Consider the following 143,514-nt stretch of genomic DNA (forward strand, 5'->3'; position numbering starts at 1 on the left):
TATTTAACAGCAGGGCTGGAACAAAAGCCTGCCCCCAGGACATAGAACTGGTCAACATCCTACAAGTTCAGAAATATAGAGCTACACCCTGAGAAGTATACAAAGGTCTGTGGTTGCTTATCACATATTTACACTCAGCAAACACTGAAACTATGACATCAGCACTGTGAGATGAGGCCAAAGACTGAGGTCAGCTGTACCACAGTCAATAAAACCAAACAAATTCTAATCTCGGGCCTGGCCTGTAAAGTTTTATATGAGGTTGCTGTCGTCCAGGAAATGTCATGTTCTGTTCTGTTCTATGCATTGGTTATAGAAGTAGGGAACTGCTGTAGAATATGTTTTCAAGAAAGTTGTTTCCTAATTGTCATTCTAGCAGACAGCTATCGCTTCAAATGATTCAAGAGATCCAGACAAAAATGACAAAAACTTGAGAAAGAGTGAGTCTGTTTGTTCAATTTTAAATACACTTGGTTAACAAAACTTTGTTTTTAGTTTAAACCTGACGTTTCAACACCAGCAGCCTTCATCTGATAGATATAGTGACAGACACATACAAACACACGCAAACACAGACATGCACAAAGGTATTAGTGGAGCCTGTTGGCATGCAGAGGGTCAAGTGGCTGACCCTGTTGTTATCTAGAGAAGAGGGTTATGGGTAGAATGTGTCCGACATCTGTCTCACCCCTTCCATCTCCACACACACACAAACTTACACACATACACTCCTCTTAAATCGATCCCTAATTCTAACCCCAATAACAATTGTAACATTTACGCTAAATGTAACCCCTATTCCGGAAATAGCAATTTTCCACATTGGGACCAACGAACTGTCCCCCGGTATCAAATGTTCCTTGTTATTCTTGGATTTTTGTATCACCACAAAAATGTAAAACATGCACACACACACAAACACAAACTCACACACACTTCTTTTTCTATCCTTGTGAGGAGCAGAGAAAAGATTCCCTTTTTTCCCAATCACCCAATGCTTAACCCAATTCAGACTACAACCCAATTATACGTTTCTCCCTATACCTAACCTATACCTAACTCTTAAGCCTTAAATAGATTTTTTTTTCCTAGTGGGGACCAGCAAAAAACCTTGTGGGATCCAAATTGTCAGGTTTTATGTGGTTCTCACATTTATAATAAAACCAGGTCACATAAACAGTGAAACAACAGATTGTATAAACAGTTGTTATTCTGGGGTTTGGAGTCTCTGAAGTTATTGTTTCAAGGATTCATGCAGTTTTGATTTCACCGTGACAACAATAGGGAAAAAAAACGCTTCCTGTTTAGGCGAGGTCTGATTGCAGTCCAGACATCTCCTCTCTCGCAGCCTCAGTCCTAATTGCCACAAAAAGTAGCCTTCTGATTTAATTGAGCCACAGTTACTTTGGCTGTGAGAGAGATGTCTGGACTGCAATCAGACCTCGCCTAAACAGGAAGCGTTTTTTCCCCCTATTGTTGTCACGGTGAAATCAAAACTGTATGAAAGACTACCTGATTCATAATTGCAGTAAGAAATGGTACTGACAACTTCCTTATCTCAATGTGATCTGACATTGATGTGTTTTGATTAAACGTACCTCCTTTCAGGGCTTGATGGCTAAGGATTTGTTTCCATTCCAGAGGAAGTATCTCTCACTCTGGCTACTGTCCGTCGCACATTAGGGACACACTCAGACTTTAGATTGGGGTTAATGAGAGAGAGAGGGTGAAAGAGAAGTGTCCGGAGAGACTGGGAAAGAAACAGAGAAAAATAGATAGAGACAGAGGGGCTTTGGAAGTACAAAAGGGTGAGCGAGATGGAGAGAGAGTGGTATCTGTGTTAGCTGTCTGAGCCCACTTGTTCCCATCAGGTGACAGGTCACACTCCTGAGTCCCTGGATTACCATGTCACTGTCACTGTCTCATGACATCATCAGTCTGGGACAGCAGGTGGCACACATAATGCTCTATACAGGGGCCTCTTGAGGAGAACACTGATTATACAGGGCCTGGTGAGGAGAACACTGACTATACAGGGCCTGGTGAGGAGAACACTGATTATACAGGGCCTGATGAGGAGAACATTGACTATACAGGGGCCTGATGAGGAGAACATTGACTATACAGGGGCCTGATGAGAACACTAACTATACAGGGGCCTGATGAGAACACTAACTATACAGGGGCCTGATGAGAACACTAACTATACAGGGGCCTGATGAGAACACTGACTATACAGGGGCCTGATGAGAACACTGACTATACAGGGGCCTGATGAGAACACTGACTATACAGGGGCCTGATGAGAACACTAACTATACAGGGGCCTGATGAGAACACTGACTATACAGGGGCCTGATGAGAACACTGACTATACAGGGGCCTGATGAGAACACTAACTATACAGGGGCCTGATGAGAACACTAACTATACAGGGGCCTGATGAGAACACTAACTATACAGGGGCCTGATGAGAACACTGACTATACAGGGGCCTGATGAGAACACTAACTATACAGGGGCCTGATGAGAACACTGACTATACAGGGGCCTGGTGAGAACACTAACTATACAGGGGCCTGGTGAGAACACTAACTATACAGGGGCCTGATGAGAACACTGACTATACAGGGGCCTGATGAGAACACTAACTATACAGGGGCCTGATGAGAACACTGACTATACAGGGGCCTGGTGAGAACACTAACTATACAGGGGCCTGGTGAGAACACTAACTATACAGGGGCCTGATGAGAACACTGACTATACAGGGGCCTGATGAGAACACTGACTATACAGGGGCCTGGTGAGAACACTAACTATACAGGGGCCTGGTGAGAACACTGACTATACAGGGGCCTGGTGAGAACACTGACTATACAGGGGCCTGATGAGAACACTGACTATACAGGGGCCTGATGAGAACACTGACTATACAGGGGCCTGATGAGAACACTGACTATACAGGGGCCTGATGAGAACACTGACTATACAGGGGCCTGGTGAGAACACTGACTATACAGGGGCCTGATGAGAACACTGACTATACAGGGGCCTGATGAGAACACTGACTATACAGGGGCCTGGTGAGGAGAACACACAACCAGGGTAGAACTTTGAATGTGAGTTTTTAATAAGGTTTTCGGAACTCCTGCCAGCATATCAAGCTCCCAAGTCACCCCTGCATAAATGTGCTGTTATCTTCCTCTTATCCTCCTTCTTTCTCCCCCCAGGATCCCATTATGTGTCTGTGGGTTTGAAGAAAGGAAAGTGTTCTCTGAAGCAACCTCGTTCCAAGGTGTGACCCTGCCTTCTCCTCCCGGGTCAATTCATCCCACTTGGGCAGGTTTTTCCGTGTCCTCCATTTGAAGAGCAGGTTTTATCTGACACTGAATATCACCTGGACCTAAAACACTAAGGTCGCCCCCCGTTGAACCTGTCATGACGACAGGATCTGTCCGCACGCTGCTCTCCCTGCTGGCTCCACACGAGGCAGAGAAGACAGGCTAATCCCCCCGTTTCCCTCATTCACCAACTAGACTACAACAGCCCAGTCCCTCATTCACCACGCCTTCCTTCATTCTACCACTCGTCAAAACAGGGTGAACTGGCAGGCAGTCAGACGAGGGCTGAGCGCAAACCACAGGGTTCCCACGGCCTGCTATTCTTAGAACACACACCCTGGTATCTCTGACCTGTTCCGGCGTGCCTTTAGACACTGTTAAAGCACATCTTTCCTGTAATGAACAGAAAAACATTGATTTGTTGATTTAACATTCACCTCCACATCTACCCTGATCCACAAAGGTTCCCTTCTGTATTCTGCAAGATGTCCTTTTTGTGTGTGTGAATATTTTGTTATTCAGTTATTCTAGTCTTGTCTGTCTCACTGTCCGGCAGTCTGTTTGTCCTGCAGTCCGTCTGTATTTCGAGCTCCGGAGGAGAGGATAAGAGTGAATGGTCTCTTTTCTGCCCTAACCAAGTCCAACCAGATTACAACCAGATTACTTCATTAATAATTTAACCATATAATTACAATCCTGTTAATTTAACCTTTGAGGTGCAGACAACCGACTATAGTTACCAGGTATGTTTTTACACTAACTGATGGAATTACAAAAGATATGTACATGTTACTGTTATTTCTGGATTAGAAAATGGAGACCGATGTAACTCCTAAACTGTTTTTGAGTCTAACTAATCGCTTACTTAACACAGTCGACATACCTCCATTGACCTGCTTTGACTTCATACATCTGTTTAAGTCCACTGCCTAAGCACAGCTTCAGATTACCGGGTGAAAATGGCACCCTTTCCCCTATGTAGTGCACTACTTTTGGCTATGATCCCGGTCATAAGTAGTGAACTCTAAAGGGAATAGTGTTCCATTTGGGGCGGCGTGGCAAGGCCCTTGGGTTATCAGGAGTAAATATGAGCCCTATCTCTGGCCTCTGCTGCTGGAGGACCTGTAGGCTGAGGTTTAACCCTTCAGCCCTGACCTTGTCAACACACACCAGAGCAGGCCAGTGAGCGCTTAAAAGGTACACACTCACATGCACGCAATCGCACACAAACACACGAGCGAAAGGACACTGGCCGGTATAACAGACACACACACTCATGAACAGGCGTGCACACGCATGTTGGAGTAGGTTCAGGGCTGTGAAAGTAACCTATTTCGGTCTCCTTACATACAGGATTCTCTGTTGTTGTAACAGGAGGGAATGTCTGATTTAAGCAGGACAAGCCTCTCCAGATCTTTGACACAAGCACCGAACTGAATGGAAGTCCTCCCCTTCCTTCATCCCTCTCTTTTCTTCATCCCTTTCACAGGCAGCAGCCGTAGTGAATGGGTCTGAACGGATCCCTTTGCTTTTCTACATCCCTCGCTTTTATTCACCCCTTCCCTCGTTCCCCGCGCCAGTCTAATGAGGAGCCATTGAACTGAGGTTTCTCTTTAGCTCTGCGTTTAATACAGAGGCCTCCACAGCCTTTCATCTACTGCCAGAATCCATCTCTCTTTTATGATAACAGCCACGGACTCCCTCAACCCCCCCCCCCCCCCCCCCCCCAACAAACTGATTGCTCTCAGCATGGGGGAGTTGTGTTCTGGCTAACTTGTAACTCAGTAGGAGTTTACCAATAACAAACACATAAGCACAATGTAGAAAGATAGGAGTGCAACATGGATTGGAAACACTAGTTGAATCTAACAGTTTGAATTAAAGGTGTTCTGCTACATGTGGAATCGACATTATCTGGACACATAGTACAAGATACACACTTAAAGGAAAAGCAGCAGTCATGAATGTTGTGCATGAGCCATCTTTGGAGATTTGGAGTGTATGACGCTGAGGAAAGAGGCCTGGGTGTTAAAAGCTACTCTGACTGCGACACTTGAGCAATGAATGGGGTTTTTGGTAATAAGAAGAACACAATGTAGGGCAGTGGTTCCCAACGACGGGTACTAGGACCCCTGGGGATACTTGGCCTACCCAGTTAATCTCTTTCCTAGACACTTCGGCTCAAATCCACGGAAGGTCTAGTGAAACAATCCATCAAACGTGGCCTTCATTAGGCAATGAGAAACTTGTGAGAAATTCTATGTTAAAATGTGCTCATTGTAAAGAAAGTATGTCAGGTAATTGATGAGACTGCATTTAGTGTTATAGGCCATTAGCTAGTTAGCTTCTCATTTATTTTAGTGTCTGGCTCTGGCTAGAGTAAATGTAATGAAAGTGTGCATTCTCAAATGTGAGAAATTTGATTGCACAACTCCGTTATTTATAAAGTCTAAAATCTAAATATAACTACTATTATCAAGTAATGTCTCTCCCACAGAATGCCACGGCCACTCCCGGAAGGCCTACTTCCACAGTTCTTGTACTGGGCTCATATGCATAATAGACTAGGATAATCAAGGAGCACTTGAGAAGCCTCCTAAGACCAAAAGTTTATCAGTCAAACGCACATTAGACCAGTTTGTAGAAAATTAAGAGAAAAAGGTTTGGAAACAATAACAGAAAGTGATTTTTCATTTGACATCACCCCCTGGTGGAAGAGGGTGGGTTAAACATTCTCTTCCCCAAACAAATCAAATAAATCTCTCCACTCATGTCAAGTTGGTTTACTTTTATTCCAAAAGTTACTGTCTCCAGACAAGTACAAATCTGAAAGAGTGAGTGACAAGATGAGGAACAAACAATACCGCAGAAGTATGTGTGTGTATAGGAGGAAAAAAATGAGACAAACATAAATGGTCAAAAAGTAAAAACACAGATAATTCAAATAAAGCTTGATGTTTGTTTATATACAGGATAAAATAAAGGAATTATACCGATGTAGTGGTAGTTAGTGACAAAACAAAAGCGACAGCAATTTTTAATCCAAAATATTTACTTACATAAAATTAGGTAAAACAACCTCACCACTATCACATCCGGGTCATCTGTAATGTTTTGTCATCATAACAACCCCAACTCCTATCTTTAAACATGGCTACCTCTCTAACATGGAAGAGCAGTGAGAAGAATCAGGCCCTGTCCAGAAACAACCCTTAGGTCAAAACCTTAACCGCACAAGGCCATCCTTCCAAATGGTCTCAAGAAGCCTGGGTTTTAAAGCTACCAAAACCCTAACCCCTAGTTACAAGTGTAGATCTCAAACAATTTCACAGGTTAAAGCAATACAATGCAATTTTACCTTTGATAGACTTGATGGAATGAAGGCATTGCTTAAAATGCACCTATCCATTCCAATCAGATATACATCTGTGTCTCGATTTCAGAAGTGGCCTCTCAGACCGCACCAATGTGACAGAACACTAAAGGCTAAACAACATGGCTCCAATCACTGAATAATGACTTGGATAAGGAATGCTCCTCGTAGACATGGTATGGTGTCTGGGCCATCGTCTCTAGGACAGGGCAAATTATTTCCTTCCACTACAGCATGATTAAGGCTCAGGCATGGAATGATTACAAAGATTGATTTACCTCAGTAGACAGAACATTTAATTCAAACTCATGGACAACAATAATAGTTTATGTCACATTTAAGCTTTGTCTAGCTGCCAGAGTGCTGCTGCTGTGTTGAGTAAGGTCCCAAATGCCACCCTGTTCCCTATATTGTAAACTACATTTACCAGGGTCCATATGAAATAGGGTGCCATTTGGTAGGAACTGGCCAACGTTTCTATAGGATAACTGAATTTAAGACAGTTTTATATTGTGGACTATTATTATTAGAACTCATGGTGTTTATGGGTGAAAACCTTAAAGCTGAAATTCCACACATTTTTATTTCTTTTTCATGATGAGTCTTATCCAAACTAATTTACACGTAGGAAAAAAGGTAAAAACCCCAAGACGGTAAGACGAAGAAAAAAAACATAAAAATACAAATTTAAAAATCTTCCTCGGCGCATGACTAACACATGCTTTTAATTTTTAACAGTTTACTTACACATTTCTGAAACCTTAGAACTTTAGGTTGAAATTTTGAATAAGAAACAAAAACAAAACAAAAAGCACAGTTATAAAATCAGCACCGATTCATATATAACTTTATTTCAAATGTAGAGATAGCTATTTCAACACTCTAAATATGCTGGATTTTCTGGAGAGGGAGAAATGTATTGTCTGTGTATTAATGTGCTGCTTGCTTATCAGAGTCGACCCGGCTGCGGCGCCGCGAGAAAGAATCACCTCCCTGTCCTGAGGGCGTGACATCTTGACAAATAGACAGAAGGCTCCAAATCTTTGGGTAAGCTTCAGGACTCGTGTGACCACCTAGTTCCTCTTCAAACAGTGGGGCGGGGGGGGGGGGGGGTTTCTCTATTTGCACGCCATTCCAAGTATAGTGCACTACATCAGAGAGGCGCCCCGGGACCCGTCACAGCACCCACAGCTTTGTCAGACTGCAGTCAACCACCAAGGAATAGAACCACTGTACCCCCATACTGGTGGACATGACCAAGACCTTTGTTGTCTGAATGATGCAATAAACTATACTCGAGCCTTTACAACAGTCTGGGTTTATTTCTACTTGTTTTCGGGTGAAGGACACCGCACTTGGAGACCTGTTGGACAGCCATAGTGATGACCATTACTGTCACAGCTGACCAACTCAACAACCCACAAACAGAACCACCAGCCTTTGTAGCCCCAACCACAGACCCAGCAGTCTACCAACAGTCTAACGGGAAAACTAGAAAACAGAAACCATCGTGAAGACAATTTCCATCAGCTACTACCACAGCACAGCTACCTGCTAGCTACCTACCTTTCGTACTAAAAACCTGTTTTTATAAATTACTACACCACACCGGGTTCCTACTAGCACAGCGAAAGGGTTAGAAGACATTTTAAAAAACAAAACAAAAAAGGGTTCTTAAGTTAGAAGACGTTCCATTTCATCCGGAATGAAAATAAAACATTCTAGAATGATGGGACTTTCGTCAGACTAAATGTCTCGAGGATTCCACTGGGTTTGGAACTGGTTTGCCACTCATCTATCTGAGAGGGGAAAGCTTACCCAAGGATTATTAAGATTATTTGTATTAATTCAGTCCCCTCCGAGCGAGCAACACTGTGTTGTGTGTGTGTGTGTGTGTGTGTGTTAGTCCATGGAATATAAACCAGAGAAAGAAGACTTCTGATCTTCATCTAAACTTCTCCATAAATACAAAATGCCTCTTCTTTACTCTCCGTCTACAAACACAAATTTAAAACATGGACACTCCAAGGACCTGCAGAGAGAAAAGGATTCATTACACATCTGTAAAAGCACTGAACACACAATAGTCATGTCTTCCTATAGATAACCAAGTAACATTTACACTTGCATAGTCTTGCTGAGCCATCCTTCCAAATAGGAGGGATGATTCAACTACTGGAAGTCTGGAGAACTTTTGAATTTACAACCGTATAGGAGTTCCGAAAAAGGAGAGAAACAGAATGTGGGAACTCTTGGCCTCTGAGGTTCGCATGACTATAAAGTAACAATGTCCTATTATGCACTAATATAATAAGGATTTAGAATAATATACAAACATACAATTCCACATTAAAGTCAGAGTTACTTACTGATTCGTCCATGATGGAAGCAGGGTCAAAGTAATCTGGTTTCAGCTCCGATCTCTCTCTGCGGTTCTTAGATGGGGGCTGGGGATAGGGGGGAAGCACCATTAAAAACCTCCAGACAGGACTTCCACAGATCATCACACAACTAAAAATAGTTGCAGCATTTAAGCCGTCTGGTAAAAGGCTAGAGGTCTCACCAGGTCAATGTCCATGGTGTCAAAGTCCATGCCTTCGTTGAGGTCATCCATACGACCCTCCGATGACATCATCACGTCCTCTACGATTGGCTCCTCATCCTCCTCCATCAGACCTGTTCCACGCCGGCTGTGCACACAAACACACTTTAAAGCATTTCAACCAACAAAACATGGACACTCCCAGACAGATGAAAACATATAAACATTACCAATTAAGGCTCATTGATTTGATTGTTCTCAAGGAGCCTTAATTGGGGGTTTTTAAAAGCAGGCGCAAGAAGAAACAAACAAAATTATAGCTATTTAAGCAAGGACCCTTTCCAGGTGGCACAGCTAAATATTCCAAAGAGCTAGGCTAGCCAAGCCCTTTGGCAGGCATGCAATCTGACAGCAAGCCCGTGTATGAGGCAGAGACTGGCAAAAAATATCAGCACCAGTCTGTGCCAGCGCGTGTCGTGTGTGCGTGCTTGCGTACATGGCGTGCTGCAGGTTGGTTCGGAGCTTGGCGTAGTTCAGGGCCCTCTCCTGCTGCTGACGGACCTCCTCCTGCTGCCTCTGAGCCAACATCCACGTCACCTGGGTACTACACAAACACAGACGGGCATCAGCGGCCGCGGGGGAGAGGGGGGCAGCTGGACGCCAAGCCAACGGACGGAACTTACTTGTAGTCGATGGGCGTCTGGTGGAGCTGCGGCGTCTGGGGGAGCGTGTGCGGGTGAGGCTGCTGCTGGGGGTCCGGGGGGAGGGCGTACACCCCCATGTAGCTGTCGTCGCGGGCCCGCTTGGGCTCCCCCCTCACGTCCCCGGGGCCCCTCAACATGGTGGAGGTGAGGTGGGGGGAGGGCATCATCACCGGCGTCTGCATGGTCTGCTGTTGCCACGACACGTCCGCGCTGCTGCTGCTCTCCTCGGCTGGGGGAAGACACGCGCTCAGTCAACACCTGGCTAACGCCCGCGCAACCACCCGCTAGAGCTTTGTACTGGGACCGGCTACGCAGCCCCAAACCCACGCCCGGTAGAGCGCGCCTGACCAACGCGGGGTCTGTCTGTAGGGTCAACGGACAACGTGTCGGACTGGTTTCCCCAGGTTGGTAACGGATTGTTTAACCAGCACAGGATTCAGCCAGGCACAGAGAACAGCAGACAGGGCCGAATGTGGCTTCACATCGCTCTGTTAGGGGCTGGCCTGGCCCCCCCCTAACAGAGCAGGAACGCTGTGGCAGAAGACGGGGCAAGCCATCAACTGAGGCCTAGCAGTCTGATACAAACCCAAAGTTCCTAGTCGCACATTTGAGAGAAGACATTTCAAGGCTTGTAGATCGGACAGAGGTGAATGAATGGCATCAATGGTATTGAAAAACACGTATTCAATGGTATTGAATAAGCTCAACAAAGCAACACCACAGCCTGTCACAGACAGTCACTTTGGAAAACCGGCCAGTAGGGCTGGTGTCATTTTACCTTTATGATGCTGCCTATCAAGACCCACAACAAATTACCAACAAAAAAATAAAAGCCATTGTACACAACCTATCATATGGCTCTTAGATTCAACCTAACTTATACCAGCAGGATGGTCACCCTGCAGATCATTTATTCCATTTGCAGACTTTAAAATTACAGAATTAAGTGCTTCTGAAGACACATTGCATGTTTAAATATGCCCTTTTACACTCCTGTACTAAAGTGACCAGAGGCCTCTTGAAAGAGAGATGAAAATCTAACTACGGCATCTCTGGTTAAATATGAATGGGAGAGGTGCAGTTCACTACAGCGCTCAGACATACCAGGGGTAAAATAGTGTTTACAGGAAGTTTCAAATTGTACTTCTGTCCTCTCATGCCTGGCCATTGGTCTGATTTCCAGACCTCTATGCTCAATCTACCTTCAGGCAGCTTCCTCTTGGAGGCGGCCACATTAGCGGTGGGTGTGGCAGCTTTAGCCTTCTTGGATCGGACCGAGGACCCCCGGGAAGAGTAGCCCGAGACTACTGACATGGTGTCGTCATCCCCCCCAGCCTGGAGGGAGTTCCTGTAGGAGATGAGAGGCAGCCAGCAGTCCTCCCTCTGGAGAGCCATCTGGAAGGTCATGAACCGCTCCAGATACATGTGGCTGGAAGGAATGACAGGGGGAACGTGTAACACACCATAAAAACATGTACACACACCGCTATAAGAGACAGATTACCCTCGGAGTTGATCACTGTCCCTCTGTCCTGAAACCATACATACACCAGCAATCACACAGTCTGGTAGAACACACGCACAGATGCGTGCGCCTGCGTACTTACACAGTCCTCTTGTCCTGCCTCATGAGTTTGGAGGAGAACTCGGAGAGGATGTCTAGGAAGGCCAGGTATACAGGAGGGTTCCCTTCTCCCTGAGGACTGGGCTCCTTAAACGCAAACTCTATTCCATCCCTGGAGGGAGGGAGGGAGGGGAGGGCGGAGATTATTCTCATGAAGAAAAATAAAGCCCATGTAGATTCACTGTGTACAGGACACGTCCTGGGTAACTGGGTCATAGTGCTGTGGTGTGTGTAGTCCACTGTGTACAGGACACGTCCTGGGTAACTGGGTCATAGTGCTGTGGTGTGTGTAGTCCACTGTGTACAGGACACGTCCTGGGTAACTGGGTCATAGTGCTGTGGTGTGTGTAGTCCACTATGTACAGGACACGTCCTGGGTAACTGGGTCATAGTGCTGTGGTGTGTGTAGTCCACTGTGTACAGGACATGTCCTGGGTAACTGGGTCATAGTGCTGTGGTGTGTGTAGTCCACTGTGTACAGGACACGTCCTGGGTAACTGGGTCATAGTGCTGTGGTGTGTGTAGTCCACTGTGTACAGGACACGTCCTGGGTAACTGGGTCATAGTGCTGTGGTGTGTGTAGTCCACTATGTACAGGACACGTCCTGGGTAACTGGGTCATAGTGCTGTGGTGTGTGTAGTCCACTGTGTACAGGACACGTCCTGGGTAACTGGGTCATAGTGCTGTGGTGTGTGTAGTCCACTGTGTACAGGACACGTCCTGGGTAACTGGGTCATAGTGCTGTGGTGTGTGTAGTCCACTGTGTACAGGACACGTCCTGGGTAACTGGGTCATAGTGCTGTGGTGTGTGTAGTCCACTATGTACAGGACACGTCCTGGGTAACTGGGTCATAGTGCTGTGGTGTTGTAGTCCTCGGGTTAGTTCAGGGGTGATGACTGAAGCTTGTGGCCTCCACTGACAGCGGGGAACAGGGGACATACTTGTGCAGCATGGCGATGGCGTCTCGCGTCTTGACCTGGTCCAGACCGAAGGTGAGTGAGAAGCGCCTGGCCAGCTCCTTGATGCCACAGAAGGCTGAGGACGAGCGGTCGAAGCCCGTCCCCAACTCTGACAACATCTCATTGAACAACTGCAAGGAGAGGAGGGAGAACGAATAATTTCTCAGATCTAACCTAAAGACCAGCTTCACAGCTGAATATTGATTGTATTGCCGGTTTTGTGTGCGAGCGTCACCTGTTGTAGACTAAGGATCAGAGTCTTGGCACACTGGATCTTGTCTATCTGCCGGGTCTTAGACATGGTTTCCTTGATGATGTCCCCATAGTCGTTATAATACTGCAGAGAGGAAGAGCAAACACCAGACACAAGTCAAGTCTCTTAGGAGTTCTGATCCTTTTCCTTGATTCCTGGCATGATCTCCCGTACTGCAACCTCAAAAACCATTGGATCAGCAGGTCAGAGGGGAAATTCAATTATTGCAATTAAAAATATATATTATATATATACACATGTAAACATTAGACACTGAAAGGAATAGACTTGTGGAGACCAGAAAGTACAATTGACAATCTCCCATCGCTACCAAGCACTGAATGGGAACAACTCTGGGATGACATGATGCTGAGGTGAAATTACAGTACAGGACAGATCAGGATCTGGCTGCGTGAAGACAAACAAGCACGCCTCGTCCATAAAATAAACCCATAAGATAATTAAACAATAACATAGACCATTCAGCCACTTGAACTACATCAAGTCTGTCCTCAAGCAATGTGGGAAACAAAACTTTGCCCCTATATGTGCCATGTCCTACCAGCGGAGCTCCTGACCAGTAGGGCTCCAGAGAAGGGTCAAGCCAGGAACCGTAAAGACGGTCTTACCCTCATGTACTGTTTGAAGATGTCGGCCCCAGTGTTCATTTCCACCACGTTGTAGATGATGAGTTTACAGTACGCGGCCAGGAGGTTTCGCCTCTTATGCAGTGCTTCGATCTTCCCTGCCTCGTCGTCCTGCTGGCCGTCTACAGAAACACGCAGTGTCAGATCGGTTAGCGGCATGGACCCAAGTACAGTAGCTGGCAGACAGCCCTATCAGGGGATCAGCGCTAACAGTCAGAGCCAGGCAGATAACAGTGAGTTATCTATGAGGAGATGGTAAATCAGATAACATCTCCTCGCGCCCTGGGGCCAGACTGTCATTGGTTGGGGGGCGTGTACCTGTGCTGCCACTGTCATCGTCCTGGTCTATGAAGACGTGGTGCAGAATGAAGGAGAGCAATTCTCTCTGGAGGGAGTCGTCAGGACTGTACACCAGAGGCTCCAGCTGCTCCCGGCCCCCAGATACCATCTGATGACTGAAGATCAGCAACACATCACACAGGATGGTGAAGGCCTGGAGAGGGGAGGGGGGGTTAGCAGGGTTCAGGCTGCCTCCACATCTCAACAGGGGGGATTCTCCAGAATCCTGGGTTTGGAAATGAAATGGAGCTCAGACCTGTTCCTTGACGGTGGTGTTGACGTTGGTGAGGTAACGCTGACACATCAGACAGAACATCCTCATCTGTTTCCTCAGACTCACCAAGTCCTCCTGCCATCACAGAACAATTATCACATTACACACACACCCCTCCTACCGCGTATATCACATTACCCCCACACACACCCCTCCTACCGCGTATATCACATTACCCACACACCCCTCCTACCGCGTATATCACATTACCCCCACACACCCCTCCTACCGCGTATATCACATTACCCACACACCCCTCCTACCGCGTATGTCACATTACCCCCACACACCCCTCCTACCGCGTATGTCACATTACCCACACACACCCCTCCTACCGCGTATGTCACATTACCCACACACACCCCTCCTACCGCGTATGTCACATTACCCCCACACACCCCTCCTACCGCGTATATCACATTACCCACACACCCCTCCTACCGCATATATCACATTACCCACACCCCCTCCTACCGCATATATCACATTACCCCCACACACACCCCCACCACGTATATCACATTACCCACACCCCCTCCTACCGCATATATCACATTACCCCCACACACACCCCCACCACGTATATCACATTACCCACACCCCCTCCTACCGCATATATCACATTACCCCCACACACACCCCCACCACGTATATAACATTACCCACACCCCCTCCTACCGCATATATCACATTACCCACACACACACACACACACACACACACACACACACACACACACACACACACACACACACACACACACACACACACACACACACAACCTCTTACCACCCATCACATTACACACCCTCCTATCCCCCATATCACATGACACACATCCTCTTACCATACGGACAAAAGCTGTGAACCATCAAAAGACTATAACCCATTGACTGGCATCCAAAATGTCTACCTACCAACCAATCAAAACCCCACATCCCTTGAAAGAGCTTGAGATGCCAGCCAGTCACAGGTGGGCGTTGCATACCTTTCTGTGGCTGCCCTCAGAGACCTTGGCCAGGTGCCAGAGGATGACATAGTGAGTACACTGCAGGGCGTGGACCACTATCTGCTCGGGCATGTCCCCGTTCTCGATGCCCGTGTTCAGCAACTTGAAGTTACTGGTGAACAGATCCCACTGGGACAGGTCATGGGCACTGGATAGAAGAGAAATGAATATATTGCAGTGCAAGGAGGTGAAGAAAAAAAACATGCGAAAAAGGTTTTGCTTAATCAACTTTGTTTGTGCTCCATTCAGAATGTTTGACCTGATGTTCATTGACTTCCCAGTGGAAATCGGATCGGCCACACCACACAGTAAGTATAACTGCATTAGTCATGGACCATTAGTTTAATTGAATTTGACGTCACAATTCCAGACTCGAAATAGTGAGAAACTCTTAACCTTTGCACTTAGAATAACCAATGGTATTTCCCCCAAACCCTTTAATTTGTTGGTCTTCTTTTTGATGGACTCGGGGTCATCTTTAGGGGTTATGCTAATGCATTAAGGCACACAGTGTTCAATAAATAACTATGAAGAGGGATGGACAACTCCACTGCTCTGGGGTCTGATTAGTACCGCCCCAGCTAACACAGTCCGATAATCACTGAATCATGATCTTCAGTTTAGAAGGCAATCGATTTCATCAGATGTGTTTAATAGGGACATGGATTTTTTGGTTTTTGTTTACAGCACTTAGGCCACCAAAGAAACAACATTACACATCCCCCTGACACCCCACAAATGTTGTTCCCCATGAACAATCAATTCAAGTTGCTTCTCAGAACTCCAACATGTTTGTTTTGTTTGAAACAAACATGTATATTTGCAGATCCTGCACAAAACAGAATAGTATTCAATGAAATTTCCTTCAAATCACAATTTTCTCTCCACTTTCATAGTGAAATTGAAATTCAAGAACTGGAATTTAAACGAGGCATTTTCCATTAACCTCTGAACTGAACACAACCCTGTGACCTACTTGTGGAAGGCTGTGATTCTCTTGAGCGTGGACAGGACCTGGTAGGCATCGTCTTCATCTGGCTCTTCACCCTACAGACACAGCAGTGTCAGTCAAATAAACCCAAACACGTACACTCTCCTAACTCTCTCTGGCCTAGACTGACTTTCATCCATCCGTATGTCCTCTTCTAGGAAGTCATCTAAAGCAAAACTGGAGAATGTTTTTCAAAGAATCATATGTTTGCAGTCACCACTACTATAAAGTAACTCTGGGTGAGAGCATCTGATAAATGACTTAAATGTCCATGCTAACTAAGCAGCATAAGTAACATCAATATTATTCTGAAACATTTCAACATTCATTTCAATTGTTAGTGCAAGTTGATTTTCATTATTAAGTAAATCTTTTTGTATTAAGTATTGCAGGGTTTGTGGACAAATGTTTACCATGATTTCCACAAGGGTTGGGTTTAGCCTTTAACAATAGCCTATTGTCCTCTAAAACAGTATAAACAGCTTCCTTCATTAGCACAGGTAGTCAAACATGCCCACCCGCACAGCAAATATTTTTGACAAATACTGCACACATTTTAGCTAGAAGTTCAACTGTACAACTTCAACCTCTGCAAAAACAGACAAACATTTCTTGTTAAATTCAAATTACTACTACTTCGAGGAAGGGATACCGACTGACTATGCTCCTTTGGTGACTCCAGGGGAACAAACCTTAACCGCCTCATCGAACCAAAAGTGGTTTAATTAGCAACAGTAAAACTCCGGCAGAAATGGTGTGTTAGAGACACCACATTAATGCCTCTCCCTATTCCCTCCCTCACCTCCTGTAGGAAGTCTTCCAGCAGTCTGTTGAATTTGTCCACCAGCTCATCTAGCATTTGGGACCTGGCGATGTCCACTCTGTTGAAGATGGTGAACTCCTCGTTGCAGAGAGCGTGGTAGGTCTTAGAGCAAGCCTCTAGCACCTCTGTGTCCGTGTGCTTCTCCACAATCTCCCTGATCTGACGCAGCAACGCTTCCAAGTGCTGAATGGGGGAGAATAAAGGCATGTTACACCGTCACCCCTCCCCAATTAGCTATATATCATTTGTGATTAAGGCCGTGCCTAGAGAAGACACATACTAAAATGGCCATCTCACCTTCTCCAGGCGCCCTGTGGTGTAGATCTCCAGATCAAAGAACTGGGGGAGTTGCAGCAGGTTGGTCACTTTCTCTGCATCTATTGAGTACTGGAAGAGACAGCAACTCAAACTACAGGATGTGGTGGAAACAGAATAAAACCCCTTACAACTACAGAGGAGTAAAACAGGCTAGCGTAAAGGAAACTGCACAGGAGAAACAACTGCATTTGATTCCTCTTCTCAAAACCTGGGAGAGCAGAACCGACGGTTGCATTAGCGTGAAAACGTCAATATTCTTTAAACTTGCAAGGCCTCGGAGGACGCACTATTAACGTGTGCACTAAAATCACCAATAACCGAAATGTCCGGCTGAAACTTTAGCGAAGTACCGCACAACCAATTCTGTCAATGTAAATTGCACACAGCGCGCCTTCCTTCAACTAACTCTGCTGTGCTTTACTGGTTTTTGCTTTCATTATTAATTCTCCAATTCTGGCTTCTGCTGGAACACTGGCCACGGAGAAAAGCAAGCACTGTGTAACACACTGGAAAATGAATGAAAGTGCACCTCCGCTGACTGAACCAGGCTTATTTTGGATATCTCAGAGGTGATAAGGACACCTCAACTCAACCCTCCAACTGTAAACATCCACGTGACAGACCAACATGTAGCAGCACGACACCCACTTTACCGGTTCATAACTGATGGATACTCAAGTCAATCTATGAAATCTTTTTAAACAAACTTCCGGCCAACACACTCTCTACACCGCTGCGGACTGACAGATAGAGGCAGCGTGTGGTTTGCAGGATGGATAAGATGTTTCGGGATAATCACAGCGAAGCCATTTAAAGATAAGAACTTGAAATTGAATTTCATGGCTATTAAGCCCACATCTGCGCTTTTAGAATGCAGTAATTATTTACGGTCACTTTCAATTTTTTTACAGCGTGAATAGCAAAGAACGTTTACTTTCTCATTCAATGACTCACGAGAAAAATCTAACTAATGCATGGAGGTTGCACAAAAAACAGATTTTCTAGAGAGTAGTGGCTGGAGGGGGTGCGTGTAGTGACCAACCTTGGCCAGCAGAGGGGGCAGAGCCACAGCAAACAGCTCAGTCATCCTGGTCCTGTCGTCTAGCTGGGTCTTCTTCTCCTTCGCTGTCATCACCTGGAGGCAGGAAGAGGGAAAGAGCGTTGGAGGAGAGTACCTCATCTTTGTGTGGATGAATAAAGACATGCTGGGACGCGGCGTACCCTTTTCCCTGTGCCACGGCCGATGGGCGGGTGACACTCGGCAGCCTGGCGGACCGTACACAGCATGATCTCTATGAGGGCGGTCTCCTGTCTGTCTGTCAGAGCTACCAACACACACAGCCATGTCAGTAACAGCGTTACGCTGTCCAGTGCTTCATTAGGTATAGGGAGAGTAGAGGCCAGGGGTCAGGAAAAGTTTGATGGTTAGAGGTTATACCTTCCTCCCCAGGTAGGGGTTCGTCAAGTAGCAGGCTGGTCATACACTCCCAGTCCTTAAGGAGCTCCGCTCCACTCTCCCACAGGGAATCAACCAGGTAGGCAGCATGCTCATGGAGCTGGACGGACAGACGGGCAAACAGGTTGTGTTCAGCAGCCGCTTCAACTTACGGGAGTAATTAAGGCTAACCCTGTCTCACCACAGGCAGGCAGCACTCGTTTTTCACCTTGCCTACTCGAGAATCAAACCAGAATCAAACTGTTCAGTTATTGGTCACATGCTATGACCGATTCTGTGAGTGTTCCCGTTTTAATATCTTAGTGAGGACTGATGGAAATAAGGAGAATCATGCAAAGTGAGGACATTTGGGTGGACCCATGATTGAATACTGTCACTTTAAAATAGATCAAACAGGAACACAGATGACAATGTTTACAAATTTTTTTTTGGTCTTTCATTATTTTGATATTGTTATGGGTATCATGTATCGTTTCAATAAGTATAGTTTAGGAAACCAACTAATTCAATGCTAAACCAAATATTTTGATGATATAACACTAGTGGGTACCTCACTCTCCAAGAAAAAAAAGACAGTGGTTTTGATGAGGTTGGCGTTGGGGCTTTGCCTGCCTCTCCTCCTGGGAGCTCCTTCCTCTTCTGGCTCCCGCGTACTGAACAGTCTGAAAGGGAAGGAAGAGTCACACTAGAATAACACACAGGAATTTAAGTGCAAACTCTCTAAGTACTCCTAATGTTACACACGAGCCATGGCTAAGAAACAGACATCTTTGAAGTGCTCTCTACATAGAACGATGGATCGACAGGCAGATAAGGAAATGAAAGAAGAACATTAGTTGTGAGAAATAAATAATCAGTCCTACTTTTTAAAGAGGAACTCCCCTGCTGCTATGGCGACCGGCCTGTGGGCGGAGTAGACCAGGTGATAGACGCTCTCACAGTCCTCTGGGCTCAACACCTCATCTGTACTACTGTAATATACACAAACACAAACAAAGAATAAGAACTGGTACAATCCCTCAACCGACAGGTTCAAATCCACAGTGTCAGCTGAATGTTAGATCCTTACTGTAGCACAAGAGTGAGCAGTTTTATTGCTTGTACCGCCACGTCATACTCCTTATCCAGAGTCATGGACACGATGCGGTCCTGTGGAAATCAAAAGGATGGATTAAAACCCCCTCCTGAACCACTGAGGACGTGCAGTCCAAATGTGAGCACCAGGTGGCGCTCTGACCTTGAATCGGCTGGTGAAGAGTTCCAGCCTGGTGTTGAGTTCCCTGTTGTAGTAGAGACCCTGCAGCGCTGTCAGACACTTCAGACGTACCTCACCTTGCTGCAAGCAAACACACACATTAGGACGACAAAAAACACACCCTACACTGGGGCAAGAAAACACACCTGACTAAAATAACTAAAAGCAGCACGACTAACAGCGCACACGAACACACCTAACATAACCATAGACCACTGTCTCACTTAAACACACGCGGTCAGATCTACGGACGGCAGATTTAACATCAGGCGCTGCGGACCCTCACCTTGTCGTGCATTGTCCAGCCTACGTATTTCAGGTAGCTGTCGTTGAGGAAGGCGTCGCTGTACAGTTTCATCCACATTCCAATCTCCTCTATACAAATAGCTCTAATCTCCGCTATGGCATCGCTGCAACACAACACAGAACCTTTACCACCATCAGCCCAGGCACAATCAGCACGATACGGCATGGAGACATGGGCATGTTGTAATGTCATTATTATAACGGGAACGGTGCACATACCGATATCTGTGTACAAACACACCCTTGAATATGGCGTTCATCATGTTTTCAATTTCGTCCTGATTTTCCTGAAGCTGAAATAACGACAAGAAACCAGTAAGGAAACACCAGGGTTCATTGTGGTACCGTTACCTATTCAACAGCCAGCTAGAAGAATTGTTAAGTCACGGAGGAGTAGAATAGACAGCGTTCCGTGTTCTTCTGGTTGAGCTGTAGTAGCAGGAGCCAGCAGATTGAAGCCCAGTGGGACATGGTTATGTAAGCCAGGAGTAGCACAGATGCCAGCTGCACCACAGAGGACAGGAGTGAGGAGAACACCCCCCCACCCCCGTTCTTGGACTGGGCCATACCTGCATGCGAGTAAGGGCCGGCGGCATCCTCTGAAAGGCTTTAAACATCAGCAGTGAATCTAACATTTCCCCTGGTCTCTCGCCCCCGAGCTGTTTTTACCACGACCTATAACCCAAGAGGAGCCTGACCCACCCCACCTAGTAACCATCGGCCTCACCTCTTTGCGTTTCTGCAGCAGTAGCTCTAGCCGGTCGTTGGCTCTCTTGGCGACCATCTTGTTCCTCTCCGTCTCGTACTGCCGCTGGGTGTTGTCCATGTTGATGCTCAGGTTCAGCGCCACGTTCACCAGAGCCGTCATCAGCTTCATGGCTACACAGACACACACACTCTTATTCACTGGACAACACCACACACACGCTGCGTGTCGACCGGTTGTGTGTCTGTCCATTACCTGCCAGAGTACTGGTGTGCCGGAAGGCTCGGACCTGCGAGTCTGACAGCCCGGTGAGCAGAGATATCACCGTGTCCATAAGGTACTCGTCGTAGATGATGCTGTACTGACACTGCCGCACCAACACAGCGATGAACTCGCAGAAACTACCCTTAAACTTCTTCCACAGTGGTCCTGCCATGGTGAGAGGGTAGTCGCCACTGTCCTGCAGAGGGGAAAGTTACGGTCACTCCAGCACAGAACTCAAACCGAGAAAGGTTCTATGGAGTAATAGGTTTTATCCCACTGGTACCTACCAGGCGACAGGTAAACATTATACCCAGGAGGAGTACCTACTACGACCATCTCACACCACCACCACCTACCTCGTCAAACTCCTCAGTCATCCTCCGGATGATCTCGGAGTTCTGCATGTTCCTGAACATCTCTCCACTGACAACGCCTTTACAGCCTGAACACTGGATGAAAAAGTTGATGAGGTCCAGCAGAGCTGTGTCCCGGTCAGCTTTATACGACTCTATCCAGTCATCCACCACGGACTGGAACCAGGACAAACAAGAAACAGATCAGAATTACCTCTAATATGGGAATGGCAGGCCACATCTGATGTAAATAAATAAACCAGTGGTTTTCAGCACATATTTCCATGACGGATCAAAACAGACAGTCATAACTGCCTCTAGCCCATCTGCAACAGGTGAGCAATATGCTAGGAAGGTCAAACCACAATTTCATAAACTGATTGGAAAACATACAGTGGATATTTTAGCTAAATTCTAACCACATCAATTGAAAAAGGTGATTTGACAAATCACAATTAGTTTTACTTTCAAACCATTCACGCAATTAAAATAAAAATATTTTGTCATGTGGACAATTAGTACACCTACTTTACCATCACAAAAAGGGCTAAAACTAAAACCAGCCGCACCTAAATAGTTGAAGATTATTAGAAAGTCTTTGAACAGTTACTTCAGCACAGATTTGAAACTTGGTATGGTTGTAATCATATGGGTGTGTGGCAACACATTATGCCAAGTTCAATAGACCAATCCAAAGCCCTCAGAAGACAGATTGATGCCCACGAGTCTGGGAGGTGTTACAAAGCCATATCCAAGCAATTCAAGGTATATCATTCTATGGTCCCAAGGATTTTAAAAAATTAGAATTCCAGACCACTGGCAATTTACATACTACAGTTCATCCCACCAGATTCAGCAATAGATGCTCCCACAAGTCTCTAAGGACCCCAGGGTAACACCAAGAATCGGAAGGGTTCTCCTGCTAAAATCAATGTCAAAGTGCCTTAGTCACCTATCTGAAAGAGACTACACAAACGTGGCCTACATAGGTCAGGAAGGAAGAAGCCTTTGCTCTCAAAAAACGAATATCAAGACACTATTGACGTTTGCCAGACAACACCTAAAGACCAAATCTGGAAAGACTAAAATAACTGGAAGACTGCTTTGGACAGATGAGTCAAAGGTGGAACTGTTTGGCCTAAATGCCAGACGACATGATTGTAAAAAAAATAGAAGAACATATAGAAGAACATCATATCAACTGAAAGCATGGAGGCGGTGGAATTATGGTTTGGGGCTGCTTTGCTGCTTCAGGGCCTGCCCAACTTACCATTCAGTTACAAGAAACAGATACATTAAGTTATTCCAGCCAAAGGCAAAAAACTTTATTGATGCCAGGGGTGTACTCATTTTTGTCGCACTCTGAAATTGCATTTCTACAGAGTACTGATGAATAAATGATAGCAACTTTCAATGCCCTTTGTTAACATAGGTTGACTTTATCCATAGTGCAACTATTATATATCCATGAGTCCAAATATGTTGACATAATAAGAATGTGGGTGTGTACTTAAATCTTGATGATACTAAAGAGATACTAAAGAGTCCATGTAAGCATTTGTATATCATTGTAGAGACAGTGACACTGCTTTAAAAATGCTAAAAAGGTCATGAAAGCACTTAATTGGAACCTCCCACTGAGAGTCTGTAATGAAATGCTTAAACAAGCCATAGTGAAATTATTTGTTCACATTTTCATACAAAATGTTGATATACATTTAAACTGAAAACGACATGAATGCTGAAAATATGTATGCATGGAATGGTTTAAGTCACGAATGTTCAAACTTATCTAACTAGCTGGCTAATTTTATCATGAACATATCCTGAATTATTGGCTGTGGCAAGCTACTGACAGCCATTCCACTATGCCTGCTGTCACACTGTGCTGAATACGGTTCAATGAGCAGTCCATAGACCGTCCTCTTTAGACAACCGCTGAACATTTCCACAATCATTGCGAACGTGCAGTTGTCTGTTCATTCAACATACTATTAGCACAGGATGCTGGATTGAGGAGGGCAGCTTATAATATGGCTTAAAAGGGAGTGAATTAAACAGCATTAAACAAATAAAAACTGGGTTGTGTTTGACGCCATTGAATTAATCCGTTTCAGACATTATTATTGTGTCCTCCCCAATTAACATGCCATAAGCCTCCACTGGAATTAAGACCAATATAAACATTTCTGTGAAAGGCAGTTGTGTGCCAATAACATGGGCTGACCAATGTGCAGGTTGGGCTTCAGCAGTAAAATGTTTCAAATAAACATATACAAGCATACAAATACTGACCTGCATGGCGCTCTTGCCCATCTTGACGACCTCAAACAGCATCATGTTCTCCATGCCGTTCTCCTGGTGGTGGCCATTCATCCTCCCTGCCTCCCCCACCCCCTTGCCTCCTTTACCCTTCTCTCCCACCGCCTTCTTCCCCTTCTTCCCACCCTAGAACAGAGAAACAGGGACATGTGGAGGTGGTGAGGGAGAGAAACAGGGACATGTGGAGGTGGTGAGGGAGAGAAACAGGGACATGTGGAGGTGGTGAGGGAGAGAAACAGGGACATGTGGAGGTGGTGTGGGAGAGAAACAGGGACATGTGGAGGTGGTGTGGGAGAGAAACAGGGACATGTGGAGGTGGTGTGGGAGAGAAACAGGGACATGTGGAGGTGGTGTGGGAGAGAAACAGGGACATGTGGAGGTGGTGTGGGAGAGAAACAGGGACATGTGGAGGTGGTGTGGGAGAGAAACAGGGACATGTGGAGGTGGTGTGGGAGAGAAACAGGGACATGTGGAGGTGGTGAGGGAGCGAGAAAGACAGGGGTGAGAGAAATGAAACAAGGATAGAGGAGACAGGAGAAAGAGAGAACGGTGAGAGTAGATAACCAAAAACATCATAGACGGCAAGACGCTGACTAATACGGTCTTAGACATTTGGAATGATTTACTGTGTAGAAAGTCGCCGGAAGGGGTTATGGTTTGGTACAGAGACAGGACCAAATTAAGCCAAGTTGTACCTTTCCTTTCGTTGGGTTAATACTGACATCAGGACCCTCAGAGAAGTCTGTGTCTGAGGAGAAACGGGTGTCTGAATCCCTGTGGACAAACACACACACAGAGTAGTTAGGAACAGTCTTGCCGCGTGCCTGTGGACAAACACACACAGACTAGTTAGGAACAGTCTGCCGCGTGCCTGTGGACATAGCACATGAGAAGAGGAGTGCAAGTGCCTCATTTCAAAAGCCAGTGGGATGAATAGAGGGGCAAACTGAAGTAGAAGAGATTCAGCATCTCTCACAGGACGATGGAATTACATGTACACTGATTTATTGACAATGGTTAAATCGACACTTTGTAGCACAATGTCTTCTTCACACATCACAGGCCAATCAGCGGACCAGGGCCTCCAGGGAGATAGTTAACTTACCAATAAAGAGTATTTAATTATCCCACTGACTCACTCTGGCACATACCGCACAGACACACACACAATGGCAGATCCCACAGACAAGCTCACAAGCACACTTGTTTTACTATAGTTTTGAATACATCAGGGATCAAAAAATATTTCCATTACAAATCCTGTTTTTCTCTAACCCCTAATATCAACCCAATTAGAACACAAAACACAAATTAAAAAAGCTATTTATAAAAGTGAGGACCGGCAACATTTCCCTACAAGTCATGATTTACTATGAGTTCCTATACAAAAACATCGGGCCCTCACCATTTCAGTAATACAAGCGCACTCTGACTTAAACAAACAAACCCACAGACCCACACACACACAAAGACACATCCCACAGACACACACACACACACACGCCACAGACACACACACACGCCACAGACACACACACACGCCACAGACACACACACACGCCACAGACACACACACACGCCACAGACACACACACAATGACACATACGCCACAGACACACACACACACACACAATGACACATCCCACAGACCCACACACACAATGACACATCCCACAGACCCACACACACAATGACACATCCCACAGACCCACACACACAATGACACATCCCACAGACCCACACACACGCCACAGACACACACACACACACAATGACACATACGCCACAGACACACACACACACACACACAATGACACATACGCCACCGACACAGAGACACATATCCCACCACAAACACTGACACATCCCACGACACACTTCATGACACGCCCCACACTGCCTGTCACATGAAAAGGGAAGTTGCCACTTACTGGGGGTAGTGGAACTCTGACGGTAACTCTGGTGCTGCTATCATTTCTCTAACATCTCTGATCCAACTCAAATAAGAACAGACTTCAGATCCTCAATGTCCACAAGGCAGTGGAACGGTATCATACGACCTGGAGGATAAAAGACAGGAGGAGAAGAAAAATGCACAAAGTTACATCAAGAGGAGCTGCAGAGTTGCATGACACCCTGGAACTGAACTACTGAAATAAACACATTGCATTCTCCGGAACGAAACTTATTATCAGTGTCTTTTGACAGCAGAAAAAATAATAATACTGCTTTCACACATGGTAACAGGGGGCAAGCGCTGTCCCTCCTGACACGATCAACTGTGAGCTGATTGGCTTGCTATCAGACCGGTTTCTAAGAAACGTCACCCAAAGCTGGACAGAGGAACTTCCCAAAGACCATATAAGGGAATGTCAAATCCACCCTAGGGTAGAGGTTCCAACCAATCAGAATGAAATAACAACACTAGTAGAAGTCAACAAAGCTTAACATCAGCAGGGAGCAAAGAGAGTGGGATACTTGGACATCACTCACAAATTGCTTAAAAGATAAAAATGATTGGACATTTTAAGGCAAAACAGTAGCAATGCTTACTACAGGTGTGTTGCAAAACAGGAGGCTAATGTAACTACACACACTAAAGACTGTCCATAGTGTCTAGTTTGTGATGGACCAGGAACAATCTGTACTAAACAATGATTACATGTACAGTACAAGTGTTTCATTTGGGAAATTATGTGCAAGGGCAAACTGAAGCTGCAATACACTGACCGCACAACAAAACCGCTCATGTCTGTGTGTATAACCAAAGTCTATTTGTAGATTGCAAGTTTCATAAATGGCTTTACGAAATCTCTTTATCCTAACCAACGCAATGCAAAAGTAACTACAGTACTGCCCGTGGCTGAAGCCGTAGCGTAGAGCATCAAAACACGGGAGTCTCACTAACCAGTAAGAAACTGGCAATGACAAATATATGGACTTAATAAGCCCATGCTAAGGGCTTGAATTAAAACGGCAAAGAAGTTCACTGAATATAGAAACCCATGGGACTATGTCGCTAAAGTGTTTGAAAATGGGATTTAAAACAGCTAGCTACATGCTACAACAACGCATTAGCTAGCTACATCCTGAGTTTCTTATTGCATAACCGGAGACACTGACGAGAGACTATTCGCGCTGGCTGGTTGACTACGGGAAGCTTTGATGATTGGAACTAAAAAGTGGCGCCAAACCAGGGTGCCAGTGCAACACAAAGCGAGTTAAATCGACATTAGTGATAGCTGCTAAAATCGAAACAGCAGACGGGGAGCATCCTGAACTAGGCTACGGTTGGCTATATAGTGTGACAGCGTAGATGCTTGCTTCCACTCTGCCTCTACAGGTATGCTCAGTGACGGCCACTGTCAAGACCTGACACCGGTATGTGTTGGCAATGGGTGTTCCGGACTGGCTTTTACCGAAGAGTTAGCCAGCTAACTAAGCTAGCTAAACATCAGCTGTCATCAGAACGTCACTATTTCCGTACATGAAAATATAAAAATGGCGTTAAGTAGCTCCTGAAAATAAACAAGTTTAAGTTGTATCATTCAACTAGTACTACTGACTTTTCTATAAGCTAGCTAACGATACAAACAAGGCTCACTACGGAAAATATCTCCATCTTGACTGGGTAGTTAGCTCTTTAGCTTAGCATAGAGACCGCTTGCAATTCTCCATCTTGCTAGCTAAACTAACGGTGGCTGCCTAGCTTTGCAGGCTAGTTCCTAACCCCCTGGCTGCAATCGAACGGCTCAAATCTTAAACAAAACCGTGTATATTTAGTTAGCGCAAGCTAGCTAGGTAACTAATACGATATGGCACCGAAAGTTCGTTTTTATATCTAACTAAGCTACCTTGTGTATGCAACACACTTGTTGTTGAGTAACCATAAAACCATTTACATAAAAACATCTCGTCCTTGCGTCCTCCATCTTGCCTCGGGAGTTCCGATAATAAACTCATCGGCGGAAAAACATTTGGTGGCTGTAAACAACCACTTTGATATGTTGTATTCTAGTTAACTAATTACGTTTCAACTGAGTGGGTCTACTTTTCGGCACGTAATACAAAGATTCGCGATAAACTATGCAAAAAGTAACCAACACACAACCAACGCGGCTAATGTTAACGTACGACTTTCCGTAGCAAGCTACCTTACTAGCCTCCGCACTTTTAGCTAGCTAGGCTAAGATAGCTGGGTATCTAGCATCAGAAGCTAGCTACCAACAAAATAGCTACAAACCAACTAACTTCGAGATTCCACTCCGCCATTTTAATACTTACCCCGTTATTCAATTTATTTCCAAACGAGTCACTACTTTGTTGAGTCGTTGTTGGTTCTTATATTGATATTACCACGATTTCGCTGCAATTCCGCAAATGAGTTTGAAACTGGCGGTCAGAGGCGGTTTTGGACGCTCTCTCACCCCGCCACTTGCTCCGTAGTAGGGTTTGTTGTTTCGATGATGAGGGGGGAGGAAAACTCCTGGTGCACAGCTGCCCCCTAGTGGCCAGATGGAATAGGTCCGATGCCTGGTAACCGTGAGTGATCTGACATCTAGCGGTTGTTTACGAGGTGTGCAGCTGCCAGTAAATTCAAGACAGATGGTGGGTAATAAATATGAAATAGAAGATTCGTGCAGATACATATTTGCGGACTTTTTTTTTTCCACCTATCGGATGTTTCTAATATTGGTATGTCCGTGGTGATGAAGGAAAAGAGACAAAGCCACGTTAGACTACTGTGATATACCCAGAGAGTAGTAATCATTAATCCACATTCCAGTATCTCTACCTGACCTTCAAAAATAGAACTCTTCACTCCAGTGATTCTTCATCTAACAGTTAGTAGCAAAGTCTATAAAAAAGGTGTTGAAACATTAGTATTTATTTTTCAGTCTTGGTCAGGACAAGAATTGCAAGAAAGTGCAAAGATTTATTTGAAAAGGATACAATATCTGGATGTCATTGCCATAAATAAATAAGGAAGTGTATTAGTCACTCATACCAAAACTATGGAGAATTACAATGAATTTATTCACAAAGAGTACACATAATGAAACATAACAGTGAGTCCAAAGCATACGATGTAATTGGCCACAGGACCATCAGTTTGGAAACTAAAAACACCTGATCTTCAAAGCAGTGGGGAAAGCCTAGTACACACACACACACACAAAATAAAGTTATGTACCCACAATAACTAAATGAGAAGGCACTATTGATATTTTATAGTTGCTACAATGGTACAGTATCTCAAGTGAGTACACCCCTCACATTTTTGTAAATATGAGTATATCTTTTCATGTGACAACATTGAAGAAATTACACTTTGCTACAATGTAAAGTAGTGAGTGTACAGCTTGTATAACAGTGTAAATTTGCTGTACCCTCAAAATAACAACACAAACCGCTGGCAACAAAAGTGAGTACACCCCTAAGTTCTTTGCTACCTGGGACCTTGTAAAACTAACAAGTCACATGACACCAGGGAGGGAAAATGGCTAATTAGGCCCAATTTGGACATTTTCACTTAGGGCTGTACTCAAGTTTGTTGCCAGCAGTTTAGCCAATAATGGCTGTGTGTTGGGTTTATTTTGTGGGGACAGCAAATTTACACTGTTATACAAGCTGTACACTCACTACTTTACATTGTAGCAAAGTGTCATTTCTTCAATGTTGTCACATGAAAAGATATATTCATATTTACAAAAATGTGACGGGTGTACTCGTGAGATACTGTACATAAGGTACAGTACAGAGAAAGTTGCCAGACTGGTCAGGCCACACCCAAGCGTCACACCCGCTAGCGTATTTTTCTCCACAATGAATGTACAGAACATTTGATAAAATAGCAGAGACCCACTGCCTGTTGGATACTGTAGTATGCACCTCCCTAAAATTCCATAACAAGGAAGTCTTGATTATTATCTTCATAACAAGTCGTTGAAAAATAAAACTCCACTTATATTTATACAATAAGTCTATGTACAGTTTGTATTAGGTGTGCAAGTGATGAAATAATTAAGAAGCTAAAGCAGCATTGCCCTTTAAATCGTTTTATCCTCCCAGACTGCATTCATTAAGCATCTCTAATTTGAGTAGTGTCTTGGATCAGCTGCCCCTCTGTTCATATAATTATATTCACTCTGGTCTAAAAGGACATTCAAAAAGGCTACTTTTACACAGACAGCTATATTCTGATATTTGTTACCACTAAATGGTTTTCCAAACCATTAGGTCTGATCTTTTCACATCAGATATTTTTCAGAACTGATCAGATTTGTGATCAAAAAGATCAGAATAAAGCTACATGTGTAAACACAGCCATAGTGTCTCCCCATAGGAAAGTTCGCCTTTAAAAATCATAATTGGTCAGATGAAAGGGACATGATCTTCTTCCCTGAGAAGCTTTGATTACACATTAGGAGATGTAGGTCTTGATCTTCTGAGTAATGACCGCACAGCAGATGGGACACTTGTCCAGGGCCTCCGAACACTGCTTGCAGACGACCAGGTGACCACAGGGGATGAACACAATCCCGATGTCTCTGTCCATACACACTTTGCACTGTTTCTCCCTCTGCAGCTTCCATAGCTTCTCTAGTGGATCTTCATCTAAAATGAAAAAACGTCAGCTGATAACCCAGGACAATAAATTAGTGGAAATACAGACAACCAAAATCTACCTTTGTTGATCTGGTAGACAAAACTCATTTATGCCTAGTGTGAATAGCAAAGGGATTCAATTATGATTGATATATGCATTATCCAGATAGATGAGGTTGGTCACACTCCAAACATTCTATTCCAGGAAGTTGTTCAACGTATCAAAACTGATATCAAGGATTACTGTATAAAGCAGGGCCCTGATCTAAAAATATTAGATGGAGTTGCTAAGCATTTCCCCTTCTAGGACAATTTACCATGAGTCTCTTGTGTCTCTGCATTGCTGCCAGGCCTGCTGAAGCAGTCTTCTAGCAGAGCCTCCAGGGTCGAGTAACATGTTTTGCTTTTGCTAATCTTCTCTAGTATTGTACTTTTTACTAGGGCAGGCTCCAGACCCATCTCTACTGCCTTCTGGGCCATGGCTGACTGCAGAACATCTGCACACAAGGAAAAGGAGAACAGGCATGTAGTGGTCTAATAACATATATGCAATGCGTTTGGCAATGTTTTCAATACCCAAAAAATATAGTGAAAGCAGTATGTTTATATAACGGGAAAATGTGTCACCTGTCTCATGACCCGAACATCCATTTAAGAGATTTGTAGCCTGAAAAATGAATAACAGGACAGACATTTATGCTGTAGAAGTCATGCCAGGTTTGAGGCAGTTAAATACTTTCAATGTTGGAAATGTAACCCTTTAGCTACTTTTGCAGAGTTAGATAAACTTCAGGTAATCTCTATGTTTCAGAGTCCATTATGAAGGAAGTTGGCAATTTCCTCAAATTGCACACAGAGACAAAAATAGTATCCATGATTTCATCTGAATGTGACAAAGCAACCAAAGAGCCCTGGGGAAGTAAACAAAAGGCCCCAAAATTTACTGATAATGATCCTTTAAAGTCTGTCCGCAGGTTCAGGGATTTGAGGTCAGCGTTAGAAGACTTACAGCGTCGTTCCTTCCAGTTCCTTGTAGCTGAACACTGCTGACAAATTCTTGGCCTTTCTCTGCCAGCAGGTATCTGCACCTGGTTACCCAAAGTCACACACAGTTAGGGGCGAGGAGCAGAAGAAACACGCACGTAGGGTTGTGGTTTGGGTCTTTCTTTCCTACGGAGAGTGTGTGAGGGAGCGAGCGAGCGTCCATGGGCTTACCCTGGGTAGTGTTTGGCATGCTCTTCACAGGGATCCTCTCCTAGCTGCCAGCCCTTCAGACCCCCACCACAACTGAAACACGTCACATGGTCTGCAACTCCTGCAACCAACCCAGAAACACGCTGGTTAGGAGATTTCTCCACATTCCGGGTCCCTATGTGTCTGTTTAGATATTTCACTATTTAGTGACAGGTAATAGTAATACGTCTGAATTCAATTGAACTGTACTGTAGTACGTCTTGTCGCACCCAAAGCTCTTTCCGGCTTACCTGTTTTATAAAAGCCCGCTCTGGCCAGCTTTTCGTGGTCAATGGGGTGCTGGATTCCTGCAAAGCTGCTCAGCCTCACTTCAAAGCTCCGCATGTCTACCTGGGAAGGCTGGTTTGGCCTGGCTTCCCCCCCTCTCCCCTCCTGAGAGGGGACATTGCCCACATCATGACCCAGGATGAAGAAACAGCTGGGGAAGTGTTTGCTGTGCTCGCTCCAGGCTGTGTCGCCAATCTCCCAGCCCCCCAGCATTCCTCCACAGCAGAAGCACTTCACCCGGTCGCTCTCCCCCAGATAGAAGAGACCCGCCTGGGCCAGCTCCCTGGGCTGAACCGGGGATGCGGTCGGCCATGAGCCGAAGGTGTTGAACCGAGAGTCTTCACTGGCCATGTGAGGAGCGATGGGGTAGGTGGTTTCATCCACCACCTCTCCCGTCCTGAGGCGGAACGCCATGTCCTCCGCCTCTTCGTCGTAGGGGGGTTCATTAATCAGCGGGGCACACTGGAGATAGTTAACCCGCGAACGGTGGGTGCAGCTCAGGAACTTGCAGGCGGGGGAGACCTGAAACATTACAGCGACGGCATGATCATTTGGCGACGGCTCGCACACAGTATTTCTGAAGCATCTACTAACACGTAAAAAAATAAAATAAAAAACCCATAGACAGATGCAACCTTTTTCAAATATCCTCCTCCTATTCCTCACCTCTGCATGTCTCTCCACAGGGGTGTCTTCCCCACACCAGTTCTCCACAGTCTTGTGGCAGCTGAAGCAGCACACCCGGTCTGCCTGGCCGGTGAAGTAGAACCCAGCACGGGCCAGCCTCTCTGCTGACACCTGCTGGGCAAGGGGAGAGCCGCGGAACGAGTTGAGACGCGTGTCCATGGAGGACCAGTCCACTGCGTGGTCCGACTCCAGGTCGCTGCTTCTCCTGAGGCCTGACATCACAGAGACAAAGCTGGGCTGCCTTGGGTGGTTGAGCTGGGAGAGAACTGAGTCCTGGGGAGAAAAAAAATATACATAAAATGTAAAATAATAAAGGTTTTCTGGAGATGCTAGTACGTATTGTACAGGCTCTATGTAAATCCATGAGTATGTTTGAATGCAGAGAGTTTTTGTATTTATTAAAGTGGCACTAGATGGAAATATGCACACTGCCTATCAATATTGGAACACTGTGCCTTTAAGGGAGGATGGCATGTGTAATCACATGAAAGCCTTAGCTGGTACATGTGAGGGAGGGGAAGAGAGGAACAGTCTCTGGAACCTGTTATAACACTACCAAGGCAACCCAGCTCCGCAAAGGAACATATGTAGCATAGCACATAGCAGGCATAACCATATACACACAGTGAGTGAGTGGAAGGCATCTAATTTAGAGTTAATGACCAGGCTCCCTTGATTCATGAGTCATTCATGTCATAATTAGAAGCTTCCCAAAACTGGTGAACTCAGTCAACCCAGAAAAGTACTTTTACTTTGTACTTTTTACACCTTGAGGGCACTCACAATGACGGATACACAGACAATAATCCAAACTATTGTTTTAAAGTGAACACAAGGCTTCAGATCTTTCCTAATCTGGTCTACAAAACAATGCTCACACTTTGATCACATTGAGCTGTGTTTTACCAGTCGCGTATGATTAAATCCCCTCACTTTTGCTGATAGCAACAGTAATGCCATCAACTTCATACAGTGGCCACTTGTTTTGTGGCTAGATATAATAGCTATAGCAGAAACAGGTGGGCATCCAGGCTACAAACCAAATACGTAGAATTTGACTGAAATAGAATTAGGCTATTATGAGCTACTGAACAAACAATCAATACCAGTATTGGTTATGCTTGTTATAGACCCAGGCCCATTTCTTCCGTATGCAAGTGGTCTCCATTGCCACAACCAACAGCCTGGTGTGAGTCAAGTCAAAGAAGTAAGACTTGAGGTTGTCACACTAAAATGTGAAACAAACAAGTAGATTGGTAAACGTGATGTCCATGGGAAGGTTTGCTGTATTCATCCAAATATCTTCTTTCTGCAACATGTAACCGGTGAATGTTGCCATCAGAGGACCATCTATTCCTGACCAGAGCTGAGCAAGATTTTATTTCTAATGCACCAAATGGATGAATGGATAGAAGAAAATATTAATGGATGTGATACTGAATGGAAGATTGAAACTTGTCTGTCAAAAGGTAAAACCCCTTGTCACTAGAGGCAGCTTCAGTAGTTTCGTTGGTTCAAACTCCACTCACTAAATGCTTCCATTTAATCGCAACGTAAAACTGACCGCCCGCGTCAATTCTGGAAAGTTCCCTAACTCTCGTGAGTGTCTGTGAGAAGACAAAAGACCCAAAACACAGTTCGACGCCCATAGTAAATGTACCTACTCCTGCGATTGTCCTATGATTTGACAGCTGGCAGTGGCACAGTAGACCAGCAGCGGTAGAAATGTGTAGCTAACAACAGTACTCCGCAGAGCATGGCCCTAAACCATATCGTGACTCCGTGAGCATTCTCGGAACCATATCGTATACGCATTTTAAAGTTATCCAGTTATGCACTTTAATCCGTTGTTGTTATTAGTAAACTGGTTCGCCATAATAGTACAGACTGCGACCTACGATAATGTCAAGCATAACATATAAAATAAAAAAATAGACACCCAATACACATACCTTGGAAAAAGCTTAGATGTCAACAAATGCCCCAGGGGACTTGAATGGTGCCTGTGTGCTTTCCGAATGAGATAGTTCATACGTACTTTCACCAGATTATTTAACCCGTGTTTCAGGAAGTAAATTCTGCTCACTGTTTTCCTGCGCAACACGTAAGGCGCAACCCACCTGACCACCATACAGGAAATAGATGACAATGATCCGCGCCCGTCAGTGGCACGGACCTTTCAAATTTCACATGAGAACATACTGTATAATATGACAGATTAAGAATAGTATGTCCAAACCCATATAGTGCGTTCGAAATATTATGCCAAATGTGCATGGATGGACTACTATTTGAAAAAACGTCAATGAAAATTCAGATTTTCCAATGTTTATTAAAAAGAAATATGTTCTGCAGTAGGGCTCAGAAGCGTTGCTAGGATTACAATATACTCGGGGCATAGGCGGAAAACCCATGAAAGGAAACTATAGGGAGAGTGCGGTACGTTTTTACTGAAGTGGTCCTCTAGACAAAGGGAAAAAAGCAGTGGTGTAGTGGTGCCCGGAGATGTGGGTATACTGTAATTTTGTCATCTTTTCCCCAAAAGGCTCATTCAACAATGGAAATGTGCCCTTGGGTGACAAATTATAAGGAATTTGAATGCCCTAAAATGATAAATCCCAATTGGTCTTTTAGTCAATTGGGCTGGGAACTTGCGCAAGTGTGAGTCAATTGTTTCCTGACACACCTGGGTGCACCCCCCCCCCCCCCCCCCCACACACACATATTTTACACATTCATTTATTTAATCCAATCATTAATTACATGTTTCTGTTTCTAAAAGATTTCTTACACCAGAGATACATAAAAATACAGTTGAAAAGGAAAGTTTTGAATGAGGAACAAAAGTGTTCAATTTGCAGTGGTCTTTTAATTTGAACCCTTCGGTTTCTCACTCAAAACCTTCCTTTTCAACTTTTTTGGAAAGCAAAGAAAAAGGTGCAGTGGTCTCTTAATTCTTTCCGGAGCTGTATATTCTAAAATAAGATACCAAATACCTTAATTTTAAGTGTATCAAAATAAACTACAACATACAGCAGCCACACCATCTATCAAAATAAACTATTGTATTTTTGTATTTTAAAAATACTTATACAAGGGAGCATGAAATTACTTTGCAAACCATCTATCTATCAGCCTGTTTGATCTATCCTTTCACCAAAACACTGATTCAGTTGATTCCATCTATCGACCTGTCTGATCTATCCTTTCACCAGAACAATGACTCAATTGATTAAGTAGACAATGATTGATAGCAATAGCTTTTCTCTGCCTAACGAATCAAGCAATAGATCTGACATATGGGTCATTCTAAGAAATGGGTGCTCTTTGTGTCCCTCTGATATATTTGCAATGAACTATGTTCAAGTTTAGCATTTATACTTTAAAGGTTTCATTATATGAGTTTGTTCCTCTTAATATAAGATGCAAATTAATAATATAATTCCAGGAGTAATGTTACGAAAAAAAATGATATCCTGGCAGTCAAACATATTTGACTGAAGAGAAGTAACATGAGGCTCTGAAGAACCAGCCAATCAGAGCAATTTCATACGTCGGTCTTGGGTACATTATTTCTTTATTGGTCGTTTTTAAAATGTTGCGTTTGTAATTATTCACATGTGACTGGCTACTACTGGCTATGCTACTTTTTGCATGCTTTATCTAGTACATAAATCCTGTATATTGCATATACGTTCACTGTACTACATTGATACGCATCAGTAAGTCAGTATACATGATGCCTGCTGACAAGCTTATAGCAGAAAGCTTATAGCAGCGTATACCTTCCAATAAACCACTCGTAATAAGTGAGTATACATGATCGCTACTGACAAAAAAGTGGGCAGACCTCCACTACACCACTGGAAAAGAGACAACAATAAAATGTATACATCTAACCCTGTCAGGTGAAATTACACGTATGCACCTATGACAAAGGGCTTTGAAAATATCATTGCTAAAATACAGAGGTCCTGTGGCCCAAATTGCCCCAGGGTAAGGGTACGCTGAAACTATTCAACGTGTAAGTTGAGCCATCTAGAAGTAAATTGACCAATCCGTTTTCCCCCCAAATAAACATAATTGTTTATTAAGTCGAAGAAAATACATTTATTCTCTCCTTTAGTTGCTCTTGTAACTTCACTTTGGCTAGAATATGTTATGGTTTCCCAGATACCTCAACTATATTCAATCAAATGTATTCATTAAGCCTTTTTACATCAGCAGTTGTCACAAAGTGCTTTTACAAAACACCCAGCCTGAAACCCCAAGTAGCAAGTAACAAAAATTTTGAAGCACAGTGGGTAGAAAAAACTCCCTAATAGGGGCCAAATTTTAGGAAGAAACCTAGAGAGGAACCAGGCTCAGTGGGGTGACCAGTCCTCTTCTGGATTTACCGGGTGAACATTTTAAGAGTACAAGTTGTAATAATTATTAAATGCATTTGGGTTGTGTCCAGAGTCTATAAATCATAAACCAGGTTAGAAGCTTGACCAGATGGACAAGGCCCGGGACAACCAGGTGGAGTGGGGGTGGTTATCAGACTGGCAGCTGGAATCGTTAAGTACAATCTTGATCAGCAACACAGCCAGGAGGACTTTGGACAGTGGCAGCAATAAGTCTTTAGAGCCTGGTATTCGGGAGGTGTGGGCCAAGATCTCATGTCCTCCTAAGTTTGAACATAGCAGAAGACAACAACATTTAGAGAGTGCATTCCTTAGGTTTACAAGGTTTTACACTGGAGGAGAACTGACCCTACTCCCCCCAGCACATTAATATAGCAGCGTAAAACTTTGGGGCTGAGACACGGGTGTCCAGTGACACTGTGTCCCTATCCGGGGGAGGCCTCAGACTGTTCTACTGTATGTTAGATATTATTGAGTTAATGTCTAATTACATCCATGACACCACATTATGCAATGACAGATACATGCCACAGATGTACAAATGTTTCATGGTATGATAGCTTTTCTACAATAAAAACAGAAATGTGGTGACCGTACATACCAACATTTAATCGCAAAAATGTAACAGGCTCCAACACTCCTGTGTACCATATTATTATGTCTTTGAAATAAAAGTATATCATAATGAATGTTCTTTTGAAGAGTGTGTACAGTATCCATCATAGAATAAACTTCAGTGTTGGTGAGTCAGTGTAGGTCAGTAGGCAACTTGTTCTTGGAAAGCCTAAATACTTGCTGTTGAATTCTACATGCTACCTGAACTTGGAATTAGGCTCTGTTTTAAGGAGGGGATAAAATATTTTTTCATTGTCAGTGGTGGTCCATTGTCAGTGATGGTCCATTCACATGTTAACAGGTAGTCACTCAGTTCATTTGTCAAGACCAGCCTAGTGCACACAACACTTGACAATATTTAAATACATCCCTCACATTTTTGTAAATATTTGAGTATATCTTTTCATGTGACAACACTAAAGAAATGATACTTTGCTACAATGTAAAATAGTGAGTGAACATTTTCACTTAGGGGTCTACTCACTTTTGTTGCCAGTGGTTTAGACATTAATGGCTGTGTGTTGTGTTATTTTGAGGGGACAGCAAATTTACACTGTTATACAAGCTGTACACTCACTACTTTATATTGTAACAAAGTGTCATTTCTTCAGTGTTGTCACATGAAAAGGTATAATCAAACATTTACAAAAATGTGAGGGGTGTACTCACTTTTGTGAGATACGGTACATCCACATCACACAATCTCATTGCACTGCTGGTTGGAAAAGTGTAGACAAATATGGTTTAGCATGGTTTAGAAACAATACCTGCTCAAGAAGCTGATGATTTATGCCACACAGAGCTGAGCTTTGACGAATGCATTCGGTTAATCGAGTCAGTCTAATCACCTTGATGTGCCCTTTCCAGCTCATTGATATGCTGTCTAGCTGTCAACGGCAGCATGACACTGGTTGAAAGAGCCAAGGAGTCATAACTTAGTATTGATTAGTATCTGTGTATTAAATAGTATCTTAATCATTTCAATTGAGAAAAAGTAAAATGAGGATAGGTCGTTAGGATGTTTTCTTCCTCTATTTTCACACAGCTGGAAGGGAGGACCGAGCCGGCTAGGAGGGACGACAGGGAAGAGCCATCTTTATTCAGCATGAGTCTATGATGTTGACCTTCCATTTCCCATTTCTATCTCTTCCATAATTACAGAGGCAACACAGTCTTTTATGCCAGGATACATATGAGGCGGTCAATGATTGTAGCCAACCATTACATAGTCTATTATCATGGTATGTTCCAACCTGCCCTATGGTCCATGGGTCTATCGATAGAATCTATGACAGTCACATGGGCAACTCCTAGCAGGAGATATGGACAGAATGTATGGACAGGATGTGTGGGGCGCATCAATAACAGGCAACACGTCCTATCTATGGTCCTTTGTTCAGAGTTAGTCAGCACATTTGTGTTTGTTAAGTTTCTCATGCCCATTTCCCATCAGTACTCTTCAACTGTGAGTGACGGAATCTAAAACAAAAAAAAATCCAGAATATCCCATTGTAGGATTTTTAAGTAATTAATTTGCATTTTATTGCATGACATAAGTATTTGATACATCAGAAAAACAGAACTCAATATTTGGTACAGAAACCTTTGTTTGCAATTACAGAGATCATATGTTTCCTGTAGTTCTTGACCAGGTTTGCACACACTGCAGCAGGGATTTTGGCCCACTACTCCATACAGACCTTCTCCAGATCCTTCAGGTTTCGGGGCTGTCGGGCTGTTCTTGGGGTGGTACTCATCCTCCTTCTTCCTCCAAACACGGCGAGTGAAGTTTAGACCAAAAAGCTCTATTTTTGTCTCATCAGACCACATGACCTTCTCCCATTCCTCCTCTGGATCATCCAGATGGTCATTGGCAAACTTCAGACGGGCCTAGGCATGCGCTGGCTTGAGGCGGGGGACCTTGTGTGCGCTGCAGGATTTTAATCCATGACGGCGTAGAGCGTTACTAACGGGTTTCTTCGAAACTGTGGTCCCAGCTCTCTTCAAGTCATTGACCAGGTCCTGCCATGTAGTTCTGGGCTGATCCCTCACCTTCCTCATGATCATTGATGCCCCACAAGGTGAGATCTTGCATGGAGCCCCAGACCGAGGGAGATTGATCATCTTGAACTTCTTCCATTTTCTAATAATTACGACAACAATTGTTGCCTTCTCACCAAGCTGCTTGCCTATTGTCCTGTAGCCCATCCCAGCCTTGTGCAGGTCTACAATTATGTCCCTGATGTCCTTACGCAGTTCTCTGGTCTTGGCCATTGTAGGGAGGTTGGAGTCTGTTTGATTGAGTGTGTGGACAGGTGTCTTTTATACAGGTAACGAGTTCAAACAGGTGCAGTTAATACAGGTAATGAGTGGAGAACAGGAGAGCTTCTTAAAGAAAAAATTGTGAGAGCCAGAATTCTTTCTGGTTGATAGGTGATCAAATACTTATGTCATGCAATAAAATGCTAATTAATTATTTAAAAATCATACAATGTGATTTTCTGGATTTCTTTTTTAGATTCCGTCTCTCACAGTTGAAGTGTACCTATGATAAAAATGACAGACCTCTACATGCTTTGTAAGTAGGAAAACCTGCAAAATTGGCAGTGTATCAAATACTTGTTCTCCCCACTGTATACAGGCTTCAGAATAGACAATGTCGGTTTCCTCGATGTGCATTACGCAGACGGACAATGCTTGCCCATCTGACTGACGGCAGATAGAATGCAGGAACCGATAACCAATGGGCAAAAAAGGCAGTTGTGGAATCTGAGTGGAAAAGGGCTGGGGCTCAAGCCCACGTGAGGTCTGTCTGTGCACTTGCCTGCCAAGGACAGATGGTTTGGCACACTCCTCTCCATCTCTCTGTAAGTGATGGTTTTTTTACTGAAGCGGGTTTTAAAATCTCTTTCTTTTGTTGTTAGTGGTTTAATTCTGCTCTGGGTGTGTTATTTGGGATTTCGTCTTGTACTTAAAGATAATTGTGCAGAATTAAATAGTGAAAATAAAAACCTTGCAACTATTTTAACAAATGCTTAAAACTGCCTAATGAGACAAGCAGTAATGTTCTTTAGCCAAGGCACCAATATCCCAAATTTCAGGAGGCTGTCTAAATCGTAAAATAGTAAAACTGACCGAAACAGAAATGATACAGGAAGGAGGTACTTTTCTATGGTTTTATGCATGAAACAACACAAATCCTCATTTCAAAAAGCCCCTCAGCTTTTCTGTTAATGTTTTCCCACAGAACGTCACATTGGAAATGTATGGCCATATTTGGAGTTATTCATTAATCCAACTCCTAGTATATTTTTTTATAGAAATAACAGACGTGTGATAATTATGTTATAATTTAGTCAAGAAGATTGTTTTTGATTGTTTGTGAGATGCTGATGGAACAGTAGCCTGGGCAAGTAAAAAAAAGAGATTGCACCAATAGCTGAGGATTAAAAACATAGAACAAATGGACACTGCACCCTCACACCTGTCAAACATGCCCCCCACCAAGATACAGTTCGGTCCGGAAATAAATGGACACTGACAAGTATTGTTTTTTGGCTGTTTACCTAAATACATTCAGGTTAAAGTTAAATAATGAATATGGGATTAAAATGTAGTCTCTCAGCTTTAATTTCAGGATATTCACATCCAAATTTGAGGAAGAGTTTAGGAATTACAGCACTGTAATACGTAGCCCCCTCTTTTTCAAGGGATTTGTCCAATTAAGCTGTGTCATGGACAGGTGTGGGCTATTCCTTAGTCATTTCTTCATCAATTAAGCAGGTGAAAGGTCTGGAGTTGATTCCAGGAGATGCATTTGGAAGCTTGGAACGTCTCATGATCCGAAACATACCATATCAATTGTAAAACAGTGGAGGCAGTGGGATGGCATAGACATGCATGGCTTCCAGTGGCACTGGGTCACTAGTGTTTATTGATGATGTGACAGAAGACAGAAGCTGCCGGATTAATTCTGAAGTGTACAGGGATTATTGTCTGCTCAGATTCAGACAAATGTTTTGGATGGCGCTTCACTTTACAGATGGACAATGACCCAAAACATACTGCAAAAGCAACCCAGGAGTGTTTTAAGGAAAATAAGTGGAATATTCTGTAATGGCCAAGTCAATCACCTGATCTCAACATGATCGAGCATTAATTTAATTTGCTGAAGACAAAACGAAAGGCAGAAAGACTCACAAACAACAACTGAAGACAGCTGCAGTAAAGGCCTGGCAAAGCATCACAAAGGAGGAAACCCAGCATTTGGTGATGTCCATGTGATCCAGACTTCAAGCAGTCATTGTCTGCAAAGGATTCTCTACAAAGTATTGTCGAGAAAGTAGACTTTCAATCTCCTGAAATAAGGGGATTGTGTATGAAAATTGTTGCAATTCCTAAATGTTTCATACACTATTTTTGTTCAACCCCTTGAATTAATTTGTTTTATATCTAGAGAATGTACCCAGCAAATTGACCAGTATGACTGGGATTCTAGTTTGGGGTTCAGTTAAATAGAGGAGAATGTCATCCCCATGTACAGTAGAGACATTTTATTAGTGTATTTAGTGTTATAACCATTTCAACATAAGACCTTAAGGCTTGAGCAAGAGGTTAAATGGCTAGAGCAAAAATTACTGGCAATATAGCACAACCCTGTCTCGTTCCCCTGATTACCATCTTTGACCTCCAACAAAACAACATTTGTCCCCTTTAACTGGAGCCTTCAACTTTGCCCTGTATTGATCAGCGAAAGAGATCGTTGAAACCTACAAATACATTAACAGGGAGAGCTACAGAATAGATAGACGTGCGTTTTATTAACAAAAATGAAGGCCATTTTATGAAAGTAATTGAAGAGGAAGTGCCAAAAACTGGGAAAACCACTGGGTTTTGTGAAGTGGAGTTGTTTGCATCAGCGTCATGGTGGTTTCCGAGGTATAGGGAGTATGGTCGAAAATGTCAGGGCAGCGTACCGCAGAGATACAGTACATTCTGGCATCTGCCTTCTGTAGGTTCTCATTCACTGGCCCTTCTAGCTGCCTCTGAACGGTTCTGGGGACTTTCCAACATTTGCCCCTTAGGGCTTTGGTGTGACAGTGATGCAGCAGGCGGGGGTGAGTTTGTGCCCCAATACCTCACAATACCCATCACCAAACTTAGTCTAAAGTTCATTGGGTTTCCTGTTTGGCGATAAAAGGTGCTCAATAAATTAGATGTAATTTACCATGCATGTCGTAAACTTTGTCAACAGCTTCAACACTCATCATTGTGACCAGTACAGTGGGGCTCGAATGTTTGGGCACCCCAGGTAAAAATGTGCATTAATGTGCATAAAGAAGCCAAAAAAAGATGGAAAAATATCCAAAAGGCATCAAATGACAGATTAGACATTCTTATAATATGTCAAAAAAAGTTTGATTTTATTTCCATCATTTACACTTTCAAAATAACAGAAAAGAAAAAAACGGCATCTGCAAAGGTTTGGGCACCCTGCAGAGTTAATACCTTGTACTGACCCCTTTGGCAAGTATCACAGCTTGTAAATGCTTTATGTAGCCAGCCAAGAGTCTTTCAATTCTTGTTTGAGGTATCTTCGCCCATTCTTCCTTACAAAAGTCTTCCAGTTCTTTGAGATGTCTGTCACGCACTGCTCTTTTAAGGTCTATCCATAGATTTTCAATTATGCTGAGGTCAGGAGATTGTGAAGGCCATGGCAAAACCTTCAGTTTACACCTCTTGATGTAATCCACTGCGGGTTTTGAGGTGTGTTTAGGATCATTATCCATTTGTAGAAGCCATCCTCTCTTTAACTTCAGCTTTTTCACAGGTGGCATCAAGTCAGAGTCCAAAATGGGCTGAAATGTTATTGAATACATTTTTCCTTCTACTCGTGAATACAACCCCAAAGCATGATTGATCCACCCCCATGCTTAACAGTTGGACGGAGGTTCATTCATTAAATTCTGTGCCCTTTCTTCTCCAAACGTACCTTTGCTCATTCCGGCCAAAAAGTTTTATTTTAACCTCATCGGTCCACAGAACTTGTTTCCACAATTACCATCAAGCTTGTCTATATGTACATTTGCAAACTTCAAACGCTGATTTTTGTGGTGAGGACGTAGAAGAGGATTCTCTACAAAGTATTGTCAAGAAAGTAGACTTTCAATCCCCTGAAATAAGGGGATTGTGTATGAAAATTGTTGCAATTCCTAAATGTTTCATACAATATTTTTGTTCAACCCCTTGAATTAAAGCTGAAAGTCTGCATCTCAATTGCATCTTGGTTATTTCATCCATTGTGGTGGGGTACCTAACTGTACATACTGACCTAACTGTACATACTGCCAGTGTTTAACCTGGGGTGCCCAAACTTTCGAGCCCCACTATATACTGGTTAACTGGCCTTCACTACCTACACACCAGACTCACCTGTGCAAACTTATAATAAAAAAAAAAAAAGAATAACTGGCCAATGCCCTCTCCATCTCAGGTTACTCATTAACATCTGATGTTGTCAGGTAAATTCCTCACAATAGTCACTCCCAAAACCGACACTTCCTGTGGTTGTCATTCATTCCGTTTTTCACTACCAATGACTGGAATTAATTGCAAAATACCTTACATTTTTTACCTAAACCTTCTAAAAACAAACTTAAGCTGCTATCTAACCAATGCACTTTGCAAAACTTTGTCAATATAAGTCTCGCTTCTTTTAGTACAGTATATGTCCTCCATAAGTGACTTGAACTAGACAATGTAGAAAATGTCATTTCAAAATGTTTAACTCAATACATACACAAACAACCAAAAAACATTGCAAATCTATACTACAGACATTTATTGTAGATTAAAAAGATAGAACTATCCCAGTTAAGGAGGAAATGTCTGTGTCCAAGATGAGATGGCCTTTTTATTGACACTACACTACTGCAACTAACCAATCACTACAAATTGCTAACAGACAACCAGATTCACCACCTTTTATTTTTTATTCACAACCGAAATATAATTTTATGAAACTTCTTCCAGAAAACAGATTCATTAACAAACAAAATGTAACTTAATGTTAATTATTACAGATAGTAAATGTATTGAAATCAAAGGACCAGTAGCCTAATACATGTTTGATATAGGCAGGCGATAATATAAAACTTGGAGGTAATTTTAACAAGTTGTTAAAGTCTGTCTGTGTCAGTCTGTGAAGTGAATATGAAAATTTATATTTTTAAACCTCCCATTTTGGGCTGGATGTGTACTGTTTATCTGTGCATAAGTAGAATCACTTATGTGTTAGCCATGAAATTCCAACTTTAAAAGTGAGTAGTTTTGATGATATTGCACTCAAATTAGTGCATACAGACAGACTAAATATTTTAGAAAACCCTTTTTTCAACAAAGACATCCTTAGAGGACATAACGGGTGAAAAACGTTCAATCACCATTGAAAGTGTCCACCATATTATTAAAGTCAAGTTGGTGGGGCTTCCAATTTAATTAGCTGGTCCCTCCAGATGATGTGGTTGGTCACGTGATCACAACTCAGGTTCATGTTCAGTTGTGTTGTTCAAAAGAAACTCCAGAAATGTAGCAAAAATCCTAAACAAATCTACATCTGAGGCATGTTTGCTTTTCAGAATGTAAAAACATCTCGGTCAACTCCAACCATGTAATCAGGAGGGATTAGCCATTGACATGACTTTAACAGTATCACAGCCTCCCTGGGGCTGCTCCTGATGGAACAGAAGCTATTATGGCACCGGACCCAGGTGAGACCGTCTTTCATCTCTATAGGCTAAACTTGGGAACATATTGTAAGAAAAAAAAACTGTTTAGGAATAAGTTCAATCAACAGCCAACTAAAATGTTTGTTGTATTGTAACTTGAAAGAAATTGAAGATGGTAAGTTTAATAAACTGCTATTAAAACTTTTACGCTTATCTAACTTGATAGAAATTGTAAATCAGGCACATCAGGTAACATGACATTAATTAGGCTTATGTTAACATCAACAGCTGGCAGTGATTACTTCTTTATTAAACTCTACATCAGCCTGTACATGTGTAAACTTATTGGATTTCCCATTGACATCAGATATCATACTTCATGGGTGGAATTCCCCAAAAACTCTGGGTTATGTCAATGCCCCCTGTTTTTATTATTTGAATGGGTGATAAGTGAAGTTTGTGTTGATATACCATCCATCCAAACTTTCAACCTCTGGCAGCAAGTCAATAGAGCTTTACACTTGTCAAGCTAAGACTGCACACAATGCACCAGGATCACGGTTTTAGCCATGGAAACACATCAGTCAGAATGGAATAGGCTGCAAAAAAAGGGGCCGATAAGTTCCATTCATTGCTAGAAAATCATTGGACTTCAATAAAGTGTACACAAAAATTACATTTGAAGGCTGTCAGCCCAAAAGAGCATCTGAACAATAACTAACAGGTTGTGAGACTGACTCTCATAGCAAAGGCATACATTTAAAACCTACATTTAGAGGTTTCTTGAATTTGGAGGTGTACAGCCCTCTGCTGGCTTAGTTGGCATTTTACACACATATATATAAGTTGCTGGAAAAGAAGTTGTTGCTTTTTAATGATAAGCCTTTTATTTAAGAAAGTAATCACTGCCATCTGCTGATGTTAGCATTGGTTTTACACATGCCTGGTTATCTGTAGTGACAAGCTAATAACAGGTTATTTCTGAAAGGAGTTGAATGTAAGATGCCATCTGCCACAGAAGTTGTTAGCTCTATTCTAAATGTGGAAAAAAAATTGTTGCTACTGGACAAATGCTGGTACCCATTCCCCATTGTGTTCCTAGAGTAAATGGTGTTTCCAAATGTTAACACCGGTCTGCAAATAATGAATACATCTCAGTTCTATCCACAATTTCAAGGACGTTATTGGAATTTTGACATCCTTATCTTATTAGCCCATGTGCCTCCTCTCCTTTCCGTGTCACCTCTTTTCTCCGTTACCCATATTGATCTGTAACGTAACCAGGGTTGTGTCAATTTCAGCATGTAAAAAGCAATTCTAATTCTCCCTATTGCTTTTAAAATTACAACAATGTGGGATTGGAATTCATTTAACTTCCTAAATCAAACTGGAACCCAAATTGAATTGACCCAAACCCTGAACAAGACTGGTGAAGGCATGAAGGACAGAGAAAAGGAAAGGATTTTAAGAAACGTAGTGTAAGGGGACACGGGGGCTTATCCTGTTTTCTGAAAACAATCAGAGTGAAGGAGAGGAGATAAGGAGAGGAGATAAGGAGAAAGAATGTTGAGTTCACTTTTCACCACTTAGATGTTCCAGTTGATTGAATCTCCTCCACCCTCCTGTGTCTAAGCTTCAAACGTTTCCTCCTTCAACGATCCTCCTCAACAGTGTGGCAAGTCCACCTTTAGAGATCTGTAATGGTGTCTTCTCCTCCTTGTTCTCAATGTAGATGCTGGCTCCATTCTCCACCAGGAGTTTAGCTGCCTCCACACGCTCCTCATCACACGCCAGGTGGCTGGGGAAGGAACACAAAGATGGAGCATGACTTAAAGAGTATAAAGAGTGCAGAATAAGGCTTCCACAAACACTTTGTTTTTCTCTTTGTTGACTTAACCAGTAACCCTTCAGTACTTACAGTGCAGTGTTTCCCTCACAGTCCTGAATGTTGGTGGAGGCACTATGCTCAAGTAGGAGCTGGATCAGACGGCTGTTGCCCTTGGCTGAGGCTCTGTGTAGGGGAGTAGATTCCAGCTTATCTGTGACGTTCGGGTCCGCTCCACTCTCCAACAACAGGAGGGCAATCTTTAGAAAAAAACACCCCACATTAATAACCAGCGTGCTTAGAAAGGCGAAGGTAATGCTGTCTGCTTAGCCACAGAATTGTGGTAGCAGGTGGACATAGACTGTAGTTGATTCTACTAGCCACAGTACTAATCCACTTGATATTGAGTTAATCAGATTCAGTTGAGTGTCCATCTGACACTGTGGACCAAGTGTTGATACCTACCTCATATCGGTCCTTGGAGGCAGCGTAGTGCAGAGCACTGCAGCCATTCTGGTTGACTGAGTTTAGCTGGGCTCCTTTGTTTATCAGTGACTTCACAATTTCCTCTCTACCAGCTGATGCTGCAATGTGGAGGGGGGTCCAACTAGCCTGGAGACGACAAAGTCCATCTCAGATTGACATGGTAATTAGAATTACAACCCTTATTCCAAAAAAGTTGGGGCGCTGCGTAAAATACAAATAAAAACAGAATGCAATGATGTGCAAATCATTAATTCCTATATTTCATTGAAAATAGTACAAAGACAAAATATATAAAATGATGAAACTGAGAAAGGTTATTGTTTTTGGAAAACTACATATCCATTTTGAATTTGTACTATTTTATATTAAATATAAGATTTAAATGATTGGCACATTATTATGTTCTATTTTTATTTCCATTTTACACAGGATCACAATTTTTGGGGAAAACTGGTTTGTAGAATAAAAGTAGTAAAAGCCTGAGGATGTACCACTGGCTAAGGGAAAATACTAAAGACTCTCATATAACATAGAGGCCCAGACCTCTTAGCAGTGGCCATAGAAACAGACTGTGTTCGAATATAGGGCAGATAACCAAAGACTAAACTCCCAATTCTATCAACGCTGCTACAATACAGTTGACAGTAAATAAATTGAACATATACTTAAGAGCACTCAAAGAACTACAATGCAAAACATATACAAATAATAATCCATTAATTAGTGCAATATTTGACAGTATTTACATCATCTTGCATGTTGACATCCACCCCCAGATCCAGCAGGAACTCTACGATCTTGATGTGTCCAGCCGAGCAGGCCCAATGGAGAGCTGTTCTCTGGTCCTGCATTACAGCACAGGCAACGATTGGAGTAAAGCGTGAGTTTATAGAAGAACATGTAGTGTATCGATTAAGAAAGGATTACGGACAGATACTGACTGGAGCAACATGTATATATATTCTAAGTGATAATTTACCTGATCTGTTTTGCATGCGAGCGATTTATCCGTTAGAATGCATTTCTTTAATTTGTCAAATTCACCAGTGAAGGCCAAATTACAGACTTCCACATTAGAAACAGTTTGTTCCATCATGACAGATAACACAACTCACTAAACTGAAACTATATGTTGCACTCAGGAAATGGAGGTTTTATTTCCGGGATAAATGTGAGGTTCATAACTCCATAATTCCAGATTAAAAGCTTTCGGTGGAGTTGAGCTGCCGTGCTGAGGACCTGCAATATCTAAAGAAGGCTAAATAAACAATGCACATAATGAGACACCACCCCATACCCATTGTTGTTACATCTCATCTTTATAATAAATAAAAAAAATTAGCCATACATATATTAATATAATAAAATAATGTTGGATAATTTATTTATATTTAATGGTGAATTTTGTTATTTATTCATCTATTTATTTTCTTATGTATGTATGTGTACTTTATTTTTTGGATTGTATCTTTAGCTTGTATGGCAAGCCAAGTTAATATTTAGTCCCTGGAATTTTCTAATCATAATTTAAAAGCAACTAATTCTTATTCTTAAATTACTAGTAAATATTCTGATTGTTACTAGTCGTTTTATCAGTTTTACTAGTAAAAGTTGATAGACTATAACTTATTCATTAGTTAAGAGTACAAACCTGATTCCAAAAAAGTTGGGACACTGTACAAATTGTGAGTAAAAAAGGAATGGAATAATTTACAAATCCCATAAACTTATATTTAATTCACAATAGAATATAGATAACATATCGAATGTTGAAAGTGAGACATTTTGTAATGTCATTCCAAATATTGGCTCATTTTGGATTTCATTAGAGCTACACATTCCAAAAAAGTTGGGACAGGTTAAATGTACAGATAAGGAACAGCTGGAGGACCACTTTGCAACTTATGTCAATTGGCAACATGATTGGGTATAAAAAGAGCCTCTCAGAGTGGCAGTGTCTCTCAGAAGTCAAGATAAGCAGAGGATCACCAATTCCCCCAATGCTGTGGTGAAAAATAGTGGAGCAATATCAGAAAGGAGTTTCTCTGAGAAAAATTGCAAAGAGTTTGAAGTTATCATCATCTACAGTGCATAATATCATCCAAAGATTCAGAGAATCTGGAACAATCTCTGTGCGTAAGGGTCAAAGCTGGAAAACCATACTGGATTCCTGGGATCTTCGGGTCCTCAGACGGCACTGCATCACATACAGAAATGATACTGTAATGGAAATCCTAACATGGGCTCAGGAATACTTCCAGAAAACATTGTCGGTGAACACAATCCACCGTGCCATTCGCCGTTGCCGGCTAAAACTCTATAGGTCAAAAAAGAAGCCGTATCTAAACAGGATTCAGAAGCGCAGGCATTTTCTCTGGGCCAAGGATCATTTAAAATGGACTGTGGCAAAGTAGAAAAGTGTTCTGTGGTCAGACAAATCAAAATGTGTTCATTTTTGGAAAACTGGGACGCCATGTCATCCGGACTAAAGAGGACAAGGACAACCCAGTGCTCAGTTCAGAAGCCTGCATTGCTGATGGTATGAGGTTGCATGAGTGCGTGTGGCATGGGCAGCCTACACATCTGGAAAGGCACCATCAATGCTGAGTTATATCCAAGTTCTAGAACAACATATGCTCCCATCCAGATGTCGTCTCTTTCAGGGAAGACCTTGCATTTTCCAACATGACAATGCCAGACCACATACTGCATCAATTACAATGTCTTGGCTGCATAGAAGAAGGATCCGGGTACTGAAATGGCCAGCCTGCAGTCCAGATCTTTCACCGATAGAAATCATTTGGCGCATCATAAAGAGGAAGGTGCGACAAAGAAGACCTAAGACAGTTGAACAACTAGAAGCCTGTATTAGACAAGAATGGGACAACAATCCTATTCATAAACTTGAGCAACTTGTCTCCTCAGTCCCCAGACGTTTGCAGTCTGTTATAAAAAGAAGAGGGGATGCCACACAGTGGTAAACATGGCCTTGTCCCAACTTTTTTGAGGTGTGTTGATGCCATGAAATTTAAAACCCTTAAAGTGATACCTTTTCTCAGTTTAAACATTTGATATGTCATCTATGTTGTATTCTGAATAAAATATTGAAATTTGAACCACATTATTGCATTCTGTTTTATTCACAATTGTACAGTGTCCCAACTTTTTTGGAATCGGGTTTGTAACTATTCCAGTGTAAAGTGTAACGTAATTATGACAAAATTCCGGGGAACACATTTTGAAATACCTTGCAATAGGTTTGGTTCACCAATACTGCAGTCTAGGTTTAATAATAGTTTAAAATATTTTAATAGTTCAACACAATATTTTACTCCAAAAAAACGTTTCCTCTCCTTGTTGAAATTACTTGAAATTTGAAGAAACGCAGGATATATGTATTTATTAATTATCAATCATAGTGGCTGCCAGAGAGAATATTCAAACAATGTGATATTTTGTGTTTTTTCCATGAATATAAAAGGGCCGTCTTACTTCATCCTCAGCAATTTCCTTCAATTCACTTGCTACGTTCACGGATGAGACTGCTATTTTGAAGGAACAGAATATTTAACAACCGGAAGTATTTACGCCTTTATCGTAAATACAATAGAATAACTACAATTGCATTTTCATGAACATCGTGCTTCTGAATTAGCAACCGGTTTTTTTGTATATATCATTCATATGTAGAATTCGGCTGTTCATCCTAACCATTTGACGACGAGGAAAGACGACCAAGGCTATGGCTACTGGAGTTGTACGTTTGTTATCTAAGCTAATACAGTAACAAGCTAGCTAGTCTCTGATATACCATGTTATCATTTGTATGACTGTGCGGTAGCTATGCAGTATTACTACCACCGAATAATGTAGCAATAATGTGTCTGTATTAACTGTGTTGGTCACAACGCTAGGCTCACACGTTTAGGGGACCTCACATGTTGTAAATCTAAAGATTAGACCATAGGCCTTCAACCCTCTCTTGGGGACTCCCCAGCCATCTCACAGTTTAGTTTTAGCCATGAATTAGCTCACCTGATTCAACAGGTAAGGGCTTGTTAGTTAATATGTTGATTCAGGTGTGCTAACTCTGGGATACATCTAATTAGTGATGGCCATTCGAGGCTTCATTACCGTTCTTCTACCAGCAGGATATTATACCAGCAGCGCTAACTCCGATTTTCTTTAAATAAAATAAAAAGGCCATCACTGAACTGTATAAGGCGATATAGTTTGTTTAATGTCCGTTCCAATGTTATTGTCTTATTTTTTAACATACTAGATTAACTATATGGCCCAATATAGGGGTGGGGGTTGGTGGACGTTAAATATTTAACGTCGTGTTTATGAACAGAGACGCGACAATATGTCACTTTTCAATAGATAGAAGCAGCTCCATTCCCACCGTAGAGTTGAAATACTAGCCTGGTCAAGAGTATAGATAATGTATTTGTTAAACTCATCAGTTGATTTTACTTGATGGGTGAACGTGTGTTGGTACTTAAAATCCTGCCGCGAAAGGATGTGGCTTGAACCAGTACTTGTGCGCTTTGGAATTTAAATCGTCTGCTTTGACTATTGCCCCATTTCTAATAATGAATGTTTCTGTTTGGTCATGACGTTTTAAAGGCTGTCATGAACCTTGTTCCCAGGATATTGCGCAAAGCGAATTTGGGCGAAGTGCCTGTGACGAGTTTAGGCTGTCATTCAAAATCACACCACCTCATTTGTCTCTAATTAAGGATTTCAGGAGCCACGTTGACGCATCGTGTAGGTATTCAGAGGAGTTCACCAACATCTATTATGACTGCATGGACAAGAAAAGGAGGGTAGGTACTGACTCTGGTGAGTTTTCTTTCTTTAAGGGTAAGGCAAAACAGGTATAACTTACCCCAACATTCCTACCTTGGAACAGACTTCTTTGTGAGCATATATCTCAACATTAGCTAGATGGCTAACTCCCTAATGTTTTGATCTTCATCCAGACCTTAACAAGGCTCTACCTGGACAAAGCGACCCTTGTTTGGAATGGGAATGCGGTTTCAGGTCAGGCTGCTCTTGGGGAGTTCTTTGAGTCACTTCCCTCCAGTGAGTTCAGTGTTCAAACTTTGGACTGTCAGCCAGTTCATGGTGAGATTGTATTGCATTTATTTGATTCTTCCAGGTACTATTACATAATTACATGTGTTATGCAACATGGGAACATATATTGAGCCATAAAATACACACTAAAAATGGCAATGATATTACTGTATTGTAGTCTAATCACTTCAGCCTTGTTTGAACTTCAGTATAAGAAATGGGATTTAATCCTTTAAGTTTAAATAAGGCATACATAACTCCCTTATGTTCCTGTACAGAATTAGCAACTCAGGGCCAGACAACACTGTTGGTGGTGACGGCAGGACAGGTGAAGTTTGACGGACACAAGCAACGCTATTTCAACCAAAACTTCCTTCTGACGGCCCAAGCTTCACCCACGAGTGACCAGCCTGTCTGGAAGATCGCAAGTGACTGCTTCCGCTTCCAGGACTGGAGTAGCTGAGGCCTCCTTGACACTTCTCAGGGTTATATTATTTAGTGGCCACACAAGTTTCTTATTGGAGATTTGTTTTTTTTGGTGCCTAAAGAATACAACCTATATTTAGAATTTGTATTTAAGTAGGATGTAGCAGTCTTATTGTTTGTAAATCTTACTTACTTGCCTCCTTGTTTAAAAAAAAGTGTTACTATGTTAGTAGCGTGTGCCTAAAAGTATTTTTTGTAATAAAAGAGTCTGAAGTACAAAACAATTTTTATTCACAACACTGTCACCCTTAGCATGTGACTTCCAGACCAAGTTTCATACAAAGAACTCTGAAACACATTGGATGACTTCAAAATGTTCATTAAAGACCAGCTTTTTGTCATTGTGACAACATAAAACATCCTTTATTTAAAATATTCAGGTAAAGAATTTCTTACCCATGTTTTAATTCAGTTAAACTGATTCACATTACGATTGTAAAGTTTGGTTCCTATTTTGACTGGGAATTACACTGGGGGCTAAGACAGCCTATTGGACTGGAATTTGCCCTATTTGGAATCAAGATATGGTGCACATAAGGATACAGTATGAAATAAAAAATGGAAATCAAGACAACACATTTGACAAAGCAAAATACATTATACTAGTTTGTATATTCCTGGACAAATAATTTATTAAATATCTGGTAGTCTAAGTTTCCTGAGTGACAGGTTTGGTGCTACATGCAAAATAATTTAACCAAATTGTTTGATAGGGAAAGGTACTGAAAGGAAAATAAATTAAGAAGTTCAAGTCTCGATCATTCTACCAGAATCTTCCTTCACAAAGACTCTGGGGAATCAGGGCACTGGAAGGCATAGTCACGTCACTGCTTTTATCTTACCGCCATACTCATTAACTACTGTACATGTCAGTGACCAAATCCAATGTGCTTTGTATTTACACAACACAAAGTATACATAGATATTCAAAAGTATTTCCGTTACAAAACGGGTATTAAGAGCTTCGGCTGGAAGATAAGGTAAGCTCTGACAAAGGATTTCATTTTCTCAAAATATGCTATATTTGTGTTACCTACTATATGGGACTACTCTATTCCCAATAAATAATTTCACATTTACAATTCAGGAAAGACTATTGTCCTAGTAATAATTATAGTAATGAAGATCAGAACTGAACATGATTGAGTGCAATTCACTTTTTTCCTCCCAAGTACATGAGCTCAAATAACTGGCTAATAGGGATATTCTTCATATACACACACACACAAAGACAGTGTCTCTATTGAGCAATAATCACCTCAATTACACCTATTTACCTTCTGTAGAGGACTACTATTGACTAGGGTCCATGAAGCACTAGTCAAAAGTTGTGCACTACATAGGGAATAGGAGTTCCACAAGACAACAGTGGATTCAGCAATATGACTGGCCCGGTCTGTGGCTCAATCAACTCAACAGTGGAATGTTGGCAAGATTGACTTTGTTCAGAGACAGCAAACCCTCCTTTATTACAGCTAAGGGTTTGCCAGCATTTAATCTAGCAGTCTCAAACAACCAAATTAAACTGATCAGTTGCTTGTAACCAAGGTCTACATCCCAAATGACAGCCAATTCCTCAAATTGTGCACTATTGACTACAGAACCCTGTCCTAGTAGCCATTATTGAAGTGGTGCACTATAAAAAGGTACATAGAATGGGCCCTTCACACCAGGCATTAGGTAACACTGACAATAATTACATTACTTTCCTCCATACATCCTTTCAATGTGGTATATATAGCGGTTCTTCAACTCTTTCCTCTTCAGTTTGAATGCGTCAGTCACCAGGCCAGTCTCAGGGGTCCAGGGTTCAGGACTCAGATGGACCTTCTCTGGGATCTCAAACCGCTGTAGTTTAACTAGAGCGAGGGTAAGAAAGAGCATATTACAGCCTGATACTTGTTTCTTTGTCTTTACTTGCTGTATGGCAAATCTCTCTTAGAGGAATGCCTGCCAGTCACAGCATATTACTCATTGATTGAATTGACACATCAGTCATAGAACTGGAGATATGTAGAAATGCTTATTTTCTACATAATGATTACTGGATGATCTTTGATGTTTTCATGAACTTCTTAATACCATTTTAACCCATTTTCTAACTACAAATAATAAACCTTGACATTTAATTTTGCTTTATCTAGTTAAAAAATGTGTTTTAGCAGTGTTCATTAAAATGATGGGAGTAGTTGAATGACCAGATGCTTTTAAATCACAGCTGTTTCCAATCGCCCCAAAGTTTCCTAAAATAGAAATGGAATTGGTTGATCGACCATATTACGACTACTTTAAAACAATTGAATGTGTTAGGGTAGTAGGAAGAAATCATTAAAAGTGTTTTATTAAAAAGCAGTGGACAATATTTTTAAGCGATCAGTCCCAAGGCCAATCTTTCTAGGCTATAAACTCTTACTGCTCATATTAATGACCTTAATTGGAATAATTCAATGCAGTACGAGACAAACAGCACTTGACTAGCCATGTTTGACCATCCTCATGTGAAAGTTAACAAGCAGTTTGGTGGTGCTTGGTATCAGCACTGGACGCAAGCCAATCCATCAGTTGTTGGAATCTATGCTCAACTTGTTTTCTCGTGCTGCAAATTAACTTTGAACTTGCTTTCGTCTTGCTTTCACACAGGGGCGTTGACAGATTTTCTTCATGAAAATACTTTAAAAAAAAGTTACAAAAAATAAAACTACTGGACCCCTAACAGAAGTCAGAATGTTTCAGATAAAAATAACATACTGAACATGTTATTAAATGTACTAACTATAAGTGTTGGCTGCTATATACTACAATTGTGCAGATTCTAGTTTCCACCTTTGCCCATGCCAACAGTATTGCAACATTTTTGGTTCCTAATGTTAACAAAAGCGGTCTGGGCCATGAGATTATTGTAAATAACTACACAATTGGTGACCTATTTTTTATATATGGTAGTTTTAATGAAGAAATTACCAATTTCTTTCAGATTAAAGAATGTATTACCAATTCCTATAAAAACTAACCCTCTTCTGCCCTGTGCATAATTCCTAAATATGCTTAAATAACATACCCAAAATAAAATAAAATCCACTACACTCACCTAAAGGATTATTAGGAACACCATACTAATACTGTGTTTGACCCCCTTTTGCCTTCAGAACTGCCTTAATTCTACGTGGCATTGATTCAACAAGGTGCTGAAAGAATTCTTTAGAAATGTTGGCCCATATTGATAGGATAGCATCTTGCAGTTGATGGAGATTTGTGGGATGCACATCCAGGGCACGAAGCTCCCGTTCCACCACATCCCAAAGATGCTCTATTGGGTTGAGATCTGGTGACTGGGGACCATTTCAGTACAGTGAACTCATTGTCATGTTCAAGAATCCAATTTGAAATGATTCGAGCTTTGTGACATGGTGCATTATCCTGCTGGAAGTAGCCATCAGAGGATGGGTACATGGTGGTCATAAAGGGATGGACATGGTCAGAAACAATGCTCAGGTAGGCCGTGGCATTTAAACGATGCCCAATTGGCACTAAGGGGCATAAAGTGTACCAAGAAATCATCCCCCACACCATTACACCACCACCACCAGCCTGCACAGTGGTAACAAGGCATGATGGATCCATGTTCTCATTCGGTTTACGCCAAATTCTGACTCTACCATCTGAATGTCTCAACAGAAATCGAGACTCATCAGACCAGGCAACATTCTTCCAGTCTTCAACTGTCCAATTTTGGTGAGCTTGTGCAAATTGTAGCCTCTTTGTCCTATTTGTAGTGGAGATGAGTGGTACCCGGTGGGGTCTTCTGCTGTTGTAGCCCATCCGCCTCAAGGTTGTGCGTGTTGTGGCTTCACAAATGCTTTGCTGCATACCTCGGTTGTAACGAGTGTTTATTTCAGTCAAAGTTGCTCTTCTATCAGCTTGAATCAGTCGGCCCATTCTCCTCTGACCTCTAGCATCAACAAGGCATTTTTGCCCACAGGACTGCCACATACTGGATGTTTTTCCCTTTTCACACCATAGAAATGGTTGTGCGTGAAAATCCCAGTAACTGAGCAGATTGGAAAATACTCAGACTGGCCCGTCTGGCACCAACAACCATGCCACGCTCAAAAATGCTTAAATCATTCATTCCCATTCTGACATTTAGTTTGGAGTTCAGGAGATTGTCTTGACCAGGACCACACCCCTAAATGCATTGAAGCAACTGCCATGTGATTGGTTGATTAGATAATTGCATTAATGAGAAATTGAACAGGTGTTCCTAATAATCCTTTAGGTGAGTGTATATGGATTACAGGCATAAAGGTGGTACATACAGAAGACATAAATCTGTAAAACTGCAACTGTAGTGTCAAGACATTATGTGGACATTCCTGAATAGGTTCAACAGAATAAATTCAACCACAGAAAATACACTGAAACAGTATTTTTCCCCATCTCCGGGCAGGCTTGGGTAGAACAGGTTAAGGTCTTTGTAATGTCTTTAAAGTTAGATTTTTCCATTGAAAGAATGGCAAGGGTGTTCAACCTGTCTTAGCACATTGTAGATCTTAGATAGTTCTTTATCAGTTTCAGCGTACTGAAGGGACATTCACCTCCAGCAACCGTTACAGACATTGTATAGAAGACTGCAATGTAAACCTCCCGAAAAAAAATCTGTAGCTGAATCTTGTGGATGGCATACAAGTGCTCTAAAGGAAAACCATCTGGGGAAAAAAAAAAAAAGTGGGACCATATATCGTCTTTAGATGTTGCACTTCATTTTCAAATCCATCTTTGAGATATTTGGAGTACTTGTTTCTCAGTTTTGTGGCAAGAAGTCATGTAAGTATTGGTGAAAACCCCAATAGCTGTAATCGTATCGAAGTGCATGTCTAAATTACATATTATACTATACAGAGCCACATAAAACACGGTTGGGAAATCCAGTGTCTGACTTCTGTTCATTTGCCATGTCATCTTCAGTCTCATCAGGGAAATGTTTTTTTTTGGAAATGTGTTTTCTGGCAGCTCCTCTATTCACTATGAAACGGAGCAGTTACACCCATTTCTTTGGCCACCGTGGGGGGCTTCTGCCAGAAGAGAGTCCAAAAAAATTTTGCCAAGATATGGCTTTGTTTGTCAGGCTGCAGGTAGCAAGAAGCATTTTCAGGACCTTGATGACAGACTGTAAAGGAGTTTCCACTTGTTAGACCGCAGCAAAAAGCGTGCTCCATCATGTGTCTGAAAGGCAGTTAAGACAGCAGCCAGTCTTCCTTGAGAATTAACTATCACTCAGGCCTGATTATTTGAACATTTTTAAATCAATATATTTATTATTTATAGTTATTTATTTAAAATGTTTATTTTCTAAGGCCAGGGCCCCATTAATCATTCATGCCTCACCACTGAACGTCGCCCTCTGTCCCACCCTCTAGCCCAACGGTCTTCTGCCCGACCCGCTTTCCTTCCCTTTGTAAACTAATGAGGCAGCGTTATCCTCACGTTGTTATCCTCACTGTGGCATATCACGGTCATAAGGCACTTTCATATCATAGTTGTAGATGGAGGAGGTATTGTTCATAGGGAGTTCCTTGTCTCATTGCACTACCAACACCTACATTCCCTTGGCGCCTGCCAAGCTAACGGAAGTCATTAGGTGATTGAGCGGGCCCTAAAATGTGGACTCACTTGACTTCCCGGTTGCATGAGCAGTGTGTGGAAACCACACAAAAAACAGAATGACTTGTAACTTTGAGAGTGATTGAGACAGAGCCGTAAAAACTATTGGACAATGAAAAAGGTTTCCCAATAAAAAATAAATTAAAAAAAACTATGATTACATAACATTAGGCTGTGGTTTCAGTGCTGAGTAAGATTCTGGGTTCTTACTTGAAGTGGCGACCTCCTTGATCTCTTTTAGCACCTCCCTTTCCATGGTGGGGTTGGTGCACAGCTCCTCCCAACTCCCGTCTACTCCCTTCCGTCTAGCTAGCTCCATCAACTTTTTCTGGTTGGGTACCACAACGCCGATCACATAGTTCTCCTCACTGCAGTGGTTAGAGGGCAGAATAAATGCAAGGTGTTAAAGTGCCCATATTATAGTCTCACACTGACCGGAGATGTTATAAAGTTGCCTGTAAGCACTAAAATCAGCCCACTGTCTCCAAATTCAAACCATTACCATTAGGGACTAAGCAGTCAAACTGATGTTAGATCATCACATGTAGTGCTCAGACTCACCTGTTGGCATATGCACAGATGTTGTCTATAAGAGAGCAGTTCTTCAGAGCAGCTTCTACCTTCCCCAGAGAGACGTACTCTCCAGCCTGGAGCTTTACCAGGTCCTTTTTACGATCTGATGAACAAAAATGAACAGTATGAAGAACAGCAAGTCCTATTAAAGAAATTATAATAATAATAATATCAAAAGTAGGCTACATTTTTTTCTCCTCATCTACATTGGTCCAAAACATTAGAATGTCTGTGGCAGAAACCAGAAGGTCCTTAGAAACATCAACATACCCACTATCTGCAGGCAACCATCGGGGTGGACCTCTCCAACGTCTCCTGTGCAGAACCATCTCTGGCCGTTCTCATCCACAAAGTAGTCCTGGTTGCTATTCTCATTCTTATAGTAACCCATAGTGATGTTGGGCCCGCCGATCAGAATCTCCCCTCGGGGGTGAGGCTTGTCCCGATTGGTGTAGCCTCCCTCCACCCAATCCCGGAGTCGGATCTCAGAACAGAGGACCGGGGCTCCCACTCTTCCCGTGCTGTTGTCCGTCGCTGCACATGAGGAAGTGAGCATTTGATGAAGGCACGTTTCTCGAGGCGTTACGCCCCCTCATAGCTCCTGTGTTAGTCGCCGCCTCTCCCTCGCTTACCCTCGGTGATGGTGCCAGCTCCACAGGTTTCCGTCAGGCCGTAGCCTTGGCCCACAGGACAGCAGAAACACACGTTCATAAACCTCTGGGTGGCGGAGGAGAGTGGAGCTCCTCCACACAACATCAGCCTCACACGGCCGCCCAAAAGCCTCCGCACCTTACCGAACAGCAGCCTGGACACAAAGGGGGAATCCGGAGCTCTTAGCTCGCACACACGCTAACGCGCTTCACTATGACGCGCAGTTACTGGAGCTCTGGTTAACACAACATATCTGGCACTGGTCACTTATACTGACTCAGTATACAAGAGATTGGTAGCGTTAATCTGTTGTATGTTAATGTTGATTGGCATTAATTATATTTCTACGCTGTTGTCTGTCAAATGTTTTATTTTCCATGTTTATCATTGATTAAGACGTTTTTGTACTTAATATGACATTATGATCATGAGTTACTGTTCGGGTTCTTACGCATTGCAAAGAGGAGCATCATAGCCCCTCTTGACCTGCTCCAGTTTGTAGTGGTATCCCAGGTTGAAGAGGGTCCTCTGAATGTAGCTCATCTCCTGAACCTTGTTCATCACATTCTTATTAATACGGTCCATGATTTCCTGTTCACAAACATAATGGATCAAATAAAGACCACATAAGGAGTTGTAGTGGAATAAAGTGACTAAAACAAAAGGTCTATATGGGATTCATTAGTTCATAACATGTTTGTGAGAAAAACAGGAGAGAAAATGGTTGGTGCCAGACAGACAGAAACATACAAATAGAAAGACCCTAAGAATATGTGGTGTGTTTTCTTTACCGGTACAGCAGCCATCAGGGTTGGCTTCAACACAGAGCTGTCTCCTTTGCTTCCTCTCTTGATCTTGGTGGACTGGACAGAGGGAGCACACAACACTCTTCAGGAACAGCTTCAATTAAACCACCCAACTGAAGAAAAAAGAAAACCAGCGGTTTCCCATACCTGGTCAGAGAGCGTCTGTGGAGAAGAGTAGCCGATGCGACAGCCGTACGCCACACAGGAGATCTCTGCGGTCATCTCCAACACGTGGGCCAGAGGGAGGTAGGCGATGTAGATGTCTTTAGGCCTGAGAGAAACCAGGGGTTTAGAGTTAGTAAGGTCATCGGAAGCAAGCAATTCGTTCCTGTCCCCCATGCTGTAAAACCAACCAAGCCGAAAGGTCACTCACCCCAGGCCGGGGATGCGTTCACATTGGCCGGTCATCCCAGCGATGATGTTGCTGTGGGCGATCATGACTCCTTTGGGCCTGCCTGTAGAGCCACTGGTGTACATCACCACAGCCAGGTCTGACGGCTGAGGCCTCACCAACGGCTTGGCCACTGCAAAAGAGACAGTGGTTGGTTAACCTGGCGTCACGTTGCTGTAACAGAGGCAGCAGTTGGCTGGACAGCTCTCAATGACTGTGTATGACTGACTGACTGATCGTATGACTGACTGACCGGCTCCCCACCCCTGCTCAAGGGGTCTTCAACACACATTACCCAGCTGAGCAGTTGTGTCAAGCGCCGGCCTGAAACAAAAGCTTTGGGTCACCAATATTTTGACGATCATGGAGTCAGTGGGGTGACACTCACAGCGGTCAGGACGAGCCCCCAGCTCCTGTACCGAAGCCATGCTGTGGATGCTGAGGCCCGGGGGATATCCCTCAGTACTGATCCTAATCTGGTCTACACAGATGACGTGCTTCAGATTGGGGATCTGAGGAAGGACTCCCTGTAAATGACAGACGGAGAACAGATGGTGATCTAGCAGGCAGAGACATGTAGCTGTGTCACCTCCTGCCACATGTTTCCTGTACCTTTAGGACATAGTTACGCAGTCTAACCAACATCTCTAGCGTGGCAAGAGCCTCGGCACGACCAACTGCTCAAATTCGGAAGTTCCAGGTTGCCACGATGCAAGTCAGCAGTTCTGGGTCAGGTAGTTGTAGCTCACCTTCAGTTTAGTCTCCAGTAAATCGGTGCTGGTGATGAGATGCGTTACTTCGGTCTCGTTCAGTCCAAAGGCCACCGCCTCCTCTCCCAGTGTTGCATAGAAGGTCACCACTGTGTCATAGGGAACAATGTCAATGTATTCTTTGGACGTTGGACTCCTTGCTTCCCAAATACCTCACTGTCCTTGTGCAATGTTACTCCCAGATACACAGGAATGACTGAATCAGTGTGTGCGGTACAACTGTATTTACTTCATTTAACTGTAAGTTACTTAGGTGAAATGTGTACATGACTGAATTGTGCACTCAATTGTTTGTGTATGACAGTCCTCCCAATTAGTATGAATGTGTACGTCGCTGGTCGACTTCAACCAAACTTATTTCTGTTAATGAACAATAGAGGCATTCTAATCTAATCAAAATCAATTAACAAATCATATGACTAATCAGTCTTTACAAGCTACGGAAATCCCATGATAAGGCCACACTGACTATAATGAGTCCAAGGTTCTGGTTAAAAGGCCTTTTGTTGTCAAGTCAGCTAAATAGCCTTTTGTATAGCCTTCCATCTCCTCCCAGATCGCATCCCAAATGCCAACCAAATCCCAAAATGGTTTGCGGTTTTTGGTCATTAGTAGAACACTGGGTTTTGAAGTAACATTTGAGGCAGCCTCAGCGTACTCACATGGGAAGTTGTATCGGAAGCAGGCCTGAGCAGCGACCATCCACTCTGCCCTGGTCTCACAGAAGATGGCCACCATACTCTTCGGCTGCTGTCCCAGGGCTGTCAAACCACTGCCCAGGTGTCTCACACTCAATTCAACATCCTGGTACGACAGCCAGCGGTACTCCCCCAGAATGAGCTACAAGGTAGACACAATGAAACCTTTACTAGAAGAGGAACCTCACATTGCACATCCTTGTTTGTGTCAGTCAATTTTCAACTGGTGTGTTAGAGCCAGACAAAGGCAATGTGTTGTGACGGGAAAGTGTGTTTCAGGCAGACATTTGCAGCATTAAGACACGTTAACACGCAGCTACCTTCTTAAAGACCTTCCCGCTGGGCTGGAGCTCGTTCTCCTCACTCAGAACCTCTCTGGTCCCTAGACAGTCTGCGTCCCTGAAGCGTTGCACGGCATGCTCAAACAACTTGTCCAGCGTGTCTTTACCAGGCAAGTCTTCGGTAGCCAGGCTCTTGAAGCTGTCCACACAGCGGTACGGCCCCTCGGGGAGCCCAGACGTGGAGCGGGCCTTGACCCGCATGGCCCTGGCCCTCCTCTCCCCAGCCCCGGTCAGGTAGTACCAGGGAAGGAAAGAGATGAGGGAGTATAGCCATACCAAGAGGTAAAGTGGGAGGAGGAGCAGTGATTGGAGCTCTGATTGTTGGACACCCATACTTGATACAGGGTCAGGTGTAAAAGTTCAGAAGGTCAGGGAGAATCTGAGTGTATGAGCCTTGTCAATGCCAAGTGTCCAGAAAGGGTCAAACTCCGATCCAATTATATCCAATCTTCTCAATCCAAAAGAATATGCCTAATGTTGGAACAGGAAAATAAAGGTATTGATGCTGGAAGATAAAAAGGTTAAAACCAACTAAACACAATAGCAGTGATTAAATCAGTGACATAGTAAGGTCAGGGTTACTGCAATATAAAAACAAACAATTTGTTAATGAGTTGAGACATCAGATTTGTGATTTTGCATGCAAATCCCTTTTGAAAATCGTATTCCGCATCAGCATTTCTATCAGTCACTGAAAGCATTTAATCAGCTAACCAATTCTGGATTTTTGATTTAGGCTAGCAGTCAGCTATCTAAACTTGTGATAATCATATTCAAATAATGGACTGTTACTGTTAGTCATTCAACTGAAAAATGCATCTCCACCCGATCGCAAAATGTTTAGAACTCCAGGAGAAACGCTGTAAAATTGCTAATTATTCTCTCATCCCGTGACCAAAGTAAGCCCTACAACAGTCTACAACCACATCACAAGTGGAGGCTTCATTAACCGGTTTCTGGTAATGGACTGCAGCTAAACTTAATTAGCACAGAGACTCAACGACATCCTAATCATGCTTCTGACAAGCATAAGCAGTCTGGAATGGCAGCGCTACACCTTTCACATAAACACAAAATAAACACACACAGACATACACAATTCCAATGGTGAACTCATCATGCCTCCAGCTCACCTGCAACTGACTCAACCCCATCTCCCTGCAAACAATGTCTACTGTCCTCTGGGCTGTTATTATGTAGGCTACCCTGGCTGTGTCTCAATAGTCTCAGCTAACTTCCTGTCCTTGGGTCCTTCCTCCACAACCAGTGACTTGGAGTGTGAACTGAGGTGTATTTCACCTGTCAAACAAAACACTACTGTGAAAGTACAGTACCAGTACTAATTCTATTTAAAGAAAGGTACTGCAACATAAAAAAAAATTGTTTGGAAGAATAAAAATGCCTCAGTTGGCATTTTGCTACATGTTATGAGAAGATACACATCCTTTATAGCCTTGGTGGTGACAAGAGGAATCCACACACCGTATTGAGACCCAGCCCCTGTGGCCAGTTGACAGTAACCAATAGTCGCAGTTCTGCTGACTGAAGAGGATCAGAGGATCGAACCACATAGCAACCAATGATATCATTCTCCTAGCTCACACCATGAAGACCTGACCGGGGGGAAAGGTACATGGGCTACTCCAGTTCACCCGTAACACCTACACTCTCTCTAAGCCTTTTTCCAACATCAAATCTGGACAGCATCCTTTGTTTAAACTACACACCGAGAGGTCGACTGAGGATACGGAAGAGCGGCAGTGTGTATGAAAACCCAACTGGAGACTTTATTAAAATATGGACAGGAAGTCACTAAATGTCGCAGTCTTCAAATAAAAATTGGGTATTAAAATACGATTGTGGAATGGAAGCTTTTCTTAATTTTTCCCCCAATTCCAGACCCAGCCTTCGTGATCTTTATATGGGTTTTATCGAGCAGGTGCAGATAAAACACTGTCAGTGATGCTTACTGTAAGTAGGCAAAGGTATTGGTAAATCCACAAACCACTTTCAACGACTGAAAGTAATACAATGTAGTGAACAATGTACTTTATAGTCCTAATTGTAGTGAACAATGTACTTCATAGTCCTAATTGTTATAATGTGAAACACAGACCAAACACGTGTAGCGTAACCTATAAAGAAAACCACCGCAGTAAGTCGAGAAAAAAAATCCACTACCGTTTACTGTTCACCAATCGCCATATTCGTTAACATACACAAATCCATCCTGATATCTAAACGCTTTAATTTAAGAATCGGGTAATAGAGATGAATGATGACATATACATTTTTAGCCAAAAGAATCGCCCAAAGTATCTGCATGCGGTTTAAATTTTTAAAACAAGATTCGTAAACTACCAACTGACAACTCCTGTTTACCTGGCAGGCCCGCAAAATCTCTTACCTTTAAGTCTCCTAGATCGATCACTCCACACTATCTGTACGTCTTGGCAGAATGAAATGACCTAAAGTTACCTTTTGTGTCGTCTGCCAGAGGGCAACCGGAAATACCACGTCATCTGATTCCACATTTCTGAGCCAATGAGCTTTCAAACCGGTATTCTGATTTCCTGCTTTTTGTTGGTGCTTACAGATTCTCTATTCTATGTTGTTACATGTATCTATTGTAATAGCATCATTTTGTAATTTGTTCTCAATAAAACTTTTTCCATCTAAAACATTTTTTATTGAAATTTTAAGTAATTGGAATGTACCTGGAATATATTGTGGTGGATGAGAGAAAAGTGAGGTAAATTCAGACAAATTAATTGACTTCAAAATCAGTTTCTTCAACAAACAACTGAGTTGGGCAATAATCAATTTGTTTAATTGTCGTATGTACACCTTTGAAGGGCAGACAAGATTACATATGTTTCTTTAGACAGTCAATCTCTTTACATACATTTTCACTGTTAGCTTTTGTTGCATTTGAAATAAAATTATCGATAGTTCCTCCGAGCAAAAACAGTGTCCCAATGGCTCTCTATGTGAAATCAAAAAGATCTTTCCCAGGAGTCATTTCTTTCCCTCCACCATGATAATGTGATATCCAAACTTGGTTTTGACAGGGGGGTCTGTATAAATGGGTTTGTCCATGGTGCTGTTGGGTAAGGCAAAAGCAGCATCCTGGAAGGGTCCGGTCATAGAGCCTCTCGTCATCCAACCCAGATCACCCTGTTATATAACCAGGATAACACTAAAGTCAATATCACCATTACAATCACAACAGGGCTAGTCAGACACTGATGCAACAGAAACCATTGTTGTCTTCGGTTTGGGTCCTACAGTAAATGGTGGTGAACGGTAGGGCTGCTGCAATTATTACAAAATTGCTATTATTTAATGGCGATCGTAATTATTTTCATGACAATCTTTTTGCACAATAGTTTGATTCTAAAATCATGTTTCCAATCTAAGTATGGGAGTTTTATGCCAATGTAACAAATGTCTCAACAAATCCCATGTGAATCATATCTGTTTCCATCAGTTAGAATGTCTAACCCAGGGATGCAGAAGAGCGTTTGACAGCTCTGTGGAAAGTTATAGGTGTATATCATTTACTGAAAGTAATTTGCTTCTTCTCTCTGTTTAAACCCAGTTTAGAATTGTTTTAGTATTAAACTTTATAATTTCACATGATTATGTCTATTAAGACAAACACATTTCAGTTGCTTACTTGTCACATCAACTCTGATCGACAAAGAAAGAAAACACTTTTACAAATATTATTACATGTCAGATTTTGCTAAAAATATCTCATAATGCATCTTCAATGGAAAACGTGATGGACAGCAAGATAGAGAGAGGCTGCCATCCAGTGGAATTTTAGGTTATGCACAGGCAGGACTCATTTAGCTATATGATTAATCATACCATGGCAATAGATTAGTAATAGTAAAGTTATTGAGTGTGAGTGCATGGTACATGCTCTTACCCCTTGTCTGGCTTTGTCTTCACTGTACTGTGATGCCACTTCACTAAAGCGAACCCCAGCCTTCAATTTCTCCATCGCCTCCATGCATTTACTATGTTTTTCACATAGGATATGTCTGACCTGGTGAATACATCAAAACAATATAGCTAGTTAATTTGTATGGCTGTCTATGCTAACACCACACACACACACACACACACACACACACACACACACACACACACACACACACACACACACACACACACACACAAACACACACACACACACACACACACACACACACACACACACACACACACACACAGACAGACAGACAGACAGACAGACAGACAGACAGACACACTGTATTTGCTAACAGCGTGTGGAACTATATAATATGCATAATACATATTTATTATCTACAGCTAACCACCTTTACAGAAGTGCCTCCCTTAATTGTCTTCTCTTCCTTTTTTTCTTTATCTCCTCCCCCTGCAGCAGCTCCTGAATGATAACATTCAACATATGAATGAATGTAACGTATAGCTTACACGCATACTATGTTGGAAGTTGGCAGGTTACCTCAGTGGCTAACGTTAGCACGTTTAACAATTCAAAATGCCTTGTCGATTCTTTGAACGAACCTTTACCGCACTTGCCACCCTTTGCCCCATCCTTGGTACCTTTCCCTCCCTCCTTACCACCCTTTCCCTTTGGTGGCATTCTTGAAAATAGCGTTCAGACGTTGAGAGAGCTGAATTATAAAGAGACAGCTATGTATTTGGTCGTTCAGCTTCTACTTCGTCACTGAAACGCGCGGACCCTAACGTGAAACTGCGCATGTCGCATCAGTATTACCGTTCTCCTAGCAGCAGGATATTATGCTGGCAGCACTAACTCAGCACTCACAGCACTAAAATCTTATTATTATTATTTTTTTATAAAAGCCATCATTGAAATGCATGCAGTGTGCTTAATTCAGTAAAAGAAAAAGGTGAATTGTATTCGAAAGCAAGTTCGAATCTATATGGATTATTTTTACCCTAGTAAATAATTCTCAAATGCCAATTTCCACGGCACAACATCTAGTTTTATTAGTATTTTTTTTTGGGGTGGGGGCAATTTGCATAAGCCAAATTCAGGAATAGTCTTGCACTGGAGCCAATGAAGTAGGTGGGTAACAAAGTGCTGCTGGCTATACCCTGTATTTTTCTCCCACGAATTGACACTCTAAATGGATTCTTTATACCCTAGTGAGTAATCCTCGAATGTCATGTTCTTCGACATAACGTCTAGTTTTTTTATAAGGCAATTTGCATAGGCCAAATTCAGGTATAGAGTCTTGCATATTTTATGCTTTATTATTGTGGTTTAAATTATTTCATTTTTAAACCTATATAATATATTATTTGCTATTTGCATTCATTAGTAAACTTGTTTCAAAATTCCTATCTTTACACTTGGCCATCTTCAGAACGAATTATACACTATGCAATATATTGACATTGGCGCTTTTATTCTGAAGGTTTACTCATTACAATACGAGTATGACGTCATCGTTAGTGCTGCTGGTAGAACACTATTCGAATCAGTGTGACGAGATCACCCCAGAGAAACAAGCAAGAGGGACCGTCAAAAGCCCAACACAAGCAACTTCTTGCTGCCAACGAAGCCCAAAAAAGCTAAGTTTTTTTTTACTAACACACTTAAGTTACGTTCAAATTCAGCGAAAATACAAAAATAAATGTCTGTCTTAAAGGTGGAATTACATTTCAAACCACATAGGCAGTAGATCAGCTTTTATTTAAACTCGTTCTCAGTTATGTGCCTGATGGCGAAAATAATGCACAAGCCCGTTTATCAATCCGCGCTTTTGTCCGTTCTTCTGTTCTCGTGAATTTGATTGACGTCATCTTTCATGGCCCAAGTACTGTTCCAATCCAAAGAATGCAAGTTACCAAGAACGCCTAAAATGCCGAGAAGGGTCCAACTGCAGCTTGCAGCAGTCGCTCACGCCAGGCCCCCTGCTCACGCCGCGCCCGCGCACGCCGCGCCCCCGCTGGCACGCAACTTCCGACTTTCAGACATGTACGGTTTGTTTACAAGACGCAGATGGACCATATTGCCATATTGAGTCATGGCGGCAACAACTCCCGGGAAGCACCTGGTAAGTTACTGATAATAGCAATATGGAGTTATTTAGCCCTTTACGGTTTGTTTAAAATTAATATTAGGCTACAACCGATAGCTATTGATTTCAGGTTGACGATTGCTTATAGTTAAAAGGGTGTTTTAAAAGTATGCTAACGTTAGCTTAAATTACCTATGTGTATGCACATCTATACTAGCGTAGTGTGTGTGTTAGTTTGAGTGAGGTACTTCGCATGATATTTTTGGCTTTGGCGACCGTTGTTACCATACCATCTTTAGGTTTCGTAACATGACAACAATCAGCCCTGTTCTGGGGCTTGTTCAGTATTGGAATCCTATAGAATTCATAGTACTCCAAAAATGCAGGTACAGATTGTCCAGATTTGGCCAATAACAAAATTCACAACCAACAGGTCTGCAACAGGGTACTATGATTTGTATTTGGATTCCATAAGCAGGAAAGTAAAGCCTCGTTCAAAGGCTGTTTTAAAGTTTAGCCTCGTTCAATGGCTATATAAGTTAGTTTATTTTGTTTAAGCCCTGTGGGTGGCTATTGTAACTCTTCTATTTCAATAGCATACAGTGGTATTTTGAATATAAGGGAATCGAGTAATATGAATTGTCGTCAGTTTTCTGATACTATTACAAGTATAAGGTGTGTAATTTGTATTTCTGATTGATTTTGACAGTGACTTAGCTCATCACATTGCTCTGGGCCAGTGGGCAACTAAATTTGGCAAAGACATTGAGGTGCATCTCTCCAACCACGTATGTACCTGGATGCACATGTCTATATTTCTGATTTGACCCAGAAACTTTTATATTGCTTATTTAACACTTTGCCCAATTGTTGCAGGGTTTCCCTCATCAAACTACTGTACATTCTTGTGGCATCTTAATGTTGATGGTAAATTACTTTTTAGTCTCTGATTAAAGTTTTTTTTTTTTTTTTGTATCTGAAAATGATATAACCTCACAGATCTTTGCCTTTTACACTTTACAGTATGCACTCAGCCTGAGCACAGAGGCTCCATTTTGGTTCATGGAGGTCAGTATTGTTCTTCTCACATAGGAACAAGTATAAGAGGAACTTAAATCCACCCTAACATGACATTGACTTTGGTTAATTGTTTACAATTTCCAGAACTAAGCATGATCTATAAAGTACTTTGCACTACAGTATTAACCACACATCAAAGAACTGTTTGTGGGACTATTTAACATGGCTCTATAACTTTTTGTACTCTGCTGTAATTGACATGCCAATGGTTTGCAGACGAATAGTGATTTGTGACTGAACATGAACATTACTCCTCAACTTAAATATTCTATTTCTTTTAGAGGGACATGGCACGCATCTGAAAATGGTGGTGCATTAGTCTAATGGAACGGTTCCAGATTGACGGGTAAGACAACTCTAAATGTTACTTCCTACAATACATTGCTTCTACATTAGTTTACTTTTTTTATTATTTTACTAATATCTTACTCAAAAGCCATGGACAGAGGTTTGCATACTGGACTAATGAGGCCAGAGCATTGCTCCAAGGTTCACTGCAGCCGATATACAGGGTCCCAAGGTCAGCAAGAGGGAACATGAGGTGAGCATGATGATGGCAGAGGACACCGAGTGGCCTTATCCTGTCTTGATTAATTCATTAAAAAAAACGTAAGGTTGTTTTATATATATAAAACTACCTTATGTTTTTTTTTATTAAATAGTTTTCTTTTTTTTATATAATATAATTTTCCTCAAAAGGTTTCGATTAGAAAAGGATGACAGGTGCGTCATATTGGAGGTAATGTTTATTTACTGCTTACACTGTTTACTGGCTATATTAGCCAATAAACATGGCACAACACCTCCCTTTATCCTTGCACTATTGGACTTATTTGCACTACCACCATGACACACACTATAGAGCACCTTATGCACAATAATTGCCCTGTCACTGCAAGAGTCACATGCTTATACATCCCTTAGTACAGTCATATCAATATCAGGGCAATGCGTTATGATAGATGTTCTCACCAATAATTGTTAGTTTTCATATTTCTGCTATGCTATGATTGTTGCCATTTGTACAGGCAATAGTGTAGTCAGTGTGTTGTCTTTACTATGCTTGATTTTTCCTGACCTGTATTTTACAGTTACCAACGTGTGTGCTTTCTGAAATCCTAAATGAAATGGTACTACAGGAAGGAGATAAGGCATACTTAAGATTGGCTCTTGTGTGTACCACCTTCAGGGACACTGGCCCTCATTTATCAAAAGTGCATACACCAAATTTCCAGCGTACACCCAAAACCACGGTGACTTTGAGATTTATCAATATGGACGTTGGCACTCTCAAATCCTACGCCAGCTCAGGAGGTGGTGTACGCACGTTCTGAGTTAATGCGGAAATGCGCAGGAAAAAAATCCTAACGCACTGACAAACTAAAAGATATGATATATTATGACCCACTGTAAAAAAAAAACTTCAGTGTTTAGTTTTGTGCAACATGGACTTCAATGTTTAATTTGTGTGACTTTACCAAAGCATTTGATTTATATGTATTCCTTCAGATGCGAGCCTGTGCGCTTTACATGACGTTTCAGGGTTAGGCCAGGCAGTTGCGCACGGACTGGGTTCAGTAATAAAAGGCTTTTAATGACCAAAATATAATTCAGACTGTCATTTTTATTATTTTGTCATTCTTCTTCTTTTAAATAATAATAATAATAATAATAATAATAATAATAATAATAATAGAAATAGAAATAATAATAATAACGACATTCTTCTTCTAAATAACAATAAACGTCGTTAATAATAAATATCATAAAATAATAAGACGACTATTACAAATTGTCATGCAATTATTAATGTGAATAAATTGTATTCCACATCACATAATAATTTTTTATTCCGCTTTTTAAACTGCCAAATGAAACAATTTTATTTCTTTCTACCTCCCTGGTGATCGTCTCAATCTCCACGTCAGAGAAGTTTCTCTTTTTTGCCGTCTTCCGTGTGTCCATGGCGTAAAATGAGGGCGTGGGGGAAGTGGAGACTTGAATATATAGGGGCGTGTTATTCTAATGACGGTCGTCTTCAGCTGCGGCATTTATCAAGGGCAGGTATTGCGTACACCTGGATTTTAAAGGTACGCACAGCTTCATAAATCAGGCGGTGAGAGGAGTGTAAGCAAAATCTTACGCCAACATATACACCCGTTTCTACGCAAGAATGATAAATGAGGGCCACTGTGTCCACTCACTCCTTCAGGAGACGGGCACATTTTCAGTGGCTTGACAGTAAGTGTTTAAATAAAGGGTGCTGTGGTATACAATACTTGAGTACCTCACGTGTGTTTTCACTAACCTTATGGAAATGTTCACTTTTGATTGATAATTTGTTTTTCACAGGTGTCGCTACATGGAGCAGGTTTTCTGAGTCCTACAGAAAAGAATTCTACACCATGTACACCGTGGACACCTGTCGTGAATGTGGAATGCTTTTCAAAAACTGCACACCTGGTAAACATCTTAACACTGGATGGATTTGAATCTATGTCATTACACTCAGTATTGATGTCATAACTACGCTTAGACCAGAGGCACCTGCTGCTGCCAGCCAAATGGCATTTTATGTAGAATACTAGTTTCTCTATAACTCGTTTTTACTCAGTAGTTGGAATTGTGGAATTGCCTAATATTTATCAGTTTCCTATAATAGTTGCCATGTCAATTTACACAGTTCTTATGTGACTTCCAGTCTAGCCTGAAGGTTGTTGCCAGACATCTGCTCATCTGCACAATCCTCTGGATTGTCACCCTCTTCCTCATGCTGAGGATGGTCCTCCACATCCAAGATGTCGTCCATAGAGAGACAAAGGTTGTGGAGAATGCAGCAGGCAGCAACCACCTTGGGGCACAAACAGAGGACGCATTACCAGAGCCCTCAGAAAGATGGATCTCCAACGGGTTTTCAGCATGCCAAATGTGCGCTCGATTACTCACCTTGGTGTGGTGTACGTAGAACCGGGCCTCATGGTGTAGAAACGTTATACAGTTGCATTATTTGGTAGTGTTGTTATTTACTGTGTTATTTAAGTCCACTACCAAGATCATCATGTATAAGTCTAAGTCTTTGATCAGTGTTGAAAACAAAGGGTACTTGGTAGTGATCTCAGACATTTGGAGCCCACTGTGTGTTTGTGTGTTTTGGCAACCTTGGATTTAGGTCCAGTAAATATCCCAAGCAGCTACAGGCTGTTGAAACGTGGTGATAACAGCCACGGGATGCTGCAGGCATGGATATTCACCATCTTCTGAAAATAATTCTGTTTGATTTTGTTCAATAAAGTGTTTTAGACCATTATTCCACATTGTGTTGTTTATAAATGTTCATAACTGAATTCTAAACATCTTAACTCATTGTGAAGTGGTTGATTGTCATTGCTATACTGTGTAATTTGTGCTCTAAGATGATTTGGACCTTCTAAAACTGTTCTGATTCAGACTGTGGAATTGGAAACAAGCAGTTGCCAGTAGGTAACTCCAGTAAGGCATTTACTTAATGAGATGGTTGGGGTTTCCATTAAGGTTTTCAACTGAAGTAAAATGGTTTGGTTACTATTCCATCACCTACACTGAGAAAGACCAGTGCCAACATGATGTAGCCTTGCCATCCTCTGTCTCATTCTGGCCCTCAGGATTAGGTGCCTTTGCTCAGGGTCCTCCTATATATACATCTATCTCTAATAGGTTGTTTTGACTATCTTCTACCTCTGCTTTTAAACGCTGGTAGCTCGTTAATGTGCTTGTGAAATTCACGAGGTACCAGCGGGAAAAAGCGGAGGAAAAAGATACGCAACCGATTGGATAGATAGGTTATATAGGTATTAGTTAGACAAATATATCTGTATATTGTGGTACAGACATGCCAATTCACACGGGAGCCTCATAACACTTTTTACGTTAAATAGCATTTAAGTACGTTTCCTATGAAATTAGTGAAATGAAAAACACTCGATTTGAGTTTATGAAGTAGGAGCCTACATTAAAAACAAAAAAGAATACACAAACACAATACAGCAAAAGTGCATCACATGTTGCGCTGATAATGCCAGTGTTTTCATGTCGCTGCTTAAATGATCTGAGCAAAGGGTATTGCGCAATAGTCAAGCACACATGCATCTCAATTTAGATAAGTGCGTTCTCCGTCCTTGCGATCTTGCAAGACCATTCTCTCAAGGACACTGGGTAAGAACGTTCTTCTCAAGGACACAAGTACGTTCTTAGCGTACTTGGAATTGAAACAGCCAATATTTCCAAGCAACCTTCTGACAAAAGAAGCCCAAAGTCGATTATAATGTACGGACATGGCAAACTGTCTAGGATTTTGAATAAACCTCGATTCGTTTCAGTGGCACCAATTTATATTACATACTCATTTATTTTTTTAAAGCAAAACCCCCTCTAGTGGACTGTACCAGACGCGGTTACTATAGCAATCGGACTAAACAAAAGATTCTTGACGTTTATTTTTGTTGTACTACCGTTTAAATAGTCTAATTGTAACTGAAATAGTCATTCAAATTAATTGAGATGCGGATAACGTAATACTAATATTTTAATAAAGATAATGGAATTATTCGAGAAGATATTGTGTCTGGGTAGAGGTGGATCAGCAGAGGTATTCTTGATGAAGCATGTGAAGTCAAAAAGACTCCAAGCTGTGAAGAGAATACAATCAGACAACTCTTGCAAAACAAAGACCAAAGAAGCCATCTTGCAAGAAGCTGAAATTATCAAGAGGCTAAAGCACCCTCACATTGTGACCTGCAGCGAGGCTCTTTTTGACTCAAATGATGGCTACATCTATATAATCATGGACTACTGCGATGGAGGGACATTGGATGACAAAGTCAAGGAAAGAAAGACAGGGGACTATTTCCCAGAGTGGAGAATAATGCAGTGGTTTGTCCAGGTTACCATGGCAATCAGCTTTATCCACTCAGCTAAAATCCTCCACCGGGACATCAAGACCTCCAATATGCTTCTAACTAAGAGAGGTGTGGTGAAGGTGGGGGACTTTGGGATATCCAAGATAATGACCAACACGGTGGATATGGCTTATACCTGTGTCGGTACACCTAGTTACCTTAGTCCAGAGCTGTGTCAGGACCTCCCATACAGTTCCAAGTCTGACATCTGGGCGCTAGGCTGCTTGCTGTACGAGATCTGCTCTCTCAAACCACCGTTCGCCGCCTCCAACCTGCTGAGTCTGTTCTATAAGATCACCAGAGGAGTGTACATCCCTGTGCCTGAGACCTACCCAGACAATATCACCTCTCTGGTCCAGATGCTGCTCTCTCGCGCGCCAGAGGACAGACCTAGTGCCACTACCATACTGGGCATGGCTTATGTAAAGGAACATCTTAGAGAGTTTGTGTTGCTCACTGAGACAAGGCTAGCAGTGTATGATAACATACTGGACGCAAGATCAACAAACCTCTCTGGCGAGGAATGCCTGCCTGTATGCACATCTGGCTGTGGAAACACTACTGACTCTGTGAGCACTGGGACTGCAGAAAGGAACAACGGTACACTCAATTACTACATTATAATGACTATGTCTATATTGTTTGTGTGTTTGTCTTTGGTGTGTGTGGAATTTGTTCTTTTCTCTCTGTCTCCCACATACACACACATATACACATACATACATACATACATACATATGTATATATATATATATATATATATATATATATACACACTCACCTAAAGGATTATTAGGAACACCATACTAATACTGTGTTTGACCCCCTTTCGCCTTCAGAACTGCCTTAATTCTACGTGGCATTGATTCAACAAGGTGCTGAAAGCATTCTTTAGAAATGTTGGCCCATATTGATAGGATAGCATCTTGCAGTTGATGGAGATTTGTGGGATGCACATCCAGGGCACGGAGCTCCTGTTCCACCACATCCCAAAGATGCTCTATTGGGTTGAGATCTGGTGACTGTGGGGGCCATTTCAGTACAGTGAACTCATTGTCATGTTCAAGAAACCAATTTGAAATGATTCGAGCTTTGTGACATGGTGCATTATCCTGCTGGAAGTAGCCATCAGAGGATGGGTACATGGTGGTTATAAAGGGATGGACATGGTCCGAAACAATGCTCAGGTAGGCCGTGGCATTTAAACGATGCCCAATTGGCACTAAGGGGGCTAAAGTGTGCCAAGAAAACATCCCCCACACCATTACACCACCACCACCAGCCTGCACAGTGGTAACAAGGCATGATGGATCCGTGTTCTCATTCTGTTTACGCCAAATTCTGACTCTACCATCTGAATGTCTCAACAGAAATCGAGACTCATCAGACCAGGCAACAATCTTCCAGTCTTCAACTGTCCAATTTTGGTGAGCTCGTGCAAATTGTAGCCACTTTTTCCTATTTGTAGTGGAGATGAGTGGTACCCGGTGGGGTCTTCTGCTGTTGTAGCCCATCCGCCTCAAGGTTGTGCGTGTTGTGGCTTCACAAATGCTTTGCTGCATACCTCGGTTGTAACGAGTGGTTATTTCAGTCAAAGTTGCTCTTCTATCAGCTTGAATCAGTCGGCCCATTCTCCTCTGACCTCTAGCATCAACAAGGCATTTTCGCCCACAGGACTGCCGCATACTGGATGTTTTTCCCTTTTCACACCATTCTTTGTAAACCCTAGAAATGGTGAAAATCCCAGTAACTGAGCAGATTGTGAAACACTCAGACCGGCCCGTCTGGCACCAACAACCATGCCACGCTGAAAATTGCTTAAACCACCTTTCTTTCCCATTCTGACATTCAGTTTAGAGTTAAGGAGATTGTCTTGACCAGGACCGCACCCCTAAATGCATTGAAGCAACTGCCATGTGATTGGTTGATTAGATAATTGCATTAATGAGAAATTGAACAGGTGTTCCTAATAATCCTTTAGGTGAGTGTATATATACATACATACATACATACATACATATATATATATATGTATGTATGTATGTATCTCAGAACTATTTCCACTCACACTGTTCTATAACGAAGGGGAGGAGGGAATGGAGAATGATGAGGACGGCACAGAACTCCCTCCTAGTAATGCTGAAGAGGAAGACGATGATGATGAGGCTGTCAGTGTAGGATGCCGGTCTGACTACTCAGAGGACTTTGACGATGACCGCAGTCTGTCTTCCACTGATGAACGCAGAGAGGACGAGGACAGCTCTGCACCTGTTAACGCTGTCACGGAGGATTTCTGCATGGAGGCCAGTGGTAAGACAAATAGACAAGTAGGCACAAAATCAAAGCCCTACTCAGTTTTCAAGTTTTATGCTGCTGAATTCTCATAACCCATTCCAAAAAGGGAGGCGAACAGGTATCTCCAAAGGTCACATATCAATACCTATTAACTATCTGATAATAGTGACTCCTGAAGTGGCAGACTATGGTGAGTACGCTGATGATTTTGAGGATGAGGGTGAGGAAGATGAGGACGTGATGATGGTAGTCCGCTGTGCCCATGCTGCCCTGCAGCTGCCTGCAGAGGGCGATGAAGAGGAGGAGTTTCAGCTGAGGGACGCTGGGGGCGTGGTTGTCACGCTAAAGACACTGAGAGACAAGTGCATCATGGGTAAGTGTATATTTTTGTGTGTGTGTGTGTGTATGTGTGTGTGTGCGCCTGTCTGCTAGTGTATTTGACTGTCATATCTGTCTGTCATTGCAGAGGACATTGGCCCCTCTCTATATGAGGAGGTCAGTGAACACTTTGTAAATGGTCTGAGTCCTGAAGACCTGCAGCCACACTTCAAACATGCCCTTGGACCAGATCTCCTTGAAACCTGCCATCTCATATTTACCATTGACCGAGAGGCAGCATAGACTAACATGTAAACCGTCACAGAGCATTTAAATGGTGGAGCCAGACAGACCCTCCTGGACCTCTCCAAAGCACAATGACATTATCTGTTGATCTGCTTAACTGGAATTATTTGTATTCATTATCATTACTAAAATTGGAAATGCAAGAGGTGCTGTCAAGGTTTCATTTGTATCTCTGGATGGAACAAAGCCTGAGTAATGTAGTTCACGGCCTAAACTAAATAAAGATAGCATAAAACAGACAGTTCAAATAGATGAGTAGAGATAGTATCTCATTCTGTGGGTATGAAGGGGAAATCACCCTCCTACAAAATACAATCAAATATGCAGAAATCTCAAGAGGTTTTGGTTTCTTACCCAGCTGAAGCAATGAAACTTTGAAGAGAATTTTAAAAGGAAAATAAAACGGTTTCATGAATTCGATTGAACTTTGAGTATCATGTTGAAACTTTGCTTGTTTATTTATTTACATGTAAGTGGGTTTATTTACCATCTTAAACGTAATTGGGTAGAGATCCCATTATATTCTACTGAAATATTTGGCAATGTGATAAAAAGGAAACTGTCAACAAATCATTGTTCTGGTTTGTAATTTTTTGTTGGGTTTTGAAATAAACAGATGTTTCAGACCTCTTTGAGTCTTATTGCATTGGCATCTGGATTGCACAAGTACTTTCACATAATGGCAGTTTGTCCAAAATGACACTATATTTCCAATGTCAATGCAGAAAATAAGTTAATGGAACTTGACATAATATACACTTTTTTTCTGATAGCTGTTACTGGAAATGAAAACATCCATTGGTATCAAAATATATATCCCCTTAGTTTGCAATTGAACAAAACCAACATATCTGAATAGTAACAACTGAATCTGAATCTGGATAACAACTGAACAACTGAATCTGAATCAGTCAACTGAGAAATCGTAAAATGGCCTGGACAGTGTTACTGGCAACTTTTAGAGGTAGTTAGAAATACATTTCAAGCAGGTGTTTCTTTAATTTGGAATCGAACTCACCTAAGGTGAGTTGCAAATGCCTGTAATATGAAAACCCCTCATTCAAGTCTGTTGGAATAGAGAACATTTTCATATAATGGGTCACTGTGTGTAACTGAAAGTTCATGGAGAAAAGGAAAAAAACACAGAATTGAAAAACAGAGAAATTAGTAAGTTAAACAAAAGAATGTAGGCAAGTATGGACAATGTATGGAGAGGTCTGACAGCAACAATTGGGAGGCATCTATCTGCAAGAACTGGAGTAGTGGGCACATGTTCTATAATTGTAAGTTAGCATTAACAGTGAAATATAGAATTGTGGAGACAAAACCCTTTAATCAATTTTGACATCTTTTTTTGAGACAATGTGAGTTATTTGAAGAAGGTGCCAATACCTTTGCCAATGACTGTAAATTTAAGCAAGAGGTCTTCAACCCTTTCCTCAGGGACCACCAGCCATGTATTTAATCTATTCCAGACCTAGCACACACCTGATTAGACTTGTCAGCTTACCATCAAGGTCTCGATTACTGAATCCAGTGTGCATACAGGGCTACAAAACAATAGTGGAATGTCTGAGGGTCCCTGAGGAAAGGGATGAAGTCTTAATAGTTAGGCTGTTATACATACTGACATGGTTATCACTGCCTCAGTAATAGGTCTGATGTTCTTTGGGAACCCCAACATTTTTCATTTTCATCATATCCAGGTCTAGACCCATTTCCAGAGCTCCATTAGGCTTAGCATCAGTACAGACACAAATATGTTGCACATAATAATAACATATTGATACCTAGAGATGGTGAAAGACAAAGTGTTCAGTTCTGTACTGCTCTCTACTGGGTAGAATGGGAATTAGCTCTAGGCTACACTAATGCTGTGAGAGTATGCCGTCAGAGCGCTATCAATGTGGTGCTCTGGTAACTATGGTAGGAGCATGGCAACTCTGCTTTTACTTATACCCAATAAACTTTCCTAGAAAACAACACACCACAGCAATTCATTAATGTGGGAAGTAGGACTGCCCCTGTTCTCACCTTCAAATGGTAGAAATCAGGACAATTACTAGGTTTATATATTTTCACATAACCTAATATAATATTAACTCCAGCCAAATTAAGCATTACGTTTGGTATACAAAATGTAAATTTAATGTACATTTTGACTCAGGAACCAGAGTGGAGAAATACAATTTCTTTCCTTCAACTTGTTAGGAAAAGGCTATTTGTGGTTAGGGACTGATGTTTTTGATCATTTTAATAAACAGGTCTACATTGCATCCAGTCTAGCCTGTGTCAGCAATTTCATATAAGCATGAAGCTAACCAGCTAGTAGCCTACACCACTAAATGCAAAGTTCCTTCAATTAGCTAACTATTGTAGCAACACTATCACTTTTAATTGGTTTTTAATTGATACTTAGGTGCATGAGGGAAAGTTGTGGGAGATAATTAGCACACAATTAGCACACAAGAAACAGGCTGTTGGAGGGTCCTTAAGATTTTTTTTACAGTGACAAATATAAGTTCTTCAAATAACCTATGTAGCATTTGAAGATTTTTAATGTGAGATTTTGAGTGGGTTGGTTTTTCATATAGTTCATTGAGTAGGACAAATATTTATTTATAAATCCTTTGACCCAATTTTCTTGATGAACTTCTAGGGATTCACCATATTTCAAAGTAAAAGATACACCAATAACCATTTTCTTTCACGAGTGTAGAATAAGCCGATTAAGCCAATACAAATTCCTTATTGACTAATGAAGGCCAAGTTTGATCTGGTGCTTATGCATCGTCACAACAATGCTTGTACAGACAATACTGCTTCCAGAAAGCCTTGCCTCTGCAGACACAGCACTTCAGTAACATGTTACCTCAACGATCACCTTGAATTGTTAAACTGCAGATCAAGTTTCAGAGGTCTTGCGGTATCGCAAAAAGTCAATATGCTGTGGACTGCACTGCATTCTGCCTAAAATGCTGACTGTGAAAATCCAATGGAAAATGCACAGCAATAGTTTCATGCCATTTATCACCAATCATAGGCTTTAGCTTGGCTGTGAACAATTAGCAATAAGCATGCATACAGCAACTCACACATTCCTAAATAGGATAGTGTAAACGAATGGTCAAACCTAGAGTAAAAGGAAAGTGCAGACTAAAGGGTGCCCTGGCAAATAGTTGTTGACTGTATGTGAACAAAGTAGAGGATGGGCTCTGGCCAAAATTAATTATGTATTATATGGACTACAGAAGAAAAGAAAATGTGAGCTTGTCTCAAATGTAAATGTCAAATAAAAATAATATTGTGCCCTTTGGGACGCCTCTCTGCTTGTTCATCATGGTATGACAAGTTGGAACAACTGGTGGTTCTTGTGGGGGAGGGGATTATTTGCAGTAAGCATTTGTCTCTTCCACACACCTTCGTATAATAAGGTGAACGACCTTTATCCAAGATGTTGTGGTCCCTGCATCTTCCTTTGTCGTTTGGGATGTACATGGACCAGACGGATACTTCATCATCCCTCTCCACATTCCCGGCTCTGCGGATGTGCCTTCTCAGCAGTTGATGCATGATACTTCCCATTGCATGGTACAATGCAAAGACATGCTGATTCAATTGTTTAAAGAAATACATGTGAGTTGGAAACTGTTGCAAGGCTCATATCATCACACAATCTATCATCTATGAGATTTCCCACAGATGCACACACTCCTGCCGCTCTTCTCGCTCACCATTCTGCCGTGTCTTATTTCTCTGTATCAGATGTGATAATCACGATGGTGAAAAACAAATACGATAGATGACCAGACTGTGAGCGATAGTAGCAGACCTACTCACAATTTTCATGTTTGAGCCATGGAATGACTATGGATGGCTTCCAATCTATCTGACATCAGAAATACCCCCCACCACCCTTTCTGAACCTTGCCACTCATTCCTTTCCACTCACTGATGGTGTGAAGACAAAGGTAAGAAACACCGACTTAGGGTTAGTGTTGCAAGGAACATATGTTACGTTTCCATTCTTCAGCTTTTTAAGTTGAGTCATCGAAAATGAAGTAATGCCCACCTGCATTGCACAATATATGTATTGGGATGGTTTATAAAATAAACTTGTTGAATTTAAAATTGATTCAGGTAAAGTTTTTTTGTCATCAATCTACACATAATACCCCATAATGGCAAAGCAAAAACATGCTGGGAAATATTTGTGTCAATGGATTGAAAATAAGGAGCTGAGAAATCTTATGTATATATCCATTTAGTAGACTCGGACAGCTCCCTGATATCGTGATACATTTAAATGTTATACCGATATCAGTATAATAAGACTGTGATTTAAACCATCTGGACATGTGCAATTTCAAAAGGGCAGTGAATAAAGTTATTTTGAATGCAACTGGACCAACCTTCAACTAATAAAATCAACAATATACATAAATCAACAATGTACATAGTACCAAAGCGCCATAATCCACAACAACAAGCAGTACTGTACAATGAGTAACTCCAATCAAATAAGACGTTTAGGAAGTGTAGCTGATTAACATGTCTGAGGCATGTTGCTTGTTTAGCTCATCCAAACATACTGATATATCCAAGTAGCACTTAAATTTGAGGATTAGGTATTTGTGAGAGACTACACATTTATATCCTTCGTTAAGTACAGAAGCGCTTATAACAATAACAGTTTGAGTCTTCATGGGGATTTGGGCATTTTCTTCCATTCTTCTTTGTAGTTCTTCTCATGCTTTGTCCGATTGGATGGGAATTGTCGGTGAATATTCACTCAAGGACATTCACAGACTAGTCCTTAAGCCCCTCCAGTTGCTGTATTGGCTGGGTGCTAAATGTTCTTATTGTGCTGAAAGATGGATCTTTGGCCCAGTGTGAGGTCCTGTGCACTCTGGATTATATTTTCCTCAAGGATCTCTCTATGTTTTACTTATTTAATCCTTCCTTCATTCCTGACCAGTCTTCCAGTCACTGCTACTGCGGCTCATCCCCATAGCATGATGCTCCCACCACCATGATTCATCACAGGGATGGTATTAGTCAGGTGATGAGCTGTACCTTGTTTCATCAGACGCTTAAAGGCCTAAATAATCGATTTCGGTCTCATCAGACCAGATAATCGTTCTCCTCATGCTCTCAGAGTCAACTGTTCAAGAGCGGTTTCCGTCTACTGTAGCCATTCTACCATAAAAGCTTGATTGATGGGGTGCTGAAAATAAGGTTTTCCTCCTAGCCGGTTCTCCCATCTCTGCAAAAAAACTCTGAAGCTCTATTAGAGTGGCCAATGGGTTTTTGGTCACCTCCCTGGCCAAGGCCCTCCTTGCCTGATTACTTTATTTTGCCAAACGGACAGTTCTATGAACAGAGTTTCTTGGACTATACTACTTGGTTTTTGGTCTGAAAAGTGTGGGATCTTATATAGACAATTTTATGCTTTTCTAAACCATGTCTAAACAATGAAATATCCCACAGGTGGACACCAATCAAGATCTAGAGATGATCAAGGATGATCAAAGGACACTGGATGCATCTGCACTCAATTTGGTGTGTCGTGAAAGGGTCTGAATACTTATATACGTTACATATTATTTATTTTGTAATACCTTCATCTTCTTCCGCTTCATCCGGGGCCGGGTCACGGGGGCAGCAGTCTAAGCAGAGATGCCCAGACTTCCCTCTCCCCAGACACTTCCTCCAGCTCTTCCGGGGGGACACCGAGGCGTTCCCAGGCCATCCGGGAGACATAGTCCCTCCAGCGTGTCCTAGGTCTTCCCCGGGGTCTCCTCCCGGTGGGACGGGACCGGAACACCTTCCCAGGAAGGCGTTCCGGAGGCATCCGAAACAGATGGCCAAGCCACCTCAGCTGACCCCTCTCGAAGTGGAGGAGCAGCGGCTCTACTCCGAGCTCCTCCTGGATGACTGAGCTTCTCACCCTATCTCTAAGGGATCGTCCAGCCACCCTGCGGAGAAAGCTCATTTCGGCCGCCTGTATCCGGGATCTTGTCCTTTCGGTTATGACCCAAAGCTCATGACCATAGGTGAGAGTAGGAACGTAGATTGACCGGTAAATCGAGAGCTTCGCCTTGCGGCTCAGCTCTTTCTTCACCACGACAGATCGATACATCGACCGCATTACTGCAGAAGCTGCACCGATCCGTCTGTCAATCTCCCGTTCCATCCTTCCCTCACTCGTGAACAAGACCCCTAGATACTTAAACTCCTCCACTTGAGGCAAGCACTCTCCACCAACTTGAAGTGGGCAAGCCACCCTTTTCCGACTGAGGACCATGGCCTCGGATTTGGAGGTACTGATTCTCATCCCCACCGCTTCACACTCGGCTGCAAACCGTCTTAGCGCATGCTGAAGGTCCTGGTTAGAAGGGGCCAACACGACAACATCATCCGCAAAGAGCAAAGACGAAATCGTGTTGTCCCCAAACCTGACACCCTCCGGCCCCTGGCTGCGCCTAGAAATTCTGTCCATAAAAATTATGAACAGAACCGGCGACAAAGGGCAGCCCTGCCGGAGTCCAACATGCACTGGGAACAAGTCTGACTTACTGCCGGCAATGCGGACCAAGCTCCTGCTTCGGTCGTATAGGGACCTGACAGCCCTTAGCAAAGGACCCAGGACCCCATATTCCCGAAGCACCCTCCACAGGACGCCGCGAGGGACACAGTCGAATGCCTTCTCCAAATCCACAAAACACATATGGACTGGTTGGGCAAACTCCCATGAACCCTCCAACACCCCGTAGAGGGTATAGAGCTGGTCCAGTGTTCCACGGCCCGGACAAAAACCACACTGTTCCTCCTGAATCCGAGGTTCTACTATCGGCCGTATTCTCCTCTCCAGAACCCTGGCATAGACTTTCCCGGGGAGGCTGAGAAGTGTGATCCCCCTATAGTTGGAACACACCCTCCGGTCCCCCTTTTTAAAAAGAGGGACCACCACCCCGGTCTGCCATCCCAGAGGCACTGTCCCCATTGTAATAAATTGAGTAATTATTAATTTATTTTTATGTACATTTTGTTGGGTTATTAAAGGTGAAATAAGGTCAGACAGGATTTATCTTGATTTCAGCCTTTACTTAAACAAAAGCTGCATTTTCTACAAGGGTGTGTAGGTTGTTGATCTCCCCTGGAGTAAATCAAACATGCACAATCAGCATCCCAATCGACAAATAAACATTGTCTCTCTCTTAAACAAACAGCCTTTAATAAACATGTGTCTGAGAAATTGACCCTCAGTGTATTTATGGAATGGCCTTTTGATGTAAGGGAGTGTGAAAGTATACTTGAGAGGGAGGAAAGCCCATACAAACCAAGACTGCCACTCATGGGAAAACCCAACTCTACCAATGTTTATATTTGACTGCTGAAGTTCCCTGCATAACTATATTAAGGTGAGCATGTATATCTGTGTAGGCAATGCTAGCAACCACAATGACCAATCTGGGCCCCATACACACACATATTCAAACAGACACCAACATACAAACAGAAAATTACTATCTGGGCATCTCCACTCTGCTCTGTTATCTCCTATATCATTGCTTATCCTGTGCAACCACACTGAAGAATGATCTAGTCATATTTCTCTGCAATGCCGGACATCCTCAATTGCCTACAGCAGCCATACCATTTTTGCTGTACTTTGAGGGTAGGCCAGAGTTAAAATAGTATTAGAAATAACTTGTTTGTGCTCAATGGACCAATAGTGTCCCCCTAAATATGTAATTCTCAGCCATCTGGCATTCCAGGCGGGTCAGAGAAAATGCTCAAACCTTTTGAATTCATTTGAATAATATTTGAACTCAGGTCTAGTAGGATGGTGTAACTGCTTTAATCAATATTGGTTCAGTCTAAGCATTAAAGGAGACCATAAAAGGATAAGGATGTTGCTTTACGTATACCTGTTATGTATACCTTAACCTGGTACACCGTAACCTGATACCAGCAAGAGATGTGAGAATGGAGAGAAATTTGAGTCATAATTTGTATGTTAATAATTAACATGACATTGATAATTTATTACAGCATTCTTCTTATCAGATATAGTAACAGACATGGAGGAGAATTGTGTGACTATGAATGGGTCTGAAGATAAAAATGATGCAAAGGAAACAGCTCAAGATTCAGACAAGAAACATGGTTGAAACATGGTTGAAACCCTAGAGATGACCTTCTAATTTAGTATGCATCCAAACAACACACAATTACCTTACTACTAAAGAACTACTTTTAACGAGAGTCAACTCCAGTCAAAAGATGGCAATATGGAATGGTGGGCTTTCTTAAGATTGCCAAGTGTTGCGGATAGAATCTTGAGCAGTGCAAAAGTCAAGGATTTGTATGTCCCCTTATAACGTCAGTGGTTTTAGTGAGGTGTTACTGATAAACTGGTGTCATGGAGACCACAAAAACTTTACTTCACACTGGGTAATATTTGTGTTCCACCTACGCTAGAGAAGGCTCAGAAACCACAGACTTTCATAGAGATAATCCATTGACTAACAGGGCCAGGGTACATCCCAAACTTGCTATTTTCGGAATGTACGCTACTTTTGACCAGGGACCATAGTGTTCTGGTACGAATGTAGGACCATATATCAAAAATAACCTGTTATTTCAAGTGCAGTTCTAGTATTTAACATGCCTTAGAATTTTCGGGCAGATTCAAGTTAGTTTCAAGCATGGTTTCAAGAGAGTATTACAATTACAGTACAAGTATCAAAGATAAAAGTTCTCTGGAGATTCAAGATATTTGCAAGAGTAAAGATGCAGGCAGAAGGGAGGAAAATGCAAGAGAGAGCTTCCCTGAACCCTGCTCTGGTTTATATCCAAAAACTAAAGGCATGGGGGTTGGTTTACTGACCAAAGGATAACAAACTAGTCCTGAAGAATAGACCCCTTATCAATTAAGGACACCTTCCGATCTGTTCTGGGACCATCTCATGTTATCTTGAGAAGCAAGCAAGCTAGGCAATAACAAGCAAAACCTTTGATCCCTGTATTTACAGTTTACAGAAACAGCTCTAAACCATTAACATCCCAATGATTGCTTACTGGGAGAGAAATTAAGTATATAGGTATACATGCCTATACTAAATAATTAAGAAACATAGAATATGTAAATAAACATAGATTTTACATTTTTCGGTCCCTTCAAGCTCCATCCATGCAAGGCATTTGATTTGGTAGATATGTTGTGTGTTGTTACTGATCACAACTAGGTTCCATCCCGTTGCAAAAAATGTTGCATCAAATTTGGTCAGGCCTATTATAGCATGCCGGGGTCTAAGCTGATCCTCACTCCATCCACATCAGAGGTTAAAATGAATGGCTAATGAATGGTCAAAATGCCTAGAAACAGATAACGTTTTTCTGAAACTAGTCAGTCGATTATTCTTCTGAGCAATGAAGAATATTCCAAGCAAGAAATTGCCAAGAAACTGAAGATCTCATACAACGCTGTGTACTACTCCCTTCACAAAACAGTGCAAACTGTCTCTAACCAGTATAGAATAAGGAGTGGGAGTTTGAGAAACAGTATCCTTAGGTCATCAACCAGTCTCAACGTTAACAGGATGCTGGCCTTCTAGGGAGAGTTGCAATGAAAAGGCATATGTCAGACGGACCAAAGAAAATATTAATATAAAGATGCTGGTGGAGTGCTTGACGCCATCTGTCATTTTTTTTGCATAGGGTATAAGGGATCTTGAAGAAGGAAGGCTATCACTCCATTTTGCAACGTCATGTCCTGTGGACAGTGATTGATGGGGGTCTATTTCCTCCTACAACAGGACAAAGACCCAAAGCACAGCTCCACCCATGGATAAGGACCATGTTCTGGTTTTTGTGTGTCTGTTTCTGGTTGAGTGTTATACCAGTTGGTTGTGTCTCTGTGGTTGTTGCAGTGCGTTGGTGTGTTGAGTGTTATTTGGCGTGAGCTATGCCCCAACAGTTGCCTGTGTTGGTTTGTTCAATCAACTGTTCAGTTTTTAAAACCTACGTTTAATTTTTGATCTAGTCAGGTCATTACAATACATTTTACTTGACGCAACACCCTGAAACACAGATTCATAATAATCTAATAATAATTAAACGGATTGATGAAACTCCTATGAGGAGATTCCTATGATGAAAATGATGACACTGTGCTTTCCTTGATCTCACCGAACAAGGCCGACATCATGGTTTCTTGACGCCTTCACAAAAAAACTTCCTGTTTGTTTGATATAAAAAGCATCGATGTTGCTAGTCCTTATCATAACCACTTCGCCTTGTACAGCGACTGACAGAGTAGCAAAACCTGAAATAGTCACAGTGTGAAAATTATGAAGTCACTAGTAGTTTTCACTGTATTTATCACCACGCTACAGTGTTGCTTTACATTGGACCAATTACACAAAGAGATCCTGGAAGACTTGAAGCAACTCACTAAAAAGAACATTACCATTGTAAGTATAAAGCAGTTGTAATTTTCTTACTTATGGTAGTTTTCCTGTGTCCCCAATTGCACCTTATTCTCTATACAGTTCATCGCATTTGCCTGGTGCCCTGGTCAAAGTAATGCAAGGTATTAGGAAGAGAATTTCATTTGAAACTGAGAATTGAACTCAATTGAACTTACTGACAGAATGTGTCGTGTGACTCAGTTGGTGAATTGCTTTACAGACATATCAGAGTAAAAATTAAGTTGTGTCTCCGATTGTTTACATTCAAATGGAAACCAATAACCGCAAAGCTTTGCAATAAAAAATACATGGATAAGATTGCGTTCTAAAAATGTCCACTGAAAGTTTTACAAAATCACAATTTCATGAAGAACCGTGCAGATGCAAAGTTAGGCAACAGAATTACAACACCAATAGCGCAAACTGTCATTCCGTTAGTAAACTTTGCATTTGTTCTAAAAAAGTGTGAATTCTTGTACTGAGTTGGTTGTTATGGTTTGTATGGTTTGTTCAGCTCAACAAATTATGTTGTTATTCCTCAACAGCCACATAACTACACTGTACCAATTACAATTAGCACAAAGGTAAGTAGTCTATTCCTTATCAGTTTTGACATGCACACACACGAAACACATCTGTAGTGTATTCAAGTCTAAGTAAAATCCAAAACAGGGTATTAATCAAGTGACTTTATATTTTAGCGTGTGTGTTCATGCAAGAAGGAGTTTGCTACTCGGCTGAAGGACTTGGTGGACAAAGTGGAGGTAAATGAAGACCAAAGACTACTAACAGTCCTGAAAAACAACATCCAGATTTTGAAAAATCAAAAATATGACAATAAGGTGAGTACATGAATACTGACTATTGCATGCACACTATACGGTTAAGGGTTTTTGAATGGTTACTCTCTGAGGGCTTTCTGGATATGTCCTAAACAGGCCCTTATTCCCCTACATAGGGAATAGGGTGTCATTAAGAACAAAGTCAGAGAATGTCAAATAACCTGGCATCAATTAACAGTGTACTCTTCCCAAATGGCAACCTGTTCTGTATATAAGTTCATGTCACAAATTCAATTTGGGATGGAGACACTGTGTAAGGAAACATTTTGGCAGACATTACCATCAGCGCAAGATTCTGGTTCAGGTCCACATGTGGTACAGTTTGGGCCCAGGGTACTTGTTACAGTATAAGTTGACTTTAGAAAACCCAAAGATACATACTAATTGCTTTATTGTTAATCTTTTTTTTTTAAAGGTGCCGTGCCCCCAGAAGATGTGGATAAAAAAACCACAGAAGCTGGACAGAAGTAAAGTTTCGGATCATTTAGATAGGTACATTAAGTTCATCAGGAACCTGAATACTTGGTGCGTTGATAATCCTATGGATTGATGTTGGGTAATACGGTCCGTAGATTCATCTGTCTCAGTGACAGGATGATTGATTGTATCATTATTTGTAGATCACTTAGAGATCATTTAAATGGTTGGTAGTTCCAGCATGAAATGTATCACTGTTCTTAAATATAATTTTTTATTTATTGAATATAATCATTTATTTATTAAAGTATTTATCTATTTATTTGCCTATTTATTAATATCCTGAAATGTGAATGAATGTTTCATTTTATTGTACAATTATGTTCAAATAAATATTTACTTAAAAATCTTGCATCTCTACTAAGAATATAAATGTTTTCTTACAAACATATAGTGTGTTTACTTGACCCAAACCATCTAGTGAGCCTTCATGTAATCACTGATTGTATCCTTATTTATCATGATAAGTCTTAAACCAGTTGAGGTGGGATCTGTCTGTGGAGACATCAGACCTAAAGAAAGAGAGACGGTCATAAAAAGACTAAGACATAACAAAACAGAAAAAAACAAGAAAACAGAACAGTGCTATTGAAACCAAACAAAGACCGACAAGACACACTGGGAAAGGGGGACCTTAAATAGAGACAGTGATCAGGAACACAGGTTAGGGTCATAAGTACAAACAGGTGTTCATGCTCCACATGAGACAGAGAAGGCGTTGGATCTGCCATGCCAGGACGAGACAAAAAGACACATATTTTCTGCTCTATAAGATGTTCCTGTCTCTGATACTAATCAAGACTTAATGAAAGTAGTTTACACTATACACACTAATAGTTTAAATTCTAACCTGCTAACAGATTCAGAGGAGGACATTCCACAGTCTGCTGTGGTAGAGCTGTCTATGTCTGTGTAATGACACATTGTAACAGCCTACTACACACTAACTAGTACCTAAGGACCCTGGTCATATGTAGCACAGATAACAGTGGTTAGGGTGACATTTAGGACACAGAGACAGTGAAATGAGACGTGACGACATCACATTGCTCAACACACTCGACCAAGATGTAAAGACCGGATATATACAGTGGGGAGAACAAGTATTTCATACACTGCCGATTTTGCAGGTTTTCCCACTTACAAAGCATGTAGAAGTCTGTAATTCTTATCATAGGTACTCTTCTACTTTGATTGACAGAATCTGAAACAAAAATCCAGAAAATCCCGTTGTATGATTTGTAAGTAATTAATTTGCATTTTATTGCATGACATAAGTATTTAAAACATCAGAAAAGCAGAACTTAATATTTGGTACAGAATCCTTTTTTTGCAATTACAGAGATCATACGTTTCCTGTAGTTCTTGACCAGGTTTGCACACACTGCAGCAGGGATTTTGGCCCACTCCTCCATACAGACCTTCTCCAGATCCTTCAGGTTTCGGGGCTGTCGCTGGGAAATACAGACTTTCAGCTCCCTCCAAAGATTTTCTATTGGGTTCATGTCTGGAGATCGGCTAGGCCACTCCAGGACCTTGAGATGCTTCTTACGGAGCCACCCCTTAGTTGCCCTGGCTGTGTGTTTCGGGTCGTTGTCATGCTGGAAGACCCAGCCATGACCCATCTTCAATGATCTTACTGAGGGAAGGAGGTTGTTGGCCAAGATCTCGTGATACATGGCCCCATCCATCCTCCCCTCAATACGGTGCTGTCGTCCTGTCCCCTTTGCAGAAAAGCATCCCCAAAGAATGATGTTTCTACCTCCATGCATCAAGGTTGGGATGGTGTTCTTGGGGTTGTACTCATCTTTCTTCTTCCTCCAAACACGGCGAGTGGAGTTTAGACCAAAAAGCTTTATTTTTACCTCATCAGACCACATTAACTTCTTCCATTCCTCCTCTGGATCATCCAGGTGGCAAACTTCAGACAGGCCTGGACATGCGCTGGCTTGAGCAGGGGGACATTGCGTGCGCTGCAGGATTTTAATCCATGACGGCGTAATGTGTTACTAATGGTTTTCTTTGAGACTGTGGTCCCAGCTCTCTTCAGGTCATTGACCAGGTCCTGTCGTGTAGTTCTGGGCTGATCCCTCACCTTCCTCATGATCATTGATGCCCCATGAGGTGAGATCTTGCATGGAGCCCCAGACCGAGGGAGATTGACCGTCATCTTGAACTTCTTCCATTTTCTAATAATTGCGCCAACAGTTGTTGCCTTCTCACCAAGCTGCTTGCCAATTGTCCTGTAGCCCATCCCAGCCTTGTGCAGGTCTACAATTTTTTCTGCTCTGATCTTTTCCATTGTGGAGAGTGTGTTTGATTGAGTGTGTGGACTGAGTGAGTATCTTTTATACAGGTAACAGGTTCAAACAGGTGCAGTTAATAAAGGTAATGAGTGGAGAACAGGAGGGCATCTTAAAGAAAAATTAACAGGTCTGTGAGAGCCGGAATTCTTACTGGTTTGTAGGTGATCAAATACTTGAGTCATGCAATAAAAAGCAAATTAATTATTTAAAAATCATACAATGTGATTTTCTGGATTTTTGTTTTAGATTCCGTCACTCACAGTTGAAGAGTACCTATGATAAAAACTACAGACCTCTACATGCGTTGTAAGTAGGAAAACCTGCAAAATCAGCAGTGTATCAAATACTTGTTCTCCCCACTGGACACCGATCAGCCATAACAATATGACCACTGACAAGTGAAGTGAATGACATTGTTAATCACATTGCTGACCCCTGTCTACTGCTGAAAGTGCCTACAATGGGAACTGGACCACGAAGCAATGGAAGAAGGTGACCTGGTCTGATGAATAACATTTTCTTTTACAACATGTGGATGGCTGAGTGCGTGTGCGTCGCTTACCTGGAAAACACATGGCACCACGATGCACTATGGGAAGGAGGCAAGCCGGCGGAGGCAGTGTGATGATTTAGGCAATGTTCTACTGGGAAAACTTGGGTCCTGCCATTACTTTGACCACCTATCTGAGCATTGTTGCAGACCATGTGCACCCTTTCATGGCAATCGTATTTCCCTATGCTATTGGCCTCTTTCAGCAGGTTAATGCGCCCTGCCACAAAGCAAAAATGGTTCAGTTATGGTTTGAGGAACAGAATGACGAGTTCAAGGTGTTGACTTGGCCTCCAAATTCCCCCGATCTTAATCCAATCGAGCATCTCTGGGATGTGCTGGACAAACAAGTCTGATCCATGGAGGCCCCCCCTCGCAACTAACAGGATTTCAAGGATCCACTGCTATTGTCTTGGTGCCAGATACCACAGAACACCTTCAGAGGTCTAGTGGAGTCCATGCCTTGATGGGTCAGGACTGTTTTGGCGGTAAAAGGGGGACCTACATAATATTAGGCAGGATACATCCCATTAGCCCCAATCCTTCCCATCATGAGAATGAAAAAGTATTTTCTGACTCCTTTATTCATTCTGTCAATCTGAGGGGAGAGTGGGTTTGCATATTATAGAAGCATGCAGAAAGACTTCAAGGAAAAATAGTGCTGCCAATTAGATTTATGGGATTGGAAGGGTGTGAAAATTAACTGAGGTATAAACTGACCGTGCGTATCAACAAGTGTTAATGCAACACTTTAAATAGTGTTCCTACACTATGCATTGACAATCTGGTTGCCCCCCAATAAAAGGAATCTTATGTTGTGGACTAGCACATTAAAATCAATACCATTACTAAATAATTAATTGTTTTTTGGTTCAAATTTGAAAGGAAAATCGAAAAGAAAATCAAAAGAATCTGGCCACACTTTTGAATTTGCTTGCACGGAAAACACCAGGTGATCATTTTAGATTGTGGATTCAGCTCAATATAAATGTGACCCAAACAGCGTTTTATCATTTAAAGAACATTGCCATGGTGTTCTCTCTCAAGCTGATATTAAGAGACTCATCTATGGTTTTATTACAAGCTGGCTTGATCACTGCAATGCTCTGCTGTCTGGTTTACTCAAGAGAGCCATTGGTCAAATACAAAACATACAAAATGCTGGAGCATGGGTACTGACCAAGACCAAACGGAGAGCCTACATTATGTCTGTCTTAAAATCGCTTCAATGGTAACCTGTGAGTTTTTTTATTGATTTTAAGATTCTCCTTTTATTGTTCACATTGGATAAAGGCATCTGCTATGCTAATTGAATGCAGTACTTTATTACAATACTGTATTTGGCATGCTGCACAGGGGATGCATTGCTACATCTAGAGTTGTCTCAGATTTTTCTATATCAGATCATTTTAATCACATTGTGAAAGAAATTTCTGTTATATTAATAGTGAATGTGACAATTATATTATACAGGGAACATTCCCAAATTCAGGGCCCTATCTAGATTTCTTTCTTAGGTTCCAACTTTTATCAGGGGTTTAACCCAGCCAGTGTGCTTCAACATCTTATTGCTTGCTCTTTGGGCTTTTAATGCTGGATATTTACTTAAGTTAATTGGACTGAATGAATAATATTTACATGGAATAACAGTACAGAGTTGATGTGTGGGGGTAGAAGATAATTAATGCATCCAAGGTATTAACAGTTCAAAAATATATATTTTCTGAGCAATGATCCATTTATTTTTTCACTACGTACAATCCTGCTGATAACGTTTAGAATTTTAAACAATGACACAACTTGTTTCCTCCTTATCCCTCTCCAAACGGGAATGGAATAGTATTAGCTACTCCCATGGAAATTGGTAGGTTTAGAGGGCGGGGAGTAGGGGTAGAACTAGAAGTATCTAAAGTATCAGTAGAGTATCAGGAAACTAGTGATAGTGGTAGACAGACTGGCAAGAAACCTTTCAATGGAGAATATTTCAGGCACTTGGAACAATTTTATAGAAAACAATATTTGAAAGAATAACATAACACATTCCCTCCAGATTTCTTCTGGTCATGTATGCTAGTAGTACAGTAAAACCCTCACAAATATATAATAAACAGTAACAGCAACAACAATGTATAATATGTTTGTGCAGCATCATTACATGCATGTACATATTATTTTTCAACATGTGTGTTTGTTTGCTTTGTATGCCTTTAGTCAATACTAATAGACATAGCAGAAAAACAGCCAGATAACAATTTGATAATCATTTAATAGTCTTGTTTAACAGTGTGATGGCTTCATGTTAGAAACTGAGCATGATCCTTTCAGTTACAGACTGAGGCCACAAGTACCAGAGGTCATGCTTAAAATGCCTCTTTACATGTCATAGAGAAAAGTCTCACCTTTATTGGATGATGAATTTGGCTTTTCACACAATAGTAATGCATCTTGTAGTCACATTATTATCAGGTTAGAGCTGCTTAACTTTTGTTTCAAAACGTTTTATTTAAGACAACTAAAAGCCAATACATTGGAATAATGTAGAAATGAGGGTTGTCAGTGGCTCAGTGGTTAGGGAGTCAGGCTTGTAATCAGAAGGCTCAAATCCCGACATGGCCAATTGTTGTTGTGTCCCTGGGCAGGGCTCTTTACCCTACGTTGGTCTGGGGAAAAATTTCCCGGTACTTACTGTAAGTCACTTTGGATAAAAGTGTCTGCTGAATGACTAAAATATGTTGTGGTTTGGATATACAGATAGATAGGAACAGGAAATGAAAGTCACCTACTGGTTTTCTTACGAAGCATCTAATCTGCTGAAATCTGAAGAAGATATTTTTGGGGAGGTCATACTTGTACTTCTGTTGATCAAAGGAGGCAAAAGTCCCTTTTGGGTATATCCCCTATTTGAAAAATGGAAAAGGCGAAGTTTAGCATCTTTGTCTGGTTGTTTTCTAGACTCCGCAAACTCCATCGACATAGTTTACCATCCTCAGACCACCCTCTCCCACTCAAGCCATGACCTGACTGTCCATCTTCTGATAATGCAGCATTTAAACACTTGGCCTCAGTTGGCCTATGAACATATACTGCATGTTTGTCTTTTGCTTTTGAAGAAATTTAGATTCTATGAAGAGTAGTGTAGAAGTAAGAATATCAATTATAAAAATTACTACAGCCATTGTGTCAGTAGACCACTCTACATTCCAAACCAACTTGACAATACAAGGGCAACATCAATCCAAAATGTAGCAACAAAAAAATGTGCAGAGCAGTAGTAACGTATAAAGTTCAAAAGAGCCAATCCTTCCTCCACTTGGGACTTTTTCATCTAAACTTCAGGGGGACATTCATAATAGTTTTACAAAATGATTTCCTTTGATGAATCATGGAAACTGGTTATAATTGGGTGAGCTCTCTGATTTGGGTTAACCTCCAATGTGGCAAGCCCTCCAGTGTTAAGGTGAAGGCGACTGAAAAGCACAATTCTTCAGGATCTCAAGCAAAGAGATTGAAAAGGAAAGTTTTGTGGTGAGAACCCACCTCCAGTGGTTGAGTTAATCCTTTTCATCTGCAGCTGCCCTCCAGATACACAATCTTACCCTGTTGTTCATTTTCAAGGTGAGTTGAGTTATTACATATTCAAGTTCTTTGTAGGTCAACGATTCGCTGACTCTGTGAAGTAGATGTCATTTTTACATTTAACCCATATATAGCTGCCTCTAAATGTGGTGCTGTCGCTCAAAGGCATAGGACACGGTGGGTATAGAAAGTCACCACCCCTTTCAAAATGTTCACCTGCCGTGATAGAGGTGCTACACTAGAGGCTTTGACATCCCCTTTCAACATGTTTTCATTATAGGCTGTAAGGCAACAAAAGTCTCCATCCCCTTTCAACATTTTGAAAGGGAATGTCAAAGCCTCTTGTGTAGCACCTCTATCACGGCAGTGGTACTTCTGAGCAAGCCAAAGGATTATGAGAAGGCTTTCTTGCTCATTGGTGGCTTATCGATAGGCTTCTCCATACTTCAGAATGTATCCTTCTTCGTGGTGTAGAGATACTGTATGTCTTCTGAAGAACATCGAATGCCATTTTGGTTCTTATCACAATATCCTCTCAACCAGGAATTCTTCACCAGAATCCATATATGCATGGAGGAAGGCACTTTCTGAACCGCCACTTCCAAGCCGCTACAAGGAGTCAGTAGAGCGTGAAGAGTGTGGGCAACTATATTTGATAACTAACTCCCCAAACCTGGAAGTTGCTGGCCAATTGCCCCAACCTCCAAAGATCCCCAAGGCACATCTGCAAGCAAAACCCCAGTCTCACAATGATGCATGTAACTATGAGGCAGTGATTTTACCACTGTGCCATTCAGGGGCACCAATTTGGAGTATTTCCAGTTAACCAGTGAAATATAAGCATTGAAATTGTTAGTAATATCGAAAGGTTGACCCGACAGCTATGGAAATTAATTGGGGTTTCTGTTCATATTATTTAAGTTATTGCATTATTATGTAATGCAATGTAATGTAATTTATTTGGGTTTGGTAATAATAATAGTACTATTAATTTATTACTATTAAGAAATTAATAGTAATTTCTTGTTTTCGTTAAGTTTAATTACAAACGAACCCCAGAGACTGAAGTTGGGAGAGCATTGCGTAGGTGCATGCAGCCACCTGGTGGCATTAATCCACTACTACAGCAGTGGTTCCCAATCAGGGGCCTCTCCACAGGGGGTACTTGAAAACACTCATGACACCATAGTCTTACTAGTGCAATTAACATGAGAGGGTGCTTCATGCTTCAGTGGTACTCCAAGCAGTCCAAAATTCTGTCGGTGGTACTGTAACTGAAAATGGTTGGGAACCACGGCACCAGCCATCCTGGAGAAGGAGAGAGTGGAAACCTAAAATTAATGACCAGAAAGTTATATGAAATAGCCTAAAAAAACAACACAAAAACTCCCTTTAACAACTTGAACTAAAACTATAAAGAACAAGCAAAAAAATAAACATTGTCTCATCCCTTTCAGGGAACTCTTACCAGCCCTGTGTAAAGAAGAGAGAGCAAGCTTTTCTGCAAGAAAAATAACAGCAAGCTCCCAAAATCATGCAAGCTCCCAAACATTTGCTCCCAATGAAATGGGAGCATATCCAACCACTCAAATGGTGCGATTGTTACAGTGATCCATAAAAGAGGAGAAATCTGGAAGAAGTGGTGTCACAAAGGCTGATATCTTTCCTCAACACAGACTAAAAGGTACTATGGACCATTAGACTTTGGTAGACAATATAGACCATACAGATCCAACAGGATTCCTAACCAACACATTTTTCAATCTTAGTCTCTTCAGTAAAATGTACTCCCAAGGTTACCTACTGAAGAGACTAAGATTGAAAAATGTGTTGGTTAGGAATCCTGTTTGATTAGGGCCGATGTTAGGATTTATTAGGGCCGATGTAAGGATTTCTTTCCTCTGTGCTTCAGCAAAGAAGCTGGACACGATCTTTGTACAGTACAAGAATGTTTTTGTCTATTGATACTGTCACACCCTGATGTGTTTCACCTGTTGTTTTGTCCCCGCCCCTCACCAGGTGTTCCCGGTTCCCTATTAGCCCTGTGTATTTAAACCCTGTTCTCTGTTTGGCAGTTGCATGATCGTCTTGTCCCGTACAGTCGTTTCCAGCGTTCTATGTGTGCATCATCCAGTCTACCTGTCCTTCCATTACCCGGTTACGACCCTTGCCTGTCTTTCGAATTACGAGCCTGCCTGCCCTCTCCTGTACCTTCGACCATCTGACCGCCCGACAACGAACACTGCCTGTCCCCCACCACGAGCCTGCCTGCCCTCTCCTGTACCTTCGACCATCTGATCGTCCGATAACGAACCCTGCCTGTCCACCACTACGAGCCTGCCACTGCCTGGTTGTTCAATAAATACTTTGGACCGCCCTCCTCTGCCTCTGTGTCCGCATTTGGGTCCTCACTCGTTCATCGGTGTGATAGATACAGTGGATATAAAAAGTCCACACACCCCTGTTAAAAGAACTCACAATAATCTGGTTTCATAAGTGTGCACACCCTTAAACTAATACTTTGTTGAAGCACCTTTTGATTTCATTACAGCACTCAGACAATCTGTCAGATTGTGAGGACATCTCCTGTGCACAGCCCTCTTCAGATCACCCCACAGATGTTCAATTGGATTCAGGTATGGGCTCTGGCTGGGCCATTCCAAAACATTAATCTTCTTCTGGTGAAGCCTTGCTTTTGTGGATTTGGATGTGTGCTTTGGGTCGTTGTCAAAATGAGAGGTGAACTTCCTCTTCTTCTTCAGCTGTCTAACAGACGCCTGAAGGTTTTGTGCCAAAATTGCCTGGTATTTGGAACTGTTCATATTTCCCTCCTCCCTGACTAAGGCCCCGGTTCCAGGTGAAGAAAAAGAGCCCCAAAGCATGATGCTGCCACGACCATGCTTCACTGTGGGTATGGTGTTCTTTGGGTGATGTGCAATGTTGATTTTGTGCCGAACTAAATCTTTTGGAATTATGGCCAAAAAGTTCAACCTTGGTTTTATCAGACCATAACACATTTTCCCACGTGCTTTTGGGAGACTTGATGTTTGTGTTCTGTATGTTTTGTTATGTTTGAGTCTGCAGTATAAAATATGAAGGATACTATTATTTGCTTTTTTGATGAATAATATGATTTTATTTCACAGTGACTGAAATAATCTGTCACTGACTAAATCAAAGACAAGTCTTATGCAATAAGGGCATTTTCTATGAGTAATTGAATAAAATAAAACTTGCATATGCAGTAGACGGGTCACAGGATCCATAGGAAAGTTCATAAAAGGGGAAAGTGTTGAGCTAGTTTGATTTCTATGGTCAGTCCTCAATTTAATTAAACACACAACAAGCAAAGAAACGAATATCAGACGAAGAGACACTGCAATCATCTAAACGTGAACTTAGGTGAAAGGATGATCATGAAAATAATAATTCACACTCTAGACCAAAAATCAGTGTTATTTAACTAAAAGGATGAAGCGCTGATTATCTACTTGTTTTTTTTCTGTATTCATGTAATGTTTAGTGTTATATGTTGTTTTAATGCAATCAGAATCATAACATATTAACCTCTAGAATCTGATAAATGGTGTAAGGAGGACACTATTCCACAAGCCTAATAATACATGTATATCTCCTTCACCACACAACCATAGAAAACAAATGTTTTCACAATGAAAATGGAATAAGAAAATGTCACTGTAATTCAGCCGCTGACTGACTGAGTTTTTATTCAAAATAGGTTTAGGTGCATGTATCTTACACTATCCATTTCAATTTAACTAACTAGGAAAATTCAAAAGAAAGGGTTTAGCGTTATGCACTAAAACAACAACATTTGGTTAGATCTGTTCAGTCAATGGAAACATTCATTTCTGACCCATGTTGAAAGGTTAGTGTTCATGTTATTCTACAGTAACAGTGAGAATAGTGTACTCTTATCTGGCCTAGACTTGGCGGGAACTGGACTATAGGGGATAGGGTGCCATTTGGGATGCTTGTGCAGTATGGATTGGAAGCAAGGTTGTCATCTGTCAGGTCAGTCTGTGTCTTTGAAGATATGTCTATGCACGCAGCACCTGCCACTTTGATCTGAGATGCCACCCTGTGAGAGCAAAGGGAACGTTCTCTCTGCTGTAACCACAGATTGTGTGTGTGTGTGTTTCACTCTGACTCACATAGCACTCTTGTACAGGACCTTAACCTCCAACACCTCTTAGCGTAACATAAAGTAAATTCAAAAAGTATTGGCATCATGAATGAAACTGAGCAACACTGAACGCAGCAAATATTCAACACAAACAGTAAGTCATCATGTTGGACTCTAACAGAAGGTAATAATAATTACCTTATAATAATAATTCATTTTGTGGTCTCGCAACCATTTCTGTGTTAGTTTTGATGTATGTTTGCGTTCTTTGTGTTGTTCAAAGATCCATCCACAGCCGTCTCAATCTCCTGGCGGGGGGCAGCCTGATTTGGGGTTAAAACCCTCTGATACTCAACAGAATTCATTATCTCGTCAGTCTTAACAAGAGCTCCTGGACCAGTAGTGGCAAAACAGCCACAAAACACCACAAACGTGTGGTGTGCATGACCAAAAAGGTTCCACTAGATTCTGCAGTTCTGAAACTGTGATCCTTGGGTTCTTCTTTGCCTCCCTCACCATATATGGGGGCGATATGCACATACATCCTGTTAGCAAAAACAGTTTGCTGTGCCAGTTTTGCTGGTAACCAATGGGTCGATTCTTAAGAATTATGCTTAAACTTGAACTGGAAATGTCAATGTATATTTTTGGTAACCAAAGAATGGAACTTCATTTGTTGATATTTTTAGGCCATGTAGTGTTAATGAAAGTATAGCACAATAATGATACCAATACTATAATGAAAGCATTGTTATTAATTACAAATAATGCATAGAAAATGATGGAACAGTGCTACTGATGAAAAATAAACAAATTGCTTATCATCGGCCTTTGCCATGGTGTACAATAACAATAAAATAAATATGAATAAAACACAACCAAGATGTACAATCACTGTTCTACTGCCTTGATCTTAAAGGCAAACATTTGAGGCCAAACTGAATTTCTTCATCAAAGTGGTTAGGGCATCTGACCAGTGTCTGAAAATTCCCAACCGTCAAGGCAAAAGCTATGAAATGTCTTCTCATCTTGCTTCCCTCTGCTTTAAACTCTAATGCTCCTAGTAAGCTGACAGGATAACATGTTCAGTGGTTGTGAGTGAATGATAATCTTCTTATGCAATCATGACACTGTATGCAAAGTTGATACATTCCTCAAGAACTTTCTCAAGCACACACAAAGCATGGTGTAATCATCTGTGAATATAAAAAAACAGGTATGTAGGATTCATTGAGGCTAGATAATTCTCAAACTTCTAGATGACCTATTCAACACTTGCTGTGTATACTGTATGTGTGTGTGTGTGTGTGTGTGTGTGTGTGTGTGTGTTTGTGTGTGTAAGAGATTTTCAATCCAACACATGATGAATGTGGTAGGGAATCAGCTCAAGACAGATCATGGTTAATGACCCTGCTGTGTAAACACATAATCATTACAGACATGATGCCTGCACATATAGGGGCATTAATGCACACCCACACACACACATTATCTGTGTGTCTCTCTGGTAAGTATCTGTGTTCTGCATAGCCTACATACTGCAGTGTCACATAATCCTGTCCTCACGGACATCTTTGTAGAGCGGATCCCTAGAGAGAAAATGATGCCAGCAAAAGGAAAATGACAAATATTTCTTATTTCTCATAAGAAATGTAGGGCTCTTTTATTTCAGCTTATGAAACATGTTCACATGTTTATTCTGTGTAAACTGTCCTGTATTGGCTTGGCATATGTCAAGTGTCTATCACTAAGCTGCTGCATCATGTCTCCAGATGGGAGATGCCTGTTTGACTTGATAGATACCACTGTAACTATGAAATATGGTGAAATAATATTGGAATTTGTTCATTTATTCAGTGAAGATGCACACTTCTGTATCCACAGCAGTGTTGCTTAAAGTGCACTGTGGGTTGCATTTGGTCATTCATCAAAGTTGGTAACCTATTCCATACATGGTGCAAATTTTTTTTTAGGGAATAGGGTGACATTTGGGAATTATTAATCTGGGAGTATTTTTTTTGTGTGTGTTGGCTAATGTGGTAAATTGATAAATAATGGTATTTTACAGTTCATCAATTATTCTGATTCATTGCCCTCTCTCAGTATTCTCTTTTTCTCCATTAGGTGGCCTCAGTGATCTGTATCTTTACAAGTGCATTTCAAGAAATAATCAGAAATGTATCCTATGACACTATTATTTTCTAAACTAAATAGATCTTAGACAAATTAAAATGGGATTATTAAGTAACAGGTTGGGTAAAAAATTATAATAATGCTTGGACTACGACTCTATAATTTGGTACACTAAGTAACTGATTCGGTGACTTCCATTGCAGTTGTTTAGGTGACTCACCTTTGTTCTCACTACTTCCTGGAACTAGTTTGAACAGTTAAATCATTTTTGCAACCTAGAAATCATGTTGGAAGCAGACAGATTTAGAGATGGGTTTTAGAGATGGGTTTGACATAGCATTTGTACGGAACAAAAGAAAGGGAGAAGTGCAGGCATTGTTAAACTTTTCAAGTAGTGGTTGGCTACTGATGTTTTTACTCATGGGGACACCTAGCCACCACAGCACCTACTGGGTGAGCTAACAGAGTCCTCCCCTTTGGGTGCTGTAATAGATTTACAGTTCTAGTGGTGCACAAGAAGGCCTAAAGGGGCACTGTGTCCTTTAATCATGCAAGACTGAATTTTAAACAATGGCATGACTTGTCTCTATCTCTCCAACCTTTATCAAATAACTAGTTTTAGTTAGTCCATATGCGGGAGCGGGATTAGAATGGGAGTATAGTACTGCAAGTGTCTAAGGCGAGTATGAGGAGACTGCAAGTCATAGAAAAAAGTTACTATGGGGAATATTTGAGGTGCTTGGAACAAAATAATATTAGAAAAATTTACCTAAAATATTTTCAGCAGGGTAAATTATGCTAGAAGTACAGAAATAATTATACAACTAGCCCTCTTTTAAGGTAATAGTCACGTTAAAGCCACGTTAATCACATTGTATGTCCAAAAGCTTTGATTAAACAGATTGTCAGTAGTCAATTAACGATCATATGTCCGAAACCCTAACTAGCTCCTAGCTAAGCAGTCATCATGATTCATGTGAAAATCCATGGTTGAATCCTTTTCTAAATGTTTCATATAAAAATATGCTACAGTCTAAAATCTCTGTGCTCATTTGGCCAATTTCTAAAGTGCTGAACTGATATGTTTATTTTACTTAATCACATTTCTGGCACCCCCTTACTTATGCACTTCCATCGTTCCCATCAAACCCAATGTAGTGGGTTTGATAGCCTATTTCCATTGTACTAATCTTGTTTGTTTCTTACTAATAATTTTAGGCAATGTTAGAATAATACATGTAATTGTTTTTGGTATAATTAGCTCACATGTTTTTCTCTATGAGGAGGGGCAATAATGTTGACGCACTGTTTGCCAGTGATGAATACATATTCTTTTATATACTGAATGAACTTCTTTTGCTGTTAGACAAAAAAGCTCTGATGGCACTGATGTCCTGTTGCGTTGGTAGCTCTGAGATTCGGCCATCTTAATGTCAGTACCCATTGTCATCGAAAGTGCACTTAATTCATTTGTGTAGTGCAGTTGCTCTGGCAACATGTATACAACAGGACTAGTTGAATTTGGCCCTCCAAGGTTTACAATTAAATCTTCACTGCGCTATAAATATATAGCCATCAGTACCATCTGTAGCATTCTTGGTAGGAGGCAGGGCACAAGTGCAGGGAGAACAATGGACTTTTAATAAAAACAAAGAAGTAATAAAAACAGAAACCATGCAAGAAAAGAGAAACAACATTACATAGGTACTAACACCAAATAATCACAGACGAGATACACCAGGGAAGGAGGAACGTAACCCTTTAGACCCAAATACAATTCTAGAATGCTGCTGTAGATTACTGAGAATTCTCAAAAGAAATAATATTTTTTCACATTCCAAACAAACCGATATAGCACAAAAACTAAGAACAAATAAAAATAACGAGTTCACTTTTTTAAAGAGCACATTATCTTTTATTTGACACCACATCAATGTAACCATTTTGTAGACACTTGTAATAAAAAAATGGACCTTTCACTTTTCCTTCTCCTCTCCTTCTGTTAGCACCCATTTTCCTCTGCACAATTTCTCAAATATTCTCTTCAGCAACTTTAGCAAGCAGTTATGGTTGTTTATAAATGACAGATCGGTAGAAACAAGAACGAACATCTAAGTTTGCATAACAAAACGCGGCAACTCTTTTTGGGCGAGATTGAGCAAGCAATCATTTGAGGCAGGCATAATAACGTGATCTTAAAGTAAGCATAAGGCACACACATCTCAAAACATTGAAAGTAACCTTTGTGTCGGCAAATGCTGGTCATTATCATGATCAAGTGACGACGTTGTCAGAAAAGCACAACATTACTGTCGCCAATCTTGGCTAGCTAGTGAAAGTGACAGCTTGTCATCTCACAAGAGAAACACAGTCATTTGCAGCCACACAACTTTTCTATGGTCTGACCTACGAACTGAACCGGGCAATTAGTTGTCTAGTTAGCAATTGCAGTTTGCATATATGAATGAAATCGGAAGAAACATCTAACTAGTTAGCCGACTACACAGACTGAACAAGCAACCATTCGAACTCCACAGCTGATGTGTTCACCTACATAACCTAAGTTATCACAACAGGGTTGCTGTTGTCATCTAAAAGATAATACCAACATTTCACAGCATTAAATATAGACAACACCAAACATATATCCACAGTGTATTTGATACTCACCGCAACATCATTATTGCTTTCAATGAGCAAGGACGTTCCCAACTTCATATCACCAAACACAGAAACAGCCTCTTCAAAGTCATTGCCACTAGCATTTTGAGTAAAGAAATTATAAAAACAGCAAGACGTATTTATCACATAGATTTTGTGATATTTACACAAATATTGTTGTTTAAAAAAAAACAGCCGTCTGCGGCTGCTACGGGAATCTAAAGGAAGGCCATCGACAGCCACTATGAGATCTAAAGGGTTACATAAGGACAGTGATAAGGAACACAGGTGAGGGCAATAACAACTAACAGATGCCTGTATTCTAAATCAGTTGCTGGAAATTGATTTTACCAGGTTGTAGATGTCACCATCTACATTGACTGCCATTTAGAATTCTGCTTCCTGGTTTAGTTAGCAATTAATATATGATATTTTTATGAGTCTATGATGTTATTCCAAAATATTAAATTGTTTTATACCAAATGTCATACTAAATCTTTCAAATTAGTTTATTATATTTTGGCAGTCATTTTGTAGGTTTTCCTTCCTGCTTAGATTTCAACTTTCATTTCCCTTGAGGAATGTTTGTACCATATTTCATAACTGTATCTGTTTCATCACATTTCTAGGCCTGGGACTAAACCGGGACGAGGGACAGACCGTACTCCGAGAGCACATGATAAAGCGCTGCTCCGCAAACTGCGTGTTTCTCGGGCGCAGAAACCAATGTCCTGGAGGTTAATCAACTGTCAAATCTAATGATTCTTCCGCTCTGTTCGTCAATCGTCGTTGAACCGTCGTTATTTGATGGTCTAAAGTCAAGACATGTCGGAGGTCGCAAGCAATTATCCCATCGATTTTTTCTTCTTTGTCATGGATGGAATTGGTGAAAGTAATCTGCTGCTTTGATGATTTCCTCTAGCTTTCCAGAGAAATCTCAATCCGAGTGGTCAAGTTATCACGGAAATTGATTAATAATGTTTTCCTAAAATCCATTTCGTTTTGAAGAGGCGAAGCTGCGCATGGAAATAACGTGGATTATATTGTACAGAATAAATTGGTGAGTAACAGCTTATTGGTATGTTTATTGGATAGGGGATTTTTGTTTTAACACACTTATTTTCACAAGATATCTTGGCATGCAAACACCAATACTAGGATTATAGAATCAAATATCATTTTTTATAAAAATTAGAAAATATAATACAATGAAAGATAATACAACAGTGGGAAAAGAAAAGTGAGTATAATTTATTGACAAGCCGAGGTTTTTGGAAAAGATACATGATGCCACAGTCCGATCCTGGACTGGTGCTGCATATTATGGTATGTTAAAGTCACAGTAGCTAATTAAAGAAATCGCACACAATATGATTATCATTCAAAATAGGGTAACTGTTAAACAGATACTATCAAAGGGAAAGAGCAAACCTGGTAGGCCTACTATTTTGAGAACTGCTATTGTGTAACACTTCATGATTTGACACTGATGCAATGTTATTCCTCTTTTCCTCTCCAGTGCTTGAAGAGTCAGCTCAGTCTGCCTGTGAACTGTCCACCTGTCTGTCCACAGGACATGTGTGGTGTAACAGACGGAAGGATTCTCTCATCCTGCACTGAGGCTGGAATAGGGATAAATCCTACTATGGAATAGGAGAAACAAAACATCTGTAGTATCCCTGTGAGAAAATATGTTCAACCCTTCACCTCTACAGGACGAAGGATGTCAGAAGTGATGCAGAATCTGGAAAAATGTCAAACCCAGAGAGGCTGCCAGGAATGTATTTTACCTTGTTTTTGTTTATTATCACGAGATTCAGTGAAACAAAGAATCAATCAAAAAAGAACATGTTAATCTTTGGAGGAGAGCGAGAAAAACAGGAGATAATCTTACTAAAAGCTTTCTCTCCGACACAACGTTTCTTCCCGCTATGAGCTGATTTACCCTTTCCCACCCCCTGTGCACACACGCACGCAAACTCACTCACACAACAATGGATCTGCTGAACTACACCAGGGTCTTCACGGACAGTGACAGAGGACTCTTATTGGACGAGACCGACTCCTCAACCCGCATTCTGACGGGCTGTTTTCTCTCGTTACTTATCCTCTCTACATTGCTCGGCAACATCCTTGTGTGTTCTGCCGTCACCAAGTTCCGTCACTTGCGTTCCAAAGTCACCAATTACTTTGTGATCTCACTGGCCGTATCCGACCTCCTGGTCGCTGTCCTAGTAATGCCGTGGAAGGCTGTGACAGAGATGGCCGGGTTCTGGCCGTTTGGTTCGTTCTGCGACACCTGGGTGGCGTTCGACATCATGTGCTCCACTGCGTCTATCTTAAACTTGTGTATTATCAGCGTTGACCGCTATTGGGCGATATCCAGCCCCTTCTTCTATGAGAGGAAAATGACTCCTAAAGTGGCGTTTGTGATGATCAGTGTGGCCTGGATGCTCTCCATTCTAATCTCCTTCATTCCTGTCCAGCTCAACTGGCACAAGTCCCATACTTTCACCTCTGCCTTCACCGCCCCTATCGGCCTCCAGGACTCCCCAAACTCGTCTAATCCTTTTGGGGGTAACAACACGTATCAGACCCCCCGGGAATGGGACAACTGTCACTTCAGCCTGAACCGGACATACGCCATCTCCACCTCACTCATCAGCTTCTACATCCCGGTGATCATCATGGTGGCCACTTACACCCAGGTAAAGTGTTATTGTTTTTTAATTACTTCCCAAGTTGCATCCTCTTCCTTTACATAGGGCAATGCTTTTAACCAGAGTCCTTTGGGCCCTGTTAAAACCTAGAACACTGCGTAGAGAACAGAGTGCCACTTGAGCTCCATACAAATCATTGTAATTCCACATCCAGATCTACCGCATCGCCCACCGTCAGATCAGCCGCATCGCTGTCCTGGAGCGTGCCGCAGAGAACGCCAAAAACCGACACGACAGCATGGGCAAAGGCGGCTCCAGCATCTCAGAGTCGGAGAGCTCCTTCAAGATAACGTTCAAGCGGGAGAGAAAGGTGCTGAAGACATTGACTCTGATCATGGGTGTGTTCGTGTGCTGCTGGCTTCCCTTCTTCATCCTGAACTGCATCGTGCCATTCTGCGAGCCGCCACCCTCCGGTGGAGCGGAGGGCTTTACATGCATCAGCCCCACCACGTTCAACGTGTTTGTGTGGTTCGGCTGGGCGAACTCATCCCTCAACCCCATTATATACGCCTTCAACCCCGACTTCCGCAAAGCCTTCTCCATCCTTCTGGGCTGCCACAGACTCGGCCCCGGTGCTCACGGCATGGACACCTTCATCCTAAATAAGAAGTGACTGACGAAGAAACTCTCTCGGACGGGTCGGGCACCTGCAAGATTATTGGGGTCGTCAGCCGGGAGGAGTGTTCTATTCCAAGTGAGTTGGTCCCGGCTAATTTCCTAGTTAAGTGATCAGAGAAGAAAGAAGCTTAACAGCTTAGCAGGGTTTGTCTCAGAGGACACGTCCAGCTCTTTGATTTCCCGGAGCATTTTGGGTCATAGCTACTAGATGCATTTTAGAAAGTTGGGAGAAATTAGTACACTCTAAGTGGTACATTCTAAAGGGATAGACCATTTGTGATGCCGATGTGATGCAGACAGAGGCGATGGCGCAGTGAGTCAGAGCCCCTGATTGGGCATTGATACAGCGACACAGTGTCTCTGGGCTGTGCAGTGATCCAGTGAGTCAAGTGACTTCGGACTACAATGCCCAGGGCCACAGAGATGTTATAGAGCTGAAGGAGGGGGAAGGATTAAGATAGTGAGTGTTCTGTTGTATCATGACAAGGAGAGGTAGAGGTGTCTACTATCCTTTCAGATGTATAATCCAAAGACCAGGCAGGCATGAGAGGTTAGAGACAAACCAAGACATACTGTATTTATTTACCATATAAACAAGATAATTTATCCACAGGTGACTTACAAATTGCTGTACTGGATCAGCTCCAAGGATTGATGTCAATACTGATAAAACAATGTGTATGCATTCCTGTGAATGTCAAAAAGGACACTTTATTCAGTAAGTCAGGAGATGTATTGCTGTACCTCATAAAAAAAAAAAAACATACGTCTGTTCTCTTGCCAGCAGTGTGTTTTGATTTTGATAATACAGTCCACACTGATACAGGGAATGCTTAACAGAAAAATTGCTTTAATGACGGTAACAAAATTCAGTATCAGCCTATCCCATAACTAACAGCAATGTCATTTGGACTACCATTTAATTATTTGGCCACTGGTTTTGCCTTATTAATGAATGACTCATATTGCATTGTGTCCTGTGCTTTTTCCAAAACAATGCCAGGTGGCCGGCTTTTAAATATTCAACCTTGAAAAGGAGTCAGAATAATTGTGGTTTCATGCCTTAATTTCTCATATTTCCCTTCATTAACTAAAGGTGTTAATTACAAAGGTTTTTAAATGTGTTGAAAACCTTTCATTGTCCTGAAACAGACATGAGCCCAGAAAGGGTTGCTCCCTGATGGAATCCTATTCCCTGTATAAGTGCAACATTTTGCCCAAGTGGTGCATTATATAAAGAATACTGTATCATTTTGGGTGATCCCAGTGAATTTTTATTGAAATGTTTTTTAAATTATGCTTTTCTTTTTAACAGTATTTGATTGCACACGAGTACAGCAGTGAAACCAATTATTTTTATCTCCACTCAGAAACACGTGCGTTTTTGGTTGTTTGACAGTTTACATCTGTTTTCTTTTCATCATATGGCCTCTGTCTGTGCTATTTTTATTGAGGGTTTCATGGCTATAACAAGCGATGTTCGGGGAATTTTCAAAACCACATGCCCCTCAGCCTGTGTGGTGGAGAATAAAAAAAATGTGGTACATACATCCACCTCCACACAAGCAAAACATTTCTGATCTGCACAACTTGTCATGTAGCATCTATGTACAAGGTTCTAACCATGCAATGTTCTTGGGTTCGGGGCAATGGTTTGGGCAGAGAATGGTTTTAAAGTTCTGGGGCCATTTTCACAAAACATCTTAAGGCTAAACGTAGCTCCTAACTTGCTGATTTAGGAGTAACTCTTAAAACAAATGGGCTTGTCTGTCCTAACTTTAGGAGTCCTACATTTTTGGTCTAATCATTAACACCTACATTTTTATTTTATTTGAAATATTTTATTTATATTTCAATATGGCAACATGACACGTCATTGCCATGATGAATTCACTGACAGAGACCTCTCCCCTATCGGTCAATCACAGTGGGCATAGTAAGTAGGCTTGTTTGTGGAACATGACATCATCCATAACAACAGGGTCAACCCCGCCCTTTCTCTTAGCTTAATATTTGTTCCAATTCCTTAGTAAAAGTTGGTCTTAGCAGCTTTGTGAATAGGTTTTAAGAGTAAACTCTTAGCTAGAAACCTTTAGTGCTGTTGTTTTGTGAATACGGCCCCTGAACATCAGTGAAAATTGTAAAAACACAACAAATATCTATTGCATTTTCATGTTGTTGTTTACTTTAAATGTTTAGGCAAGCACACTAAGGAGTAGAGAAGGAGATAATTATGGGGAAGTGTCAAATTTTTCTCAATGTTGCTACAATGGACACACTGCTGAAACCTGGAAATGCTGCTTGTAGATTTTATTTTGGTTTATTATTACTCAGGTCTATGCCTGATCCACACTGAATATGATTGGAAGCTCTGTATCCCAACGGTCTATGTTCTGTTTCTGTAACCCTAGGCAGTTTGTCATCCAGCTCCTGGAGAAGTCACTAGTCTTTGGCAGGCCTTTCCCTCAATACATCTTAATTTCAAGAAATAGTGAATGGAATTCAAAGCAATAGTGATATGCGGTTTTGGATGCCAGGCTTATCTCTGAAGCAATTGGAATACCTCAACGAGTATTAAACCTGATGAGAGGAGCTCTCTGTCTCATTGCCAAAGCCTCTGTCATACTGAACTGTAGACAGTCGTATGCGTACATGCCAAAACTCAAATACACACACACACACACACACACACAGCGGAGGAGTGTCAGCAGTGAGATGGAAGTTGTGTCCAGTGTTCCACTGAGGGCTCAGAACTGTCCTTTCCTCAGTGTCATTAGAGCCTTCCCCAGTGCGCCAGAGGCAGTGTTAAGGAGACACAGCCAGGGGATAACAATTAATGTGACTGACAGCATTAAGAGTGAGGGCAAGATCCCTGAAATTAACTAGGGAGGGAGAGAGGGATGGATGGATGCAGGGGTACATGAATGGAGGCAGGCGGGCATAGATGCTGAGAGAGACAGATTGGTAGAGATGGAGGGAGGCAAATATCAACTAGTCCAATGACACTGACTGCATGTAGTTTGAAGAGTTGAGTGGTCTGCTGGTTTTGGTTGAATAGGGGAGCATAAGTTGGGTCAGGATGCGTCTTCTCCAATAGTTTTTTCGTAATGTAAATCTATGAAAATGTAAATTGTCACCCATTACCTTCCAAGGTAAGATGCAAACTTGCCACCACAGATACGACCCAGCGATAACTGCAGTGGGAATACATCACTGGTGTATTGAGCAGTGACATACTGTACTCTAGGATGTCTAGGTTCAGGGGTCGAAGGACGCTTCTGGCCCCATACATAAAGAGTAGAGAATTGTGACAAATGTTCAGTCTTTGTGACTAATGAATGATTGAGTAGAACTACTATTAACTAGTTATTGATCTGAATAAATCTGACTCCATAGTTTGTATACGTGAATCAGTGAATATGTCCATGGGTGTAACATGGGTTTGGTCTAGCACAAAAGAGCTACTTTTGACATGAAAAGTAGTACAGTATAATAAAGCAGCAGTATTATTGATTTTTAACCTCCCATTTTGAGCTGGATGTGTAATATACATAACCTAAACCCATTTTGGCTTAACAGTGTCAAATCACGGAATGTATCTTCAATAGGCCTTAACTTGATTTACACAGTAAAATGCAAATGAATGCAGAAAACAGAACTTGGACTCCAAACTGTAAAGTACATAACACTAGGTCTACAGCATTACTATTGGTCTGCAGCCCAATAAAAAAAAAAAACTTTGGCTTGCAGATGCAGAAATGTACATGCTCTATATCATCTTTCTCTAGCCGTGCTGGTTTTGGCTGAGATTAACTGCCCGGTTCCACTGATTTAAATGCACTGCTTCTACACATTAGCATGAGTTTATCTTATGAAATGGGTACTATATCACAAACAATAGCATGATTAAACAATACACATCTGCAAAGCACAGCAACACCATTTGAAATTAAGCCAATATAGTATTAGCTAGCAGGTGCAAAATATTTTCTGTTGTAGCATGCCAATTGGTCATGGTTTCATACCAGGTCCCAGTCGTACAATAAACCAATATGTCACTTTAGCCATACCAGTAGTGAGTCAGTGTTCATGCTAGCCTTGTTGGAACTGCTGGAGCAAAGAGGTCTTGTTTGCACTGGCCTCTAAAATGTCTTATTGTCACGCCTTTTTTGATTTTGAATCCATACAAATACTAGAGAATATCAGGAACACATAGGCAACAGGTTTGTGCTTCGAAATGAAGCGTTCACGCAGGCCCGGCGCCAGGATGAAGTGACTGAGGGGGCTGAAAATAAAGGCGAGGGGGCTTATGTTTTTTTGGCAATTTTTCTATTGAGTATTTAAAACTTAAAACGGGGAGGGGGAATTCAACTGAGGGGGCTAAGCCCCCTCTTGTTCCCTCGTAACACCGGGCCTCCGTTCACTACAACTAGGAGTCAGCGTACAACCCAAGAAAATGGCACATTATGCCAAGCGGAGACAAGGGACACCCACCGGTGCTGACACCCCGCAGAGGAGACGCTGCTCAGCCTCCATTTCCTGGCTTCCTTCTCTCCGGTGTGTGTTCACAAGCTTGTCAACAAAACTGACAAATCAGCTGCACCAGAGTTTTAAGTTCTCATATTGTATTACATTTATAGGTTGTCTATTGCTGACAGGACCATCTGACCAAGTAAAATGCTACTGTACATATAATGTAACCCCACCATTGAAAAACAGTGATGTATTCATCTACCAATGTTTACTTTACTTTATTGGAGCTATGTCAGTCTCTTCCCAAAACAGATTGACAACATTTTTGTCATAATAATATTATAAGTAAGATTTGGTTTACAATCCATCATAAAGGTTTGGAAAGTTTTTAGGAAAACATCACAGAAGATCATTCTTTGATGGCAATAACTGTGATATTCTATGTGGAAAATAACATTATCATTGGTGATGTTCTTTCTCCCCCAGTCTGATTTAATGGATGTTCCAGTCCACTTTTTTCAGTCCTATCCACTCTTCCTAGTCTTCCTGGCACTGTCCACTCTTCCCTTTTTTATCCAGTCATCCTTGTGCAATCCACTCTTCCCGGGTCTGTCCACTCTTCCTTGTGTCCACTCTTCCTTGTGTGGTCCATTCTTCCTGGTCCTGTCCACTTTTTCTGGCTAACCTATTATGTTGTGGCTCCTCAATGAAATCAGTAAATTCATCTTTTCCAGTAATTTGATTAATGGAAAAAAAACATATATTGCAAACAAACTAAAAGGTTTATGAAGTTATAAAGTCCTTGCAGAAAATATTGCAGTTTTAATTTGCAGTAGATGTGCAATATCTGCAGTTGAAGATGCAGTTAAACCTTAGTTTATATTTGCAAAATATTTTCTCAGTCACTCTGAATAATAGCATCTTCTGCATATCTAAAATTACAAATTGGAAATGACATTAGCAAGGGTTTTCACCAAGCTAGCTAACACAGCTAATGTTCTAGCTACCTAACACAGCTAATGTTCTAGCTACCTAACACAGCTAATGTTCTAGGTAGCTTAATTGTTTTGGATATTAGAGTCCAGAATTAATATGTATGTATTGCATATCATTTTAATTGTCAGCTTGAACAAGTCTGGTAATTCTCCCTTGATCTCTTCCATTTACCGGGTGTTTTGTTCACAGAATTATTACTCACTGTATGTTTTTGGTTTATCGCGCCATTCTCTGTAAACCTGAGAGTTTGTGGTGTGTGAAAAGGCCAGGAGATCCAACAACCACCACATCTGACACTGACAATTGCACCATGGTCAAAGTTGTTTAGGCCACACTTCTTCCCCATATTTGGTCAAACAAAAAACTAAACCTCTTGACCATGTATTGAGTTGCATCCACATAATCAGCAGTTTGGCTATTTGTGTTAATGAGCAAGTGTCTAGTGACTGTTTTAGATAAGAATTGTGGTATTTCTCCTGAAAAATGCATTTTCTGGAGAATTTCTCCGTAAGCATATGCATTTTCATCTCATTCTTAGCAGCATGCACATATTATATAGCCATTGCTGTAGAGGTGCGACAAGTAAAGAATGCAGATCATGCTCCAGGAGTTGAAGATAGATGACTGAAAAACTGGGAACAAGGAGAATTTGGACAAGAGTAGAACACATGATGTCTTGAATCACAGCCTATTCACTGTTTAATGCACTGCTTTTGACCAGAGCCATTTGGACCCTGTTCAAAACTAGTGCACTTTATAGGAAATATGGTGTCATTTGGGGCACCCACAAGAATAAAAATGTAATTAAAGAGTTAGCATTAATCAGTGTTCCACTAAATTAACTATGAATTATGAACAGTGATGCAGCTAGAGCCATTATAAGTGCCATGAAATGAATGCATTTTTAATAGCTGCCAGGACAATGAGATAGAAATTAACACACAGAGAATGACATGCAAGGACTAACACACATGCTCATACTTTGTTTTAACTATCCTTTACCAGATCCAAAAAACTGTCTTCAATATTGTTACACCAAAAACCTAACCATAACCATAATTCTAACTCTTATTCCAATTTAAACTTTTACCTTAAAAGAAACCCAAAGCCCAAATTTAATTTTTCCTCACAATTTTCTCATTCCACTATCCTTGTAGGGGTTATGGTCTCCACCAGAACAGTAAACATGAACACACATACATGCACGGATGCACGCACACCAGACACACACTTGGCCTGAATGCGAAGGGACGTTGCTGTCATTCTGATTGGTCTACAGTAAATCTGGAGGGAGGTAGAGATACAGATAGATATATGGAGTGAGGTGAAGACCGAGATTAGTATAAAGAGTGAAGTAGAGATATATGGAGTGAAATAAAGACAGAGACCAATATGAAAAGTGAGGTGATTTCAGGCTGATTATGGTAGCAATTGGAAGACCTGAAACCCAGCAAGAAAAGCAAGACAGAAGCAGTGGAAGAGAGCTGAATGGAGAGAAAAATGTGTAGACAGACTAGAGAGAGGACAGGAGAGGTAGAAAAAATATCATCACATGGCGAAAGAGCAAGGGGTGTAGACAGAAAGTGGGAGACAATAGAAATTAAAGAGAAAGTGGACTTTTTGCCCCATGTGGGAAGCAGCAACACAATAACAGATGTCCCGCTAACAGGAATCAGAGCAGCCATCAGGCAAACTTTCCTATTACTCTCTCAACTAGCCCCCTATTCCTTAAATAGCACACTACTTTCGAAACGGGTGCACTACTTTGGTGCACTACAAAGATGATAGGGTGTCATTTGGAACTCAACCCACAAATTAGTCTACTGCTGTAATTCACAGAACCACTTCCATGGCACAGTCAAAAGCTGACCCGGAGGCCCTGAACCCTACTCTGTTCCCAGGCACATTTTTCTCTCTTACTTACTGCCTATCCTCCCCGTTACTCCCTTAATTCCATTCTGTCAATCTCTTGATTCTCTCTTTCTTTCCTCCTTTTTTCATGTCCTACTTGTCTCCGCTTCTTTCTGCCTATCTTCTCTACATCTCTTTCTCAAGTTTTTTTTTTTTGATGCAGAATTTTATTTTGAAGGTGCAAAGAGCGAGAGAGAAAGAGTTTGCCATTGTTCACATGAGAGAGAAATACTCTCATGTTATGTTTGGTGCCGTCCTACAGCATGCAGCACTGTGAATAACATAACTTAATCAGAACACTGACCTCTGTTACAGAGACACTGACATGCAAATTAGCAAGCTGTCTTTCTGCTTTCTCTGCCTCTAACCTCCTTATCACCCTGTCTGTGGAGATAAGGACCTGTTTGATGTATTGGCCCAGTAATTGTTCCTCTTTGGTCAATCAACGTATGTCATTGAATCTGGATAATGAAGACCCAGTCACAATCGTGTACACCATATATACACCATATATATATATAGTGGGTGTCCCAAATGTCACCCTCCTCACTATACAGTGCACCACTTTTTTGCCAGAGCCATCCAGTTCACCAGTGAATTAAGAGTGCCATTTGGGACCGTGGCCGGGTTGATGAATAGCTAAGTGGGTGCAAATGAAAGACAATAATAAATGAGTGATTGGTGCTTTTAGTGAACAGACATAATCATTTGTCAGACCGGCTAAACGACAGATTAGTAAAAGATCCAGTGGACGCCTGGCAATGGCAGGGACTGAATGATGATAAGACAAATTATGCTAAACGTTATGCTGCCATTGTCAGTTAGAAGTGATAATGCTAATGCTAATGAGCCATGGCTGAGGTTTGAAGCAGGGGGTCCTCTAATCCAGCTAAGCCCCGCTCAGCATGGGGACTGAGCAGATATCCTGGGTGTTGTGGTGGTACCTGCCTGCCCAGCTAGCATCGTACTGTGTGTGTGGCTGCACATAGGAATGAGTGTATCAGGGACAAATTGAGACTGAAATGTCACCTTGAACACCATCTGCTGAAATGTCACATTAATTGTTTGCTTGTGTAAACTATCTTCTGAAATGCCTTGTACATTAATACTAATGGTTTACAGCAAGGGAAAACTTTGACACTGGTTTTGACAGGAGCCTAGTTTGTGCAGTATAAGCTTAGAAGCTTTTATTGTTGGAAAAAAGCACACGCCCCCTTCATTAATGACACATCCATCCTAAAAGGTAGAGAACAACATACTTTTATCCAGTCCCTTTAGCACATGAAATTAAATTAAAACCCCTGTAGCAACCCTTGGAAGAGTTTTGTATTTGTAAGTCTGTGGTCTTTATTCTGAATATAAGTTGGTATTCAGTCTTTAATTATAAACTTCAATTATGTTGCTACTTTTCATCTGTCTCTCATTATGTTTTTATCCTGTCAGGAAATAAAAGGTGCATCTAGTCTAAACACTCAGCAAATCCATCCCTGTCCCACAGTGACATGTAGACTCCTCTCTGGAGGTCTGGAAGCCGTCCAAAATATCCATCTCGTAGATGAGGAAGGTGATTGGGACAGCTGCATGTTTCCTGCCCTCTGATAATCAACAGAGAAACACAACGAGGAAGTGGCTCTGCCCATTAGGGTGCTTGGAACAGAGCCCAACTTGTGATTGTAAAAAAAAGGTATATGTTTTGTTATATGACAGATTATGTTACAATTTATGATGAAATTCTGGTAAATGTGTTTACAGTTTCCTGTTTAAAAAGATATTGTGATAAACAAGCATCAGTTACCTACTACTCTGCTTCAGAACGCCTGTTGCAGAAAAGGCAACAGTATCTTTAGATAAAAAAACATATGTTTGTAAAAGAATAGTCCTTACATACTCTAGTGTGCACATTTTTTGGGAAAAGGTATGAATATTATAATTAAATAAATATTCAGAACTCTGTTCCCTAACATTTGTTTATGAACATCCAGCAATGTGATTACATATAAATTGCTTATTGCCTATGGGGGAGGCCTGCACAAATGAGATGCTATGGATTTCATCACATGACTTTCACAGCACAGTTTTTATGGACTACTTTAGGACATTGAAATGAACAACAACTCTGTGTATTCATGTCTCTGTCTATATCAGGCATTGCCTAGATGGCACCAAAGAGCAAGCTTATATAGTCAGTCACTGTCATCATGGCGATAACAAAGGGCTGGAAAAAGACAGATCGGACAAGATAACCAGTACATCTGCATCAAACTGGATCAAATTACAGAAGACAGAGGAAAGCAATTTGTTCATAACAGGGAAAAATAAACTTTTTGCTGGAATGGAAGAAAGTTTAGCTTTGTGGCTGCACACTTTGAGAATACTTTGCAGAGCTAAGCTAATTATCAACATAGCTGTTAGCCAAAGCTGGCATAGCATACAACTAGACTGGGCTGGAAAATTATCAAGTTCAACTTTTGAGCTGGCAGTTAGGGGACAAGAATCAGAACTGTTTAGGGAATTTGGACAGTACAATCAATGAAAGACAACTTAAAGTGCAGGCTGTACTGTCTTCCCGCCATAATGCAAAGTAAAATATTCAGTGGTCAGTGGAAGTAGTTTAGCTATAACCATACCAGCTAGCAACGTCCTATCGCGCTGTCAGTGGCCTGCCATGGTGAGATGACATCCTGACTGTAACTGACTAGCAAGGCTTCCACTGCAATAATATTGAGGGATTGTTAGGTTAGTCTTTTAATAACTTTCATGTTTACTTATTTTTTGGGGAGACACCTCTGTCTTATTTCTCCAAAGAATCAGAATCACTAGTTGACTTGTTATTGTTCTAGCCATCAATCTACTTTCTGCCATATATATATTTATTCTGTACAGTATACTAGAGTATGCAGTGTTAATTACAATCCATATACCATTGTTGATGTCTATGCCTTTGCCTGGGTGTCTTTAACCTAGACCACAATGAGACTGGGCAGTGAGAGGTTAGTAGCAATGCCAAGATTGATGAAGAGGTTTAAAGGTTTTAAGAAAAACCAAGGCAGGAGTTGACAGCTGTAAAATCTGGTCTTGAAAATCACATCTATACATTTCACATCTATACATAAAATTACCTCTATACATTCCACTTGTAACATACACTATACAAAAGATTTGTAAGACCATGAGAATTGTGTCAACAACTAGGAAAAAGTAGAAGTTAAAATTGTGAAAATAAAAATGTTTGAGCATTGTGTGCCACACTTCTGCAAGACATACTCCCACGATCACTTCAGTCTGCTAGAATGGCTTGCTCAGCTTATTGTAAAGGGCTTTGTTCATTTTACTAACAGTTGCCTAAAGTCGCTGTGAGGCATTATTCAATATCTAGATATTCAGTTGTGCTAGTTAGTCACTTAATATCACTTGCTTGTTGCTTATTTGTTCGCCAGAATGTATTTTAACTGTGTAAAATCAGACAATAAAGGTGCACTCCAGTCACATGATCACTCCACTGAAATTGCCAAGTTTCTCCAAAAACAAACTGTACCGAAAAGATGACCACTTTGAGAAGATCACTTTGAGATTCACTTCTCTCAACTTTTTTATAGACTACAAATAGACCAATGATCGGTTTCCATGATGTGACTTCTCAGCTAGAAAGAAAATTCCAAGGGAAAAAATCTACAAGTTTTTAAATGATATCAGAGACAAGAGAGAACAATACCTATTAATTGAATGCATATATTCGACGCAGTTATATTGATAACCAAAAGTTGAATGGGGACTAATCCCAGTTTGCAAGCAGTAAAACTCCCCTGGGCGGGTTACAGTAACTTGTTTGATTTGACTGCTCTTCTTTCAAGTCTATTAATAGTGAAGGCCTTGTGTAATTTTCTAAAAATGACACAAAATTCACCTCAGTTTATTCCTCCCAAAATAGTTTGGACTCAACACTAATTTCACAAGAAATGTGATTTTAAAATGTTATTGATATTGAAATGTGTTTTATCTTTTTAATCCCATTCATGTATATTATTTCTTATGCAATGCAATGCGAATATGTATTGTTCAACTGCTTGAGTTTACTAGTGTGGATATACAGTATGTGATAAACAAGAATTATATATATGTTAAACAATTTATATATGTACATAATAGTCACATGAAACCAGTTACAACCAGTATTCAATCAATATTTCTACTCTCTGTAAAGCAAGGTTTGAAAGTATAAATACTTGAATACATTTATTTTGTTCATCCACTTCAATGGAAAACACAAGTTGGTCTTTATTACCAACAAATCAAGCTCAAGTCCCAGACTGCATCTTTAAGGTTTGGAAAAGGTTTAAAAAATGCAATGAAACACACAACTGGGGCTGGTTCTAGGCATAAGCGACTGAAGCGGCCGTTTAGGGCCACGAACCGCTAGGGACGACTAGGGGAGGTGGTCCTAAATACAATTTTGCTTAGGGCCCTCAAAAGGCTTGAGCCGGCCCTGCACACTGCCTTTATAATCAAAGCCAGCATGGCCCCAGCATTGAAACGCATCTGCTGTTATCCCTGTGGCGTGTGCATTTGCATGTGTAGAATAGCTTTCTGCTCTGTTTGCGTTGGGAACATGAGGGATTGCTTCTGATGTCTCCCTATAGTCTTGCATTCCCTGTTCTCAGATTCAGCCACAGATGTCTCAGTGTACTTCCCTCTATCTCCTTTTATTTCTTTATCTCTCTGTGTCCTTATGTCCTTCCCCCATCATTCCATGTGATCTTCTCCAGGGGGTCAGGGCCTCCTGCGGACCTTCTCAATAGGCAATCACTTACCAACTGACTCCCTCCAATGCAGCTTAACAGAGCTGTACAGACACAACCACATACACATTCCACCTGCTGGTTCTACTGTCCTTGTTCCGGACCTGACAATTGGCACTGACTCCAGGCTTAGTACCTGAAATCGTCTGATTGAAGGGCTGAAACTTATCAGTGATGACACTCTGAAGAGCTTGTTCACTAGATTGTACCACACAACAACATGCACATCTTAAAAAAATTTAATAATTAAAAAATGTGTCATTTTTACTTCCCTCCCCAATTTCATGATATCCATTTGTTCCTTCAACCCTGTCTTGTTGCAGCAACTCTCTACATGGGCAGGAGAGAATTGAAGATGGTAAAATGCCTTTCCGGCTGAACTAGGCTTGCCTAGTTTATTTTTTCCTATATAGTGCAGTACTTTCTATTGTGGTCTTGCTGAACTAGGCTTGCCTAGTTTATTTTTTCCTGTATAGTGCAGTACTTTCTATTGTGGTCCAGCTGAACTAGGCTTGCCTGGTTTCTTGTTTCCTGTATAGTGCAGTACTTTTGATAAGGGGCTTGTCTGGGCTACGGCCCAACATTTATTTTTCTTTGCCAATCATTTTCTTATTATTCTTTGTTTTCATATTCTTATTATTCTTTATATTTTCATATTCTTGTTGTTCTTTAAGTATATATTTTCAAATTATTCTTTGTATTTTCTTATTCAAATTGTCTGATACATGGTCATATTCTTATGATTTGCGTGACTCAATTATATATTTGCGTACATCCCTAATTACTTTGCTTATCTGAAGCTAATAAGCTTTTGTGTGTGTGTGTGTGTGTGTCTGTTTGTGTTTGTGACAGAGTGTAATTCACACTAAAACTGTCTTTGTTAAAACCAGTCATTATTATTCTATTAGCATAGCCCTAATTTTGAATCAGAAGACATGAACAAAGACTGATTACACCACTCACAAAACACTCCATTAAACCCAAGCCTTTTCCCATTCCCATTTTGAGTGGGACTGAGGCCAAGGGCTTCATTTAATACACAGCACTGAAGTTCAATCTTATAGCGTAATGGAAATTTAAAGGCAGTGTTTACAGTTTGCCGAGACTGCATTCATGATAAACATTCAATGTCAGCACATTTGAATTAAACCTTTACATTTTGACTCCCTAATCTATTACTCTTCAGCGATACAGTTTGAATCCGACCCCAAGTCTCAAATTACACCATGTTCCCAATGCATTAGGCCTCCATTGAATTGTTTTCAAAGATGGTGGCACTTAGGGATTTGGTTTCACTAAATAGGGAACATTGAATCATTTGAACGCTACAGTTGAATATCGCATGGCACGCTGAGAGCCATTGATCTCATCCACAGGTGTGTGTGTCGTTTTGGTGTTTGTGTGAACCCCCACCCTGTCCAGACGGGGAGAATAAACATGACATCTTTTTCCATTTTTACATACTCTCCCAGAAAGCCAGGCAGGATGAAGTGTGAGAAGTGTATGCGTGAGATTGTATGTCTGGGTGTTTTTTGTGTGGTCTATCCTAATACAATACAAGTCATGGAAGAGATGAGTCATTGAATCGGCGGAGACGTCAGGGGAAAGGGAGTAGATTGAGAAGCATACACACGTGCGCACACTCATGTGCACACATAATCATGCTCACACAGACAAACACACATACACGCACACAGAGAGACTGTGACAGGAATGGAAATGTCCTACAGGGGTTGGGGTATAATGTTCTAGTGATCTGCTAATTCAGTTGACACTGGCTTGGCTGTCCCTTGAAGCAGAGCTACAACATAACCAAACAAAGACCGTGTCCAAACTCAAAGATTGGGAGTTACACTCTATGAATGATTATGTGTTTTTGCTTCTCAGAAACATGTCCATACAGTAGAGGAAATGGATTTCATGCTCTTTCACATCTTATCTCACAACCTCTTTGATGCATTTAACCACTAAACCTCTTATGCTAGCTACTGTCTCTGTCCCAAATGGCACCATATTCCCTGTGAAGCACACCACTGTTCACCGGAGCGCTGGTTCAAAGTAGTACACTGTAGGGAATAGGATGCCATGTCGGAAGCAGACCGTTGCATTGTATTTAACATGGATAATGTACAGTAAGTGCGTAATCCAATGTCTGTAATTAACTGAGACTGAATTGCCCTTTGGAACAATAAATATGTATTAAATTGAATTGAATATCATAGCTTCTAACCAGCTGACAAGTGTTTTCCTATGATCACACTGCCTGCCTGTATACAGTATGTGTGGGTGTGGATGCACTGAAAGTCCTGTGCTTTTGCACAGTTGAAAGGGATCCTTTTCCCCACAGAAATCTCTCAGTGTGAGTTTAATCATCTCTGACGACTCCCCTCAAGTGTTTCAAACCCTAGACAGAATACACTGCATCCTAACCTTTCATTCCAAACACACACGCACACACGCCCGTAAACACACACAGACACACACGCACGCCTGTAAACCCACACAGCACAGCCAGTAATCTGAAGATAAACTGTCACTTCCACAGAAGAAGAAGAAGTGTTTTTCATATTTGGGTTGTCTGTATCTATATGGGTCACGTCTACAGTTAGCATCTAACCTTCTGAGCTACCACTGTCAAAGGGAGAAGACAGGCAGCCAGGTAGGCCCAGGCATTTAGTGTTAGTTTAATTTTATGGCCATGTATGTTTTATGTGTTTGCAACCTTTCGGCTAGGACCTTTCAACCTTGCTCTCACCAGAGAGAGAAAAAAAAGGAAAAAGAAAGAAGGACTCGTCCAGTACATGGGAACGTTTACACCCTGAGGATGAGAGGAAGAGGGGTTCTGAAGTGCTTGTAGCTTATTGATGGAAACAACAGTTTCATCCATGACGTCACAAAGAAACAAACACGGCAACATTATCTATATGGCTAGGTGGGTGAAGGGACAGACCAAACATTCTCAGACAAGACAGAAATAGCCAGAGGGATACTCTGAGATTGAGAAGAGTAGCTTCCCTCTCTTTCCCTCTGTGACTGTATGCGTGCGTGTTTGCATTCACTTCTATAATTATCTCGAGTTCAAATCAGGATCTTTCTCTGCGAGAGGTCTGTTCAGTCAACGTCAAATCCCCTAATCAGCCTATTCCTTATCTGATCATGTGGTTTCATAATATGCTCTTCTGCTCCCTTGTTTTCTGCCCTGTTTCTCTCACCCCATTTCTCTCTGTACATTTCCACACAATGTTCTGTTTCATAATCTCTCTCAAACATTTTCCATAAATAAAGTCTTCTACTGTAACAGAAGACCCATAATAATGTATATGATAATACATCAGGAGACAGGGCTTGTATCAGGACCTAGTCCAAATCTACTGATACTAGCTGGTGGTAAGTGGCCTAGCATATAGGACAGTTGATCCGGTTACCAGAAGGTTGCTACACTGAATCTCAGAAAATCTGTTGTTCTCCCCTTGAGCCTGCGTGTTAACCCAAACTGCTCCAGTCATCGTCAATAAATGGTTGTACACACGTGTATCCTAAATCTGGCGAACACATATGATCACATACGTGACCTAGGACAAATAAACCCCATCGTTATTAATACTACCGACACTCACCCCCCCCCCACCCCACCCCAGGATAAAGCACGGATTGTTCCATGAAACACACCTGTTCACTTTCACACAGACACTGGGATGGCCAGGATAAAGCGCGGATTGTTCCATGAAGCACACTGCTCACCCGCACACTCACTTTGGCGAAACGGATCAAAGTGATTCCCCTAATGACAGCGCTTAAAAGAACACAAGAAAGACTCTTTCCTTACTTCCTACCAACCTCTCTAGGGAATATGGATGTAGACGTAATACATCTTCTCATCCACTTCCTTTTATCCCACACTTTATAATGAAGCTATACTGAGCTCCCTCTTGTGGATTGATCTTCAAATATTATGTTTTTTCCCTATTGTTCAGTGAAGTCCCAATGCTGGGATCCTGAGTACATTTTACACAGATCTACACCTGCTTTGCAAAGATTATAAAAGGAATGTTAGGATTATGAATCAAATAGGGGAACATTCACAGACAGAAGAGCCAGAGCCCAGCTGTGAATACGCAACAGTCTTGAATACAGTTTATTCAACAAGGTATCAATTATAGATCTGACTGTTACCTCTGTCAATTTACTGTTTCCTCTGTGAAACCACAATTGTATGAAATATTCCAGAGTCATATATTGTGGTCCACGGTTATACACACTGAAGGCTGTGGCCATAAGGCTGATCATTAGAAATTACCAGCTGTATAGGATCAATTTCTGTCTTCAATCATGTACAATGGCATAAAAAAATTCTAACATTCCTGCCATCATCAGAGCTAGCACAATAGCTAACATTGTTTTTGACTTGCTGTTCGGTACAATTAACGTAAGTTTGCTTCTCGTCCTCAGTTGTAATATATCTTATTATTCATAGCACAGTCCATATTTGGCAGCACTTAAGACAAATGTAATACCAGCTCACAAAATCAAAGATTCCTTCCTTGGACATACTTAGAGGCAACCTTTGCCCCCTTTTAACAACTGAGCGAAAAATTCTACCCTTCTAGAAACAATATTTACAAATAAGAGATTATGTAAGATCTCCCTGCATTCAGAAATTCCCATCACAGTTGTCCATCTGAATGTGAAACCAATGGCAGGACTGCCTTGTGAAAGGCTTCGAGGGGTAGAGGGGACCTTCCAGTGACAGCCAAGTGACTCTTACGTGCCAAGGATAGAAGCCCACAAAAACGGCCACTCGGAATCACAGCGCAAAGCCCTTGAGAGATGCAGACCTCAGGAAGAAAGTTAATGTTTCACTCTGGTGAGGTTCCAGCTCTTCCGGGCACATACGTATGCATATGTAGGTGGCGCAGTGTCAACAGTGTGGGTTCCTGTCCTGAAGCTTGCTTTAACTCCTGTGAGACAGCCTGCTGGAGGGAAGCATACTGAATTTCTGTTTCGTTGTCATCTGGTGAGATGTCGTTGCCCCTCCCTAGACTGAATTCATACAGTGAGGAGTTTGGTGTAGCCAAAGAGGCTTGTGGCCAGTCCCTGAAGCTGAAAGCATCACTGTGAGGGAATGGGAGTGGACCGGACTTCCCTTTGCCTAAAAATAATTCAGACATTTTCATTGCCATTGTGATACCTAATTCATCTGTACTTATGTTGTACATGTCCTGTGAAGTTGAATTAATTCATTCCGATGACCCAGTAAAAGAAGCCCATTGTCATAAGTTATGTACAGTCCATTGTACCCTACATGACAGTGTCCATTCTCTTTCAGTGTGTCATTGTTTTCTACACTTTTTATTTTTGCTCTGGTTTTAATTGTGTTTTATTCTATTTTGTTTGTTTTTGTAAAAAACGCTCATGACAAGTCTGATCCAACTGTATTCATGTCTAACTGGAGTTAAATTGGGAATGACCAAGATGTGGCCCAGATTTACTTCTGGTTAGATGCCTGCATTTCTTTGTAATGTGCTTACACTTGTTCAGTGAAAATAAAGTTGAATCTAATCTAATCTAATGCTTTGCAATGAAACACATTTGAAACTAAACCCAAACTACAATGTTAAAGCGCTCAAAGTTGTCATCAGTATGCATTTATACATTGCTAGTTGGTTGTGTGCATTGGCAGAAGAAAAAAGCTTTTTATTTAATTTACATAATAACAAATAGAGTATAAACATTTTGAAAATGATCTGATTATCTGCATTCAGCAGTGATGGTAAAGCAACGAGACGGGCGGTTAGAGTCAGCTTGTCCACGGAGTTTGACAAACACTTAGCCTTCTGGACCGTAGCATCAACTGTGCATAGAAAATTAACCAAAATGGCACTAAACAAAAACAAACATCCAAGACAAGACAGGCAACTAAAGATAAGAATGCCCACAGACCTCCAGGCCGTCCCTACACTCCCTGTCCATCCGTCTGGGGCTTTCTGTCTGCATATGGTCTACTGGGTAAAATCCAAGCAGGACAGAGAACAGTGGTTCGGGCCCTTGTGTGCATGTGTTCATGTGTATACTGTATGTCTGTGTGCTTGCATGAGGGTATCAGTCAGCTGTGTCCGTGCTCTCTAGGCTGAATCACATGGTTCATTGCCCTCTGACATCCTCTCTGTGACACACAGTCAGGCACACATATACATAAAACCTACACCGCGACAAGGTCTATATAAAAATGACCAAAGATAGACCATCAAAACTGACACAGGAAATGAGCTTTCAAAGAGGAAGTCACTTCATCTAGAGAATGTTTTGAAGACTGAACAATGGAAAAAGTTCACAGGCACATTTTACAAGCCTTCTGTCAAATGTAGTGATGCATTTTCAAACATAATACAATCTCACTAGGCTATGCAGAATTAAATATGTATTTTAATCACCTTACAGTGGAGCCAGCCTGTGAGAAGAAAATGTATGTTTCCCCAACGTGAGTTGGAAACCTAAAATGACCCTTGGAGCAACCACCTAAATAACTCACTATCGGCATAATTCTGGGCTCTATTACATAATGAAGGAAATGAAACGGACTGTGAAATAATGTATTAATTGCAAAAGGCTCCGCAGAGCCGTGTGCCTGTGTGTTTGTGACGGTGCTGGTAAACTACTAAGTGAGGAACTGAGAATCAAGCCACTCATATAATATCCCTTAACTCCTTATCACTAACTACACACACACACAATTTCACACAGCATTGAACTCAAAAAATAAGCACAATTAGGAATGGGCTTGGTTGAAATAGAGCTCGGCATTTACCCCATTTCCAGAGTTCAAGAGGATGGAAAGTGAATGTAGATAAGTAGAAACTCAATGGACAAAGCGGAGTCTCTGTGCTCCATAGAGATTTGGAAACGTGTGAACAATCAACTTCATGCAAGATGTGTTATTTGCGGCAAAAGTACAATTTTCTTTCAAATTTAATTCCATGAGTTCAGAGGTGATAGGCTATGAAAATATGATTACCACCCAGCAGGATAAAAACACCACATCCAACCCCCCAACTGCAATGAATGCACAGGCAGTTCTGGGACTACTATGCTCCAGAGTGTACTCCGTACTGGAAAATGATTGTTTTAAATGCTTTAAAAGAAAACAGGATTGCTAGGCAACCAATGGAAGTAAACAGACTGGAACCGGGAGTGATTACCTGAACTTCTGATAAGAAAGGCTTGTCTTTCATTTTCTGTACCAAAGCTTTTTGATACCGTGGGCATTATACAGACCGGGGGTGTATGTCCCTAAGCATTTAGGGAATTTAAAGAGATTAGTGAGCTAAATTCCATAGCTGATTGGTCTAATGTGTAATATTTCCTTAGACCTTATTTAATGACATGGTTTAATTAATTTCTTGTAAGACCACCAGCTTGAAAGGTAAAGCCACAGTGGAAGTTCTGACATCAAAGTTTAATACCTGTATCTCTAGCAAAAGCTTACAATCCCCTTACTCTAAATATGTGATTGTAACATGAATTAGACCTGCCCCACCCAAATAAAGAAAATAGGCCTATACTCCACAACTGAAACTCCAAAAGAAAGGTCTTATCAAACAATCAGATTGATACATGATTAAAAAATCCACTGGATAACAAGCTATTATCTTACATTTTTAGCAAGTTGTATTAAGCATTAATTGTGTAGGAATGGTCATTACAAAAATGCATGATAGCAATAAGAACTCTTAAAGTTTCTGTGACACCAAACCCAAAGACAATCTCATAGCCAACAAATGTAAAATGTAAAACCAATTAAAAACATTTAATTTCAACATCAGACCACATAAACTGTTGTACCACATAAACATGTAGATACGTTTAATAAAATACAGTATTTATCTTATTACACTTATTTAATAAATATGTTGTCCTTTGTTTCTTTCAAACATATTACATGCCAGTACCTTTAATGTTGATTCTAATTGATTCTAATCAGAACGGATTTTATTTAGTTATAGAACTAATCATGTATTAACGGAAATGATCTGATACACAGGAGAACAAGATCAATATCCTAGGGACAATCCAACAAACTTTGGCTAATACAACATGGCAATGCAGGAGGCACTATACTGTAAACTACCTGCACTGGCATGGAGCTTGTATTAAGAGTGGTGTTGGAACTCCCCTACCAATCCAGGCATAAGGAACATATAGTACAACCAGGCCCACTCCACGTCTTTCGAATACAGCAAAGTTGGTCCAGCACACTCCTGTATATTCAAGGTACACCTGAGATTTAGGGTATAATTTAATGGCTTATATGTCTCTGTCGCACAGAGATAAAACATCTCAGGACAAGTTGAACAATCCATACGCCACAGGTGAAGTGTACATCCTCAGATGTGGTGTTGTTGGTATCAGGGTGGTGTGTGTAAAGGGGTACCCTTGTCCATAAAGCCCTGACACCCCTCCCACGCCACCGCCCAGACTCACGCTGAGAGGAAACGGCAGTGAGGAAAAGCCAGGGTGATAGTACCCGGGTTTGGACACCCCGGCAGCGACCATTTTAAGTTTCTCCACCTCAGCCTCCTGCACTCGCTTGGCTTTAGCCCGTCGGTTCTGAAACCAGATCTTAACCTGGGTCTCCGAAAGGGAGAGGGAAGAGGAGAACTCGGCACGCTCTGCAATGGACAGATATTGCTTCTGATTAAACTTCCTTTCTAGGGACAAGAGCTGGGTGGTGGTGAACGGGGTCCGTGGCTTCCTGTTGATCTTGTGTTTTCTCAGGGAACAGGTGGAGGGACTGAGCTGGTCTGGGGAAATGGAGAGTGGGAGATGTGTCATTACAGGTCTAAATAGTGTTTGAAAGTCAACAATTAAACTTGTCACTGATCAAATGAAAAGATAATGAATTAAAATACACACATCAATGAATGTGTCATTCTATCCTTCAATATGCAGTGACTTATTTAAGCCTAAAGCATGTACACATTTATAACCTGACTATGAATCTGTTGTGTCAGTACTGTGCGGTTTTATACCATATTATACCAAGACCTTAGAAGGTAAAACACTTCCAGTCAACTACAACGTTTTAAATACACTGGAAAATAGTGACAGATTCAATATTTCATTTATGAGATTGAAGGCTTGCCACTTACTGAGCGATTGAGACAACTTAGACCGTGATGGGGACTTCCACGACGCACAGTCCCCGAACTCCGATGTCTCAGATTTAACCGGTGAAGAAGACGGGTTGTATGAAACCTCTTCTGAACTTCTGGCTTCTGTGGACATCGATATAGCGTAATTCCCCAAGGGAGAGGTGATTATTGTACCAATTTGTCGGGTTGTTACATCACTTTGAGTCCTTCTCTTCGACATGATGGCTTCCACACTAAAAGGTAAAGGGGATACAGGTGTTTTTCGTTCCTTGAGCCGAGCCGGAGGTTGAGTCTCCTCATGCGTTGAAAAGCCATATTTTGAATCAACCGGAGTCGTCATGCCGATTATTCCGACTAAAAGTACATATAAACACATCAAACTTATCATAACATGAACATAGTGTCCATCTCAACTGAAATCCGCAGAGAAACCAACTAATCTGCATCTGAAAGTCTGTCAAAAATATTTTTGGAAGTACTGAGACTCTCAGCCAATTAGAATCCTCCGTCGGTGTAAATATATAAACACGGAAAGATACTTTTGATTGGCTGTTTAGTTTTTTTGGAGCGGGGGAGGGGGCTTTGGGTGCGGTCCTGGGGGGTCTTGAGTTTAAAGAGACCCTCGAGACACACCCGGGTAAACACGAGGTCGGGTAAACACCAGCCTAATTTACAGCTAGGACTAATTGCGCGAGGGAGAGGCAGGAAAATTGTTGAGAACTATTTTGCAACTTGTTGTTTCATTCCCTCAATGCGGGCTATTCCACATGATGTCATTTTATTTCAGGAATTAGCATAATGAAAATGACAACCAATTAAAGACGTTTGTGTAGATGATAAGTAGCTGATTGTTTTGATTAGAATAGGAAAGATAGGACTCATTCAGTGCAGTACCATAATTCAATAGAAATGTGGGTAGGCCTACATTTGGCAGGGTGATTTTGGGTTAATTTATCTGTTTGAGTTTTGTGTGTTTTGTGAGCATGTGTTTTGTGTGTGCTCAAGTGCATGTCTCTAGGCATTTGTGGCAGTAAAATGAAAGTGGATAAGTAAGACAAATGAAGTGTTTTGTGTTTGTTACCACTTAAATATGTTACATTCAAATGAAACAGCCCTGGTTCTATGGTATCTGACACGTTTCTCTACTCATGTCTGAACCTGCTGTGACCTCATACGACCACTGGGAATCAATCACATTTGTAATCAATAATTATTATTATAGTCACCCCAGCTTTCTTAATGGCATCCTATCACTATGCAGTACATTTCTTTTAAAGTTGGGCATTAAAAATGTTTTGACTCCACTGTGACTGAAACCATCGGATCTCAGCTTACTGGCTCCACTGTGACTTAAACCATCTGATCTCAGCTTACTGGCTCCACTGTGACCTCAACCCTCCTGCTCTCGGCGTACTGACTCCAATTTGACTTCAGACATCCAGCTCTCAGCGTACTGACTCCAACATGACTTCCAACCCCCTGCTCTCGGCGTACTGACTCCAATATGACTTCAAACCTCCTGCTCTTAGCGTATTGAATCCAATATGACTTCAAACCTCCTGCTCTTAGCGTACTGACTCCAATTTGACTTCAGACATTTAGCTCTTAGCGTACTGACTCCAATATGATTTCAAACCCCCTGCTCTCAGCGCACTGACTCGACTGTGAGAGTGAAGCTGATAGTTGGAGGTTATTTAATGACTGTCATTACACTGTTGTTATTAACACCTTGCAATTAGGTGCGTTGAATCCGGCTCCTTTAAGCAGGATTTAAGGGTAATGAAGGTAAATGACTACCTTCCTGGGGTGTGGCGCCCACTCACATTAGCCTCAGTCTATCGTCTGCAGACTGACACTATATGTCAGGTTTGTGTGTGTGTCCGTGAACCTTTGAACTTCAGATATCCCTGTAGGGCTGCATGAAGAAGGACATGGTAGATATACAATACTAGTACAGAATCCTCTCTGACACATATTCATAAAGGCCTAATGATGATGCTGGGAGGGCCAAGGGGCTGATACCACTGTACTAATCCTCGACTGATTACAGAGTGTAGCCCAGACACACTGGAGGCACTTAAATGATGCCTGTGCGTGCATGTGAGTGCATGTGAATCAGTGTGTTCACAGCAACACCATAATGCAGTCTCAGCCTCATGTAAACACATGCAAATTAATTAAGGGCCTCTCGTTCAACCCCACGGTTTCCCACTGCACAGTGTGTGATGTGTCTGTAAAGTTTACGCAGGTCCAGGTTAACCTGGTCAGACGCCCCAGGGCTTCAGGTCTTAAGAGGACAAACCCCAAGCATTACAGCAGATGCTGCCACAGGTGTAGCGAAATGCTTGTGTATTGGCTCCCAGATAATGATGTTTCTAAAATAATGACATAACATTTTTTTCATGCAAAAATGTACTTCGCAATGGACAGCTCTAGGCATCCATAGCACACGCAGTATGAAAACTGTCTGGTCTAATTGCCTGCGGCACCCCATCCTGCTGGATACATCCCAGGTTGGCCTGTCCAGTAATGAATTACTTTATGATGTGTGCATGCCAAAGTTTAGCTGGGTCTGGAGGAATAAGAGGAACCACATTCATCCCACCCGGTAATTATAGTAATTTAGCAAGTTGATGAGAAGAGGTAATTAGTTGGAAATGCAGTTAAAAGTGAAACAATGCCTCTTTTAAAAAATGTGTGCATGTGCCTTAAAGGGACAGTTCACCCTGGTGGGACCTTAGGCATAGTATCTTGTCGGAAAGATTTCTGGGGTAGTGAGGTTTTGTTTCACAAATAATTGTCCAGAAGGAGAGGAATGTTTTTTATGCACCAAAACCCCTACAGTATTACACCACTGTATGGATTGAAGCGAGATCTGAAAAATGTATGTTATCGTGTTTTGTTTAATTTCGCTAATCCTCCATGTCATACCGATTGTACATTTTTTGTGTAGTCACAGCTCTCATTGATTGATAGCATCGAATGTCTTTAAGAGATCTTATCAGCAGATATTTTGATTATTCTATAAGGTGTTTACATTTTTTCTCTTTCTAAAAGACTACAACTCCAAAGCCATTACTTCCTGCTCTGCCATTGTCCCTCCCCCTCCACCCACATGTTTTTTATTATCCTGGTAGACTGGATACTGCTAGCTAGGTTGCTAGCTAGCTTTACAACAAGCAACACAATGGCTTGTTGTCAGGATTTGAAGGATTCATTCTTGGAAGGGATCTTGCATCGTGATATTGAACCATACTGTACATGTTTGAGCAGGCTACTTGAGTAGGCTACTGTACAATGGTTTTGAAAGACAGTGGTACTTGGATATATTGTGTTTTTCCTGCTTGGAGAAATGCAGTAATATGATTTAAGAATGTATTTATTAATCGCATCTGTACGACAACAGTTTAACAGACCCAAAGCAGCAAATAAGTAAGTTAATTCTATTGAATTGTGTTACCTATTGGGTCATTCCTGAATTAGAGTACAATTAGTCTCTGGTAAAATATAAAGCAAATACTTAAAATTAACTTTTTTTTCAATGTAGCATTAGTTACATGACATACTGTATGCATTCCCCAGAAACTGATATTTTCCCAGCTCCTGGACAATTTTAGATGATTTATCTACATTTTCCCATACCTGTACAGCAAATGTGTCAACTATGTTATTGACATTTGCTCGCCTACCTAAATAGGATTCCAGCATATTACAAAGTTACATTTTACACATTCTTGTAATTCAAGTGTCCTTGATACAACTGCAGTAAATCGTAAAACAATGTAGATTTTGTTAATCCTGCTATTAATCCTGCTAAGTAGAAGTGGAAAATTCAGTTTGCATCTCAATGCCCTCCTTTTTTCTTTTGAAAGGCAAATGCTTGGATAATGAATGTAACCAATGAATTTAATATATAAAGAGAGTATTACAATTACAGTACAAGTATCAAAGAAAGAAAGCTCTCCGGAGAATGAAGATGCACGCAGGAGTGAGGAAAATGCAAGAGCCCTTCCTCAAACCCTCGCTCTGGGTATATCCTAAAACTCAAGTAGTGGGGGTTGGTTAACTGACCTAAGGAAAACAAAACCAGTCAATTGCTTAGGTGTAACAACCGGACCATCATTGTCTCCCCACGACTCCATAGTTAAAACAGACCGACACAAAAGTGTTAGAAACTTAGTACAGGCAATTGTAACTCTCCCACAGAAATATAATCATACAATATAATGGTATGGCGTATGTCTCAGCTGAATATCCTCTATGCCTCACTAACGCTAACTGCGAGGACCACTCAGAACCCAGTCACGGTTATTATGCCTCAATGGAACAAACCTTGAGGACTCCCCAGAAATGAACTCCGGATTGGTACGCCTTGCTACAAACAAAGGTAGCAGGGACTTCCCGCCAACAGGGTACTGTGGTTATTTCTCCCGAGGATCGTCTTTAAACATCTAAGCACATTCCAACAGAAAATTGTAACATAAGAAATATTTGTATCTGCTTTTTTTGTAAACTTCACGTAATTGACAGTTTGGTAACATAGTTGACATGAGTAACTAAGTTGATGGGACACATACTTTTGCATTACAATGAGTTCATAATTTCCCCTTTTGTTTTGCACACCTTAATTTTTCCAGTTTTTGTTGAAATTCATACAGTTTAATGTCTTAATGTACTCTGAAATTAAAGCAAACAACAAATAATCAATTGGATGCAAAAAAGAAATGATGGAATCATTTAACAAATGTAAATATAAATGTTTGACTAATCAAAGTAACCACATTTTGCAGACTAAGCAAAATGTAGCATTCTTTCTACAATGGAAATCAAATGATGTTCAGAAAGTTCCCACAAATATGTTGTATTTATAGGTTACTTTGCTTTAACCCTTCTGCCCAGTTTATCCCAAACCAGCTTGATGGTGTTTACTTCTGGAGACTGTGCTGGCCATTCTTTGGGTGGACGATGAGACCATTTTTTTAAATGTTGATTGATTGGTCCATGAAGCCTTCTTCCAGTCTTCAGAAGTACTCTGGCAGTGCTTCATGGGCCAGACAAGCCTCTTTCTTATTTTGCCATCATAGCAATGGCTTTTTTACTGCCACCTGTCAAACCTGCAGCTCTCAATCTTCTCTTCACAGTTGAAACTGAGACTTGCTTACTTTGTCCAGTGCTAAACTGTGCTTGAAGCTGTTGTCCTGTGAGCCATCTATCACGCAAGCTTTTGACTCTCAGAAACGTGTTTTCTAGTTTTGTTGTGACTTTGGGTCTGTTAGACACCCTTCTGTCTGAGTCTCCTCCAGTTTCCAGGTGCCTTTTGAAGGTGACACCTTGGCTTTCTTTGCAATGTCTCTAAATAAAAGGGTTATAATGGTCTGTCTGTCTGTCTAAATTGTTCTTGCCATTATGAGAGCAATATACTTTTTCCTCCACTACAATACTAATAAAATAAAGTGTCACAACACCATCTGTTCTAACACTGCTTTTATACTGACAGGTTTGTAAGTAATCCACAAAAGTTGATTCTGTGGGAATTGTTAACATGAACAAGGCTTAATTTATTTCCATTGCTGCAGAACAGCTGTAAGTTGTTAATCCATTACTTATTGCCTGATTTTTATTACTCTGAAATGTACATTGTTTTTCAGTTTTTGGTAACCTCTGGCAGTTTGCTGCTTACCTTTGTACCATTTCAGGTTATTCACTGGTCTTGAAGTGTGTAAAGTTTAATAAAAACTGGACAAATGGTGGTGTTTTAAAACTTTTGGCTAGTAATGTATAAGATATGTTGTACTAGGTCATCTAAGTTACTCAGCATCAACTAGGTTACCTGTGAGTTAGTAACAGTTTACAGTAACCTAGTTGATGTTTTGGGCTAATGTCAGGAATTGCACAAGATATGGTGAAGACATTGAAACCTGATGGGATTCATGCTATTAAATATTTCATATACTTTATATTTTTATGAATTTATTTAATTTCACACATTCATTACTGTAACTTAGTTGACATGTAATGCTTGATGGCATTAACCTATGAAATGTACATTAAAAACTGAAAAATCCTAACTCTCTTCTCGCCATGTTTTTCAAAAGACCCAAATGATGTCACTTCCAGCTAGTCATGGAATATGTTTTGGAATACACCGACATTTGAAATGGGTGGATGTATAAGAGTAACATAGATTAAGAAAATACAGTGGATGTCAATAAATGGTGTAAAATTATTTATTTAACATGTAATAAAACTGGAATATGTTGTTTACAGTGATAAAAAAACATCTTGGCGTGTCTGAGAAAAGTTAATTCCACTTATTTTATGCTTAATGTACATGTTTTCTTTTTACTGAAAGTCCAGTGAATTGCCCTTGGGACTTGTGAGTTTTTACTCATACTATGAAAAAATACTACACATATTATATATTGGGATTTTGGAATTGAAAATATATGCTTAATACACACAGTTTTTAGACCAAATGTGTGTGTGGGACATAAAATTTCCTGTAATTCAGGAATGACCTACCTATTGAGATCTGTGGTTATTAATTTACTGCTAAATATATAGCCTACTCTTTTTACATATGGCCTGTTACTGCTGTTATAAGAGCAAATTAATTGAGCCTTACTGAAAGCCATGCCTCTAGAATTAACTATTGAGGTGTATGGAAAGCATTTTACTGTAAATGTATAAACAAATATAAATGCAGTTACTTAGCTGTGAGTTGAGCTAATGTCTGAAAATGTTGTACCACAAACGGTGGCGTTTTTCATAGAACAACCTTACCTTCTTAACTAGTTCTACAGGTAAATGTGGGTTAATGCTTGTTCTTGCAAATTGTAGTATGATATAACACAAAGGTTTATCATAGCCTTTTTAGATATGGCTAGTTAAAACAGCAAATTATTTGTGTCTCGCTTATTGAAAACTGTTGCTTTGGAAATTAATTATTGAGCTTTGTCGCTAGCAATCTACTGTAAAATGCCTACTCCTACTTTGCTGTTTCTTCCTGCAACAAAGCTGCTGACTTTCAAAGAGCCACCAGGACATAGGCACAATCAACATTGATGTTTAAAAAATAAGTGTCTATTTTGCCTGCAAAAATTATAAATGTATTCTCTGATCCCCATTTTGTCAGGGAGGTGTATCTACATTCACTATAAATTCTTGAACCTGTGGTATTTTATGAACAGAGCAATACGAAGGAAGTACACTTCTCCAAAAAATGAAGGGAACACTTTAATCGCAGATCGGGCCTCAATTACGGAAATATATTAAAGATCAAAATCTTTACTGTACATTGTGTAATTTGTTGAGAACAAAATGACATAACAACGGTCAATGGAAACCAAAATCACCAAACTATCACAGGGTGTTCCAACTTGTGTGAATTTCATCACGGCAACTTATACTGCGACTCAATAGTATGTACGGCCCCCACGTGCTTTTATTTTTTTTTAACCTTATCAGGTTAGGGATTTGATCCAGCAACCTTTCAGTCACTGTTCAGAAGCTCTAACCACTAAGTTACTCTGCCACCCCAATTTCTTGAGAAGAGCAAGAATATAGTTCAGACTGAAGCCACTGTTAGGCAGATTTCCTGCTGTTGGCCACCATCGAGTGTAGGATAGGAAGCCAACAGTAGGACCACTAGAGGTTAATAACTATAAAAGTCATTGACTCTTCCTAGTAATTGGTCTGGAGAACATGTAAAATAAACAAACCACTGAGATGAATAGCTCATCTAAACTAATCTCAGTAACCCAGAACTAAAAACTTACATAATTTATTCAGTTGCTTGAATGGGTTCTGCCTAAATGTAAGACATTTTGAAATCCAGTTGTGAAGTTGCTACTCATGCACTTTGAATTTGTTCAAATATACTTCAAGTTCACCAACATTTTGAAGGAGTGGTAAGAGCAGTTTGAATCAATGTTTTAATCGTAGAAATAGCAACAAAAATGTATTTGAGGTACACACAGACATTGCTGCTTTAGGTAGATTTTGTAATATCCCCTTTGCTTTATAGGCCAGGGATCAACAAACGTTACTTAGATGCCCAAAAGATCTGGAGCTTAGATGCAATTTCCATAAGCCAAGGTTAAATGTGTAGAATTGCAGGAAATGTGTATTAAAACTACAATATCTGTTATGCATTTTTTATCATACTGTAGCCGATAACGGTTGCTATGAAAATCAACCCAAGACAACGAAATGCCCCAGGAGACCAAAAGCTTTGAAATAATGATATCATGGAAGGCTAGAGATGTGTGTGTGTAAGACTCAGTGTGGTCAGATGTGTTTGATCCTTTTCAGGCAATTAGGCTCCTTGATTTCTAGCATTTATTGCTTTATGATTCCTTGATGGATGTTAATGGTGCTTTCCTTAAGCAACCACTGGGGAGGTATTTAGGACAAGACAAACACTATCTGTCAAATGAATTACATAAACAAGAGATACCAAAGCGCCAATGTTTATTACAACAAAAAGATGCAATCTTGCAGGAAACACACTAGGATGAAACATACTGGCCAGTACTAGGATGAAACATACTGGCCAGGACTACGATGAAACATACTGGCCAGGACTAGGATGAAACACACTGGCCAGTACTAGGATGAAACATACTGTCCAGGACTAGGATGAAACACACTGGCCAGTACTAGGATGAAACATACTGGCCAGGAATAGGATGAAACATACTGGCCAGGACCAGGATGAAACACACTGGCCAGTACTAGGATGAAACATAATGTCCAGGACTAGGATGAAACATACTGGCCAGGACTAGGATGAAACACACTGGCCAGTACTAGGATGAAACATACTGTCCAGGACTAGGATGAAACACTGGCCAGGACTAGGATGAAACATACTGGCCAGGACTAGGATGAAACACACTGGCCAGGACTAGAAAGAAACTTTCTTGCCTAGGATGAATACTGGCCTTGCATGCAAGAAATGCATTTTAATAGGATTCACCCATTCTGTTGTATCTTTGCTAGTGTGTTCCTGAAAGTTGACTCATGACTTCAACATTGATTGTGGCAAGAGGCCAGATGATCGGTTGATGTTCTTATGAACCTCTATGAGCATCTTTCAGTCAGCCCTTGTGCTGAATTTGGTGGGACAACATATCCTATGTAGATTCTGCATTTTAGACTTTTCTTTATTTGTAAATTATCTGCCGAAGAGTGGAATGATGTACTTTGATCTTGTCATGAGTTGTTACCAACCACTCATATAATTAAGACAAAACCAGACCAGGTGTCTAATCGTTAGGACTTTTTAATAATATCTAACTGAGTTGGTGCTCCTTACTTTAATTTTACCCATTTTATTATGTTACTGTTTCCACATGAGGACATTTCTGTTTATTTTAATTACATAAAAGGTTAGGGTGTGCTTTGTTAAATCAGGTTGCCTATAACAATGAATGTGGCTGGAATTTAGCTGAAATGTCCATGTGTCTGAATATTTAAAGAAAAAGAAAATTTTCCAGGGGGTGTACTTACTGCTTTCACGACTGTTTTGGCCAGGAATAGACAGAAACATAATGGCCAACCCTAAGAGCAAACACACTGACCAAGACCATGAGAAAACCGACTGGCTACGATGAAACAAACTGACCAGGAGCAGGAGGAAACACAGTGGCCTGTAAATAATGACCTAGTGACTTTCTGCAAGGCACTGGCCATTCTATCTCAGACATGGCCATTGTGCTGAGTTGGTCACACAACAGTGTATGATTTATAGAGAATGATTTGACAAGCTCACTGGGTAAAAACAGCTTGTTGATGAGAGATTGAAGGACATGGCACTAATCATGCAAGTTAACAGGCAAATAACAGCATTGGCAAGCAGAACGTCATTTTGGAGTACACAACTCCACAGGGCTTCTTGTGAAAGGTCTATTCATAATACTGATTTAACAAATCAATCACGAGGTGGCTAGCCTTCACTGTTCAGAAGCCACTGACAGAGTTGACAACAAATCTGTTTTGTCTATGTAGAATTTATACAAATGTTCTTAAAATAAGGAAATGAGAAAAAAAGCACTTTGAAATGTGAGTTTTCGCACAACATGAGGCAACTAAAAGACCTCCAAAGAGGTCCCATATTGGTGCCCCAAGTGCAGCTGCATAGGTCACAAAAAAGGGTCAGGTGGAACAGTCTGAAAAATATTGAAAGTGGTTTTATGAACACCACAAAGAAGTGAAACAACCTTTCATGGCCTCCCCAATCACCAGATCTAACAATCAGTGAACATCTATGGGAAGTTCTGGATTTAAGCACAAAGTAGATTTCTACCTCATCCCTGAAAAAAATGCTTTTCTTGTTGAAGAATGGAGCAAAATCCAAAAAAAGGCACTTCAGGACCTGAATGACAGCAAGAAGGATTTGAGATGTTCTCAAGGGAATTGGTGGCCCTACTTATTAGGTGACTAATAATAATTAAAGAGCCATGACTATAAAAAAATGTTTTACCAACAGTGGTTTCAACATTCTTTTATGCACCAGTTTCTCTCCAATCAGTTGCTTGTTGAAGAATGAAGGCAGGCTCAGTTTGAGACCACACAATCTGTATAGTTATAGTAGTAACACATACTTAATGTCTATATATTGAGTACTGTGTATACATACTGATGCAGAATAGGTGTTTTGTAATGGAAAAATGCCATGTTAGAACACGCCAATTGGCTTGTGCATCCCCAGCCAGACTTCTGTAGAATGCTCTTTGGTCTGACCAAAGATCCTTCAACTGTGTTTTTTATCCTGACATGTGACAGCAGCTTTATTGGTCAGGGCTTTGAATACTTTTCCAAGGTAAAAGTACACAGCATATTTTTACAGTATCAAATATTGATGGAAAACTCCAGTAAATTCCAACAGTGTTTGTAGATCAGGTAAAGGGGGCAGAGTACTGGAAACGTTTTAATCTTGATAAGTATGGTGCAGACACTGTCAAATAAATGACATTCTGTGAGGGCAGGTGATATGATTTGTCTGCTGGACAATGTCTGACCACATCAATATGGTCTTAAAAATAACAAATACCTCGTTGGCCAAGAATAACAGATCACTTGGTTTGCCTAATTAACAATAAAGTTTCACAGGCCAATGAAGTGTATGTTCTTCCTCTTCCTCTATCTCTTAGGTCTCTGTGGAGACTTCAAAGTAAACACATTCTGGGATGAGGCATGTTGTTAAACCACTTGATTTTAATAAGGCTCTTGGAAATTGCTCAAGCATGCTCACGCCTAAAACATCACTCAAATCCCTTTATCCTTTTGACCAGGGCCTCTAGGGTTCACTATATAGGGAATATAGGCCATTTGGGATGCAACCATTTCCTCGTTTTCTGTAAAACATAAATGTGAGGGAGGCACCATGCTGTCAAACTAGCTGATAAGTTAATACAGGCCTTGAAAATGGATCAAGCTTAATAGGGTTAAAAATAGTATCATCATAATGTTCTATATTAGTCTTTGAAGGAAGTAGTGAAAGAAGGAATGAACCGGAGGCAACTTGCATGTTCTGATTACAGAACATAATGTCAACTAGATGGTATTGGAGTACAGAACATTTTGTCAACTAGTCGGTGTTAGACAACAGAACCAGAGGCAACTTGCATGTTCTGATTAAAGAACATGACAACTGCACAGTATTGGAGTACATAAACTTACTAGACTACAGAACATGATGTCAACTAGATTGTATTACTTTATAGAACATGATGTTAACTAGACAGTATTACTTTATAGAACATGATGTTAACTAGACAGTATTACTTTATAGAACATGATGTTAACTAGACAGTATTAAACAGAACATGATGTTAACTAGACAGTATTAGACTACAGAACATTATGTAATTTATTTTTTATTTTTAAGAATCGAATTGTTGACAATGAACATTCCAATAACTGTTACAAACTAGACTCAAAGAGCCCTGCTGTAAGCATCACTGTGACTAATTATGGCTGGGATCATGGCCCACTTACACAGACTGTGTGTGGCTTTAAAACATGATTAATGCCTCATATTCTCAATCCAAAACGCACCCATGTGAGTAATAGCTGCAAGCACAGGATTTGTGACTGGAAGTCTGTAACCTTAACACACACACAGACACACTGCACACGCACAATCAATCAATATAGTCCAATAGGTTTAGTCTGGTGATCAGGTAGAATAAAGTTTCACACAGAGGACTTTCACACGGTGATACAACTCAACAGTGATTAATACAACCCAGTTCCTTCAGCTTAGCAGGCTTACTGCAATTAAACTGGGTGGATACCTCTTCTCTCTCCTTAAGTCTTCTTTAACACAACGCCCGTTATTCTCAGGACCGGCCCAAGACCCTGGAAACCTCCTCCGTGTGCAGGGGCCTCTCCACATAAACACTTGCCGAGAGGCTCAATCAGGGGAGCAGGCTAGGGTGCTTGTCTCCCTGTCTCCATTAAAAATGTTAGCAACAATCACAGCAACAGAGTCCAAGAGAAAAGGGCCCCTGTCCAGAGTGCACTCCAAATAAACAATATAGTGAACAACAGGACCGATGTTGTGGCTAAGGACTGTGTGGCTGGGAGGTAGAGCCGCCATGGTCTACCACAAGTCTCTGTCTCAAACCAAAGCCTTGATTAAAAGCTCTGTTTAGACCTCACCCTGGAGAATACATCAAGGCTGTTTAGACCCTAATCACCTCCTGAAACTATCTTCATCCACAACACTCTACTACTAATACTCTCAGTAAATACTCTGGTGATTGTTGGTGCCAGACCACTAAAAGCTTAGGCTTCATCTTCTCTTCTTTTGATGATGAGTTAGGACCCATAGGCTTCTAGTCAAAAGTGGAGAACCGTACGCAGCAGGCCTTCCTAAACATGTTCCTGGAGATCTGCCGTCCTGTACGTTTTCTCTCCAACCCCAGTGTTGACTGACCTGGTTTCACTCTTCATCCAGTTAATTATTAGAAGCAGGTGTGCTCAATTAGAGTTGGAGAGAAAACCTACAGGAGGGTATTTAGTATTGAGGGCAATTAGTATTGTTTAATAGAAGCTAGTCATTGTATTGTATTGTATATGTATTGTGCCTTAATAAAAAAGGAACTGTCATGTATTTATTGTAAAGGCCTAAATAAAAGAGTAAACCTATTGCTCAATCGTGGTGGGTAAACATCTCTAAATGTATCCACGAGGTAGAAAGGGGTAATTAATGTGAGAACATACCATGTAATTATGTGTTTTAAACAATCAACATCTCAGCAGACACATGTCTAATCACAGGTAATGCGAAGGTAACAGGAACCATTAGACGAAGCGCTGAATCAGAGATACAGAGGTAATAACTAGAGGAGCTGAACATCGTGACATTACCCTGCCGAGAAGTAACCCTGAGACTTGCACCAAATCAGAATGTGTATAGTAGGTGATTGAATCTACGGTCAGCTGTAAAACAAAATAATCTTAATTACTTTTGTCCATTGTTCTACAT

At 41.3% G+C, this 143,514-nt stretch overlaps 9 protein-coding genes and 1 long non-coding RNA gene across 20 annotated transcripts; 4 read left to right on the forward strand and 6 right to left on the reverse strand.

Moving 5' to 3' along the window:
* Positions 1–6,117: 6,117 nt before the first annotated feature.
* Positions 6,118–28,333, reverse strand: stag2b (stromal antigen 2b). 2 transcript variants are annotated; one of them, XM_013133477.4, is made up of 32 exons: positions 28,150–28,333; positions 25,797–25,925; positions 24,560–24,638; positions 23,838–23,990; positions 21,546–21,719; positions 21,181–21,385; positions 20,947–21,098; positions 20,439–20,512; positions 20,200–20,323; positions 19,896–19,994; positions 19,728–19,807; positions 19,522–19,629; positions 19,209–19,320; positions 18,641–18,758; positions 18,424–18,527; positions 18,245–18,337; positions 17,182–17,271; positions 16,864–17,067; positions 16,047–16,117; positions 15,050–15,218; positions 14,044–14,136; positions 13,767–13,941; positions 13,431–13,570; positions 12,784–12,885; positions 12,531–12,679; positions 11,571–11,699; positions 11,166–11,392; positions 9,943–10,192; positions 9,756–9,863; positions 9,281–9,407; positions 9,087–9,164; positions 6,118–8,749 (listed from the first exon to the last, which is right to left on the reverse strand). In XM_013133477.4, the coding sequence occupies exons 2-32, from the start codon at positions 25,838–25,840 to the stop codon at positions 8,726–8,728; spliced, it is 3,855 nt and encodes a 1,284-aa protein (XP_012988931.1). In that variant the 5' UTR covers positions 25,841–25,925; positions 28,150–28,333; the 3' UTR covers positions 6,118–8,725. The 2 variants fall into 2 exon arrangements, with proteins under 2 accessions (XP_012988931.1, XP_012988932.1); XM_013133478.3 differs by lacking the exon at positions 28,150–28,333 and adding an exon at positions 27,768–27,969.
* A 1,933-nt stretch (positions 28,334–30,266) lies between these two features.
* On the reverse strand, positions 30,267–34,818 carry xiap (X-linked inhibitor of apoptosis). 2 transcript variants are annotated; one of them, XM_010894337.3, is made up of 8 exons: positions 34,635–34,817; positions 32,662–32,955; positions 31,959–32,517; positions 31,690–31,789; positions 31,484–31,562; positions 31,102–31,141; positions 30,792–30,971; positions 30,267–30,483 (listed from the first exon to the last, which is right to left on the reverse strand). In XM_010894337.3, exons 2-8 carry the CDS (start codon positions 32,899–32,901, stop codon positions 30,290–30,292), a joined length of 1,392 nt encoding a protein of 463 aa, XP_010892639.2. In that variant the 5' UTR covers positions 32,902–32,955; positions 34,635–34,817; the 3' UTR covers positions 30,267–30,289. The 2 variants fall into 2 exon arrangements, with proteins under 2 accessions (XP_010892639.2, XP_010892640.2); XM_010894338.3 differs by having other exon boundaries at positions 30,415–30,503; positions 34,635–34,818.
* Positions 34,819–44,596: 9,778 nt separating this feature from the next.
* psmd10 (proteasome 26S subunit, non-ATPase 10) lies at positions 44,597–48,889 on the reverse strand. Its single transcript, XM_010894339.4, has 5 exons — positions 48,721–48,889; positions 48,488–48,586; positions 47,721–47,867; positions 47,349–47,515; positions 44,597–47,228 (listed from the first exon to the last, which is right to left on the reverse strand). The coding sequence occupies exons 1-5, from the start codon at positions 48,835–48,837 to the stop codon at positions 47,066–47,068; spliced, it is 693 nt and encodes a 230-aa protein (XP_010892641.1). The 5' UTR covers positions 48,838–48,889; the 3' UTR covers positions 44,597–47,065.
* A 2,373-nt stretch (positions 48,890–51,262) lies between these two features.
* Positions 51,263–53,874, forward strand: nxt2 (nuclear transport factor 2-like export factor 2). 2 transcript variants are annotated; one of them, XM_010894342.3, is made up of 4 exons: positions 51,263–51,498; positions 52,484–52,570; positions 52,727–52,829; positions 53,102–53,874. In XM_010894342.3, exons 1-4 carry the CDS (start codon positions 51,484–51,486, stop codon positions 53,284–53,286), a joined length of 390 nt encoding a protein of 129 aa, XP_010892644.1. In that variant the 5' UTR covers positions 51,263–51,483; the 3' UTR covers positions 53,287–53,874. The 2 variants fall into 2 exon arrangements, with proteins under 2 accessions (XP_010892644.1, XP_010892643.1); XM_010894341.3 differs by having other exon boundaries at positions 52,727–52,871; positions 53,102–53,656.
* On the reverse strand, positions 53,613–65,701 carry acsl4a (acyl-CoA synthetase long chain family member 4a). 2 transcript variants are annotated; one of them, XM_010894345.3, is made up of 14 exons: positions 65,608–65,701; positions 63,180–63,671; positions 62,824–63,001; positions 62,141–62,250; positions 61,780–61,918; positions 61,374–61,524; positions 61,148–61,271; positions 60,986–61,057; positions 60,646–60,785; positions 60,176–60,348; positions 59,814–60,077; positions 59,532–59,646; positions 59,181–59,338; positions 53,613–55,168 (listed from the first exon to the last, which is right to left on the reverse strand). In XM_010894345.3, exons 2-14 carry the CDS (start codon positions 63,531–63,533, stop codon positions 55,011–55,013), a joined length of 2,136 nt encoding a protein of 711 aa, XP_010892647.2. In that variant the 5' UTR covers positions 63,534–63,671; positions 65,608–65,701; the 3' UTR covers positions 53,613–55,010. The 2 variants fall into 2 exon arrangements, with proteins under 2 accessions (XP_010892647.2, XP_010892648.2); XM_010894346.3 differs by lacking the exon at positions 65,608–65,701 and adding an exon at positions 64,334–64,428.
* A 304-nt stretch (positions 65,702–66,005) lies between these two features.
* On the reverse strand, positions 66,006–67,917 carry pin4 (protein (peptidylprolyl cis/trans isomerase) NIMA-interacting, 4 (parvulin)). Its single transcript, NM_001304012.1, is given in 4 exon segments — positions 66,006–66,377; positions 67,138–67,257; positions 67,553–67,623; positions 67,764–67,917. Coding segments are annotated over 4 exon segments (429 nt in total). The 5' UTR covers positions 67,843–67,917; the 3' UTR covers positions 66,006–66,218.
* A 784-nt stretch (positions 67,918–68,701) lies between these two features.
* nek12 (NIMA-related kinase 12) lies at positions 68,702–78,777 on the forward strand. 4 transcript variants are annotated; one of them, XM_020046172.3, is made up of 12 exons: positions 68,704–69,286; positions 69,960–70,038; positions 70,127–70,177; positions 70,274–70,318; positions 70,612–70,676; positions 70,767–70,871; positions 71,030–71,069; positions 72,683–72,793; positions 73,032–75,864; positions 77,350–77,574; positions 77,726–77,932; positions 78,026–78,777. In XM_020046172.3, exons 9-12 carry the CDS (start codon positions 74,904–74,906, stop codon positions 78,178–78,180), a joined length of 1,548 nt encoding a protein of 515 aa, XP_019901731.2. In that variant the 5' UTR covers positions 68,704–69,286; positions 69,960–70,038; positions 70,127–70,177; positions 70,274–70,318; positions 70,612–70,676; positions 70,767–70,871; positions 71,030–71,069; positions 72,683–72,793; positions 73,032–74,903; the 3' UTR covers positions 78,181–78,777. The 4 variants fall into 4 exon arrangements, with proteins under 4 accessions (XP_034147619.1, XP_019901731.2, XP_019901732.2 ...); XM_020046173.3 differs by lacking the exon at positions 71,030–71,069; XM_034291728.1 differs by lacking the exons at positions 69,960–70,038; positions 70,127–70,177; positions 70,274–70,318 and having other exon boundaries at positions 68,702–69,286.
* Positions 78,778–89,206: 10,429 nt separating this feature from the next.
* Positions 89,207–90,064, forward strand: LOC109615713. Its single transcript, XR_002196685.2, has 3 exons — positions 89,207–89,245; positions 89,363–89,503; positions 89,919–90,064. It is a non-coding gene; the product is annotated as an uncharacterized LOC109615713 (long non-coding RNA).
* A 15,940-nt stretch (positions 90,065–106,004) lies between these two features.
* Positions 106,005–117,752, forward strand: LOC105024412 (D(1) dopamine receptor). 4 transcript variants are annotated; one of them, XR_829045.3, is made up of 4 exons: positions 106,005–106,413; positions 106,873–108,061; positions 108,228–108,767; positions 117,515–117,752. XR_829045.3 is itself a non-coding variant. In XM_010894347.3 (3 exons), the coding sequence occupies exons 2-3, from the start codon at positions 107,348–107,350 to the stop codon at positions 108,684–108,686; spliced, it is 1,173 nt and encodes a 390-aa protein (XP_010892649.2). In that variant the 5' UTR covers positions 106,005–106,413; positions 106,873–107,347; the 3' UTR covers positions 108,687–109,745. The 4 variants fall into 4 exon arrangements, 1 of the variants encoding a protein (XP_010892649.2); XR_829046.3 differs by having other exon boundaries at positions 117,570–117,752; XR_002196661.2 differs by lacking the exon at positions 117,515–117,752 and adding an exon at positions 109,305–109,745.
* Positions 117,753–128,840: 11,088 nt separating this feature from the next.
* On the reverse strand, positions 128,841–130,493 carry LOC105024413 (homeobox protein MSH-D). Its single transcript, XM_010894348.3, has 2 exons — positions 130,014–130,493; positions 128,841–129,665 (listed from the first exon to the last, which is right to left on the reverse strand). The coding sequence occupies exons 1-2, from the start codon at positions 130,402–130,404 to the stop codon at positions 129,202–129,204; spliced, it is 855 nt and encodes a 284-aa protein (XP_010892650.2). The 5' UTR covers positions 130,405–130,493; the 3' UTR covers positions 128,841–129,201.
* Between the last annotated feature and the right edge of the window lie 13,021 nt (positions 130,494–143,514).

The sequence above is a fragment of the Esox lucius genome, chromosome 4, assembly GCF_011004845.1.
Source record: "Esox lucius isolate fEsoLuc1 chromosome 4, fEsoLuc1.pri, whole genome shotgun sequence".
NCBI classification, from domain to species: Eukaryota; Metazoa; Chordata; class Actinopteri; order Esociformes; family Esocidae; genus Esox; species Esox lucius.

Bases quoted from the DNA above. Each gene is read 5' to 3' on its own strand.
- stag2b (XM_013133477.4), bottom strand. From the start codon at position 25,840: ATGATAGCAGCACCAGAGTTACCGTCAGAGTTCCACTACCCCCA. The intron at 17,272-18,244 runs GTTGGTCACTAC...TGTCTCTTCCAG, and splicing joins TGCCCCCTCTGCTGGCCAAG to TACTCAATAGATGCAGAGAA. The intron at 9,864-9,942 runs GTAAGTTCCGTC...GTGTTTGTGTAG, and splicing joins CAGACGCCCATCGACTACAA to TACCCAGGTGACGTGGATGT.
- xiap (XM_010894337.3), bottom strand. From the start codon at position 32,901: ATGTCAGGCCTCAGGAGAAGCAGCGACCTGGAGTCGGACCACGCAGTG. The intron at 31,790-31,958 runs GTAAGCCGGAAA...GGTTGGTTGCAG, and splicing joins AGCGGGCTTTTATAAAACAG to GAGTTGCAGACCATGTGACG. The intron at 30,484-30,791 runs GTAAATTGTCCT...TTTTCATTTTAG, and splicing joins AGAGACACAAGAGACTCATG to ATGAAGATCCACTAGAGAAG.
- psmd10 (XM_010894339.4), bottom strand. From the start codon at position 48,837: ATGATGGAACAAACTGTTTCTAATGTGGAAGTCTGTAATTTGGCCTTC. The intron at 48,587-48,720 runs GTAAATTATCAC...GCTGTAATGCAG, and splicing joins TCGCATGCAAAACAGATCAG to GACCAGAGAACAGCTCTCCA. The intron at 47,516-47,720 runs GTAGGTATCAAC...TTTTTTCTAAAG, and splicing joins CCTCCAAGGACCGATATGAG to ATTGCCCTCCTGTTGTTGGA.
- nxt2 (XM_010894341.3), top strand. The intron at 52,571-52,726 runs GTAGGTACTGAC...ATCTTCATCCAG, and splicing joins GCATGGACAAGAAAAGGAGG to ACCTTAACAAGGCTCTACCT. The intron at 52,872-53,101 runs GTGAGATTGTAT...GTTCCTGTACAG, and splicing joins GGACTGTCAGCCAGTTCATG to AATTAGCAACTCAGGGCCAG.
- acsl4a (XM_010894345.3), bottom strand. From the start codon at position 63,533: ATGGGTGTCCAACAATCAGAGCTCCAATCACTGCTCCTCCTCCCACTT. The intron at 61,272-61,373 runs GTGAGTGACCTT...GGTTTCTCTCAG, and splicing joins GAACGCATCCCCGGCCTGGG to GCCTAAAGACATCTACATCG. The intron at 55,169-59,180 runs GTAAGAACCCAG...CCCTCGCTCTAG, and splicing joins CAAGGAGGTCGCCACTTCAA to TTAAACTACAGCGGTTTGAG.
- nek12 (XM_034291728.1), top strand. From the start codon at position 74,904: ATGGAATTATTCGAGAAGATATTGTGTCTGGGTAGAGGTGGATCAGCA. The intron at 77,575-77,725 runs GTAAGACAAATA...ATCTGATAATAG, and splicing joins TTTCTGCATGGAGGCCAGTG to TGACTCCTGAAGTGGCAGAC. The intron at 77,933-78,025 runs GTAAGTGTATAT...CTGTCATTGCAG, and splicing joins GAGAGACAAGTGCATCATGG to AGGACATTGGCCCCTCTCTA.
- LOC105024412 (XM_010894347.3), top strand. From the start codon at position 107,348: ATGGATCTGCTGAACTACACCAGGGTCTTCACGGACAGTGACAGAGGA. The intron at 108,062-108,227 runs GTAAAGTGTTAT...TTCCACATCCAG, and splicing joins TGGTGGCCACTTACACCCAG to ATCTACCGCATCGCCCACCG.
- LOC105024413 (XM_010894348.3), bottom strand. From the start codon at position 130,404: ATGATAAGTTTGATGTGTTTATATGTACTTTTAGTCGGAATAATCGGC. The intron at 129,666-130,013 runs GTAAGTGGCAAG...CCATTTCCCCAG, and splicing joins TAAGTTGTCTCAATCGCTCA to ACCAGCTCAGTCCCTCCACC.